This window comes from Emys orbicularis, chromosome 11, assembly GCF_028017835.1.
Source record: "Emys orbicularis isolate rEmyOrb1 chromosome 11, rEmyOrb1.hap1, whole genome shotgun sequence".
Lineage (NCBI taxonomy): Eukaryota > Metazoa > Chordata > Testudines > Emydidae > Emys > Emys orbicularis.
In genome coordinates this window covers 72,406,296-72,528,191 of record NC_088693.1, presented here as the reverse complement: position 1 = coordinate 72,528,191, position 121,896 = coordinate 72,406,296, and the positions used below count along the sequence as shown (strand labels likewise).

The 121,896-nt window shown below is 46.9% G+C and overlaps 1 protein-coding gene across 1 annotated transcript; it reads left to right on the top strand.

The window, feature by feature from the left end:
• Positions 1–3,180: 3,180 nt before the first annotated feature.
• Positions 3,181–118,345, top strand: LOC135885283 (aryl hydrocarbon receptor-like). Its single transcript, XM_065412927.1, has 11 exons — positions 3,181–3,221; positions 5,517–5,704; positions 64,949–65,064; positions 93,770–93,859; positions 98,155–98,278; positions 98,961–99,091; positions 103,530–103,732; positions 108,201–108,310; positions 110,528–110,669; positions 114,201–115,902; positions 118,190–118,345. Exons 1-11 carry the CDS (start codon positions 3,181–3,183, stop codon positions 118,343–118,345), a joined length of 3,003 nt encoding a protein of 1,000 aa, XP_065268999.1.
• Positions 118,346–121,896: the final 3,551 nt, after the last annotated feature.

The window sequence follows — 121,896 nt, the reverse complement described above, 5'->3', positions numbered from 1 at the left end:
TGCTTAGTGAAGAGGGAGAAACAGTAACAGGAAACTTGGAAATGGCAGAGATGCTTAATGACTTCTTTGTTTCGGTCTTCACCGAGAAGTCTGAAGGAATGCCTAACATAGTGAATGCTAATGGGAAGGGGGTAGGTTTAGCAGATAAAATAAAAAAAGAACAAGTTAAAAATCACTTAGAAAAGTTAGATGCCTGCAAGTCACCAGGGCCTGATGAAATGCATCCTAGAATACTCAAGGAGCTAATAGAGGAGGTATCTGAGCCTCTAGCTATTATCTTTGGAAAATCATGGGAGACGGGAGAGATTCCAGAAGACTGGAAAAGGGCAAATATAGTGCCCATCTATAAAAAGGGAAATAAAAACAACCCAGGAAACTACAGACCAGTTAGTTTAACTTCTGTGCCAGGGAAGATAATGGAGCAAGTAATTAAGGAAATCATCTGCAAACACTTGGAAGGTGGTAAGGTGATAGGGAACAGCCAGCATGGATTTGTAAAGAACAAATCATGTCAAACCAATCTGTTAGCTTTCTTTGATAGGATAACGAGTCTTGTGGATAAGGGAGAAGCTGTGGATGTGGTATACCTAGACTTTAGTAAGGCATTTGATACGGTCTTGCATGATATTCTTATCGACAAACTAGGCAAATACAATTTAGATGGGGCTACTATAAGGTGGGTGCATAACTGGCTGGATAACCGTACTCAGAGAGGAGTTATTAATGGTTCCCAATCCTGCTGGAAAGGCATAACGAGTGGGGTTCCGCAGGGGTCTGTTTTGGGACCGGCTCTGTTCAATATCTTCATTAACGACTTAGATATTGGCATAGAAAGTACGCTTATTAAGTTTGCGGATGATACCAAACTGGGAGGGATTGCAACTGCTTTGGAGGACAGGGTCATAATTCAAAATGATCTGGACAAATTGGAGAAATGGTCTGAGTTAAACAGGATGAAGTTTAACAAAGACAAATGCAAAGTGCTCCACTTAGGAAGAAAAAATCAGTTTCACACATACAGAATGGGAAGAGACTGTCTAGGAAGGAGTACGGCAGAAAGGGATCTAGGGGTTATAGTGGACCACAAGCTAAATATGAGTCAACAGTGTGATGCTGTTGCAAAAAAAGCAAACATGATTCTGGGATGTATTAACAGGTGTGTTGTGAGCAAGACACGAGAAGTCATTCTTCCGCTCTACTCTGCTCTGGTTAGGCCTCAGCTGGAGTATTATGTCCAGTTCTGGGCACCGCATTTCAAGAAAGATGTGGAGAAATTGGAAAGGGTCCAGAGAAGAGCAACAAGAATGATTAAAGTTCTTGAGAACATGACCTATGAAGGAAGGCTGAAAGAATTGGGTTTGTTTAGTTTGGAAAAGAGAAGACTGAGAGGGGACATGATAGCAGTTTTCAGGTATCTAAAAGGGTGTCATAAGGAGGAGGGAGAAAACTTGTTCACCTTAGCCTCTGAGGATAGAACAAGAAGCAATGGGCTTAAACTGCAGCAAGGGAGGTCTAGGTTGGACATTAGGAAAAAGTTCCTAACTGTCAGGGTGGTTAAACACTGGAATAAATTGCCTAGGGAGGTTGTGGAATCTCCATCTCTGGAGATACTTAAGAATAGGTTAGATAAATGTCTATCAGGGATGGTCTAGACAGTATTTGGTCCTGCCATGCGGGCAGGGGACTGGACTCGATGACCTCTCGAGGTCCCTTCCAGTCCTAGAATCTATGAATCTATGAATCTAGGGGGAAAGAATGTCGGCCGTACTTACAGGGTGGGGGTCTCTATCCTGGGAAGCAGGGACTCTGAGAAAACATATGGGTGGATAATTGAACATGACAGTCCAGTGCAATACTCTGGCCAAAAAGGCTAATGCAAGCCTGGGGTGAATAAATTAAGGAATCTTGAGTAGGAGTAGAGAGGTTATTTTACCTGGAAAATAATGGTGCTGGAATACTTGGTCCAGATCTGATGTGGAGAGGATTCAGAAAAGAGCCACAAGGCTTAGAAAACCTGCCTTCCGGTGACAAATTCAAGGAGTTCAATCTATTTAGTTTAACAAGAGGTGGTGGAGGGGTGACTTGATCACAGTCAATAACTAGCTCCATGGGGAACAAATACTGGCTAATGGGCTCTCCAACTTAGCAGAGAAGGGTCTAACATGATCCAAGGTCTGGAAGTTGAAGCTGGACAAATTTGGACTGGAAGTAAGGTGTACATTTTTAACAGTGAGAGTAATTAACTGCTGCACCAGCTGACCAGAGCTGTGGTGGCTTCTTCATCACTGACAATTGTTAAATCAAGACTGCTGGAGGAATGATGTTGGGGCAGGTCTGTGGGCTGTGCCATGCTGGAGGTCAGACGAGCTGGTCACAGTGGTCCCCGTGGCTATGAAAAAGCAGTCTTGCATTCAGTCCTAACACAGCGCTCAGCCAGGGGCATTAGTTGCAGGTGGCTGGTTTGCTTTTGTTCCAGCTCTCGCCTGGCACAAGTGTGTGTGGCCGGGGCTCAGTGGCAAGCCAGTCTCCTCTCCTAGCCTGGTTGCGCTGGGGCTTTGCTCTTACCCCCGCAGCCCCAGCGCAGCAAGGCACCTGCTCCAACCTCGACCCGTCTGCGCCCACAGCAGCCAAGCCTGGAGGCTTCACTCAGCCGGAGCCGCCTTCATCCCTCCTCCTCCTCTCCCGCCCAGCGGAGAGGGAGGCGCAGCCCGGCTCCCAGGAGATGCCCGGCGTCCGGCTCTCCCCTCGCTCCCATTGGCCTACCGGGGGTCGCCTAAGGTGCTGCTGCGGCGGCTGGGTGCGCTAGCCGCCGGGAAGGGGGCGCCAGGCTGGGCTGCCTGGAGCAGCGGCAGAAGCGGGGCTGGCTGGTTGGCGAGGGAGCTTTGCAGCCCGGCGGCAGCGGTCGTGACTGCGCCCTGCCCAGCGATGAGCAGCCCCGAAGTCCCGGCCCGGCCAGAAGCGGCTGCGGTGCCCCGGAGCTAGGGCTGCCTTGCCCGCGGGCCAGCGGCTCGGAGCTCAGCAGCAGCCGGGCGTGGAGAAGATGCGCCCCCGGCTGGCACGGCCCCGGTGCGCCCTGGGCGCAGCGCGCTGAGCCAGGCGCGGCCGGCTGCTGCCCCGAGTGGCCTGGTCCCCCGCTCCTCCTGCGCTGAGCCGGCAGGCGGCCCCCGAGGAGCCGGGACAATGTACGCGGGGCGCAAGAGGAGGAAGCCGGTGCAGAGGACGTAAGTGAGGAGCGGCGGGGGGCTCGAACCTGCCGCGCTGGCTTGGCCCCCTGGCGGGGAGCTCTGCCTCGGGGGCAGCAGCGCAGGGGGAGGGGGGCGGTGGGTGTCTGGAGCTGGGGTGCACGTGCGGGGATGGGGGGGGGGGAGAGAGGTGGTATTGCTCCCCAGGCGGCACTTTGCCCTTTTAGCTCCCAAAACTTAACAGAGCAAGTGTTGGGTTCGCGGGGAGAATGTGTCCAACCCGCCTGCCAAAGGTCTCTGCCCCCAGTGCCTGCCCCGGAGCTGCCAGCGCTCCCCCCGTGCAGCGTTCACAAGCCGACTTCTCTCTCTCTCTCTTTTTTTTTTTTTCTTTCTTGAAACCCTTCGTTCATTCCCTCGCTCCCTAGCTCCGCTGCTACGGATTTCCGCTGGGCAGCGGTTGAAACTAGATTTCTCTGTGTATTTCCCAGCTGCGGATGTTCCTCCTTGCCAAGGAGGAAAAGCCAAAGTTTGAGGCTAGTGAGGCGCTGTGATGCAATGCCAGCAAGGTGAAATTGCCTTGGTAAAATGGTGCCAATGAACTCCTTCCCTTCCTTAAAAAAAAACCCTTTTCATTAGAACCTATGCAGGATATTTGTTGAAAACATATGCACCATCTATGGTCTGCCTGCATTTGCATCAGGGGGATGGTCAGTGCATGGCTATTGCACCATATGCCGCTTCTTCAATACGAGATAGGCTAGAGCTGTCATCCGCTGTTGGTCTGGGAAGTTTTATATAAAGGTTTCAAAGACTTCACATGGGGCATGTTCTGATAAAGAACTCTGTTTAAATCATTAGTAGCCTCCATTTGAAAAAGATACTCGTGAACAATAGTTGTCCTTTCACCGGCTGACCTAGTTTTAGTTGATAACCTTCTCAAAGATTAATTACGGTGCCCCCTTGCTTGGCTAGACCAGTTCAGATCCTGTGAACATGCCCTAAAAGAAGTGACCATGGCAGATATTTGGAATTAAAAGAGGTGCCTTAGTTATTTTATAGACTTTTTTTAAAAAAGACAAATGTTCTTTTTATAATTGGAGTGTGTGGGTTTCAGATTATCCCTTGCCTTTTCTAGTGTTCACACTGAATTATTTTATTACTATTGATAAAATAATGTGGTACATCTTCAGGTCTGTGCTTTCTACCCAGATGTGCACCATCCAAAACTATTTTCATATTTTGCTTTTCTTCATGGTTAGGGAATAGGTACAAGAGACACAATTTACTAAAATGGCAGTGCAGTTAAAATAAAGGGCTGGTTATCATGTAGTATGAGCTAATTATTAATTTAACAGGCACAAATGGTTTGCCTGTTGATTTGCATCTGTTCATTGGGATGAATGGTCAATTTTAATACTCAGTTAAAAAGTTTGGTTAAAGTGCTGGGTAGAAATCTTTAAAATAGATTAAAAATATGAAGCCTTTTTGACCAGTATAAACTCTGAATGGCTGGAACTCTGTGAGCCAGGATTGCCTGGTTAAAGTCTGTGACATTTTCACACTTGCTTCCTTGCAACCACAAGAGCAGGCTAAAATATGGAAGGGAAGAGGTTCAAAGTCGTAAAACTTCTAGAGTAGATTTAGGAGGCGAGGCAAGCAAGCAGGGCGCCCGACCTCATGCATTGAGCAAGTGTCCTCTTGAACCTGGATTCGTTTGTTTAAAATTAAACAGATAAATGTCCTTGGAAAAAGTGGCATGGCCCTTTGCATAGGTAAATGAAAGGCAAGTGACCGACAAAGGCCATTGTTAGGGTTGGGAAGTCTGGTAGCATGATGGCAGGAACAACTGGAATCAGAGGCGATGTGTGTGTGTGGAGGGGTGCATGCAAGATCATGTGCCCCCCGCCCCCAGTTGCTGCTTGGCTTGTACTGAGTGTGCTCACACAGACTGAGCATGCTCAGTAACATCTGCTGAAGTCCCTGCCCTCCCTCTGCCCTTGGCAGGTCTTTGACTGGGATCATGAAGAACAGCTGCAGTTCATTCTTGTTTTGAGGCAAAGGGGTTAATTGTAAGCGCTCGGGGGCAGGGGCCATATGTTATTCATCTGGGGATCAGCGTGCATGGTGCTAGAAGCGTATTAATAGCAGGAATGAATAAGGGGTTGAAGTAAGAGCTCCCATTCTGTTAAGAAATCAAGAGTAGAGGTCGGCAGCCAGTCCTCATAGCCCCCTCTCTCACCCTTGCTATGTGCTGGAGAACTCTGCAGAGGACCACCCTCTCCCTGGGCACAGGTGTGTTTGTGATGTGTCTCCCTTTGCTCGTCCCCCTGGCAGAGTGAAGCTGCCGCCCCCAGAAGGTGTGAAGTCGAACCCCTCCAAGCGCCATAGGGATCGGCTGAACTCAGAGCTGGAGCGGCTGGCTAGCTTGTTGCCTTTCCCTGAGGAGGTCATCTCTACCCTGGATAAACTCTCCATCCTGCGCCTCAGCGTCAGCTATCTCAGGGCCAAGAACTTCTTCAACAGTAAGAGCAAACTGGGGGGAGGGTGGGAGACTGGAGTGGGCCCTTTCCCATTAAATACACCTGTGACGTTGCACCCTATATGATTTTATGAAAATATGCTAATGAGTGTGAATATAATGTAACTGGAATATGCTTCATGCAAAAGGTCTCTTGTAAGGTATCATTACAAAGTTTATAATCTACTGAGAGTGGTCATCCTATTTGTATACATGTATCATTCTTGTATCTGAAACTACAGATAAACTACAAAAAGGGCTACAGTCATTAGAAATCCCCTGGCTACCACCTAAGCTGGAACAAGGGCTGTACCAGGGGAAAGAATTGTGCCCAGACTAGGAAGGCATCCAGTCTGTGATAGAAGCTTATTGAAACATCTCTGAGGGTGAGATTTTATCTGTATTCAGTTTTCTTACTGTATTAGGCATAGACTTGCGTGTTTTATTTTATTTTGCTTGGTAATTCACTTTCTTCTGTCTGTTATTACTTGGAACCATTTAAATCCTACTTTTTGTATTTAATAAAATAACCTTTTACTTATTAATTAACCCAGAGTATGTATTAATACCTGGGGGGGGGGGCAGCTGTGCATATCTCTCTATCAGTGTTGTAGAGGGCGAACAATTTAAGAGTTTACCCTGTATAAGTTTTATACAGGGTAAAACGGATTTATTTTGGGTTTGGACCCCACTGGGAGCTGGGCATCTGAGTGTTGGAGACAGGAACACTTTTTAAGCTGTTTTCAGTTAAGCCTGCAGCTTTTGGGGTACGTGATTCAGACCTGGGTCTGGGTTTGTAGCAGGCAAACTTGTCTGGCTCAAACCAGGCAGGGCGCTGAAGTCCTAAGCTGGCAGGGAAGACTCAGAGGTAGTCAAAGCACATCAGGTGGCAGTCCCAAAGGGGGTTTCTGTGACCCAACCCATCACAACACCATGTTCCCTTCAGCTCTGCAACAGAACCAGCAAGGTGCCTGCTGCAGGGAAATCTCACCCTGTGTGTTAACATGCCGGCAGAGGAAGATCTTTTCATTGCATAAGGGAGTGGTTATTGTGAGAATCTGATTCCAGCATGTTGCCGGCATCTTTCACTCACCCCCACACCTGCAGACATTAAAATGGTTTTTAACCACCAAGACAGTGTAATGTTGATCTGCCACGTCACACTCATATTAAGGGAAGCCACCGGGACGGTAAAAAGTCCTCTGAAACTGAAGCGTTGCTTCATGCTTATCTGGTGCTACTTTTTCCTGCACTGGAAAGCAGAAGTCCCAGAAGACCGAGCAGGTCTCTTCCATCAGATCTCTTATATCTGTTCTGTATTCAGCCTTTTATTTGAAACATGGCACCTGGAATCTTGTCTAAAATCAGTTAGCTCCAGTAGCGGATGTGTTTTAGTTTGATTTAATTTTGGCGAGAGAAGCGCTCCCTGTTTCTTGCAGTATAATGACATCTCCTGCCGCAATAGTCTCCAAACTGGGCTTGTCCCCTTCTTACTTTTCAGTACTAATTTTTATCTCTTGAGCCGAAGAGCTCGGAGGAGCAGAATCTGTTCCCATTCAGAATACATATACTGGAACGAGAGGAATCAAATCTATTATGAAGCCTAGATAACAGAATAATAATACCAGACCTCAGTGCTCAGGATGCATCTAATTGAGCAGTGTTGTCCTAGCTGTGTTGGCCCCAGGATATAAGAGAGTCAAGGTGGGGGAGGTAATATCATTTGATATCGTTACAATTGAATTAAAGATATTTTAAAATATGTTAAAGAATTCATCTATCATGCCATTGTAATATAACATTAATATATTCCATTCTTGTCCCTCAAACTCTGACTGCCAGATGCTGGGACTGGATAACGGAGGATGGATCACTTGATAATTGCCCTGTTTGGGGTTTTTTCCCTCTGAAGCATGTAACATTGGCCACTGTGGGAAGACAGAATACTGGGCTAGATGGACCATTGGTGTGACCCAGTATGTCTGTTTTTATATTTAGACTTTGGTTAGACTTTTTCTATACAAACAGCATCAGTTTGAAAACGATACTCATTTGATTTACTATTGAAACATTTGCAAGAATTTTTATTTGAATTCCATTTAGTTTTGCTCTGTTATAAATCTGCTTTAAACATGATACCGTGCTTATAAGAATGGGCAGGCTGGTGAAATGAAAAGCTGATGTTATTAGAAAGCAGGTATTTTACTCTGCAGTGCCAAATCAGTTGACATTGAGTTGATAACTATTTCTATTTTATTTTTAACTTCACATTTTCATTATTAAATAGTTCCTATATGTGAGCCCTCATTGTACTGAACATATCAAATGCAACATTTTTTAGCAGCAGCATTGTAGAAGAAATTCAGATCTTCGGAGGTTTTCCACCTCTGTTATAATCCTCTGACTCTCTGAAATAATGGCAACAGATTTAGAGAAATATAACTTGGTTTGGGTTGTGTTATGTAAAGGTTTTCATATTGCAGAAAAATTGCTTGTTTTGACAGTGAGCTGATGATGTCTGCTGAAAATCAGTGGTGCAGTGCGGGCTTTGCATTCTCTTGAAGCATTAATAATTTAAAAATCGCAGCTTAAAGAATTTATAAAATGGAGGCATGGGAGCCACCCTTTAAACCTTTAGCCTTAAAATGGCTGGTCTTGTCACAAAGAATCAAAACTTAAGTTACAATGCTTAGACACTCTTTGTCTAAGAATTTCAAAAGAAATTCTGCCAAGATACTGCAGAAATTGAATTCGGAAGGAGAAGACAACAGTCTATGTCATGGGGATAGTGTGCACTTCATGGGTTATAGACACCCAGAAACTTGCATAATTACCTGTTCATTTTACATTTCTGAAATAATTCAAAATGATCTGGACAAATTGGAGAAATGGTCTGAGGTAAACAGGATGAAGTTTAATAAAGACAAATGCAAAGTGCTCCACTTAGGAAGGAACAATCAGTTTCAGACATACAGAATGGGAAGAGACTGTCTAGGAAGAAGTATGGCAGAAAGGGACCTAGGGGCAGGGCCGCCCGGGGGGGGCAAGTGGGGCAATTTGCCCCAGGCCCCGGGCCCTGCAGGGGCCCCACAAGCCCTGGCCCGGCGGCGGTCCAGGTCTTCGGCAGCAGGGGATCCTTCAATGCTGCTGAAGATGCGGAGCGACTGAAGGGCCCCCCCCGCTGCCGAAATGCCGCCGAAGACCCGGACCGCCGCCGGGTGAGTACAAGCGCCGCAGCTCCCCCGCTTTGCCCCAGGCCCCCTGAATCCTCTGGGGGGCCCTGTCTAGGGGTTATAGTGGACCACAAGCTAAATATGAGTCAACAGTGTGATGCTTTTGCAAAAAAAGCAAACATGATTCTGGGATGCATTTACAGGTGTGTTGTGAGCAAGACACGAGAAGTCATTCTTCCACTCTGCTCTGCGCTGGTTAGGCCTCACCTGGAGTATTGTGTCCAGTTCTGGGCACCGCACTTCAAGAAAGATGTGAAGAAATTGGAGAAGGTCCAGAGAAGAGCAACAAGAATGATTAAAGGTCTAGAGAACATGACCTATGAAGGAAGGCTGAAAGAATTGGGTTTGTTTAGTTTGGAAAAGAGAAGACTGAGAGGGGACATGATAGCATTTTTCAGGTATCTAAAAGGGTGTCATAAGGAGGGAGAAAACTTGTTCATCTTAGCCTCTACGGACAGAACAAGAAGCAATGGGCTTAAACTGCAGCAAGGGAGGTTTAGGCTGGACATTAGGAAAAAGTTCCTAACTGTCAGGGTGGTTAAACACTGGAATAAATTTCCTAGGGAGGTTGTGGAATCTCCATCTCTGGAGATATTTAAGAGTAGGTTAGATAAATGTCTATCAGGGATGGTCTAGACAGTATTTGGTCCTGCCATGAGGGCAGGGGACTGGACTCGATGACCTCTCGAGGTCCCTTCCAGCCCTAGAATCTATGAATCCCAGTTTTTACATTCCTGGTGCATTTGGGCCTCTCTATATTTGCATTAAAAAAAACCAAAAACATAAAATGCCTTGCTTAAGGGTCCTAATATATTTTTGTGTCCCCCCGTACTGGAATTTAATTTGTTTTTTAGCTGCTAGCATTCAAAATGCTAAGCATAAAATAGTGTACTTTGAAGAGCACCTGGGGTTTTAGGACTATACCTCCCTCCATAAAGACAACAGCTTAGTTTGAGGCAGCATCCTCGGTTATGTGACTGGCTCAGTCAGATTAAATCAGCATTAAGGAAACACAAATCCTTAGAGATGAAAGTGCTACCACAAACCTAGAGATGTGTTTCTTAATTAGTCCTGTAGCCTTTACAATGTTTTGTATTAAACAGTTAGCTTTGGATATTGCTGCAGCAAGTACTTTTGAGCAACTTAAAGAATCCATATTTAAAGAGTTTTCCAGCGTTATTCATTAGCTCTGATCAGATTCAGCTCAACTGCAGTGTGGTTTGTTTGTGAAGACTCTTGTACTCTGGTTTTATGCGCTCGTCCTAAAGATCATACTGAGACTGCCTTGTGCAGTGAAACATTTCTAGTTTCCATATTTTCATTTTCACAAGCATTAAGCTTCTCTTAGCTTACCTCAATGCACGTCTAAAGCGTACGCTGACCCATACAAGCCCAGTATTACCTACTTTTATTATTAGTCTAGATTATGTACACTTACGTACAGACTCTTACAAGTAATGTTATTTATATTAAATGAGATAATGTGACATTAAGCTCCCTACTCTTGTGTTTTTCTTGTGCTCTTGGATTTGGATCTGTTCAACGTCTGATCTTGGCTGAAGACTGTGGATGCTAGTTTTTGACTTTGGATCTAGCCCTATTCCCATTGAAATCAATAGTGTGTAGCAAAACTCGGTCTGTACATTTAAGGGGGTTCTATACAGCAAGGGTAGTGGTTAGTAGTAGCATAAGCTGCTCTGCTTCAGGATGTGGTCGTCACTCCCCATGTGAGCCTTGGATCTGACTGGCCCCTGTTGGTGGCACCCAATAAGGGTCCCTGCTCAGGGTAAGGAGTGATGGCCAACAATGGATCCAGTGAATGTGGGCCAAGTTCCCCAACGGTGGTGACTGTGGATGAACTGCGACTGTGGATGTGTGGACCGCACAGGGAGGAGAACAGCTAGATCTTTGAAAAGGCTATCCAGGCCCTAAGGAACCAACAGCATCTGTCAGAAGAGTTCCTGGGGAGGGGGATGGTCCAAAAACAAGACACCCACTGCGCCTCCCCAGTCCTAAGGAAGAAAAATGAAATGAAGGGGCAATCAGCCCTGCCCATGACAACAGCACCAGTAGCGCCCCTGTTACTGCCAACTCCTAGAGGATGGAAATGTTCTGCACGCGCAGGACGGGTGTGACCTAAACCCCTCCCAGGGAAAGCACAGCCCTGATAACGCCAACTTCCGGGAAGTCCAAACCAGACCTTAGTCACGTTCCGTCTCGCCACAGGGAATGTGTTCACACTGAACAGCACTGGCTGCAAGACAGCTCTTGTCAAAGAACTTGCTTGCTACAAGATCGTAATCGCTGGCGTTGCGGAGGCTTGCAAAGCAATCCTGTTGCTGTGGAAGGAGCAACCTTCCTCCACTTTGGTGGTCCCCACCAGACTTGAGGTGTGGCACTTCTCATGAAACAGCCTCTAGAACAGACTTTAACCATATGGAACACCCTTTCTCCATGCTTATTTCGTGCTTGGCTTAATTGCCATCTTGTCGTTGTGGCCTTCATGCCAACAGACTATGCATCAGCTGCAGAAAAGGACACCATAACTATCTCTTCATTATACATGTGCATTACTGGGCTGTTGGGTATATTGGCCACCAGCTAGCAGCAAAAATCCATTCTACTCTGCCACATGACACGCTGCTAGTGCTTGGAGATTTCAGTGCTGCATCAAACTGGGTATGAAACTGTGATGGGTTTCCAAATGCCAGCACCACTCAGCTTCTGACCTTGTGTGCCACTGAGGGCTTGTCTGTTATGAGCGCCTGGTTTTAGGTGCCACAATAACCATTGTTGGAGTTGGAGCGGACATGCCATGAAAGAAATTGATCACATCCTTGTCAGAAATTGCTCCATAGTGAAATCTCACCGGGTCTTTGGCAGCACAGAAGCACCAGCATACTCAGACCTTAGACTAGTTGTTCATCTTTCACTCTCTTTTCCAACTCTGCGCAAGCCTGAAGTTCACCAACGGTACAATATCCAACATTTGTCTGAGGATTGTGTTGAAGCCGTGAAATACACACAGGTCTTCGAGGATCACATACGTAATCTCAGTACCCTCTCTGACTACTTGGAGATCACCTGGATTGGTATACGCAAGACTGTATCACGCACTGCCACCGAAACAGTTGGTTTCAGATGGTCATGTAGTAGGGTTGCTATGTTTCTAATGGTTGGTAACAGGACCCCCGAGGCCCCGCCCCTTGCTCCAGCTCTTCCCCTGAGGCCCCACCCCTTTCTCCAGCTCTTCCCCCTTAGATAAAAAAAACCAGACATCAGGGCTTGTCGAATGGCACCCAGGCATACAAGCTGACACCTGGACTGTCTGGGTGAAAACTGGACGGGTGTCAACCCTTTTACGTAGGCCTCCTATCCCCCCACGCCCAAAGCAATAGGGACAGCATCCGTGTACATTTCCTCTCCTGGTGCAAAGCTCTGCCTGCAAAATGGGTGGATGAACCGGGATCAGATCTGGAGCAGTCTCTTTAGAAAAGTACTGAAGTGTGGGGGAGGAGAGGTCCACTGCCTCCTGGGTGCCCCCTCATGGCCAGGGTGCCTCTGCAGTGATTTTCTCCCTCAAAGGGCTTCTTAAACAAACGCCACCAAGGCCTTTTTTGGCCATTCCCCACCCCTTCTCAGGGGCCGAGTTTATTCACAGAAATAAAGCTCCAGAATAAAACTCCAAGTCCCCAAACACAGTCCATCAGTTTTCCCCTCTTGCTGGGTCACTCCCAGGCCTTTCCTGCCTACAGTCTCAGTAGGGAAACCCCACCTCCAAGGGCTTTCTACTGGAGCTTGCTTATTCCCAGCAGTCTCTAATTCACCCTGCTCCCTGGCCTTCCTGCCCAGGGCCTTTCCTTCTTCCCCCAGGCCCTGCCTGGCTGCAGACTCAGGTTTTGGCTTCTAACCCCCTAGCATCAGGGTCTTGCCTGTAGGACCTTTCTCTTTCCCTGCAGCTTCCTGGGCTTTCCCCTTCGCTACAGCCACCTGCTGCCCTTCACAGTGAATTAACTGATCCAACCCCGGCCTCTTTTGTACTCGGGGTTGGCTAGCCCCAGACACTCCAGCCCTTAAGGGATGAGCCAGCCTGTTACAAGTATGATGCTGCACATACAACTTGAGTCTAATAAAAATTCATACACTATGTAATTCACATTTTATACACATATAGACATGCAAACTCAGTGTGAGCACTGGGTTTTCCTCCTAGATCATACATCAGCTAATAACTATGCCCCGTGGCTTGTTCAAGATGCCAGCCGCTTCCATTGGGTAACAAATTGAACTTTATTTCCATGCAACAAAAACAGAGATTCCCTTTTTCTAAAAAAACTGTTCAGCGTTATACAGGGCTTTCATTTTCAACAGGCTCTCACTAGTTTCAAGAGCTCTGGGGCTTGCTGCTTGCAATTTGTGGGGAGCCACTGACCACAAATTACGGAACTGCCCTATCACCGCCGCCTATAAAAGAGTATTTAAAAACAAAAAGCTAAAATTTATTGTAGCTTTTGTTTGGCGAGGGCTCAGCCTTTCTGTAGGGCTGTTTCCAATAAGCTAGAAAAGAGTTAGGAAGAGTCGGATTCCCAGGTGAAGCGTGCATGTGGCAGGGCGATGACTCACCGGCGCAGTGATGACTCACCAGCGCAACGCCTCCTGATGGTTGTCCAGGGAATTAGCTCTTTTCCAGCTCCGGAGCGCCCTCTGCCAGTTGATGTCTAGCCTGCCGCTGGCCCCCGTGTCCCTCCCCGACCCCGGTGCCCTTTACCCAGGGGTTCTGCCCACCACAGCAACCCACAGTCTGGGTCTCCCCTCCCAGGGGAAACCCCCACTCCTCTATCCCCACCTTGCTTCAGTGGCTACTGCCAATCATCATCTAGCCCCACTTACTGGGGCAGACTGCAGTCTGTAATGGACACTCATCATTGGCAAGGGGGGTTGGACCAGCTGCCACTGTCCCTCTGCAGCCCCAGTACCCTTTGTGGGCCCTTAACTCGGCCTGCAGCCTGGGGCTTTGCTAGCCTGGGGCTTTGCTAGGCTGGAGCTCCCCAGCTCCCTCTGCCCTTCCCCAGCACTGCTCCACCCTAGGTACCCTCCTCAGCTTCCCAGGCAGCCAGGTCCTTGTCTCTCAGACAGCTAGAGAGAGAGAGTGTTTTTTAGCCTCTGGCCCTCAGCCCTCTTATAGGGCTAGCTGTGGCCTGATTGGGGCGTGGCCCCAGCTGTGGCTGCTTCCGCCAATCAGCCTGGCTTTTCTCCACCACAGCCCTCTCCAGGGCTGCTTTAACCCCCTCAGGGCAGGAGCAGGATGACCACCCCGCTACAATGCATCTCCCCCGTCCCCTTCCCATGAAAAATCCACTAGTAAAGGAAATAAAAGACAGTGCTTGTTTTAATTGTCTTTTAATTGCAAAACAGGGAGTAATAGCCTAATGCTGCAAATAGGAAGGGGGGAAAACAGGCTAGGAAATCAGAACAACTTTTAGCTGGTGGAGGGTGATAAAATATGACAAAGCTCCCGAAGAGACTTAAAGATGGAATGGAAAGGGTAAGCGTGGGGGACGTGGGCAGAAGAGTCTGTGCCCACTGGAGCACACGCCTCTCCAGAGCTTGGGCTGGAACACAAAATCTTTGAGTTTCACCATTCCTCTGCTGTTGGGAGATATATTTCTGAAACCACTGGCAAAGCGTCTCCTCCCCCTCTAGTGCTGATCCACAGAGGGGATGACAGCCTACCGCTGTGATCAGGTCTGGTACTCCATTAGCTCAAGTGGCAGAGGTCTGTGTGGCAGGACCCATGTGGGTGTCAATGTGATGGAATATCAATGCACTCAAAAGTCAGGAAATGTCAGGATTAAGTTTGCCTCTGCAACTTTAATTTGTCCCCCAGTATCCGTTATGGTGCAGTCTTGAATTCCATCCTGTTTTTTCCACAGGACCCCTGCCTCATTCAGTGCACAGGATGGTTCTGCTCAAGGGACGAATCAAGGTGTGCAATGAAGGAGACTGTTGTCTGTAGGTTCCTCAAAACTCTACTCTGCCCTCATGGCTACAAAAAAATAGACAGCAGTTAGGCTGCTGGTGTGCTGAGACCACTGCCTGTCATGCCGACCAATATTGTCTCATCGTTTCCTGTCTGTCTGTATCCAACTATTGTCTCTTGTCTAATACTTAGATTATAAGTTTTGGGGGGCAGTGCCTAGCACAGTGGGGTCCTTGTCCATGACTGGGACTCCTAGGTGCTATAATAATGCACATAATTAATTCATAATCTCTGCCTCATTTGTTGCTGAAGTTGGAAGGTGTATAATGAATGAGGCAGGGGCTTGCAGGAAGAGCAAGGATGGTCTTGGGGTTAAGACAGTTGAATGCTGCCCTGGAAAATTGGTGTCTCCAATTGGCACCCAAAATTAGCGGATACTTTTGTCTTTCATCGCTTTGTACCTCAGTTTCCATCTTCAAAAGGGGATAATAAGACCCTCCCCCATCTCACAGGGCTGTTAATTAAATGACTGTTTGTGAAGCACTCAGATGCTATAGTGATGCACATCATAGAAAGTCCATGAGAAATTAATAATTTTGTCTTGAGAGTAGGGTTTGAATAGCATGAAAGAAAAAAGGCCCGAGGCCAAACATTGGATAATGGGGATAAAACAAACCATTCAATCGCCTCTCATTGAGTGAGCACCATCCATCCTGTGCACTGAATGAAGCAGGGGTCCTGTGAAAAAACAGTATGTGATCATGAAATTAAAGACTGTATCATAACGCACGTGCACAAGGGAGCTGAATTAAGGTTGCACAGGCAAATTTAAGCCGGGCATATCCTAACTTCAAAGTGCGTGACTGGTAAATTGGAACTGTTTGTCCAAAATAGAAGGGTTGAAAGTGGGGGTTGTGCTGCTGGTATGGCAGAGCCTAAGGGCTTGTCTATATGGAGAGTTAGTGTGCAGCCAAGCAGGGTTGTTAATCTACAGCATGCTAGCCTGCCGCACACTAATTGGCTGTGTGGACCCTGCTACCGTGCACTAACAGTTGCCTAGTGCACTTTGACTTACTACAGAACTTTTAGTGCGTGGTAGCAGAATCCACATGGCCAGTTAGTGCATGTTAGGGTAGAACATAGTAGATTTTTCCTCCAACTTGCTGTGCACTAACCCACCATAGAGACAAGCCCAAAGTGACCTCCTACAGCTGAAAAGCAGATGTGTAACATGCCTTTCACTTCGCTAACATGTACCACGTGTGCTACCTTCACAGCTTTCTCTTGGAACCTAAAATCCTGTAATAAGCAGGACTTGATGGAGAGGTTAGCATAGAAGTTATGTGCTCTTTATGATGTTTGACATTTTTGGAAAACATTGTCTGGGAGAAGCCATCATTAGAGTGTCGTTTGCGTTATCTGCGGTGACATGGGCTTTCCATCACAGCCCAATCAGAGGGGGAGGGCTAGCTCAGTGGTTTGAGCATTGGCCTGTTAAACCCAGGGTTGTGAGCTCAATCCTTGAGGGGACCACTTAGGGATCTGAGGCAAAATCAGTACTTGGTCCTGCTAGTGAAGGGAGGGGGCTGGACTCAATGACCTTTGGGGGGAGGGATAGCTCACTGGTTTGAGCATTGGCCTGCTCAACCCAGGGTTGTGAGTTTGATCCTTGAGGGGGCCATTTAGGGATCTGGGGCAAAAATCTGACTGGGGATTGGCTCTCCTCTGAGCAGGGGGTTGGACTAGATGACCTCCTGAGGTCCCTTCCAACCCTGATATTCTATGATCAGTGTGTTCCAATAACATTAGTCCCAGTTAGGATGAGATTCTCTTGTACTGTGAGGTCAGAGAATTACCAAGGGGCTAGTTTTGTTTGATGTGTTCTAGTCTAGCCCCACTATAGGCTAACAATTAGTGGGACACGAGTCGCATGTCAGCGGAGTGAGCTCCTGGTGTTCACGCTGGTTTTTGCTCTTCTCCTGGCATCACTCAGTTGTAGCTTCTCCTTTCTCCTCCGTTCCCAATCTTGACGCTCGGTTCTTTGCTCTGGACACTCTCTGGCCCTCCCTTCCCAGCCTTGCCCTGGCTTGGTTCAAGGAATTCATGGCTTCCTTTTAGGCTAAAATTGTCCTAATTTGTGGTGGCACCTTGTCTGCCATATACACAAATCTTTGGGTCTCATTTTCCTTCCTTCATCTTCTCCCTGACCCTTGGCTCCCAGGATCCTTGCAATTATGTCTTCCTGTAAGAAAACTGCCTCTTCTCCTGACATTCATCCCTCCCAATGGTGTGGAACTGTCTCCCTTTCCTTGCTCTGGACATCAGCAGCTCAGTTACCTCTGCCACCTCTCTACTACTTTTCTCTCGCCGTCTTCTATCTCATTTCAGCCTTTGACGCTATGGGACGCTCCAGCCTCCTGGACTAGACCCATAGCTACAGAAGCATCTTAGCATCTCCTTCCACAGCTCCATTCCTACCTATCAGAACTCTCTGTCTTTGGCAGTGACTCTACCCTGCCCCAAGACTCCTCTACAGCTTCAGTTCTGGTCTCTGCTCTCATCTGTCTTCTTCTTCTTGGTCACCCTGGGCCAGATTCTAATCTCAGCCACATAGCTGTTAGCAGCACTGGAGTCACTTTGTCTATCTAGTCATCTTTCTGGTCCCCATTGCTGTAGTATTGAAGCAGCAGCCATGACTCCACTTCTGCTGAAATCCTCATCTGCACCTTCCTATCCTCTCACTTGGTGACTGTTTTGACTCCTTTTTCTTTGACATTTCCCTCTTCCCCCAAAACCAGGTCTCCAGACACCAACATGTCGAGATTGCCACCCACCAGGTTCTGACACGTACAAAGAAGTAGCACCTAAGACCCCACCATCTCCAGCTGCTCCAGTGGCCTTGTTCCTTTCAGCGTAGTTCCTAGAGCAGATATTTTAGAAGAACATCCAGTCTTGATTAACAAATGGTCAGTGATGGAGAATCCACCACGACCCTTTGGTAAGTTGTTCCAGTGGTTAATTTACTCTCACTGTTTAAAAATGTATGCCTTGTGTCCAGTCTGAATTTGTCTAGCTTTAACTTCCAGCTATTGGATTGTGTTCGATTTTTTTGTTGTTGTTGCTAAATTGAAGAGCTCATTATTAAATATTTGTTCCCCCTAGAGGTACTTATAGACTCTAATCAAGTCACCTGTTAGCCTTCTCTTTGTTAAGCTAAATAGATTGAGCTCCTTGAATCTATTACTATAAATCAGGTTTTCTATTTCTTTAATAATTCTTGCAGCTCTTCTCTGAACCCTCTCCAATTTATCAACATTCCTCTTGAACTGGGGTGAAGTTGAGAGAGATAGCCTGGAGCACTGGGCTTGGTGCAGGACCTCAGATCTGAACCAAAGGTTGTGAACCAAAGTCAGGCCATGTATTAAATCAGATACTCACAAGTTCACTGTCCAGTACATGACCTTGGCAAAGTTGCTGCTAGTGTACTAGGCACTAGATATTTCTGTAAATATATTTCAGAAGGCTAGCACAGATAACCCCAATCTAGTACAAGATAAGGTTGACAGAACAATGAATAGGGATATTGTGTCTGAGATATCAGGAACAAGGGGAGTTAACAAACAGATGTCATGAAACATGCAAGGTGGTATGTAAGTTGTTTGTCTCAGTATAAATGTCGGGGTACCTCGCCTTAACCCTTTGTATGGCCGAGGGGACAGCAGGGACTCCTGCTACTAACTGAACTGTCCTTGCCACGGGTCACTCATGTGTTAATGTAATTGTGCAAGTTGTGTAAGTCGTTAGGACTTGAGGGCAATAAACCTGGCTGAGTGCCTTTGTCACCGAACTGTGCCTGTCATCTTTCTCTATGAGTAACATTGAGATCTGCTGAATTAGCAGGCTGTGTTCTGTGCTAGTGCTGATAACACCAGAGCTCCAAGGACAGAAACACTGAGCGACTGTAAAAACATAGCTGTCTTAATAGCATCTCAGCAATAACATTCTCCAGCACTCTTCTACATGAAACATGCAAGGTGGTATGTAAGTTGTTTGTCTCAGTACAGAAACAGACCCAGTTTTCCAGCAGCGGTTACACCAGTGCGAAATACAGAGGTAAAATAACCTAACCAAGATTCCCCTGTTTATACATCCCATGATTGCGTTAGCTCTTTTGCCTGCAGCATCACACTGAGAGTTCATGATCAGCTGATTATCCGCCATGATCCCTAACTCTTTTTTAGAGTAACTGCTTCCCAGGATAGAACCCCCCGTTGTGTGAGTATGGCCGACATTCTTTGTTCTGCATCCCCAAAGAATACCAGATGGGTGTAAATCACACTGATCTACTGGACTCCTTTCCTGCTTACATCCAATGGCTACCTGCCCACTGCTCTGAATTTTTCTGTGGGAGTCAGTGCAGTGGAGAAAATAGCAGGGAGAAATGTTTTGTATGGGTAGAGGGATGAGATCTGAGTTAGGGGCGGGTCAGTGCTTCTCTGTAACGATTTGCTTGTATCTTTCCCAACCTCAACCCCTTTGTCTGTCTTTTAGATTGTGATTTCTCCAAGGCTGGGACTGTCTCTTATCTGTGTTTGTACAGCACCTAGCGTAATCGGACCCTGATCATAGCTGAGACCTTTGGGTGCTACTAGCATGTATCTTAGTAGTAACCATTTACATTTATGTCAGAACCGTAACACTAAACTATCCTCGGACCCAGCCAATGAGCATCTCTTCTACACTCTACCCAACCACCCAAGAAACTCTGTTCTTTCTCCCGGAAAGACTCACCCCATAACTCATCAGGCTGTACTCGCTTATAGCCAGTAGGATGGATGTTCAAGTGTAAATGGGAGCAGCATTTGGCGGTGGTGGTTGTCTGGGCCACGGGACATCTGTATGCAAAGTTCCTTCTCATAAATGAGAGGCAGTGAGGGTGGATTGTGTGGGAGAAGAGGATTGGCAGGCATGGGAAGGCAATTGGGCTCTTCTCTTGGGGAAGGGAAGGATCTAAAAGTAAAGAGAAAGTGTCAGTCCTTTAATGAAATGATTGAATAGTAATTTGCATTGTTTTCTGAGCTTGGTTCAAATGGGTGGCTTGTTCCTCAGCAGCTCTCGCTCCCCAAACTGAAATGGAGCTAGAAATGCTGGGACCCAAAAACTGGAAAGAACCAACAAAACTCCTTCAGGATCCCAAATCAGTAACAGAACACCACTTCTCCGTCCTCCTAGCAGTGCATGGAGCCCCTCAACTGTGTGTTCAATAAAGCAGCTTAACAGCTCTCTGGTGGGAGAGGTACATTTCTAATCTTTCCTAGAGATTTCTTGCAAAAAAGTGGAGAGGTAGCAGTGATGGTCCTGTGGGAGAACCCAAAAGCTGCCCTTTGGGGCAGAGCAGGTGCCAGCACTTTTCCAAAGAAAAAAAACAATAGATAGAGTGAGTTAAATCCCTTGAAAACACAACTGTACACTTGGAAATACAACAGGAGAGGAGCTACCAACTCTAGAATTGAATGGTGGAGTAAGTGGAGAATTACCCTAAAGGCGCAGGTACAGAAAACAAGACTGCTACACACATGGGAACAGAACATGCAAACTGCCAGTGTCAACTGAGGAACCAGCAACTGTATAGCAAATCCCCTAGATCGCTCACCCGAGACGGAATAAAATGAATAGCAAAGCCAAAGAGGTAGCTGCAGTCTGCACTAATCATTCTAGGAGCCGGTACAGTGAGTAGCAGGCACCAGATTGACTGATCTCACTGAACACTTACTTGCAGTGCTTGAAGTTTACCAGTCACTTACTAGACAGAGGGAGATAGACTCAGTGAGGGTGAGGTCCTCATAATTTATGTCTAGGGGCAGCGTCCTGGAGAGACCTGACCAACACCTAGAACTCAAACAGAATGAGACCTGATCTGTTCTGTACGTTTGAAAAACAGTTTCGAGAACCTTGTTTAACTTGCATGCCAGCCTGCAGCTCTTGGAAGAAAGAGAACCAAGGTCTGTGGGAAAGAGGCTACTTTTGGTATTTCTAGGCTGGCTAAGTCCCTGATTAGGGATAGAATAAATTTACATGATAATCTAGCACGCTGCTGAACATCTACTTTTTGCTACATAAAGCTGGTAAATCAATTCTCAAGAGAAATGCCTGGCCCATTCTTTCATATTTGGAGCACCTGCATATCTTGGAGGATTCTGGGGATGACTCTGAATGTGCTTAACACTTGTGTCTTAGACTTCATAGAAACTTCATAGAATCATAGAAGATTAGGGTTGGAAGAGACCTCAGGAGGTTATCTAGTCGAACCCCCTGCTCAAAGCAGGGCCAACCCCAACTAAATCATCCCAGCCAGGGCTTTGTCAAGCCGGGTCTTAAAAACTTCTAAGGATGGAGATTCCACCACCTCCCTAGGTAATTCCACCACCACCTCCCTAGGTGGTGGTGGAATTACCTTCAAATTTTTTCATAGTGAGGGATTCTCTGGTGATAGTCTTTTCCTTTCCCAGCGTAATCTTTCTAATTGGTTCAACCATCTTTTAGCAGCATTGTGCTCCAGCAAAGAGACAGTGGACTTGTTGTGGAGGTTTTATATGTTGTGACAAGCCTCTCTATTGTTATCCCATAAGGTGCTGCCTTTTTTTCTCCCCCTTCCTCCTCAAGCTTATCATTGTACTTGTGTACCTTGCAACCCTGTGGAGAGAAATGGAATTTGATCATCAGTACATTTCTTTTCAGGCAGGATCGCACAGTTTTGTCACTGATTGCACCTAACTCCTGATCTTACTTCCATGAGTTGAATTACAGTGGCGTTACCTGAGATTGTGCCTGTGTGACTCAGTATTTGTGAAGAGGGCAAAAACACATTGCCTGACTGAGCAATATATCTTTTTTTTAAATTGATGATTTCTAGTCCTTACAGTATGAAACAGGAAAGTGAAGCACTGCTGGTTTGCGTGTGGTCCCCTGAGCCCAAGATTTAAAATGCAGAGAGGTTACAGTTCAACTTGAATTGGGCATTCTATTTTTAAGCAATTACTTTGAGGCATTTATAACTCTTGCAAGTGTCCCTGGAGCTAACATTTTTTCATGCTCGATCTCAGATCAAAGGTGAATTATTCTGGAAAGTTTGAACAAAATCCATGCAGCTGTTTTTGAGTTCTGGGTAGAAGACTGCACATGAGAGGAAAGGGGTGAAGATGGGGAAGGAACGAAGAATCGGGAGGAAGTGGGCAGGACTGGTACCTAGGACTGTTGCCAGCTGTTCTGTTTGGCAAGGATTGTCTTGGGCTTTAGAAATGGGTCCAAGGATCTTCCCATCCCAGCCAGTGTGCAGGGCTCCCAAGCCAGGGCAGATCAGTGAAGATAGGAGGCCAGAAATTGCTGAGCAGCTGAGAGCTGCTTCTTGCCCATAACTGGTCATTGCCCTGTTGTGACTGGCCAACACACATCTGTTGGCTTGTGTGTCTCAGCTATGTGGCACTTGCCTGTGAGAGACACCTGCTTCCAGCTGAGTTCTCCTGTCCCCAGAGGAGGTTTCCAGCACTGCTTTGCTTTCAGCAGCCTGCCATTGTCACTGAACTCGGGGTCCTGATCTCACTCTCTCAGCTGGCGTTGAATCAGGAGATGATCAGAGGACACTGTCCATCCACCAGCGTTTCTGACATTCAGATCGGTCTTCCACTGAGGTCGTAGGGGACCCATTAGCTCTCTTTACACTCCTGACTCCCCAGCAAAATACTCCAGCCCCCAAGCTCATAGCCTGAATCAGAACGACTTTCTGGCTGGCCAGCTCTCAAGCTGCTACTCCCAGAGCCAACATAACTGCAATGCCCTCTCTTCCCAACTCTCCAGCCAGGGGAGTCTGGTAAGAAAGTAGCCAGCTCTAGAGAGCCAGCCATATCCCAGCTAGTGGAGAGGGGAAGCTGGCTTTTCTGATTTTGCAGCTTGCTTCTTCCAGGTGTTTTGCTGCAAAGGAACTGCCCTGCCTTTGTAATATGGCTTTATGCGACTCCCCCCACTCTCTTCTTTTCTTTGCTGATGGCGAAAGACTGGCCAGAACTCCACTTCTACTGAAATCTTCATCCGAACCTTCCTGTCCTCACTCTGTGACTGTTGACTCCTTTTTCTTTGACATTTCTCTCTCCCCCAAAACCATTCCAGGTGGACCTCTAGCTTGCACCCCACCTGACCCACAGAGGGCAGATGTCCTTTGTTAATAGTAGAACTGGGTGGGAAACGGTTTCCCTGTTCCTTGAATATTTTCAAAGTTCAATATTTTGCTCTGGCTTGAATCAGGATGAAAAGTTAAAATCTCAAACTTTTGTGAACTGAAAAACCCAAAACATGGTGTGAGTCCATCAAAATATTTTGTTTATTGAAAAGTTTTGATCTTGACCTTTTTTCTTTAACTTTTTTGGTCTAATCAATTTAAGTTCAGGAACGAAAAGTCATTCCAAAATGGAAAAGGAGAATTTTTCATTTAGCAAATGTCAATTAAAAAAAAAAATTAAAAAAAATCCCATGTTTTTTTCAGTTGGAAGAATGTTTGAAACTGACCTTGATTCACAAACAGTTTGGGTTCCGTTTTGTTGAAAAATTCCTGACCATCCGTAGTTGATGGTGACCTTATGGTTTGGCCATTTCCTCGTAACATTTTCATCTACCCACCAGCATCTAAATTTGATCCAAGTGCTTTTCTTGCTCTAATCTGGTGATGACGTGGTCTGTGTTTGATGCGAAGGGCATGCTGAGTTCTGGCTGATCAGGATGTGGGGGAGATTGTAGAGGAAGATGAGGAATTGAAGATCTGTAGGAGAGCAGGGGAAGGGAAGTGGCTGGAATCAGAGGCCCAGGGAAGGGAGGAGATCATGTGGAGCAAAGATGGAATGGAACAGGGGACCAGAAACAGATAAGAGGGAGAGGGGGAGTGGAATAGGACAGAAAATGGGAGAGAGAGGAAAATATACAGAAGGCAAAGAAAGAAAAATAGTTGGAGTAAAGGAAAATAGGAGCTGGAAGGAGAAAGTGAAAGAATGCAGACATTTACAGCTGAGTAACAACTTGTTTATTCTGCCACTGGTTCTCTCTGTATCCAGCCAAACACCATCTCTGGGCGTTTTCTCTGCATCTCAGTGCTACGTTCCCTCAGCTGGGCTAAGCGTCGTTTTCTAGCTCAGCAATTCCTTATGCCCATGCTTGTCTCTCATTAGTTTGCTCCTTGAAACACATCCAGCAGCCACTTTCTCTCTCAAGGAAAAGGAAGCAGCAGCAGTTGCTGTAGGTTGACAGGCAAGGAATCTCTACAGACCAGGCACCTACAGTGCTCTCCTAGGATAGGAGTTCATCTTGCCATCTCATCAGACAAACGAGGGGTATTTTCAGCTGCATTGAGCTAGAGGCGCTGAGTTCCTGTTTACAGTACTAGATTGGGTTTCAGGGATCTGTTGTCCCCTGTTCAGATCTGTTGTCCCCTGTGTTGGTCTGTTGTCCCTGGCGTGGATCTCTCCCTTATAGGATAGAGGAGGCTGAGTTTCCATTCGTGGAATTAATTGCCTTTTCTAGCAGGGGCGTTCGGAGGTGGAGCTTGGCTTTCCCATTCCACGAGAGATCCATATGGCTTGCAGGGGATCTGCAGAGGCTCTGTGCCTCCACACTGTTTTCTAGCTTCCCGAGTGTCATTCCTGAAGGATCTGCACTGCTAGGAAATCCCCTGCTGTGTATACCCCACATCCTGCTCCTGTTCTCTGTAAGATGGACAGCATCCAGCAGAGGAGAGAAAAAAGTCTCTTTACAGGCTCCACATTAACTTACCTGCCAAAGTCATGAAAGTTTGGCTGGCCTCTCCCTGCGCCTTCTCCAGCGATAGATCCAGACCTCTACAGGCCCCAGCAGAGGGTCATCAGAAGGGGGGAATGATGGCATGGAGGCAGCCTGCTCCCTTCTGCTCCTTCCTCACTTGCTTCTCGTTCCCTCCAGCCAGGGCTGCAGAGGAAAGTTGGGGCCCTACATGTAAAATCTATGGGTTAAATTTCCCAAAGTATTTAGTTCTTGGGGGCACAATGGTAGACCCCCTTCAAGGAGCCGATGTTTCAGGAAGTGCTGAGCACTGGTTCATTTAGCTGAGCCCCAAGCCGGACACCCAGAACTACAAGCCCCTTTGGACAATTTAGGCCCAGCTGTGTTAATATTTCAAGGGCAAAGAGACCAGGGAGTTGGCAGCGTTTAAAAACAGTGGCGTGCTGCGAGGAGCAGCTAGCAAATCCCCATACGCCCACCCGCAGAAGGACATGTGAATGGCTTGCCTTAAAACCACATCATTAAGTAGCTGCAACTGAGAGAGGCTGGCCTCATTCCAAAGTCCTGCTGGTCCGCAACATCATTACAGCAGCTGAGCCTTCCCCCGGCCCCATTGTCTGCGTTTCACAACAATAACCTCGTTTATTTTGGCTGGATGTTGGGCCCTTCTCCCCCGTCCTCACCCCTTTCTTTTTTGTGTAGCAAATTAGCTGCAGCATTAGAGGGACATTCAAAGAGTAGCCGGCCCCTTGCGTGAGTAGAATCCAGCCAGGGAAGCTTATACAACATAATTGGTTTGCCAATCTCTCTTAAGTAAACTTTAGACAAAGCAGCTGAGTGAGCCAGTGAAAGAGCTCAAGGGTGAAACAGAGCCCCAGCCGCCCCTTTGCCAATTGCTCTTCCTATCGCCTGGCCCTCCCCTGGAAGGAAGAACGTAAAGCAGCAGCGTGGACAACCCTGACATTTCTGCTAATGAGGGCTGCTTTTTAGATCACCAACCAAAGGCACCCATTTCAATGGCAGCGCTGTTAACCTAGAGCCTTCCCTGCTTTCCTGTTTCTTTGCATCTGTCGCCATCTGATCTGGACGCGGTGGGATAAAAGGCTCTTTGCTACAAAATGTGGTGATTTTTAATCAACCAATTTCTAATACAATCAACTTGGAGCTCTTTCTTTCTTTCTTTCTTTCTTCTGACGCTCCTGTGGTTTTTGTCACCTCTGGTCCCACCAAACTGCTCTTGCCAATACAGAGGTTTTTTTTCAGGTTGTCTCTCAACCTCTCAGGATATCAATGAGTGTGCCTGGTGGAGATGAGATGGAGCTGGCATCTCGGAGCTGGTATCTGAGTGGCAGGGGCATGGAATGGGTTGTGCTGCAAAGAAATGATGAAATCTTCCCCAGCCAGGGGGCCCTGTGTCTCGCTCTGGGCAGGCGTAGCCAGCAAAAGGATTTCTTCCTGCTGGGAAACCGGCTAACTGCTCGATCTGAGGTAATCTCCAGAGGGGGCACAGGCTGGAAGGCTGCCAAGGCTACTTTATACTTGGGGAGAGGAGGTAGGTGCTTTAGACTCAACTTTCCACTGCAGCCCCATCACAAGGCTTCTCGATTGAACTGTTTGAAAATGTTCTGTTGAGCTAAGTCCCAGTCTCACCATCTTGATGCAGAAGCCAAGGCAGTGAAGCAGGAGGAGCATGGCCTCTCCTTCAACCCAGATTGGCGTCTGAATTCAGTTTATCACCATCAAATATTTGCATGTCTGAGACTTCGCTACTGTGCCGGAAGAAAAGAGAATCCTTGAGCCTTTCCACTTCCTGTACAGTCGAGAGGCAAAGTTATTTGCTGGTAAGACCAGAAGAAAATGAGTGTGAGGGATGTAGTCTTATGGGCTGAGCCAACTCCTAAGGCAGGATTAGACCCTTGATAGTTTCAACCAGTATTCCTCTTCCTCCACTTTTGCTTTTCAATGGCAGAATCCCCACAGGACAATCCCTCTTGAAGAGACAAACGCTTTACACTCCTCTTCCACCATGTACGCGTGATCAGCTCTGCTGTAAGTTTGGGCTCCTGCTTAACTCTCTGTGCCTCCAGAATTTGCACAGCGATGGGCCCTTGGTTACGTCTGTACAGTTTGCCGCCTTCATAGTTTCACATAGTTTGACGCAACCAGAGGGTCACCTGCTCTGATCTCATGCATAACACAGGCCACCACATTTTACTGAAACACTTGTGTTAAGACCAATGACTTCAGTTAGGCCAAAGCCTTTCAGTCCTCACTGGGATTGCCAAGGGCAGATTTGACCCCGTGTCTATGAAAATCCAGTTAGACCATTAAGAGCCCTACAAATTATTTTTTACCTATCAACATAGTACTGGGGCTTGAATGAGAATAGAAACATTTCCCAGACATAGGGAGCTAATTCCCATGATCCCTTGCAGCACAACGACCCCAGTGCCCTACAGAAGGAAAGGAAAGAGACCTGTTTGGATCCCATCAGAGTTCTTGCTGTTATTGGTCTGGTATGGGGGTGTCTCCTCTCCTGGCTGCTTCCCTGTGGGAGGGGCTGGTCTCATCCATAACATTCCCAGTATAGAATTTAACCCCCAAGGAACAGACGTTCCTCCTTCCTCCTCCCCCTCCCACTGCAATTCATTGCTCAGCTAGAACGCTCTAACCAGCCTTTGTTACAGCCAGTTGTTTCCTATGCTGATCACACTGTATCTGTCCTACCAACAAAGTCGTTGTACGGCACCTCAGAGTTATGTGGCCCTCCAGGCTCCTTTGCACACCAGCAAATGACAAGAAGAATGCAGCACTTGTTTTCTGCTGCCCCAGATCCTCCCTTTTCATCACATCTGTCTTGTTCTCTGTCCGCCTAGCGCCAGTGTTGAGGTTTGTACAATGTCTAATTCCAAATGAATACTGACAGATTAATCTGATTGTGCATGGCATACTGTTCACCGCGTAATCCTTTCCCATTCTTTCACTTGACACCACACGCCCTCTGCACAGTGGGCTCAGTAAATGTTGCTTGTTTACAGAGGGTTTTCAAACTCTTCTCCCTCCTTGCAAGATTTACCTACGGAGAATCTAACCCAGTCATTCCTTTATTTATTTTTTTAAGTAGCTGTTTTCTTTGTTTTCCCCAAACTGTCTGGTAAATTACATGATTATTCCTGGCCAAAGGAGCAATGAAAATAAATGACTGGGAGCTGTCCATTGATCGTAGAACTCATATATAATAAGGTCCACTTTAATTCCCAAATGGGCATCTTAATCGGTGGGCATTGTCATAACTTCAGTACAACATCCAGTCTTTGATGAAATACCTGCTACAATTTGCTTGTATGAATACACTTTGACAGTATTCTGGAAAACTTGTCTGGTCCATGATTTGTTATGTGGAATACATTCCTTTTTATTGTGAACCCTGTTATTTGTATAGTGTGTGGAACAGATCTCCATTACATATGATGTATTTAGAATATACAGAAAGGAAATTAGATCTCATGATAACACTAAAAATAGTTGGGCCAGATGCATTATTCTTTACTAAGGACCTACTACAGTAAAGCACATGCTTCAGACCCATTGGACGTTGAAAGCTTTGCAGAATCAGGGTCTCCATTCTCTCACTGCGGTCAATGGGATTGTGCCTGCGAGAAGCCAGATTCATCCCTCTTTCAGTAAAACCTCCAGGCTGGGATCAGGAAGAGGAAAAGTCCTCGAGGTTCCTTTTGCGGCGTGTCCCTCTTGGTCCATTGGAGCAGCAGGGTATGCTTTCCACAGGCAAGACAGTGAGTCCACAGAAGTCTTGCGTCTCTGCAGTAGATCTGGGCTCTCGGAGGCTTTGGTCCCAGTCCCTGGCAGACCAGGGTTTCCCCGGGACTCTGCCCCTTAAAGAGGAAATTATCAAATATCCCCTTCACACGCATCTCACCAAGCAAGGAAGCCAGGTTTTTGTTGATAGACTTGGATTGTCCTGTTTACCTACAGGTGCGGAAGGGCCATGTTCCAAGTCCATCATGGCCACTTATTGCTGAAAAAAACAGGGTGTGTTTTTAAAGTAGATTTCTTTGGCGAGAGAGAATCCTCCAAATAAGTACTAAAGTATGAACCCACCCGTAAGAACTCATGCCGCATATCTATCCCTTCTAGCTGTAATACCAGTGGCTTTGTTTCACCTTTCAGATGGACAAAGGTTCCTCTTTATTTCAAGCGACTTTTACTAAATACCAGGAAAAGTTCCCTGGTTCGTCAGGCACTGATATGTTAACATGCAGTAGTTCTGATGTTCCCAAACTGAATATTTAAGAGTAAATTATTATAATTCTGTAGAAGATGTGTTTCAAAACCAGACTATGCTGATAGGTACAATAGAAAGGCCTAGAGAGGGCTGACTATGTTGTTATCGGTTCTAGAAAATACTCAGTTTCCATTTAAGTAGCTAGGGTTTTCAAAAAAGCTTTGCACACTGTGTATTGAGTTCTTTTGAAACTCTGGCTGTTAGGTATTGCAATGGGAGTTACTGATTGTTCAGCATCTAGCTGGTGTGGATTGACTGAAATCAAAGCAATGTAAATCACCGATTTTAATCAGTAGGGGGGAAACCTTGATTTAAATAATTGATTTTAATCTTGTGTTGTATTTGTACTTTTTAGTTATTTTCCTAAAGAAAGGTTGATTCTCATTGGTTGGTAACCATTAAAACATGTTGATTTGCAACTATATATAGCCTTGACAGTTGATTTAGTGCTGCTTTTTGCGAACCAGGAGGATATACTATATCTATAATGTGAGAGGGCTACCAGGCCTTCACAGCCCCTGTTGGAGGCCCCACTGGTCTGCTGCACCCTGCCCCAGGAAACAGTTCTCAGAGAGGAAAAGAGCAGTGAATAATTAGACCTCCCGGTTGCCTAGAAAGACATCTTAGGAGCAGCCGTTTTGGAAACCAGTGAGATCTGGTCCTCCAGTAGCTAGAAGGGTTGGGGACCATCAACAGCCAATCAAGGCCCAGCAGGCTAAAATGAAAGGAGGTGCCTGCTATTGCCAAGTCAGTTCCTGGCTGGAGCTAGTGGAGTGAGGAAGGATACTCTTTGGGCCACAACTAAAGGAACCAGGCTGGGCCAAGTCTCATTGCTGGCCAGAATCCGTGGCAGGAGTTCACAGGGAACCCTGCTGACCCAGTCCTGGAGAGGGAATTAGGCCAAAAGGGCAAGAAACTCTTTTATTTATATTTGGCCCTGAAGGGCAAGGAAGTTCTTCTGTCTCAGTTTGTTGAACCCTGGAAGGGGTTTTGTAGTGTGAAATGGCTGGAGAGCTAAGCCCCAGAAAACCTGCAGAAGCAGGCTGACAGTCTGCACGGGAGTCGGGGAGTTGAAGAAATTAGTACATAAGAACGGCCATACTGGGTCAGACCAAAGGGCCATCAAGCCCAGTATCCTGTCCTCTGACAGTGGCCAATGGCAGGTGCCCCAAAGGGAATGAACAGACAGGTTATCATCCAGTGATCCATGCCCTGTCACCCAATCCCAGCTTCTGGCAAACAGAGACTGGGGACACCATTCCTGCCCATCCTGGCTAATACCCATTGATGGACCTATCTTCCATGAATCTATCTAGCTCCCTTTTGAACCCTGTGGCCTTCACCACACCCTCTGGCAAGGAGTTCCAGAGATTGACAGTGCATTGCATGAAAAAATACTTTCTTGTGTTTGTTTTAAACCTGCTACCCATTAATTTCATTTGGTGGCCCCTTGTTCTTGTATTATGAGAAGGAGTAAATAACACTTCCTTATTTACTTTCCAAGCTGAAAAGTCCCAGTCTTATTAATCTCTCCTCACATACGGAAGCCATTCTATACCCCTAATTATTTTTGTTGCTCTTTTCTGAACCTTTTCCAATTCCAATATGTCTTTTCTGAGATGGGGCGACCACATCTGCCTGAAGTATTTAAGGTGTGGGCGTACCATGGATTTATATAGAGGCAATATGATATTTTCTGTCTTATTATCTATCCCTTGATGATTCCCAGCATTCTGTTCGCTTTTTTGACTGCTGCTGCACATTGAGTGGATGATTTCAGAGAACTATCCACAATGACTCTAAGATCTCTTTCTTGAGTGGTAACAGCTAATTTAGATCCCATCATTGTATATATATATATAGTTAGGATTATGTTTTCCAATGTGCATTACTTTGCATTTATCAACATTAAATTTCATTTGCCATTTTGTTGCCCAGTCACCCAGTTTTGTGAGATCCTTTTGTAGCTCTTCACAGTCTGCCTGGGACTTAACTATCTTGAGTAGTTTTGTATCATCTGCAAATTTTGCCACCTTATTGTTTACCCCTTTTTCCAGATCATTTATGAATATGTTAAATAGGACTGGGCCCAATACAGATCCCTGGGGGACACCACTATTTACCTCTCTCCATTCTGAAAACTGACCATTTATTCCTATCCTTTGTTTCCTATCTTTTAACCAGTTATCAATCCATGAGAGAACCTTCCCTCTTATCCCATGACTGCTTATTTTGCTTAAGAGCCTTTGGTGAGGGACCTTGTCAAAGGCTTTCTGAAAATCTAAATACACTATATTCACTGGTTCACCCTTGTCCACATGCTTGTTGACCCCCTCAAAGAATTCTAGTAGATTGGTGAGGCATGATTTCCCTTTACAAAAACCAGGTTGACTCTTCCCCAACAAATTATGTTCATCTATGTGTCTTACAGTTTTGTTCTTTACGATAGTTTCAACCAATTTGCCCGATACTTGAAGTGAGGCTTAATGGCCTGTAGTTGCCAGGGTCACCTCTGGAACACTTTTAAAAAATTGGCGTCACATTAGCTATCCTCCAGTCATTTGATACAGAAGCTGATTTAAATGATAGGTTACAGATGATAGTTAGTAGTCCTGCAATTTCACATTTGAGTTCCTTCAGAACTCTTGGGTGAATACCATCAGGTCCTGGAGACTTATTATTGTTTAATTTATCAATTTGTTCAAAAACCTTCTCTAATGTCACCTCAATTTGGGGCAGTTCCTCAGATCTGTCACCCAAAAAGAATGGCTTACGTTTGGGAATCTCCCTCACATCCTCAACAGTGAAGACCGATGCAAAGAATTCATTTTGCATTGGAAACTAACTGATTTATTAAACAAAGAAGTATCATCTGTAGTTAGTGAATTGAACTGATTGTTTCTGGTCACAATGTCCTTTTGAGATTTTTAGAACTAAGCTTTTATTCCTTGATTGGAAGAGGAAAACAAGCTTTCCTGCTTTTCAACTCCCAGTTGGCTTCTTAGCTTTGAAGGAACTAGTTATTGAACTGACCTACTTGAAAATAAACTGAAATAAAGAAAATATTCTCTCTGCACTTGCAGAAGAGGCTACTGCTGTGGAAAGCTGGATTAGCATTCAACAAACTCTGGTTCCAGGTGCTTAGCCAGTGACTTCCACCAGTTCTGTGCTTTGACTTTCTTTAAAACTTGGTAGTAAGCATGTATTGCTTAATATTGGGGCTTTTTTTTATTTAATTGAGTGTAATAATTATAAACTTAATTTTAAATAGGCTTACTTAAAAAAAAAAGTATTTAATTTAAATAAACATCTGATTTAAATTTAAAAACATTTTTTTTATATCCACCCTGCACCTAACCCTTATGTAGGTGACTAAAGTAGAAAAGAGTTCATCTAAAATTCTGACCCCTGGTGTGGGTGCGAACAGTTGAAAATCTGTCCATGAGCACATGTGCGATCTTTACTCGCTTCCTAAAGTGGTTGCAGGTTTGGGGCTGAAAGTTGGTTCATTAGAACTGGGAGCTATCTCCATAGCCTTACATGTGTCTGAGCAGTACAAATGAATCCTGTATTATGCAGTCTTTATTTAACAGAAAAGTATTTTGGGAGAAGACTAGAAAATATTATGTTTCCCATTATAAACATCTGGCCTTAAATGGGTACCAGCTAGACGGTATCTCATCGGATAGCAGCAAGATAACCTCTCAGTTTATGCTGCATGTAAGTTTGAACTGAATGAAGCATGTTTAGAATATGGCAGTCTTGATCCCAGCTTCTGCTTTTCCCATGAAAGCATTTATTTCGTAGGAAAGATAATGAAGCTAAACAATTTGTACTTCATGCATGCGGTCTTAAAATGAAGACATGAGGCTATTGGGTTTTTTTTAAGTGTTTAATCTCGAAACCTGGATGGCCTCTCTGGGATTAATATTAAATTTAATTTAGTTATATTTAACTCCTTAACTCTGGTACAAATGTGAACAGCTATTACTATATATGTAATGATCTGGGAAGATTTTTGTTCTTTTCTCCTTGCCTAACAAAACAAAATCAAACTCCTGTTCAGCAAAGTGAGGCTTTCGAATATCCACAGTTAAAATGGAGCAGACATGGAACGATTCTTAAGCAGATTTAAGAAACACACAATCTACAAAACTCCCTTCTCTCACCAACTGACTCTTCCTCAATACATCTTGAGTATAGGCTTCCAATGCAGTTGCTGCTGCTGCTGACAATAAGCAGCCTTATTGACTTCTGCAATAAGAGCTACTTTTATGAGTAAGGGTTTCAAGACTGGGATTTAAATTAATAATCCGTTTGCATCTTTTGTTTATAAAATGCTAACTTTTAAAGGCTAATAATGGGTACTCATGAGTTAGCTGTATATGCTCTTCCAATTTCTAAGCTGTTATGAGCTGGGTTAAACCTTACGTATTGAGTTTAAAACCTCCTCCAAACTGATGTGTGAACACACCCTTCACTTAAGGACCTGTCCAGAAACTAGCACCATCTGGGTGGGTGGCGTCCACTGGATATTGTGACCAGGTGTTGGGGTGGTGCAGGAGAAGAAGGGGAGAGAGGACACACAAAACTCAACACAGAACCAGGAGAGAGGCAGGAAAGCCAAACAGTCGCCATTTAGCAAGGTGTGACCCTGGGAAAAAGCTAGAGAGGGAGCTTTAGGGTCTGTTGGCTAAAGAGGATTGGGGTGGTAAGCTAAGAAACTGCTCCTTTTGTTCTTGGGTGGTCCTGCAGTTGGAGAAACAAGGAATGTACATAACCCTGCAAACAAACAAGATTATTTCAGAGAAATACCTGCCTGTCACCAGTGTCTCCTCCTCACAGGAATAGCCTCAGGGCCCCAGACTTTGACTAGCGTCTCTGCTCAAAAGAGAACAAAACTATTTATTTCATTCTGCTTACCAAGCATTACTAAAATGACCTTTTGGGTTTGAATTAAGAAATTAAAAATTAACCCAACTCCAGCATTGCATTCATCTTAAACTTAAATCCAGATGGTGAACCAAAATATTCCATCTTCATCACATACTGTAAAACAGAGGCACAATTTATTGACTGAAGTTGAAAACTCCCTCTGTATGCATTTTACCCTGTGAGAGAGAATTTCAGGTGTAAATGGAACAAACAAAGAAACCAGCACACAGCATATGATGGAAAACGTCTCAGACTCAGGAGAGGGAGTGGCATTCATGCATTTCCAGGAGTGATAATTCCATTATCTATGTGTAAATCGGAAAGGAAGGTATATGTTCTAAAGAGTAATCCATGACTCCCTCTACTTCCTGTTTCTTGTGCTTGCCATGTCCTGGATTGTGTTGTGTGGCAGCCTTCTTCATTAGGGAGAAATCTGCGTTCATCCTTGGCTGGTTCTCAAGGGCAATCAGGCCCCTGAGAATGACACCAAGAATGCTCATAGGGTCCCGTTTCACACAGAGTTTGTTCTCATCAGCTATCTGAACCCCACTCATCAGGGAAATAGATTTTTAGAATACCAAGGCGTGAAAGCATCAGGCATTCCCTGATTGGAGATCTACAAGGGGTCGTGCAGTCAGAATACCAACCGGCTAGGAAAAAGAGATCCACTCACACTACGAGGAAGGGAGGTTAGGAGCTCAATCCTGAAAGGTGCCGAACAATCTGACACTGATACAACAAAGCACTTAAACACATGCCTCACTTCAAGCAGGTAAATGGTTTGCCATTACTTGGGCAACTTCTGTTAACTTCAGTGGGAATTTGAGTGTAGCGGGATGGTTACCCTGCTCCTGCCCTGAAGGGCTTAAAACAGCCCTGGGAGAGGGCTGTGGCAGGGAAAGCAGCTACTAGGCTGATTGGGGAAGCAGCCACAGCTGGGCCACGCCCCAATCAGGCCTCAGCTGGCCCTATATAAGAGGCTGGGAGCCAGGAGCTCAACAGTCTCTCTCTGTGTTCAGAGAGAGAAGGGCCTGGCTGCAGGGAGCTTAACCAGGTATCTGGAGTGGAGTGGAGTGGAGCAGGGCTGGGGAAAGGCCAAGGGAGCCGGGGAGCTCTGGCCTAGGAAAGCCCCAGGCTGCAGGCCTGGTAAGGCCTATTAGGTACTGGGTTGCAGGGGCAGCCCACGGGTAGCCAAAGGCAGCAGGTCGAAACCCCTTTGCCTATGATGAGTGGTTTATACTGCAGTGAATGGGGGCTAGATGGAGACTGGGCAGTAGCCAAGACTGAGGCAAAGTGGGGATAGTGGGTGGGGGTCCCCTGGGAGGGGGAGACCCAGAATTGTGGGGGTACTGCCAGGGGGCAGCACACAGTTAAAGGGGCACTGGGGTCCTGGGAGGGACATGGGGGCCAGCAGTGGTAGCGGATCACCAGCTGACAGAGGGTGCTCCTGGGTCGAAGATGACCAGCAGGAGGCGCCGCAGGGGTGAGTCCAGCACACTTACATTGAGTAAGGACCGAGTGAAAACATCAGGATTTGGTTCAATGGGAATCTTGCTTAGGTAAAAATGGAGTAAGGCCTTCAGGATTTGTCTGTGTATGTAATAGGTATTAATACATATAGGGTAAAATCCTGGTTCTGCTGCAGTCAATGGCAAACCTTTAAACCCTAGAAAGTAAATGGACTATGTTCCAAGTAGTCTTGTGATCATTTGTCTTGCGTACAGAAGTACAAATAGGATATTGCCCAAACAGTTGGTATCTTGGTACAGTGATTTTTATTGCCTGGTATTTAAAATTTGATTTCCCTTGATTAAAATACCTTGGATTGAATATCTTGTTTTGTGATGCATTCTCTCCATGCAGTGCTATCCCGGTTACAATTACATAGATTCAGTTCTTGTAGTCATTATTATACTACAAGTGACAGTGGCTTTGTTTGTTTGTTTTCAAGCTATGAAAACTTGGTATATGGGACACCTTTGCATGTGCTGAATATGTAGTTCTGTTTCTGCAGATGCAGCTGCATACTTGCAAAAGCTGCCCATAGTTGATCATACAGAAAATACTTCATTTTGCTACATAACTGAGAACCGTGGTGAATACAAATGTTGGAACTCCACAGATATTTTAACATGAATTGATTATTTTCACTGGCCCAGAGAAAACTTTTAGATTATGAAGGACCACTGTTGTCTCTATCCTCTTCTGATAACCCCTAAGTAATGGAAAGTGAGTTTTGTAATAGGATGCCCATGCTGAATATATACAGGTTTTACTAGAGCTACCTGCTCAGTGACTTAGGCAGCCAGGCCTAGTGGTTAACATTAGGGTAAGGGGCTGGATCCGCATACCAGCCGGGGTTCAGCACCAGGAGGTCAGGAGCTGAGGTCAGAAACCTTGAGTCAGGGAATCAGGATGTCATTGTCATGAGACAAGAGCAGGTCGCACTTGGTGAACAGGCCAAAACAGGATGGCGCCCAGTTGTACGGACTTCCTGTTCCTCCTTCTGGCTTAGGGGGAGTGGGCCAGTCAGGAGCTCTGATGTTTCACCAATTGGGGCCCAGAGATTGCATGGTCTATCTGAGCTGGACTTCAAGGAGTCCTGGCTCGAGGTGCTACCAGGAAGCCATCAAGTGGAGGACTGGAGCAGGCTGACCCTCAGGGATCCTCTGGCCCTGGATTTGAGACCCCGGGGTCATGATACTCGGAGCCTAAGTACTTTGGGTTAAATTTTAGAGCGCAGTTGAATTAGACTAGACTAATCTTTAGAAAGGATTACATTTTTTGCAAACAGTATACTTGTTTGCTTGTGTATTACCTGAATTCAGAACATTAATATATTGAAATTATAGATTGAATCTGAACCTCACTGCAGATCTATAGATAATTACCTTTATGATCTGCTATATGGCATGGATTTCAGCGCCTCGTAGTCCAGTTCTGACTGTCCATATATACAGAATAATGGGTAAAATTCACCCTTCAATTCATTTCCAAACTGACTTCAGTGTGACTATGCATGTGGTTAAAAATAGACATTCCAGAGCAGGGGGGCATGGAGGAAATAAACTTCTTCATAAGGCAGACGAATAAGGGCTTGTCTACATGGGGAAACTTACTGGTATAATGATACCACTCTAGTTATACCAGTGTGACTCCCCATGTGTATGCTCTTACTCCAGAATAAGTGTGTTCACCTGGGGAATTATACCAGTATAATTATGATGGTAAACTTCCCCATGTAGACAAGCCTTTAATTTAGAGAAATGATAAACCAAATATGATCCCTTGGGTTTCTGGAGGTAGATTTGATTGGTCAAATATGCAGAAGTCATGACTGACTTTATGTATAACAGCTAAAGAGCTTTTCTCTTTAAAATTACAAACTCTTTGAGGGTGTGTGTGCGGGGGGTGGGGGTGGGGGACCTACTTACTGATACTGTTTATGGAGAGTCCGGTATAATTTTCAAAAGCACATACGTCATTTAGGAGCTTACATCCTATTTTCAAAGTGACTGAGAAGCCTAAATCCCACTGACTTTAGGTTCCTAAAGGCCAGACTCTTTAAGATAGGTATCTAATGGGATTTTCAAAAGTGACTAGGCACCTTAAATGCCCAAGACCCTTTTAAAAATTAGACTTTGGCTCTTAGTTGGGCACATTTGAAAATGTTACTCTTTGTAGCTACAAGCCAGACACTGAGGAGCAAAACACCCTCTCAGCACCCACTGCAGTCCAGTCCCTGGGATATCAGTTCTCATGTTGGAGCTAGTTGGAAAAAGTGGGAGGGGGGGATCACAGTGATTTGTTGAAATCTTCTTGAAATTGATACTTGGATGAATTTTTGTCAAACTTTTGCCCAGTTATATAGCTAGGTGAAGATCTTAAAGGCAATACATTAACTTTTTTGGAATATTTTGATCAGCTCTACTTGTCTTTTTTGATAGACTGCTGGAAAAGCAAGCCTTATACCTGGCATGTGATCTTCCTATAAGCTCTAGGAGCCTATAAGAGTGATCCTGGCTCATCCAGAGGTTAGCAGTGCTTGACAAGCATTCTGTTCTTCTTAGGATTTCAGATGTCATTCTTGTAGTGCTTGAGAAATATCTCCGTTGTCAATCATCCACAAACCTGCTGTGAGTTGCGTTGTGATGGCCCTAGGTGCTCCCTATGAAGTCAGTAGGAGCTGCACGCATGCTAATAGTAAAGAATGTGCTCTGAGCACGTGTACCAGATATACAAACCACCACTCCATCTTCTGCAGCGTTAGATGTTCATGTTACTTGTTTCACATTCAGGGGATTGTGGCTAGGTACCTGAAATATGGTTTGCTTTCCCACATTAACCCTATTGCAGTCCCCCAGTCTAATTAGTTGAGTTCACACTAGCATTCTTGCTGCAATGGACATGTTAAGTGAAATTTTTGAGTATATCCTCCCCAACCTGTTTAGTTTTAATGTTTTGTTTATAAAATTAGCTCCTGCTGCTCGAGGCTTGGGAAGCTTTTACATTATTGTCTTCGGTGATAACTGAAGGAACAAAAGAACCTGTTTCCTGTAGCAGATTGTTCCAGGCATGTAGGGGTTAATACCAATGCAGCGCTGTGACAAGAAAAGGTGTTTGGGACACCATCTGCTGCCCATCCTTTCACTGGAGCAAAAAATAAGGGCCGTGCACCATGCCCTGAAGGCAAAAATTCTCAGGGTCTGGAAGGCCCACAAGGGGACAGAGGTTTTCCAGCTGTGAGCCTTCCATAGAAATTGCCCCACCTCCCAGCCCCTGCAGTGCTAATTAGTCAAGTCTCATTTAAATTCATCCTGCCAGTGTATAGACGTACACTGCATTATTAATCATGTGTATATCCCAGTTTGTCAGACAATCAGATGGACTCTGCTCTAGTGTGTGTACCAGAGGATGCTAATTGACCTGCTGCTATGAAAAGTACTCCGCAAAATATCACCAGCCTTAACTATCAACATGAGGCGCTGTGGGGTTCTAATTGACATGCCGAGAACTCTCGCTTCTAAACGTACTTCAGAGTTTCTTCTAGCCACAACATCTTCTGCCAGGCCGTAGCTGGTGCAGGTTCTGTGCAATGGATGCACAGTTATCATCTTCCATTTATAATCACAATCAGTCTGTTGGATACTAATGTCTTTCCATATGCATTGTAGTGCCTTTGGATCCAGAGCTTCTTCATTTCTGATTCACGGAGGAGCAGTGGTATTTTTCTTCTAATTTTAGGCTGCATTGTAGAACATAGAGTGGTTTCTTATGACCTATCCAGACAGGACTTTCCAAGATCTAGGTAGACACACACAGGTAATTCTTCTTGCAAAGCCCACACTTCTGTGTGCAGTTATCTGATTTGCTTGCTCACATGTAGGCTGTGCAAATGGAGTTGCTCTGTCTGTGGTATTGCTAACAGATGTAAGAGAGGGCAATAGCTCAGACATTCAAAGGAGGAAAAGCCCTTAGCTAAAGGCCTAAAGCACGGAAAGATGCATGTTTTTGACATGCAACTCCGATTGGGGTGGTATACAGTGTGTACCCTCACCAGACTGGTCATTGAGGGGGTGAAAATCCTTTATTGGGAGGAGGTAAGAAAACTTGCCTCCCCCTCCCTACAGATTCTTGTAACTTTCAGACATTGATGAATGGGTCTCCAGATGTGGCTCATTTGTGCCAGCTGATCAGGAACCTGATGGGAATGGCTAAGAAGCAGAGTTTGGGGATGGTTTTGCATCCTGTAGTGCCTGTGTGCCCTGAACCTAAGCAACTTAGATGTGCCTTACTGGACAAGGGAGCTGCTTATTTTCTCTGAGTCTCTGCATGGAGACACCTGGGAACTGCACAGCTCCCATCTCAGCAGAGTGCTGCTGTTCAGTTTCTTGGAAACCTTTGGTGCTGGATAGGCAAGGAGTCAGCTAAATAAATGATCACCAAGGTCTTGTAACCTGCTATGTAAGTAAAGGTTCATGTCGCAGCATCACAGTAGGGTCATTCAGCCACTCCCAGTACTGCTAGCATTCCTGCTGAAGATTAGATCTTACAGTCTATAAACCATGGGTGAAATGTTTCTATCTGTGGGGTTACTCCACGGATGGATTTGGCTTTGGGTGTACAGGCTGAGGTTGTCAAAGGAACCTAAGGGGGGAGCTAAGGCATCTTTTAAAGCCCAGCTAAAAGGCATAACATGTCACATCCCAAAAGCAATCCTACTGTTTGTATGGTGTCTACTACAACGGAGTCCTGGCCCATGAGTGGGCCTTCTAGGCACTACCAGTAAATGTACAGTGCCTAGCGCAATGTGGTCCTGCTCTGTGAGTGGGGCTCCCAGGTGCTATTGGAGTAGAAATAATAATCATAAATAACCATACCCTGCTATACCTTTCAGAAATAAATGGCAGATATTTCTAGATGTTTGTGAAGTTTCCTCATTCTACTTCTGAATGGGTTAGATTCACCATCTGTACTTTTTAATATTCCTTCTGAATGGGTTGGATTCACCATCTGTACTTTTTAATACTCATTGCTAAATTTTGCATAAATAGACTCATTTAAACTGTGTCATTAAAGAGACTTACAATAGAGAGTAATATACAGTCTAAACATCATTATTTAAAAGTGCAATTATACATTTAAATATGATCATTCATTATTAACAAAATACACATTAGCGGAACTTGGGATATATACAGACATCATTCAGACAAGCGATTAATAATTCATTTATTGAATGAAATTTGCGTCAGTGCGAGCTTTAGATTAACACACCAATAGATGTGGAGGCTATTGGGGGAAACACTGAGTAAAAAAAACCTAAATTATTAATTATGGCTGAACAAGGAGAATGTAATTTGTATTGTTTTCAGGAGATAGTTGCGGGCTGCTGGAAAATGGACGCGGCACGTGATAGAGGTGCAAAATAAAATTATATGCATTTTAGAAAGCTGGATAAGAGTTAATTTTGCTGTTTTGTTTCAGCAAATCTTTACATATTTCACTTGTGCACGTCCTTAGCATTTTGCATTCCTGCTTGCATACATACAAAACAATAAGCTAGTTGCGCTTCAAGTGTTCTATTATTGAGACTATCAGGTCTACCTAATTTTTTTCTTATAAAAATAATGATCGTCAGAGTTCAGTGCATCAGTTGTCCGAGAAGTGGAGTAACTATCTGTGAATAATACAATATTCAATGTTATGTAGCTAATACAACGTGTGCCCAAGAATCATAGAATCATAGAATCTCAGGGTTGGAAGGGACCTCAGGAGGTCATCTAGTCCAACCCCCTGCTCAAAGCAGGACCAATCCCCAACTAAATCATCCCAGCCAGGGCTTTGTCAAGCCGGGCCTTAAAAACCTCTAAGGAAGGAGATTCTACCACCTCCCTAGGTAACCCATTCCAGTGCTTCACCACCCTCCTAGTGAAATAGGGTTTCCTAATATCCAACCTAGACCTCCCCCACTGCAACTAAAGGTGCAAAGAAATACATAATTATGTACTGAATTGATGTTCAGTGCCTTTTAATATGCTCTTGCAACTTGCCTTACTCTTCTAAAATATGTATATTAAATCATGCAGGCATTTTCATTAGAAATTAACACAGGCAAAATACTAAACTCAGTGGGTTCCACCAGATGATGCATGCAGAATCAGATAATTTAACTGGACCTAGGATTCTCTGGCTTTATAGAGAAGGCTTTGTTTTTCTCATTGATTCTACCATCTTCAACTGGAAGTAAAGCAGCAGGTGTATGCCAAGTTATATAAATTGAATAGCCCTGTCATAGATTCTGTGTGTATCTGCTAAGAAGTGATTAAATCTTATGGACCGTATTCTCAGCTAGTGTAAATCAGCATGTCTGATGTAAGTAGAACTCTGCTGACTTGCCCCAGTTGAGGATCTGGCCCAGCATGTTCTAGCTAGCAAGCAGACTTTTTGGGAAAAAGATGGGACAACTGCAAAAGTCTCATTGAAAGATTTTTGTTCTAACTATTACAAAAAAGAAAGTTGGTCTTTACTTCTTCCACTAGCCTCATTCTCTGAGATCTAAACTAGATGGCCACATGTAATATCTGGGAAGTTCTGGCTGTACTAAGCATGGCCCTTTATTGAAATTACTTTTCCATGCTGCAGATGTATCTTCAGTACATATGATATAGCACAACTCAAGAAGGGAACACTGTGTTATTGGAACTGGCTGAAGCCAGCTTCTTGGTTCCCAGTTCAGTATCTTGTCTTTTGGCCATGTTTAGACCTTTCCACATGGACATGGTTTTACTTCAATATAAAATATATTGGCTTTGCCTGGATATGCCATCTCCACTGTAGGGTGTGGAAACAATACCAGGATGAAGCTCATAAGAACAACCATAGTGGGTCAGACCAATGGTCCATGTAGCCCAGTATCTGTCTTCCAACATTGGCCAACGACAGGTGCTTCAGAGGGAATGAACAGAACAGGGTACTCATTGAGTGATCCATTCCCTGTCATCCAGTCTCAGCATCTGGCAGTCAGAGGCTTAGGGACAGCCAGAGCATGGGGTTGCATCCCTGCCCATCCTGGCTAATAGCCATTGATGGACCTATCCTCCATGAACTTATCCAGTTCCTTTTTGAACCCTGATATACTTATTGCTAGGGGATGTTGTTAAGACCAAGAGCTCCACAGGTTGACTGTGCGTTGTGTGAAGAAGTACTTTCTTATGGTGGTTTTAAACCTGCTGCCTATTATTTACCCCTTCACATAACACTTCCTTATTCACTTTCTCTGCACCAGTCATGATTTTGTAGACCTCTATCATGTCGTCTCTTAGTTGTCTCTCTTCTAAGATGAAGAATCCCAATCTTTTTGATCTCTCCTCATATGGAATCTGTTGTTTTCAATAATTCCAATTTGAATGTCTTTTTTGAGATGGGGCAACCAGAACTTCCTGCAGTATTCAAGGTGCGGGCATACCATGGATTTATATGGGTGGCATTATGATATTTACTGTCTTATTATCTATCCCTTTTCTAATGGTTCCCAACATTCTCTCGGATCTTTTTTGACCACCGCTGCATATTGAGCATATGTTTTCAGAGAATTATCCACAGTGACTCTGAGATCTTTCTTGCCTGGTAACAGCTAATATAAATCCCATCATTTTGTATGTATAGTTGGGATTATGTTTTACAATGTGCATTACTTCACATTTATCACCCTTGAATTTCTCTCCACAGTGAGCTTTGGACTTACCTATCTTGAGTAATTTAGTATTCTCTGCAAACTTTGCCACGTCACTGTTTATCCTTCCTTCCCCTGATCATTTATGAATGTTAGACTGCAGTTGTCACAGTACAGATCCCTGGGGGATCTGGCTATTTATCGCTCTCAATTCTGAAAACTGACCACTTATTCCTACCCTTTGTTTCTTGTCTCTAAACCAGTTACTGATCCATGAGAGGACCTTCCCTCTATCCCATGACCTGCTTACTTTGCTTAAGAGCCTTTGGTGAGGGACCTTATCATAGAATCATAGAATATCAGGGTTGGAAGGGACCTCAGGAGGTCATCTAGTCCAACCCCCTGCTCAAAGCAGGACCAATTCCCAACTAAATCATCCCAGCCAGGGCTTTGTCAAGCCTGACCTTAAAAACCTCTAAGGAAGGAGATTCCACCACCTCCCTAGGTAACCCATTCCAGTGCTTCACCACCCTCCTAGTGAAAAAGTTTTTCCTAATATCCAACCTAAACCTCCCCAACTGCAACTTGAGACCATTACTCCTTGTTCTGTCATCTGGTACCACTGAGAACAGTCTAGATCCATCCTCTTTGGAACCCCCTTTCAGGTAGTTGAAAGCAGCTATCAAATCCTCCCTCATTCTTCTCTTCTGCAGACTAAACAATCCCAGTTCCCTCAGCCTCTCCTCATAAGTCATGTGCTCCAGCCCCCTAATCATTTTTGTTGCCCTCCACTGGACTCTTTCCAATTTTTCCACATCCTTCTTGTAGTGTGGGGCCCAAAACTGGACACAGTACTCCAGATGAGGCCTCACCAATGTCAAAGGCTTTCTGAAAGTCTGAGCGCACTAGATCCACTGGATCATCCTTGTCCACATGTTTGACCTCCTCAAAGAATTCTAATAGATTGGTGAAGCATGACTTCCCTTTACAAAAGCTGTGCCTCTTCACCAATAAATCATATTATCTATGTATCTGATACTTCTGTTTTTCACTATAGTTTCAACCAGTTTGCCTGGTATAAGTAGTAGGCATCCTTCAGTCTCAAGAGACGATGAGTATGTGCCCCTGAAAGGTAAAGAATTTACTCAGTTGGTTTTATGGCAGCGGTGAATGTGGCTGAAGAGACCCACTTGAGAGAGACAATCTCTGCTGCATCTGCCACATTTAAAGTTGATGTTTTGACTCTTTGGCCTCTGCCTTCTGCATGCTCGTTTCTCCTCTGCTAAGCTGGACTGCTTCCTCTGGGAACTCCAGAGACCTTTGTTAAGCTCTTGTTTCCAAAGGCTGCGGTCTTGAGTGTGATCTTCCCGTTTGTACACATACATGTCCATTTCTTTGAGGTCTTGCTTGCACACATCCTTGAAACAAAATTTTGGGCATCCTTTGGGTCTTTTTCCAGATGCTAATTCACCATAGAGGATATCCTTTGGGATATGCCCATCATTCATTCGGCACACATGCCCAAGCCAGCGGAGGCATCTCTGTTTGAGGAGTGTTTGCATGCTGGGTATGTTGGCCCATTTGAGCACCTTAGTGTTGGTGACTCTGTCCCACCAGGAGATTCCAAAGATTCGACAAAGGCAACGCATATGAAAGCTGTTGTTGAGCCTCTTTTCCTGATGAGAGTATAAGGTCCATGTCTCGCTACCATACAAAAGTGTGCTGATAACACACACATGATACGCACAGATCTCTGTGTGGTCTGTCAGTTTGTTGTTTTGCCATACCCTCTTGTTCAGTCTAGACATTGTTGTGGCGGCTTTTCCAATGCGGATGTTGAGTTGCCGGGTATAAAAGATAAGATTACTGTTCTGTAATTGCAATCCAAGCACTGCTGACCCTTCTTGGGGTGTGGACAGCCCACGTCATTGCAAGGAGAGGAAACATACCCATCCCAGCACCAGTGGATTTGTCCAGCGGAGCTGGTCAACATTTATGAACCAGAAAACCTTCCTGAGGAAAAATGGTATTCCATTGCAATGATGTTTCCCACAAAAGATTTCCCTTTCTGTTCAAAACCTAAAGGAAATTTTAAAATTTAATGTTTTGTTTCATTTCAAATGGAAGCTTCCATTTAGGTTTTTGAAAACTGAAAATTTTTCACGTTTTATCCCTCAGCCCCCCCCAATAATGTTCCCCAGGGTTGGGGGTCATTTTTGTCAACGCTTTCTTTTTCTTTTGTAAACTTCTCCAGCTTAGGACAGGTCACCAAGTGGTAGTTAGTGTTCCATTTTCCCCCCTTGTACGGGTGGATAACTTGTATCTAACGTCTCAGATGGGACTGAACGAGGGCAGCTAACGCCTCATGCTGGCATGACCAGCAGGACTTCATTGCTATTTTTAACACACTAGCTCAATCAGAGCCAGCACACATAGTTGGACCCTTTGTGTCAGTGCCGTGGCCAGCATAATGGGACCCTGATCTCATTTGAGGCCTGTAGATGCTATCATAATACAAATAGTAGAGCCCCTTCTCCTCTTTGCTAAACTGGCCACACTCTGAGGAGGCTGAAGAAACTGGTGGAAAGTCCAGCTGGTGGGCATACATTTGGCTGGAGTTAGGCAGCCCAAATCTTGAGGTGGGTGGGTTGCTTTGTCCTTGCCGACAATGCTCTGAAATAAATACACTCCAGGATTTAAAAGCTTTCAAAATAGAAGTTAACGTTTTGCCATCTTGCGCTCATTCCTGGCCTCTTGGAGAGAGACTGATCCCCTGTATCTGTTAGCACTGCAGTACTCGGCTTCTGAGGTGAAGGGCATGATTAACGGTGATCCCCTTTGAACCATCCCTGCAGGGCTGTTTAAGGCAGATAATCTGAATGACAGGATTCCTTGCTGGCAGTTTGTGCTCAGAACTTTAGTATCCTCTCCCCTTTAATCAGAATTATTCAGACCGCTCTGGACTGGTGTGACCCATCTGTTATCTTGAAGGGAAAAAAGCAGACATCTGGACCAATTCTGATTGTTCTCCTGCTGGTCTAAATCTGGAGTGCATGGAGATACTCTGGTAAAACCAGAGTTCAGAATAGGCCCTTTGTTTTCATTCTGACTGTCTTAGAAATGTTGCTGAATGGTAGGCCCATGAGATGACCTGGTGGCAGTGGGGGAGGAGCTGCATGTGTGTGTCTGGGAAGTAAAGGGGCTGGGGGGGCGGGGGGGAGATATCCTCTCAAAAATGTTAATACCAGATTTTTGGTACCGAGAATTCTCAGGTCTAAAGCTCTGAAGGTTCAGGAGTTCAACAGCAAATTTGATAGCGAGTGAGGTGTCAGTTTGCTGTCATGTGAAATAGCTTTTCAAGCTTGGAGCTTGCATAGCACAGTTCTAAAATCAAACATGTATAAACTAAAACCCCTCAACTTGAACACTCACACTTAAGTTAGACCATCTCATACACTCCCACATTGAGCTCCCTCCACCAAAGCTAGAGAGTAGAGACTTTAAAATCTGGGCCAGAACCTTACCTCCTGTGGGTTGTTTGATGCATGAAGAAGACCTCTCGTTTATAACAATTTTCTGACTTCTAGAAGTAGAAGTTAGCAGACTGGGCTTTCAGAATAGCTGGTCAGATTTAAATCCCTGACAAGGTTGATAAAGAATGACCTGTATGCAGATATTACAGCAGTGCCTCGTCAACATGTCTGTACACCTAACATACGTAAAACACCTCTGGGAAGTTCCACCTATTTGAAATGGAGTCAGAATCACTAGCTATCTGACTAGAGAATTTCCACCAAGAAATCCTGGAGTTGAAACTCTATTAAGAGACTGTAACTGCTTTATGAAGGAGAAACCATTCTTAGAATGTCAGTTTCAGATTATGCAGAGAAGCGGCCCAGCTTCCACCTCTAGTTCAGGTCACTATTACAAAAAACCTTGCACCCTCCCAATATGCACCGTGCGTCCCTCATTGCCCATCCCAGAGCTGACACCATCCTGGCTGAGCACCAAGAGAAGTGGTCTCTTAGGCAGAAAGCTCTTTTCCCCCCACTATCTCGTCCCCACACCTAGTGTATGGACCCTTACCATATCTGGCAACTGGGGGCAAGAACCTTCCCCCCATCTCAAACTACCTCTGCACAATGAGAGGGGTGAAACTGCTGCTGACTGCAGGGGTGTTTGAAATAACCCAAAGATGACTGGGAAGCTGTCTACTGGGCCCCTGACGTTGCTCACTGGAGCAACTCCTCTAGGCTGTGCAGGGAGGAGGGGCCTCTTTTTCAGCCCTGCAATTCTTAACAACATAGGCATTGCCAGAGTGGATCAGACCAAAGGTCTATCTTGCCCAGTGTTCTGTCTCTGACCTTACCAGCACCAGCTGCTTCAGAGGAAAGTGTAATCACACTAGAGGTAAGTGGCAGAACTGGGAATAGAACCCAGGTCTCTTGGCTCTCCAGCTAATCTCCTGCCATTCAGCTATGTTAGATCACTACAATCTCCTTCCTTGTGCTTCTTTTTGGCCCTGTGCAAAGGACTGGCCTTTTCCTGGGTAAGGAAAGACCTTGGGACCGTAGGAGCCCTGGATATCTTCAGCTCTGTTGGGCAGGAGGTATTGAGCATGCCTGTAAGGAGCTCCCCTTCTTCCCAACAGAAATCTCATTCATGGCTCTCACTTGTACCGGTGAATGAGTATGTTTCCAGTAACCTCCATTGCTCACCACATGGTGACCTGCTGTCATGGCAGAGCTGGAACAGACAGCACAGCTGCAATCATTCCTCTCCCACAGGGTCTCGATTCCTGCTGCCTCCTCTCCCTGACATGATGCTGCCCGGAGAGGTGGTGTGGCGACTCTGGCTCCATGGCCAGTCAGCTGTCCAGCTCCGCTTCTCCAGGTGCAGCGAGCACTGCGCTAGTAGCATGGCACCCATGCTTGCTGCAGATCTGAAGAGCAGCTGCCTCCAACTCAGTCCAGGCAAGACTGAGTGAAGCTGTCTCAAAGGAGGAACTGGCACCCGTCCTCCTCATCCATTGAAGGCATCTGCCCCAAATGCAAAGACTCGTCACTTATCTCTGCTGCTGCTTGGCCATTCAGGCTAAGCCTCCTTCCCCCTGCAGCTCGCTAAAGCACAGTGCCCTCTGCTCCCAGCTAGTGATCTGGCCTCAGATCTGTGCCTTTCACTCCAGCTTGGACTAGCTGTACCTGAGACTTAATGTGGATGCAATGTTGAGACTCCAGCTGGTGCAGAATGCTGCAGCCCTCTCCTCAGCAAGACAAGCCACTGCAGTCACATCACCCTGGGGCTCCAGTCCATCGACTGGCTTCCAGCCTGCAGGACCTTGCTCTGGATCTTCAAGGCCAATGGGTGGGGGGAGGCGCTGGACCCAGCAGCATCAGCGCCCACACCTCTCCCCATGACCCACCAAGACAGCTGCCAGCCTCTGGGACAGAACAGCTTCTAGGCCCAGGATGAAGAGATCAAGCATGCTTGATGACAGGAATCCAGCTGTGGCAGATGTTTGCTGAGCAGGTCAGACTTAACCAGGGTCTGACTTCCACAAAGCACACTGTACAAAACCCTCCTTAACTAAACTGTCCTCTTTTCCCTTGGGGTCTAGCTGCAATCCCCAGCGAGCCTCAGTAGCAGGAGGGCACTACCTTGTTCTCAGCTCCATAGCCTTGGAGTATGATCAGTCAACTTCACACTGGCATTATTGAAGTCCCTATGCCCTGCAGGCCTTCTGGAGGTTTAGCAGCGTTGTCAGAGCCAGCCCTAGCGCTCATTTACATGGCACAGATGTAGTTTTTACCTCTCGGTCGAGCTAAGACCCACCATACCCAGGGTGCAATTGTAACCCACACACCTCCTGGGTGTGGTGTTCTGTCCCATCTAGTGGCACCGAGACAGAGCCAGCTCTACCATTTTTGCTGCCCCAAGCAACAAAAAAAGCCGCCCAAACTGCTGAAGCAAAAAAAAAAAAAAAAAGCCGCCCGGACTGTGCCGCCCCAAGAATGGACGGAATGCCGCCCCAGGCACGTGCTTCCTCTGCTGGTCCCTGGAGCCGGCCCTGCACCGAGACCACTTAGAGGGAGAGAGTAATGAGTCTCCTCTACAGTCTTAGCCAAGAGCCAGTTGGCTTTTAGCTCATGCAATAGAAGTATTTTGTTGCAGAGGCCCCAGGTTCGATCCTGCCTACCGACGCCCGGGGTCTGTCGGTGTTATACAATCCCATGTTTTTCGTATTTGTAGCAGGTCTCAGTCTTGCTTCCAAAGTCCTCTCCCCATTTGCAGCAGGATAATGAAAACAGTGAGGGCAGCATCAAACTGCTAGTTGAGAGCGGAGGTGTAAAAAGAGAAATGCATGCTATGTCCTGCGAATCCTTCCTACATGCCAATCAGAGACATTCTCCCTTGTCCGCTGGCGGGTGGTGCTTTTTGCTGGAAGGAAATGCCACGTGTGCAGTACAAGATGTGTGGTGGTGTTGGTGACTTTGCAAAATGGCAGCAAGTCACCCGTAGAAGCTGCTTTTTGATTGGGGGGGGGGAAATAAGTGGCACCCATGCAAAATGTCTTACATTTAAGTGTTCTCCCTTCTGCTTTTGCTGGTGATGACAAATATCAGCCAATCCCAAATGCAGCCACAGAGGCTAATGGACCCCCCCCCCAAAAAAAAAACTATAGGAGGGAACCAATTTCTCCATTTAAATCCAGGCTACCCACTTTTTCCCCCACCAAAAAAATCTTCCACTGGTGGTATGGTTATTGCTAGTAACAGGTCAACAGAAGCTCCTGACATCATGCTGAATTTAGTTTGTGTGTAGCCAAGTGCCTTGTCTGAAAGGTCGCTGTGTTTCAAGTAATAAAGTGTTTCCCTTCTTAAAGTAACAGCGCTTAGACAGGATAGGCCAAAGTAAAGCTGCGGTGTGGAGGATGCCATTATCAGTTCTCCAGCTTGTCTTCACTCTGTAGGCTTGATATGGTGTGACAGTTCTGCTGATTTAGTGACCCAGGGGGCTGCAGAAGGCTATTTATAGAGAGACAAAGACTGAACAGACAGGAGGGCTGGTCTAAGATCTCAGTAGTAAAGAACAGGACCTCCTTAGCTGTGTTTTTGAGGTTTTCAATCTTTTCTGTAAGAACATATTGTTCAGTCAAGGTCAGAGTAGTGCTGTGGCAAACAGACCCTCCCTTTAATTCTCTTAGTTGATGAAATCAAAGGCCTGCATTTTCAAACGTAAGCACCTAATGTTGCAGTTTGTAAATCCTGAATCGAAGTGTTCTGATCTTTCAAAGTGCTGTGCGCTTGTGTAATGCCGACAGACCCCGGTTGTCGGGATCGAACCTGGGACCTCGGGAGCTTAGTGCTTGAGCCTCTACTGCATGAGCTAAAAGCAACCTGGCAGTTAGCTAAGGCTGTAGAGCAGGGCTGCCCAGAGGATTCAGGGGGCCTGGGGCAAAGCAATTTCAGGGGCCCCTTCCATAAACAAAAGTTGCAGTACTATAGAATATTATATTCTCGTGGGGGCCCCTGCGGGGCCTGGGGCAAATTGTCGTCCTCCCCGTCCCCCCCGCCCCCCGTTCCCTCCCTGGGCGGCCCTGGGAAAAATAAACATTTAAAAACCTTCCGCATTTCGGCACAAACCCAGTTTTGAGAACTTCTTTTCAAGTCACCTTTACAAGGTATCACTGGTTCTCAGCATCAGCTAGTGCTAAAAGGCACTAAAGCTCATTAAAAGGATTGGACAAATATTTTCCATCAAAACTTTTTTTGGATTGAAAACTAGGGGTTTTTAAAAAGCAGAAAAAATCACGGACAATGTCTGCTTTCCTTCAAAATTTGTTGTGTTTTTTTAATTGAAAAGCTGAAATTAGTCTGCCAAAACCTGAACATGGTTTGGGGTTTCAGAAGTGTGTGGCCAAATATTTGCTGCTTGCTGTGTTTGATTGTTTAAAGAAACAATAAAAAAAATTCTGCTTAAAAAAATCCAAAACTTTTGAACCACCTCAGCTTGTGACCAAACTCCTGAGCCCGTCCAGTCAGAGATTTTTCCACGTTTCTGACACTCTGCTGGCTTCCTTGACTCATATCTGTCTCCATAACTTTGGGTTCATTTAGGTTAGAACATAAGAACGGCCGTACTGGGTCAGACCAAAGGTCCATCCAGCCCAGTATCCTGTCTACCGACAGTGGTCAATGCCAAGTGCCCCGGAGGGAGTGAACCTAACAGGTAATGATCAAGTGATCTCTCTCCTGCCGTCCATCTCCACCCTCTGACAAACAGAGGCTAGGGACACCATTCCTTACCTATCCTGGCTAATAGCCATTAATGGACTTAACCTCCATGAATTTATCTGTTTCCTAGAGACTGGCTCCATGGGGTCCCTCACAAACTGGAGACGGTTACTGTGGGTTTGTCTTTAGTATAGCTTATGTACATACTCCGCGAACTGAGCATTTGAGCTTGTTCCACAATCTGGGATGAGCCTATGTTGTGAAAACCTCTGCTCAAAATAGCACATGCATGTGAATGGACACAGGGTGCTAAAATTAAATTAACCCAGGGGGTTTCAAACTGGGGGTCGGGACCTCTCAGGGGGTCACGAGATTATTACTGGGGGTCGCGAGCTGTCAGCCTCCACCTCAAACCCTGCTTTGCCTCCAGCATTTATAATAGTGTTAAATATATAAAAAAGTGGTTTTAATTTATAAGGGGGGGGGTCGCACTCAGAGGTTTGCTATGTGAAAGGGGTCACCAGTACAAAAGTTTGAGAACCACTGAATTGACCCCTCTGGAGCCTTGGGGAATGCAGGGGAGGGGTGTCTCCATTGGTAGGGTTTGGAAGGAGGTAGGTGGTGTAGGATATTGCTCTTCTCATGTGATCCCTCCCCTATGGCTCTCTTGGCTCTATCACTGTTAATCTAAAGTGGCTAATCTTAAATGAAGCTACCCTCCCCTGACATGAATCTCCCTATGGCACTGAAATTCAATGTAGACTATAATTTGGCATTTGAGAAGAGAAAGGGATGGTAGCCCTAAGGGAAAAGATAACAGCTTGGCTCTTTGTGTTAGATAGCTGTCTGCAAGCCTCAAACTGCTGATGAGCTTTAGGGTAGGCAAGGCTCTGCCTCCCCAAACAGCCTGGCCCTGCCCCCTATCCAACCCCCACCCACTTCCTGCCCCCCTCAGAATCCCCGACCCATCCTGCTCCTTGTCCCCTGACCACTCCCCTGAGGCCCCCCCAACCACCCCCTGGGACCCCACCCCCCACAACCCCACCCCTGCTCCCTGTCCCCTGACTGCCCCAACCCCTATCCACACACACCCCCGCCGAGTCCTGACAGACCCCCAGAACGCCCACGATCCAACCCCCCGTTCCCCGTCCCCTGACCGCCCCCCCGAACCTCTGCCCCCTCCCTGTCCCCTGACTGTCCCTGGGACTCCCTGCCCCTTATCCAACCCCCCTGGCCCCAGCCCCCTTACCATGCTGCTTACCCCCACCTCCCCCCTCTCCCGGAGCCTCAGCGCGCCGCGTCCAGGAGCGGCCCTGGACAGTGCTGCAGCGGCGCGGCTCCAGTGGGCCCTGAGCTCCCGCCGCTCAGCCGCAGCTCGCAGCCCCGCCCCCTTACCACATTGTTACCGCCCGAGTGCTCGAGGCGGACTTCAAATGGTCCGTCGCCCGGTGTGCTTGGCACCAATAAAGACACCGAGGGGAGAAAGCAAGCCAAGTTTATTTCAGAGCTCTGAAATGGCACTAGGAGACCAGCATGTCTCAAATCCAGTGCAACAAATACAAATAACTTTTACCTTTTATACTTCAAGCAGTTTCTGTGTAAGCCTTTGTCTGTTACTCCCTCTTACACCTCCCACCCCTCCCTTCTCTAGCAGTTACAATTAGAAAAGTTCCCATACGCCTGCTTATCTTTTGGCCTTGCAAGACCTGTTTACAGCAGTCTGCCTGCTAGAAAAGCTGACCCTTACATTTCTGCTTCAGCTTGCTACAAAGCCTGTAAGCAGTGAACACAGAAGTAGGTGAGAGTTCACAAGATGGTGTTTGGGGGTTCAGATAGACCCAGAGCAAGAGAGTTTCATCGACACTTTGGTCTTCCGCTCTCCCGAGTTACCTGGTAGCTATGCCTAGTGGACCCCAACAATCCCTCCTTTGAGAACACTCAACAAACCTTTGTCAGAGTTTTCTCATACTCTAAAGACAAAATGCGATTAAGCTCCATACAATCAGTATTATCAATGAGAGGGTATAAGGGAACTTCTGGGGTATGGGAGGTACAAATCTTACATATAAGCACTTTACAGCAAATGAGCAAAAGAGCAAGAACAAAACATATCACCACACCTGTGAGCAAGATGCGAACAATGCTTCCCCCTACATCCCCTAGTTCCCCTAAACCAGGTATCCAACCCCAAAGGGAATCCAAAATAGTGGGTTCCCCTTCCTGGGCCTTCCACTGGTTAAAGGCCCGTTCTGCTGACAAGATGTGCTTGTTAATGTCCTGTGAAAACTCTGGGACATAGGTACAACACTCTTCTCCAATAAGGGCACAGACCCCGCCTCGTGAGGCTAACACATAATCTAGGGCCTGTCGGTTCTGCAAAGCCAGCAGTCGAAGCTGGTACAGCTCAGAACTTATGCTTTTCTCTATGGCTAGGGTATCATTGGCAAACTGGGTGAGAAATTTAGATAATCTTCTGTAAAGTTGGGCTAGTCGTCCCACCCCATAGGAAGGGAGGGCTATCATCCCAAACCTGTCTCCTTCACTGATGGGTTCTAAGGTAGCTCTCAAGGACCGATAGTACCTGGGACGACCTGAGGGAGCCTTGGGCAGAATGCGGAGGGGAGGAGCAAGATAGCCTTTGTAACAGCTACCATGCCAACCATTAGGAAGCCATTTGTAGGCACTAGTACCACAAACCCAAATACCCAAAGGACAATAAGAATTATTGACACTAAACAAGTCAAAAAATAACAAGACCAAATACAGAGGCCAGGTCCGCCTTCTGTGAGAAAATAAAACCAATGCTCAGGGTTTTCGCGGGGAGTATGCTGTGACTGTTCAGAAAGATCACAACGCATTCCCAGTGATCCTTACTGTCTTTTGAATAGCAGCTTAAGTCCCAAATCGTCGTTAGCAGTCTTCTCCGCAGGCTGGACAGTCCACTGTTTAGGAATGGGCACTGCTTTCAGTCGAGAGTGATGAATCCAGTTCTTGTGTCCTTCGACCTTTGCCGCTGTATGGGTGACAAGCAGGACGGTGTGGGGTCCCTTCCACTTCTCTTGGAGAGGCTCGTCCTTCCAGGTCCGCACGAGAACGGAGTCACCAGGCTGCAGGGAGTGGACCGGAGTATCCAGCAGAAGAGGCTGTGAATCTTTGGTGTACCTGTGAAGAAAAGAAAGAACAGCAGACAGAGGGCACATGTACTGAGACAAGAAACCATACCCCACTTCCCATTCCCCTGCCAGAACTGGGGTACCATTCATAGGCCATGCTCTTCCAAACATAATCTCGAAGGGACTAAGCCCTATCCTACCCTTAGGGAGAGCACGAATGCAGAGCACTTGATATCTTTTGAACCACTTGAGATGTGAAGTGTGTTCCATTATCAGATTCCATCCATTGGGGGAGGCCGAAGCGAGGAATAATTTCCTTGACAAACTTAAGAGCCACTGTTTTGGCAGTGTTGTTGCGACATGGGAAGGCTTCAGGCCATCCGCTGAATCGATCCACTAAAACAAGAAGGTACCTGTACCCTTGAGTCCTGGGAAACTCAATAAAGTCTATTTGCCACACCAATCCTGGGCCTGGGGTAGGTTCCAGGGTGGCTGGAGGCACTGCTACTCCTGGTCGAGGGTTATTCTTTTGGCAGATTAAACATTCAGCTTGTACCTGTGATGCTAGGGGTTTAAGTCCAGAGGTTAGAAAATATTTAGTCATGAGCTGGGTAAGAGCCTCTCTGCCTGCATGTGTGGTTTGATGCAGTTTCTGCAACACCGGTCGAATCAGGCCCTTGGGCAGGAGGATTTTTCCCTCTGTGGAATAAAACCATCCCTCTTTTTCCTGGAGACCGAGACTGTCAGCCAGGTTTCTGTCCTCTTGGGAGTACTGAGGGGCTGCAAGTTCACCCACTGATGGGATGAGGGCATGCATTTGGGCATTCTCCTCTGTTGGTGATTTCAGGGTAGCAGCTTGCTTAGCTTCCCTGTCTGCTCTGGCATTGCCCCTGGTTACATCTTGATCTTCCCTTTGATGGGCTTTGCAATGCACCACTGCTACTGCTGAGGGGAGTTGTACTGCTTCTAAAAGCTGGAGAATTTGAGACCCATGCTTAACCGGAGAGCCTTGGGCTGTTAGCATTCCCTTTGCTTCCACAAACCAGCGTGGGCATGCAATACCCCAAAAGCATACTTTGAATCAGTAAAGATATTAACCCGTTTGTCTTTTGCCAGCTCGAGGGCACGGGTCACGGCCACTAGTTCAGCAAGCTGGGCAGACGTTCCTGCCGGTAAACTCTCAGCTTCCACGGTATCATGAAGAGACACAATAGCATAACCAGCCCTCCTTTGCCCATCCACAACAGTACTACTTCCATCTGTATACCATTCAAAGTCAGCATTTGGGAGTGGCTGATCTTTTAGATCTGGGCGGCTAGAATACTGAACATCTATGATTTCTAAACAGTCATGTTCCTGCTTTTCTGTGTCTGGTAGCAGTGTAGCTGGATTAAGGGAGGGACAGATCTGCAGGGTGACTTCAGGATTCTCTAACAGCTTCGCCTGGTACCGAGCAACCCGAGCCTGTGTGAGCCAGAGACCACCCTTAGTGTCCAGCAAGGTTCGGACCACATGGGGAATATACACTTGCACACTTCCTCCCAGTGTCAGCTTCTCCGCTTCCCCAAGCACTAGAGCAGTTGCTGCGACCGCCCTCAAACAGGCTGGCCATCCTTTTGAAACTTGATCCAGTTGTTTAGAAAAGTATGCTACAGGACGCTTCCAGGCACCTAATAGCTGGGTAAGCATTCCCAAAGCTACCCCTTTTCGTTCATGCACATACAGTTGGAACGGCTTAGATATGTTGGGCAAGCCGAGGGCTGGAGCTTCCATTAGCTTCCTTTTCAAGATCTTAAATGCCCTGTCCGCTTCTGGGGACCAGTGAAAGGGGTCTTGATCCGCTCCCTTAACACATTCATACAGAGGTTTAGCCCACAGTCCAAACTCTGGAATCCATATTCTGCAAAAGCCTGCCATGCCCAGGAATGCTCTAAGCCGTTTACGATTGCTGGGGATGGGAACTTGGCAGATAGCCTCCTTCCTTTCGTTTGAGAGCTGTCTCTCTCCCTGCCTGATGTGAAATCCCAGATATTGAACCTCTGTAAGAGCAATTTGGGCTTCGTTTTGAGATACCCTGTATCCTCGCAATCCAATAAAGTTTAGGAGACTCACAGTAGCTCTGAGACAAGGGATTAGACCCACAGCAGCAATTAATAAGTCATCTACATATTGCAGCAGGAGGGCTTTGTCTGAATTATCCCACTCCTCCAAGTCTCTGGCCAAAGCCTGTCCAAACAGAGTGGGGGAATTTTTAAACCCTTGAGCCAATACAGTCCAACAAAGCTGCTTTTTAACCCTTCTGTTGTCTTCATTATGCCTTGCAGTATTTTGCTGATCTCAGTTGCTTGGGCACATTCAGCCCCCCCCCCCCCCTTTCTCTTGGTGGTCAGCCAAGTTTTCGCTGTCCTTGGATGAGCTTGCTAGCTGTATTTTCCTCTCAGTTAACTCATTCTGTGCTTTTTCCTCTTCTCCCTTTCTCGGCTTCTTCTAACTTCCAAAGGAACCTTCCACTCTTCACTCATACACCTTTTCTCCAACCATTAACACATACTCATTGCCATCATACACCTTTCCAGTAACATAACTTCTGTACAGAGCTTTGAAGCAACAAACCAGGATGAGCACACTCACTTCTGAGGATTCCACTCTGTACAACCTCTGGAGTCCAATAGCTTTTCCCTTTTAAACCTTAAATGCCTTCTCCGTGCCTTCTCCTTAGCCTTGGCTGTAACCTGATTCCGCTCCACTTCAGACAACAGGGTTCTCATAAGTATATTACAATCTTCCCAGTCAGGCTTATGGAAGAATACACTGACCCTATCTGTGCTGGCCGTTCCTGTGTTCCTGGACGGGCTACCACACTCTCAGTAATCAACGGATACAATCCCACGGGGGGGGGGTACTCTCTAAAGCCTGTGGGGGTGGAGGAGCCGAAGGGGACACCGATTCTGGCATTACAACAGTGGGAGGGTTCTGGGGTTTAGCAGCACATACTACCGAGCCTGTCGGAGTCAAATGGCACTTGAGCAAAATATCAGTCCTATTTCTTAACACCATAAACGTATACGCATAGAGATGTTCATTCCATTTACCTGTTCTCTGACAAAACAAAAGCAACTGAAGGATCGTGTTGTAATTAAGTGATCCTTCCGGTGGCCACCTTTCTTGGCACTCCAGCTGGTACTGAGGCCAATCAACTGTACAGAACCTTTTCAATTTACTTTTAATCAACTGATCAGATCCAAACACCTTCCAGTTCACCAGAATGCATTCTAAAGGTGTACACTGTACCCTGCCGGCTGTACTCTGTCCCTGCCCCATACTGAGGGAGACTCTGGGCGTCCCCAAGTCACAACAGGTAGACCTCTGGGCATCCCCAGGTCAAGACAGATAAAGTCCCCACTGGACTGTTCCTACCTTATCCAAGGGTCCGGTTCTGCACCGTCGCCCGCAGCTGCTTCTCCACTGTCTATGTGCGTTGCACCGTTGTGCCCTCCGGGGTCGAGCAAACCACGTCTCTGCCGAGGCCCCTGATGAAGTCACCGGTGCGCGCTGGGCGTCGGTCGTCGCCGTAATCCGTCGGCCACCAGGAGGGATCCGGGCAAGGCTAAATTTCAGCCTCGAGCCCACCCAGGGACGCCAAAATTGTTACCGCCCAAGTGCTCGAGGCGGACTTCAAATGGTCCGTCGCCCGGTGTGCTTGGCACCAATAAAGACACCGAGGGGAGAAAGCAAGCCAAGTTTATTTCAGAGCTCTGAAATGGCACTAGGAGACCAGCATGTCTCAAATCCAGTGCAACAAATACAAATAACTTTTACCTTTTATACTTCAAGCAGTTTCTGTGTAAGCCTTTGTCTGTTACTCCCTCTTACACCTCCCACCCCTCCCTTCTCTAGCAGTTACAATTAGAAAAGTTCCCATACGCCTGCTTATCTTTTGGCCTTGCAAGACCTGTTTACAGCAGTCTGCCTGCTAGAAAAGCTGACCCTTACATTTCTGCTTCAGCTTGCTACAAAGCCTGTAAGCAGTGAACACAGAAGTAGGTGAGAGTTCACAAGATGGTGTTTGGGGGTTCAGATAGACCCAGAGCAAGAGAGTTTCATCGACACTTTGGTCTTCCGCTCTCCCGAGTTACCTGGTAGCTATGCCTAGTGGACCCCAACAACATGACTCTGAGTGGGGGGAGCTCAGGCCCCGCTGGAGCCACGCCGCTGCAGCGCTGTCCAGGGCTGCTCCTGGATGCGGCGCGCTGAGGCGCCGGGGGATGGGGGAAGGCGGAGGCGGGGGGGAGCCTCCGACATTCTCGTGGGGGCCCCTGCAGGGCCCGCGGCCTAGGGCAAATTGCCCCACTTGCCCCCCTGGGCGGCCCTGTATAAGAGATGGAATACCCTGGCCTCATATCAATTTTGCTGCATTCTCTGGTTCTCTTTGTTTACAACTATAGTCTCTCCCATGGGCTCATCTACAGGTTTTTGCTCTGTGAGCCAGTCTGCTCCTGATTCATTGATTCCAAGGCCAGAAAGGGACCACTGTGATCATCTAGTCTGACCTCCTGTATAACACAGAGAACTTCCTAGAGCAGATATCTTAGAAAAACACCTATCCTTGATTTAGAATCCACCACAACCCTTGGCAAATTGTTGCAGTGGTTAATTACACTGTTAAAAATTCACACCTTATTTCCAGTCTGAATTTTGTTTAGCTTCATCTTCCAGCCATTGGATTATTTTTATCTTTCTCCGCTAGACTGAAGAGCCCATTAAGTATTTGTTCCCCATGTAGGTACTTACAGGCTGTGATCAAGTCACCCTTTAACCTTCTCTTTGTTAAGCTAAATAGACTGAGCTCCTTGAGCCTATGGTATGTTTTCTAATCCTTCCATCATTCTTGTGGCTTTCTGTGAACCGTTTCTACTTTATCAACATTCTTCTTGAATTGAGGACACTAGACCTGGACCCAGTATTGCAACAGCGGTCACACCAGTGCCAAATACAGAGGTCAAATAACTTCTCTTCTCCCACTTGAGATTCCCCTGTTTATGCATCCAGTGATTCACTAGGGCCTGATGAAATGCATCCTAGAATACTCAAAGAGCTGATAGAGGAGGTATCTGAGCCTTTAGCTATCATCTTGAAAAGTCCTGGAAATCGGGAGAGATACCAGAAGATTGGAAAAGGGCAAATACAGTGCCCATCTATAAAAAGAGAAATAAGAACAACCCAGGAAACTATAGACCAGTCAGTTTAACTTCTGTGCCAGGGAAGATAATGGAGCAAGTAATTAAGGAATTCATCTGCAAACATCTGGAAGATAATAAGGTGATAGGTAACAGCCAGCATGGATTTGTAAAGAACAAATCATGTCAAACCAATCTGATAGCTTTCTTTGATAGGATATCAAGCCTTGGGGATAAGGGAGAAGCGGTGGACGTGACTAGACCTAGACTTTAGTAAAGCATTTGATACGGTTTCACATGACCTTCTTATCAATAAACAAGTGCTTTGGAGGATAGGGTCATAATTCAAAATGATCTGGAGACACTAGAGAAACGGTCTGAGGTAAATAGGATGAAGTTTAATACGGACAAATGCAAAGTACTCCACTTAGGAAGGAACAATCAATTTCACACATACAGAATGGGTAGTGATTGTCTAGGAAGGAGTACTGCAGAAAGGGATATAGGGGTCATAGTGGACCACAAGCTAAATATGAGTCAACAGTGTGACACCATTGCAAAAAAAGCAAACATGCTTCTGGGGTGCATTAACAGGAGTGTTGTGAGCAAGACACGAGAGGTCATTCTACCACTCTACTCTGCATTGATTAGGCCTCAATTGGAGTATTGTGTCCAGTTCTGGGCACCACATTTCAAGAAAGATGTAGAAAAATTGGAGAAGGTCCAGAGAAGAGCAACAAAAATTATAAAAGGCCTAGAAAACTTGGGCTATGAGGGAAGACTGAAAGAATTGGGCTTGTTTAGTTTAGAAAAGAGAAAACTGAGGGGGGACACGATAGCAGTTTTCAAGTATCTAAAAGGGTGTTACAAGGAGGAGGGAGAAAAATTGTTCTCCTTGGCCTCTGGTGATAGGACAAGAAGCAATGGACTTAAATTGCAGCAAGGGAGGTTTAGGTTGGACATTAGGAAAAAATTCCTAACGGTCAGGGTGGTGAAACACTGGAATAAATTGCCTAGGGAGATTGTGCAATCCCCATCACTGGAGATATTTAAGAGCAGGTTGGATAGACATCTATCAGGGATGATCTAGATGGTGCTTGGTCCTGCCGTGAGGGCAGGGGACTGGACTTGATGATCTCTCAAGGTCCCTTCCAGTTCTAGTTTTTCTATGATTTCTATGATTAGCCCTTTTGGCCACAATGTCTCACTGGGCACTCTTGTTCATCTGATTATCTACCACAACCCCCAAATCTTTGTTGGAGTCACAGTTTCCCAGGATAGAGTTCCCCCATTGTGTACGTATGGCCCACATGCTTTGTTCCTAGCCTTTGATCTCTCTAGCCTTTTCCCCCTTCAGTAGGAATGGTGTTGTGACAGGTTCGGTCACAGAGACCCCCTTGGGACTGTCACCTGATGTGCTGAAATTACCTCTGAGCCCGTTTTCCCTGCCAGCTTGGGACTCCAGAACCCTGCCTTGTTGAGACAGACACACTAGCCTGCAGCAACACAGACTCAGGGTCTGCTCCACACCCCAAAGCTGCAGACTTTAACCAAAAACAGCTCAGCAGGTTACTTTTCTCCAGCACTCAGACACCCAGTTCCCAATGGGATCCAAACCCCAAATAAATCTGTTTTACTCTGTATAAAGCTTATACAGGGTAAATTCATAAATTGTCCACCCTCTATAACACTGATAGAGAGATATGCACAGCTGTTTGTTCCTCCAGGTATTAAACACTCTGGGTTTATTTATAAACGAAAGTGATTTTATTAAGTACAAAAAGTAGGATTTAAGTGGTTTCAAGTAATAACAAACAGAACAAAGTAAGTCACCAAGCAAAATAAAGCAAAACACGCAAGTCTAAGCCTAATACACTAAGAAACTGATTACAGGTAATATCTCACTCTCAGAGATGTTCCAATAAACTTCTTTCACAGACTAGACTCCTTCCTAGTCTAGGCCCAGTCCTTATCCCTGGTACAGTCCTTGTTAGTTCCAGCAGACATCTCAGGTGGTAAGCAGGGGTTTTCTCATGACTGGCAGCCCCCTTTGTCCTGCTCCACCCCCTTTTATAGCTTTGTCACAAGGTGGGAATCTTTTGTCTCTCTGGGTCCCCACCCCTCCTTCTAAATGGAAAAGTATCAGGATTAAGATGGATTCCAGTATCATGTGACATGGTCACATGTCCTGTGAGACCCCATTCTCCATTCTTCCTGGGTTAGCCCACATGTACACAGGAAGGCTTGCAGGTAAATAAACCATTTACAACCAATTGTCCTAGTCAATGGGAGCCATCAAGATTCTAAACCACCATTAATGGCCCACACTTTGCATAATTACAATAGGACCTCAGAGTTATACTTCATATTTCTAGCTTCAGATACAAGAATGATACATACATACAAATAGGAGGAATATATTCAGTAGGTTATAACCTTTGTTATGATACCTTACAGGAGACCTTTTGCATAAAGCATAAACCAGTTACATCATATTTACACTCATAAGCATATTTCCATAAAACATATGGAGTGCAACGTCACAGGGAGAGTTAAAGTGCTAATCTTCACTATATGTGAAGCTCTAAGCACAGGCTGAAATTATGACTAAAAGTATGTTCTCCTGAGCAGTCTGGAGAGTGGCCTTAGTTTCTCAGAGACAAAGGGCAAGCTGATGCCTCAGCAAATGTAAAGAAAGCTGATGGACCATTACCTGCTAAATGGCCATTCATTGGCAGGAAAGGGGGCAGAGGCAAAATCTATGGCTAGGTCTACAGACCTATATTGGTATATCTACATCGCTCGGGGTGTGAAAAATCCACATCCCTGAGTGACGTAGTTACACCCACCTAACCCCCGGTGTAGACAGTGCTATGTCAATGGGAGCGCTTCTCCCACCAACATAGATACTGCCTCTGGAGGAGGTGGATTAACTGCACTGATGGAAGAAGCTCTCCCGTTGGTGTAGTGGTTTAGTGAAGCCACTACTACAGCTGCACCACTGTACATGAAGACAATCTTAGGAAAGAAACCACATGGAGTTTCCTTCCACACAGGCTGCCTGTTGCCCTGCTCCCAGCTGGATATGCTTCTGAAAGGGGGGCCAGAACTATCAAAAAGAAGGGACAGAGACTTCTCTCTTCCTGCCCAGCGCATTCACTATAAAGACAAAGGAAGCAGCCGTTAGAGTCTGGGGGTGGGGTCCTGAGCTAAAGAGACTGCTCAGTGAGACTCCTGAAAGCATGTGGTGCGAACTCCTAGCAAACTATTAGATTCAGAGCAGTCAGCTAAAAACGCTTCCCGTTGCCTTTATTTTCCTATAACCATTTCTGACTTTTATGCCTCATTACTTGCACACTTAAAATCTCTCTCTGTAGTTAATACACTTGTTTTTATTGTTTTATCTAATCCAGTGTGTCCAAGTTGAAGTGTCTGGGTGGCTCCACTGAGGTAACAAGTTGTGTGCATATTATTCCTCCAAAGGAATAATGGACTCAGTATATTTGTACTATCCAAGAGAGGGCTGGGCAGTACAGGACGTATGTTTCTGAAGAAAATCTGGGAGTGGGTTGGGGTCATCCTGAGGTAATCTTTAAAGCTGGTAAGAGCTGAGGTGCGGCTGGCTGGCTGCAGAGAACACACAGATGCAGCCGGGAGTGACTTACATGCTGGAGGCTCTTTGTGAGCAGTCCAGGCTGGAGGCTACAGCAGCAAAGCAGTATAAAGGGCAGCCCAGGTTACAGGGCTGGGGTGACACAGCTACTCATTGGTTTGGACTGCACGCTGGTATGTCTGTTGTATCAAGCACCTTGAATCTTTTACTTAGACCAAGAAGACTGGATGCTGATTAGGAATGGCTGAAACCAATTTATAGACTTCAATCTAATTTGTGGAGCATTTACCCATCAGCTAAGACGGGTAGGCAACCTATGGCATGCGTGCCAAAGGCAGCACGTGAGCTGATTTTCAGTGGCACTCACACTGCTCGAGTCCTGGCCACCGGTCTGGGGGGCTCTGCATTTTAATTTAATTTTAAATGAAGCTTCTTAAACATTTTAAAAACCTTATTTACTTTACATACAACAATAGTTTAGTTATATATTATAGACTTATAGAAAGAGACCTTCTAAAAACGTTAAAATGTATTACTGGCACGCGAAACCTTAAATGAGAGTGAATAAATGAAAACTCAGCACACCACTTCTGAAAGGTTGCCGACCCCTGAGCTAAGATAAAATCCTATCACTTTATATGCAGTATCTTCTCATGGTTGCAGAGCCATATTATTGTAACTCATTAGGAGACCCTCCAAAGCAAGTACCATTATAGACTTGTCTTTTCTGTGACTGTACACTTCTATGTTTTGTGGGTGTGCATATATGCATGCCCCTCCGTCCTTTTGGTTCATTAGTTTCTTAACTACATTTTCCCTTCTCTAAGTCACATCCTCACTATTGTAGCCAAATTAGTTTGGACAATACAGGGCAAACCCTGAAATACGAAATTACTAGATGGATTTGTGAACATTACACCCTCCACATGCTCAAAAGGGCCAACTCTCCAGATGGTGTAAATCAGCATAGCTCTGACCTCAGTAGAGTTACATTGATTTACACAGGTGAGGACATGGCCCATTAAAGTATTGCAGAGCACAAAAATAATAGGCTGTTTGCTAAGGAGTCAGACTGCTAGTGCCATGACCACATAGACACATGGAACTGCCATTATGTGTCCAGAAGTTGCTCTCACGCTGCTTTGTACATGAGCCTCTTTTATTGAGAGAAGCATTGCTGGACTCTGGGGTCATCCTCGGCTTTTTTTTTTTGCTTCCCCCACCCCCTTCCCCAAGAGGAGCAATGGATCCCTCTAAACAGAGACCAGAGCTGGGCTGGGGGAAACCTCAGCTAAGCCCTTTTTAGCCAAAGGACAAATTTCTACAATTGCAAACCAACAGAAAGCAAACATGCCTTTAAAAATAGTGACTGTTTGAAGTCCGTGGTAAATGTCACATGTGTGATATGTACTGTTCGGACACTTCTCTCTAGTGGCCTATGGCAAGGCTTTAGCTGCTGTTTGCACAGGGCATGTTACGTGCCTCTTGCTTTCATGGTAGGCCTCTACCATAAACACTCTGAACAGCAAAGCAAGCAGCTGGCAAGCAGCGCAGGCTTTCTTCGAAGAAGCAGCACCTAAGCCAAACTGAGAACAAATTGTTCGAGGTAAAAGAATCTGACATTCCCAGCAGTGATTTTGTAAACATTATTTCAGCACTAACATCTCTTTACTTTGCTTCATTGCAGTTGCCCTGAAGAGTCACTGCTCCAAAGCGGGAGCAGAAAGGAATGGCGACCATGACAATGGGAGGACCTTGGGACTGGCTGACAGAATCATGCCAGAGGGTGAACTGCTATTACAGGTTGGTGCTTCAGGCGTTCTCTCTACAATCAAGTCTGTTTGCAAGGCTTATTTGGGCACTTTCTCGCTCTCCTCTTCCACCTTGACTCCTGTGCATTTACCCTCACGGGGGCCTCTGTGTTAGAAACGGACAAATATTTGGTTCAAAATGTGACTGACAAAAAAAAAAAGACCATGCAGTCCCTGGTTGCCTTATTATTCCAGCCTGCAGAGATCAGTCCAACCTCTTATTTAACACTTCACAGTAGAGCATGGTGTAAAGATACAGAGCTTGATTCTCCACTGCTTTGCACCTTTTGTAGTCACTAGCACTGGTGTAAAATGGAAGCATTGGTGGAGTATTACATCCTGTCTGAACACGTATACAAGGCAGTAAAGAGTCATTTACAATTTGCCATTTAGGACTCAATCCTTCCCACTCACTTCCATGGGAGTTAAAATATATATATCTCAGAGAGCTGGAAGGGACCCTGAAAGGTAATGGAGTCCAGCCCCCTGCCTTCACTAGCAGGACCAAATGCTGATTTTGCCCCAGATCCCTAAGTGGTCCCTTCAAGGATTGAACTCACAACCCTGGGTTTAAGCAGGCCAATGCTTAAACCACTGAGCAATTCCTCCCTCCCCACCCAGTTGACTTGGATCATTTCAAGCTGCCATAAATATCTGTTTGACCCACACACCTTCTGGGTGTGGTGTTCTGTCCCATGTAGTGGCACCAAGACCACTTAGAGAGAGAAAACGCAATTAATGAGTCTGCTCTACACCCTTAGCTAACAGCCAGTTGGCTTTTAGCTCATGTGATAGAGGCTCATGCACTAAGTTCCAGAGTCCTTGGTTCAATCCCACCCGCCCGCAGGGGGTACAGGCGCACAGTTTTTTTTTTTAAGACAAAACCCAGTGTTCTTCTTTGAATGATGGTCCCTATTGTATTCCACTGTGGGTTATGCATGCTCCTGAAGTTGGAGAATTTGGAAGTAGTGTTCGTTGGTCTGTGCATGTGTCCTGACTCGCCACATCTCCAGTTCTCCTTGCCGCCACATGGTCCGGATTCAAAGCTTCTGGGTCCTCCTCTCTGATACAGTTCTAATTATGATTGTAAATAGTTTTATTAGTTAACATAGCTTTACTTCTTTTCTAGTTTTTAACAGTTTAATAGATTTCTGGGACTTTCCCCATTACTCCCCACCCCGTATCCCTGTTCAAGTACCAGACTATGCCCAGGACTTCAGGCTTCAAACTCAGCACCTCTTGCCTGTGATCCTTCTCAGTGATCTGTGACCATCAATGCTGCCTCTATTGCTTGGGTGGGAGAAGCTCACATTGCAGCTAGGTGCAGTATTTGCCAGTCCTTCCCCAGCGATACCTGAGAAGGCTCAGCACTTTGTCTTTGCAAGTATCTCATGGAGATGGCCATGAGACTGCATTGAACCCAGGCTGGGAACTACCCCAGACATCGGCCTGATTCAGCAAGGAGTGCGCCTCCCACTGCTACGTCTGACTCTGGTGCTGGCGGAACCACCCCCAGTGACCCCATAGTGGGGCCTAGTCAGGAGATTAGGAAGCATACCCATAAGCATGAGACTGTCTTCTTCCTCCAATTCCAAGAAACTAGACATTCCCTGCACCAGATAGGCCCAAGGGGACACGGCATGTTCTAAGTCCCACAGGCTTGAGAAGAAGACCCATAAACAATGGGATCCAATGGTTCTGGGAGCAAAGCAGTATTGCCATCTCCGGCACCCCGCAAGACACGAGAACTTCCCACACCAGGAAAGACATCAACACCAGTACCGGCAAACGGAAAAGAGAAAATGCCCCTTACACTAGGCAGATGCAGATCCATGACTGCACCCCAGGAAGCCTGTCTGGATCCAGTCTCCTCCTTCAGGTCCATCCACTTCCAGAGAACTCACATCCCCGCCATGGGCTATGCCGGCAGTACAGATTCTCATGCTTTCCTTGAATGTTATACGCCAGTCCATCGGCTCCAACGGTACCACCATTCGAACCAGAGTCCACCTCTTCCCATGAATTGGAACCGGGGGAAGAACTGCCCATACTATACTGCTACTGTGCACCATCACAGAGACCAGCACGCCCCAGGCAAAACCATAGAGCTTTAATGATCAAATCCAACACCTGGAATTGCACTAAGAAATGAACTGGAAGCTAATGCAGTTTACTTCTCATGTCTTGCTTACAACACTCTTGCTGAGACATCATAGAATGATGTTCACTTTTTTGAAACAGTGTTACACTGTTGACTCATATCTAGCTTGTGATCCACTATGACCCACATCCCTTTCCGCAGTACTCCTTCCTAGGCAGTCATTTCCCATTATGTATGTGTGCAACTGGGCCGCGATCGGCCGAACCTGCTGCGTCAGCAGGTAAATAAAACTGGCCCGGCCCACCAGGGTGCTTACCCTGGCGAGCCGCGTGCCGAACGTTGCCGATCCCTGATCTAGTCTGACCTCCTGCACAACGCAGGCCACAGAATCTCACCCACTCAATCCTGTATCAGACCTGTGTCTGAGGGTACGTCTATACTTACCTGCTGGTTCGGCGGCAAGCAATCGATCTTCTGGGATCGATTTATTGCATCTTGTCTAGACGCGATAAATCGATCCCGGAAGTGCTCGTCTTAGACGCCGGTAATCTTGCTCTGCGAGAGGAGTAGGCGGAGTCGACGGGGGAGCCTGCCTGCCACATGTGGACCCGCGGTAAGTACCTTTAAGTTCGAACTAAGATACTTCGACTTCAGCTATGTTATTCACGTAGCTGAAGTTGCATATCTTAGTTCGAACTGGGGGCTTAGTGTGGACCAGCCCTAAGCCATTGAAGTCCTCAAATCATGGTTTAAAGACTTCAAGATACAGAGAATCTTCCAGCAAGTGACTGTGAACCACTGATAACTAATCTCTGGGAATGATTTTCCAACCAGTTATGCACCCACCTTATAGTCCCTCCATCTAGGTTGTATTTCCCTAGTTTGTTTATGAGAGGGTCACGTGAGACAGTATCAAAAGCCTTACTAAAGTCAAGATATACCACATCTACTGCTTACCCCCATCCACAAGGCTTGTTACACTGTCAAAGAAAGCTATCAGGTCAGTTTGACACGATTTGTTCTTGACAAATCCATGCTGTTACTTATCACCTTATTATCTTCTAGGTGTTTGCAAATTGATTGCTTAATTATTTGCTCCATTATCTTTCCGGATACAGAAGTTAAGCTAACTGGTCTGTAATTCCCCAGGTTGTCCTTATTTCCCTTTTTTATAGATGGGCACTATATTTGCCCTTTTCCAGTCTCCTTCTCCTTCTCAAGACTTCACCTTTGCTGTCTAAAGACATGGCTTCAGTCCATGTACTCACCGAATTGTCACTATGAACTTCATGCTGATAGTCCCAACCACAGTACTGTCATCCCTCCTATAGTGGACAGACCCACATCGCGTGTGCATGGGAGTCCCCTTTCCTCCCTATTCCCCCAGACAAAACTAGCATCACAGCTGCATCCCTGTTAGGCTGGGGAGCATATACAGACAACCCGTGTGACACAAGGGATGTGGCCACTCAAGAATCCAGGCTGCACGTCAATATCCTAGAACTTTGAGCAGTAAGATTTGTGTGTGAATCCTTTCTTCCACTCATCCACTTGCATCATGATGAACACCACCAAAACGATCTTTAATATGAAAAAACGAGGAGTGAGATCCGTCGCTCTATGTGCAGAAATGATCAATCTCTCGAACTGGTGTGTCAGCGATCAGCGCACCCTATCTGTAACCTCTCTTCCAGGAATGCAGAATGTGGTTACTCAGCAGATACTTTGCAATTGATCATAAATGGGAACTTCAGGATGCAGTGCTACATGATATCTTCACACAATGAGGGATCCCAACTAGGGACCTATTTTGCTTCTCAAACAAACAGCAAGTGCGCCACATACTTCTCCAGGAAAGCCCCTGGTTACCACTCCCAGGGCGATGCCCTCCTCTCCTGGTCAGACCAGCTCAACTACGCCTTCCCCCCTCTACTGCTCCTATCTTGAGTGCTCCACAAAATCTATTGAAACAAGGCGACGGTCATTTTGATTTGCCCCATTTTGGCCCAGACAATTCAATTCTGGTTCCCCAATCTCCTGCACATGTGATCCCACCCACCGAGAACCCCAACCCAAACTTTCCTGACCTTTTGACCAAGTACAATGGTGAGATCAAGCACCACAATCCACATCCAGTCCACTTCAGGGCATGGTATTTGGGTGGGTATCACCTACAGAACGGGCATGTTCCCCTGCAGTACAAGGCATTCTCCCTAACAGTAGAAAAATTCTCCTAGATAATGTTACTGTGCTAAGTGGAGACGTTTTTCATCTTGGGCACAACATAAAGAGGTTTTACCAGAAGCAACAGAGTCCCCTAGTCGTAGTCACTTTCTATCCTTACAGACATTGGGGCTCACCCTCAGCACTTTGACATAGCACCTAGCAGCGATCACCACGTTCCATCCTCCTGTGCAAGGTTACTCTGTTTTTACACACCCGCTAATTGCTAGATTTTTTTTTTTGAAAGGCTTTCTCAACCTTCCCACCTCTCAAAATAATTGCACCTCAATGGGACCTGAGTCTGGTACTCTTGGTATTAATGAAGATTCCCTTTGAGCCAATGGTCACCTTTCTCATGGCTATTACTTCAGCAAGAAGGGTTAGGGAACTTAGAGCTATGAGGGCAGAGCCACCATTTGCAGCTTTCCACAAGGATAAGGTTTCCTTACCACTACACCCAAAATTCATACCTAAGGTGATCTCCCAGTTTGACATTAATTCATTCACTTACCTGTTTTCTCCCTGAATCCGCACGCATCTGTAGAAGAACATTGCCTTCATTCCCTCAACATCCGAGCTCTGGTTTTTGTTCTCTGCAGGTAGAAGGCCAATCAAAGTCCCCTAGACTGTTTATTGCGGTAGCAGAGAGACTCCGAGGACAGGCCACCTCCACCCAGAGAATCTCCAAATGGATTTCTAGCTGCATTAAACTCTGCTACCAGATGTCGAACCTACCCCCCACGGGGGTACAGGCTTATTCTACTAGAGTTCAAGCTACGATCAGAGCCTCCCTTCAGGACGTGCCTCTCATATGCATACGTGGAGCAGCCATGTGGAGTTCTGCCCACACCTTCGCCACAACTATGCCTTGGCGCAGGACTTGGTGGCACACGGCGGTTCTTCGCACCACCCTCTCGCCCTCCATCCTTGCATCCTCCTGCAACTTAGGTACTGCTTGTCAGTCACCCCCAGTGGAATACAATAGAGACCATCACTTGAAGAGGTTACTTACCTGTAACTGGAGGGTCTTCAAGAAGTGTGGTCCCTATCTGTATTCCACTTCCCACTCTCCTACCCCTCTGGTTTGGATCTGTCAGATTCGAGATGCGGTTGGTCCGTCCCACGCTTTATTGCCTCAGATGGAAGCAAGAGGTGAGTTGGGCACATTCATGGACCAAAGGACAGTACTTTCAAATTCTCCAACTCCGGTCACATGGCGCGCATGCATAATGCACAGTGGAATCCAGATAGGGGCCACACATCTTGAAGAACCTCCAGTTACAGGTAAATAACCTCCCCTCTCCCAGTAACAGGAGAACATAATTAAATATGGTGTCATAAAACAAAAAAGGAAGCTCTGCTGAATGGATGTGGATGAAGAAAATGAAGACTGTTCTTATTTCACACACACCCTAGAAACTTACAGAAATTAAAGCAAACTGAATTGATGTAATGATCTCAGCTATAAAGAAATTGACAAACTATGTAGAAACTTCCCTCTCCGAATCCACTCCCTGGCAGAAACCTCCGTAACCAGATGGTGTTATGTCCTGCTGGACCAATGGAGAAACCAAGAGCCCACCACTGAGAATACTCTGCCATGGGCCCCCACGCAGGGCTGTCCCTGGGGGGTGCAGAGCCTGGGACAAATCAGCCTGTATGGGCCCCCCATAGGGCAGGGGGCACACTGGGTCTCCCCTGGGGGCGATGGGGCTCCAGCTGCTCCGCGGGGCGTGGGTCGAGGAGGCTTACCTGGAGCAAGGTGAACCCACTGGTAGTCGGGGGTGCCTGTCCGGGCTGGGACCCCCACACTCCCTGGCCTCCGCATTCGAATAAGGGCGGGTCCAGGGTGGGCACACGGGGCGGGGGAGCTGCGTGCGCAGCATCCTCCTGCCAGTGTTGCCCCGGGCCCAGCAGGGGCCCAAGAGCCCAGGGACAAGGCGGGGGCTGCACCATCTGTGCGCAGGTGCCACGGGGGAGCCCACCTATCTGTGCAGCAGCCAGAAACCCCTGACCCGGGCCTGCTGAGCCCCTCCCCCCCCCAGCTATGCCAAATGGTATAAACCGCTGGGGGGGAGGCGGGTCCATACACACCACGCTGCCTCCTGCTTGCTGGCTGCCTCTGCCTGCTCTGCTCAAGGCAGACAGCTGCTGTCCTCACCCCATCTGACACCGTGATGTCGAAGCACGGAGGCCCCCCAGAGCCCAGAGTGGTCACCCCGATTTGCCCTATCAAGGGCCGGCTCTGCCCCCCCATGTACATACCTGGGGATGCTCAGTTAGAGCATCCCAGCTGTTGAGATGGAGCAAAAAGACAGAGCTGCCTCTAAGGTAGCCAAGAGCCGGGCCAAAACCAACACCCTGCATGGCACCTGGAAATCAGTTTGAAAGCATGGGGCTTGGAAATGTGTTGGAAAGCTTGCAAGAAGCACTGCCAAGAGATTAAGGCTGTTCGATCCTACCAATTGCCAGTTCGCACACAGCTCACCTCAGGTTCAGGGGAGAGGTATAAAACTTGGCTATACATGAGGATTGGGCCCTTTGTCTGTTCCACAGAGACTGGTCTGCTCTCCCGGAGGCAGCCAATCCCACCTGATGAGCTGCCAGGAGCTAGAAAAGTGATTTCCCTCCCCCGCCCCCCAGGCAAGAAATGTTCAACTATTACTGGGTGGAGCATGCAGGGGCTTCCCCTGCCCATCCATCCCTGGGAACAGCCCTGCTCGTTGGGGCTTTGTGAAGATTCTGGCAGGGGGAGGAACGTCAGAGCTGCTGCAAAAAACCTTCAGACGTTCGTTAACTGGGGATCAATTCAGAGCAGGATTTCTACACGTGGGATTCCAGCCTCTTCACTGCCTCAGGTGGTCTGAGGGTGGTGCAAGGGGAGGGGGCGCTTAGCAGCCACTCTGTGGACAGTCAAGGCCAGGAGACAGTTGCAACGTCCTCCCAGGCTGGGAGGGGAGGGGTCCCAGGGCTGTCGAGCAGTCTCCCTCAGACAGATTAGAAACCCAGCCAGGTCCACGAATCGCAGAGAGCGGGACCAGTACGAAGTGTCATGCTGCCAGAATGGGAATGAGGGTAGGTGCGTGCCTCGGCCAGGATGCAGCAGTGGGTATAATCTTCATCCTCCTGGTCACCAAGTCTAATTCCAAAATAGGAGCCAGGGCTTGTCTAAACGTAACATGCTGAAATTAAATCAGTTTAGTTAAACCAGTGTCAATTTTGTGTGTGGACTCTTATATTGGTCTAAAACTGGATCTGTCTGCTTAGCATGTGCCTCTAAATTGTGCACCCATGAGCCAGCTTTCAATCAATTTAAAAGTGTCTGAACATAGTGCTGAACCACTTCAACCAGTTTTGCTACCAAATCAGGCCTCCATTGTATTGGTCTCTGTGTATAGGCCGAGCCCTAGAACGGGTAGCTGTGTGGTCAGCAAGACATCCCTGCAATGTAGCCTTCCAGGGCTGTCCTTCATTTTTGCCAGTAGCACAAGAAGGCCCCAGTGTGCAAGGCGCTGTACGGACTGAGCAAAAAGCCCCTGCAATCTCAGAAGCCAAGACAGACACAGGGCAGGGGAAGGGGGATAGCAGATGAGTGTGGGTTTGTGAATGGCCACTGGCCAAAGGCCCCTGCTGTAATATCTGTTGGGGCTGTTCTTTGTTTTGCTCTCTGGCTCTGACGCATCCAAGGCATTTCCTCTTCCTGCCCTCTCAGAAAGACGAGGGGTGCAGTTCGGGTCCTACAGCCCTGGGGTAGGGGTGGTCAGTGCAGCACAGCTGAGTCCAAAGGGTGTTGAGGGGAGGGGCCCCATCCCAGTGCTGCAGTACCTGCTGACCCTGCTTTTGTGTCTGCCAGCTAGTTTCTCTGGCCATTATGTAGCGTAAAGCAGTCATCAGACAGCTCCCCAAGTCTAGAACCCAGGCCTGCAGAGCTTCCAGGCTGCCAGCCAGCAGCAGCTGTAACCAGCTTGAGCTCCACTTCTCAGGACCCGCCGTGGACACAGACCATGGGAAGTTCTGCCTCAAAGGGTTTTGACAGACGGCAGCCCCATGGCTCCTGATTGGCTCCCTGCCCTTATAAACCTAAGGGGCATTCCAGGAAGTGTCCAGGCAACATAGAATCATAGAATATCAGGGTTGGAAGGGACCTCAGGAGGTCATCTAGTCCAACCCCCTGCTCAAAGCAGGACCAACCCCCAACTAAATCAGCCCAGCCAGGGCTTTGTCAAGCCGGGCCTTAAAAACCTCTAAGGAAGGAGACTCCACCACCTCCCTAGGGAACCCATTCCAGTGCTTCACCACCCTCCTAGTGAAATAGTGTTTCCTAATATCCAACCTAGACCTCCCCCACTGCAACTTGAGGCCATTGCTCCTTGTTCTGTCATCTGCCACCACTGAGAACAGCCTAGCTCCATCCTCTTCGGAACCCCCCCTTCAGGCTGCTATCAAATCCCCCCTCACAGTGTGAATCTTCTGTAACTGCCATGACTGTTCCTGCTCCTTGCGCCTGAATTTCTGGCTTTGATCTCAGCTTAATTTAGACTTTGCCTCTTGACTCGGACTCTGACCCTTGACCTCAACCCTGATCTGGAACCCAACTTAGAATCAGAGGTTGAGAGTTATCTATGCTGACTGTTCGTACAGGCTTCTGTGCTGGATACAATATCTGTGACAATTCTAAATGGGGGTGGGGGAATCCTACATTTGATTGAATGCCATCCATATAGCAGTCCGATATTGCCATTTGTGACCCTGAACTTTACACAGGCATCAAGGGGAAATGTAACGAATGCTTCTAGTCTATTATGTTGTTAAGATAAATCAGTAGCTGTTTTTGGTCTGATCAAATATCCTGGATGCTGAGTTCTCCTTGGATGTCTTTGAGCCATTCATTCCAAGCTCTAGCGAATAGAAAAAATCACTTCTATGGTGAAAGGTTGTTGCTGCAGTGAGGTCACAAGAGCCTTATTTATTCCTCAAATAGTGCTGCGATTGCATAAAAATGATCTTCAGTACATCAAAGTATTTTTAAGAGGGCCTTGCCTCTGAGATCATACAGGCGTTTGCTGCTCCTTGGTATGCAGACTAGTTTGCAAACCAGTTGCAGATTATCCCCAAACCAGAAGTTTCTTTCTTCAGAAAGGATGTTCCTTCCTTTTGGTCCCCATTCAGCCACAAGTAATCAGCTCTGGTTTAAGAACTAAGGAAGCATCTCTGAATTACATGGCAACACCAGCCTTTTAAACAATATTAACTAAAAACACTTCTTTATTTTCAAAGCTTTCTGGTTTTTGCTTTTGTCATAACTATAAAGGGAAGGGTAACAGCCCTCCTGTGTACAATACTATAAAATCCCTCCTGGCCAGAGACTCAAAATCCTTTTACCTGTAAAGGGTTAAGAAGCTCAGGTAACCTGGCTGACACCTGACCCAAAGGACCAATAAGGGGACAAGATACTTTCAAATCTTGGTGGGGGGAAGGCTTTTGTTTGTGCTCTCTGTTTTGGGGGAAGTTCGCTCTTGGGACTAAGAAGGACCAGACATCAATTCATGCTCTCCAAATCTTTCTGAACAAGTCTCTCATATTTCAAACTTGTAAGTACAGCCAGGCAAGGCGTGTTAGTTTATCTTTGTTTTCTCAACTTGTAAATGTACTTTTTGCTAGGGTGTTTACCTCTGTTTGCTGTAACTTTGAACCTAAGGCTAGAGGGGGGTCCTCTGGGCTCTTTAAGTTTGATTACCCTGTAAAGTTATTTTCCATCCTAATTTTACAGAGATGATGTTGACCTTTTTCTTTAATTAAAAGCCTTCTTTTTAAGAACCTGATTGATTTTTTCCTTGTTTTTAGATCCAAGGGGGTTGGATCTTGATCCACGAGGAGTTGGTGGGAGAAAGGAGGGGGGATGGTTAATTTCTCCTTGTTTTAAGATCCAAGGGGTTTGGATCTGTATTCACCAGGGAATTGGTGAAGAGTCTCTCAAGGCTACCCAGGGAAGGGAATTAGCACATTGGGAGTGGTGGCAGCGGACCAGATCTAAGCTGGTAGTTAAGCTTAGAAGTTTTCATGCAGGCCCCCACATCTGTACCCTAAAGTTCAGAGTGGGGAAGGAGCCTTGACAGCTTTATATTAAATTTTTGTGTGCCTTTGCTCAAAAGTGTGAGAACAGAAATGCCTATAGGCAATTGCTTTTTGCAGAACAGGTTTGATTAATCAGAGAATCACAGTGGTCTTGAAGTTAAGGCACTGGCCAGGCACTCCTGAGCTCTAGATTCAATGCCTACCTTTATCACAGACTCTGTATGAAGGTGTGTGCAGTTAGGTCACCTTAACTCTGCTCTGTAGTGACCCTGTGAGAGAAAAGAAACATTTTGTGTGTCTTTTAAAATTTCACCTAAACTGTGACCACAAACACTAATGTGCCTGATTCATAAACATTGTTTGCAGTGTTGTAGTCATGTTGGTCCCAAGATATTTGAGAGACAAGGTGGGTGAGGCAAAATCTTTTTGGGGACCAACTTCTGTTGGTCTGAGAGATAGGCTTTTGAGCTTCCAGAGAGCACAATGATCTGAAGAAGAGCTCTGTGTAAGCTCAGAAGCTTGTCTTGCTCACCAACGGAAGTTGGTCCCATAAAAGACATTGCCTCGCCTACCTTCTTCCCAATCATAAAAATACAGTTGTTGGATGTTGTCACTACAGGGCCGAGTTAAGGTTGTTTGGGTGAACATTTCCATGCCTAAGCATGTTGTGAATTTCTTATAATTTAACCTCTACATTTCTTGGATTTACAATACATGTTTTTGGAATAATTATACCACATTTATACTATATTTAACCCCAAACTGCTGATATGTGCTGTCAGCTGTCACTGTAGTTTTTGCCTTGGCTTAATAATAAATATTGTGTACATCCTCCTGGTTTCATAGTAACTAGCACCTCAGTCTCTTAAACAAAAGCCATGTAATTTCAAGCTTTATTTTTAAATTCCTTTGTAAGATACTATGGGTTTAAAAATTCAAACACCCCCCTCCTTCATTAAGGGTAAAATTTTCAAAAGTGCATTATGTCCCTCTGCTGAAAGTCAATGGGATTTAGGCACTGGGGTCACATAGGTGCTTTTGAAAACACTATCCTCGAAGGGCTGGATTGCTAATGGTGTTTGGGTACTCAAAGCTGTAGAGAGGTATCTGTTAAGAGTTTCAGAATGCCTAAGTGCCTAACTTAGTTAGGTGCCACTTGAAAATCCACCGAGGTGCCTTTCTGCATCTTGAGGTGCCGAAATCACTTCTGAAATCTGTCCCCCAAACTCCTGTGTATATCCTTTCTGGTTTTTATTCGCTCATCTCCTGACATCAAATTCAAAAGGTTCAGAAAAGGGCAACTAAAATGATTAGGGGTTTGGAACGGGTCCCATATGAGGAGAGATTAAAGAGGCTAGGACTCTTCAGCTTGGAAAAGAGGAGACTAAGGGGGGATATGATAGAGGTATATAAAATCATGAGTGATGTGGAGAAAGTGGATAAGGAAAAGTTATTTACTTATTCCCATAATACAAGAACTAGGGGTCACCAAATGAAATTAATAGGCAGCAGGTTTAAAACAAATACAAGGAAGTTCTTCTTTACGCAGCGCACAGTCAACTTGTGGAACTCCTTACCTGAGGAGGTTGTGAAGGCTAGGACTATAACAGCGTTTAAAAGAGAACTGGATAATTTCATGGTGGTTAAGTCCATAAATGGCTATTAGCCAGGATGGGTAAGGAATGGTGTCCCTAGACTCTGTTTGTCAGAGGGTGGAGATGGACGGCAGGAGAGAGATCACTTGATCATTGCCTGTTAGGTTCACTCCCTCTGGGGCACCTGGCATTGGCCACTGTCAGTAGACAGGATACTGGGCTAGATGGACCTTTGGTCTGACCCAGTACGGCCATTCTTATGTTCTAATTACGGAGCTCTAACCTTTCAAACCTCACGTTCTAAGAACAAACCAGGTGTGACTCTCATTTTCACTGAGCCTATGTCTACAGGATATGAGCTAGCGCTGTGAGTCCTAGTATAATGCTGACATGGGCGGGATCAAACCTGGGGCCTCTGGAGCTGAGTGCATAAGCCTCTACTGCATGAGCTAAAAGCTAACTGACTAGAGCAGACTCATTAGTGGTCCAGGTACCACTAGATGGGACAGAACACCACACCCAGAGGGTGTGTTGGCTACATGCTTTCCCTACCTGAGGAAGCGCATCCTGAGCTTCAGAGACTTCCTAGTTGAAATCCTGCATGAGCCCCTACTTGTAACACTGACACGGGCAGCATCAAACCTGGGGCTTAGTTCGTGAGCCTCTGCTGCATGAGTTAAAGCCAACTGGTTGTTAGCTAAGGCTGTAAAGCAGACTCATTAATTGCAGAGCCAGGGTAGCACCAGGACTAGCCACACCAAGTTCATACCCATGGACTCTGGGCAGGCATGTACTAGCCCGTGACGCCGCTGCCTGTGCTACCCTGGCTCCGCTGCTATTTTTAGCATGCTAGCTCAATGAGAGGTAGCGTGCGTATGTCTGTGTGAGCTAGGACTGTCACCCCTAGCTCGTAGACGTACCCTCATGCCCCCCGCAAACAGCACTTGAGTAACGTAAAAGAGCTTAAACTTAGTGTGACTTAAACCCTCTTTGAGACCCCTTTCTACTGACAGAGTAGTGAAAAGAGGTTTTAGCATCAATGAGAATAAGGCCCCTAGTCTCTGTGTATTAAAACAGGGGGTGCAATTATTTGTTAAAATGCATCACTGTTCCATTGTATCACTGTGAAATGTAGAACACGAGTGGGGCTAATATCTTGCTCACCAGAAATGAAACCAATCTGCAATCAGTGTGGTTAACAACAGACAATTGAAACATTGGAAAAAATGATCATTGTTGTCATTGTATAGAAATGTTTCTGCCGGGAGCCTGCTCTAAGGGTTAAAAGTAGTGCATTCGGTGGCATTAATTAACCTCTGCAGTAGATTCCCACACAGTGAGATCTGCTCTGAAAATAGAGAGACCATTTGTGTCTAGAATAAAGGGGGGGGGGGGAAATGAGATCTGGACAATGAAAAGGGAATTGGCAGCAACAATAGCTGAACTTGGCTAAGAATGCACACCAGACTCTAATTACTTCAGACATCTATACATTAGTGAATTGGGAAGGCAGTCCAGGGTTGGCTGTCAAGGCTTCGAATTGCCAGCAGTGGTTAAAGTGACAGAACCAATATTATTGGTTTATTAAAACTTCTGGGGCAAGCCTGAGAACCTTTTAATACAGTAGGATTTCTGCACAGGACTGAATCAGACTTGACACGATGATGCCTCTTAATAATTGCTGTGGATTTCTGCTCGTTCTTTTGCAGTCTCGGAATACCGAATGCATGACATCTCGGGTATCGGAGAATAGCTAACTCTGGTTCTAGCTGCCTCCGTCCCGGGTTACGGGATTTGGTGTTCACACACACTTCTGGATATTAATGTGACTGAGATCATGGGGTTTTGGAGCTGCATGCTTGGTCCAGTCGCAGTTTAGCTTTGCAGGTGCAGATTTGGAAGTGGGTGCCCCCGAGCCTAATGCTGTCTGAGGGACAGGGAAACGCTGGCAAGTGCTGGCTGCTGTACTACTTTCTGACCGAGATTTTTGTGCTCTGCCGCCCTCCCTCACTCCTTTGAGCCAGACTGCAGTCCCTGGCCATCATCACACAAAGCCTTGTGTGATGATGTAAGTGGAGTCTACCTAGCATGCCCCAGCGGGACCTGTCGTCATTTCTGGAAGTACGGCCTGACTCGACAGGGATTGTGGTCACTAAAGCCACAGCCACATTCAAAAAGGGAAACAAATGAGATGGCCAAAAGGCATGGTGTCTCAGTTACACGAGACAGGGCTTTTCCCGCTAATCCTTCAGAATGCCACAGCCAGGCTAACACTGAGTGTGTACCCCTAGCTCTTAGACAGGACTCTTCACACAGTGCACAGAAGCGATTGCGTCTCCGATGGAGAAACTGAGACAGAGGGAGGAGCTCTGCCCAGAGTTGCAGAGCTCGGACTAGAAACCACTGTTCCTGATGCCCAGGGCAGGGTTCTTGCCCCAGACTATGCTGTACTTTTATTTTCTTTCCCCAAATTACTCCTGATGGTTCCATGCTCCCTATCACAGTGAGACAAGGTGAGGAGCTGGTACTAGTGGCAAAGTCTCCGAAGCAGCAGGAAGAAGGAGTGTGACAGAGTGCAGGGAGTGAGCAGGTGAGCCTGCACTCTGATCACTTAGATCAATTCGTGCCCCCGGGAAAGCTGACTGGGGGTAATGATCTAATCAGGCTGGTGGTCTGGGCGAGGTAATAACTCATGTGGCCCCAGCAGCTGAGGGCTGATAAAAGAGGCGCAGGGAGAGCGAGGGGGAACCGGGCTAGCTGGGGCAAGTCACACAGAGGGCTCAGAGTAAGGAGACCTCTGTTCCCCCTCAGGTACTAGTGCCAGGGCCAAAAGCTCAGTTAACATTGTAAACAGACTGTTGCAGGGGGACTCTGGTGATATTGGTGGAGGGAACTACAAATAAAAGTGCACACCTGGAGGAGCCTGTGTAGTTTCTGCAGGGAGGGAGACTGTGTGGAGCGGGACCCTGTTACAGGGATCCAGGCCAACAAGGCCTGCTCATGTGTTGCTCAGCAGTCTCTGGACGTACCCAAGGCTGACTGGGGTGGTTGGCGTCAGTGTGGTGCGGGCAGAGACAAGGAACAGCTGCCTCTTGACTCAGGGTGCTCCTCTCGGATGCTGGCGGAAATCCCCATGGCTTTGCCACTGGGCGTATGGACTCCTGTTCCTGGCTGTCCCTCTGCTCTGCAGTGGGAATATAAAGCAAGGGCAGCTGGAATAGTCAATGACAGAAACCATGCTTCCAGGTTGGAGGGGAGCCTCAGAGAACAGCATAATGCGGAAAGCACCTCTGCAGCATAGAGCGTCTCTTCCCTGCAGATATCCAGGGCTTGGAAGAGAGCACCCCAACCTTGCAGATTTCTTTGAGACAGCCCTGTGGGTATTAACAGAGAAGGGTGTAATATTGCCCCGTATTAGGGCCTAAATCAGGAGCCAATATAGGTCACATAATTTGCGAGCTCAATAGGTCATCGTGTCCCAGAACTGAGATCACAGACAGTCATGACAGCTACATGGAACATCACAGGGATATTCAGATGCTGGTGTTAGCAAATATCCTCTCAGAACTGACAACTGTTATCTGCTTAAGCAAATGCAGGAGTTCCAGAAGTGGGCTGTAGCCCACGAAAGCTTATGCTCTAATAAATTTGTTAGTCTCTAAGGTGCCACAAGTACTCCTGTTCTTTTTGCGGATACAGACTAACACGGCTGCTACTCTGAAACCAGTAAAATCCTAAGGCTACTGTGAATTCAGACAAATAGCTATATTCATAGATCTGAAGGGACCATTGTGATCATCTAGTCTAAAACAGAGTATAAGGCAGTATAAAACAGAGAACTTCCCTAAATAATTCCTGTTTGAAGTAGTGCATATCTTAACACACACATCTAGTGTGCCATGGAGATACAAGATCAGTGGTGTTGATCTTCCACCTCAACTTCTGCTTGGACTCTGAGAAGATGTTAACTTAGAGCTAGCCGCCCTTTGAACCAGCCAATGACCGTTCAAAATCCCTAGCAATACATGGAGCCCGACTCAGGAAACTGCACTGCAGAAGGGTTGGTGATGAAAGAAGCGTTGCTTCTGGCAGATGCTCATTAAAGACATTGCCTCATTTCTGAACTGCCTCCCATCTTTTATTTAACACCCAGCTGTGCTGCCCTGAAGGCAACATGGGGACCTCCTCAGACCAACACAAGCAAAGACTACTGAGAAGGTTTGAATTTAGTCTCCCCTGAAGAAAAGGGGTGGGGGACTGGCTAAAAATAGACAAGCCAATGCAAATTCCTGCTTGGGAATACAGACATTCCCCGTTTACTATTGATTTTCCTGTCACTGAATTCTAGAAGAGGGTGGAAAGCCTTTGAACCATAAAGTCTGAAAGTTGTGTACCATTAAAAATGCATCTAAAATTTTATATTGGTGGCTGCATTAGCTGTGCTGTTCTGGGAATTCTTAGTGCTCTGAATTCCGCACAGGCGAAAGAACTTAAGTGTTTATTTGATAAAAACAGAACATACCACTCATCTAGTTAGTATCACCATGTTTGGGTTTAGAATGTGCCTGAATGAGGATACATATTTTACTATATGGCTTTTGAGATTGTAGATAGCTCTATACAAAATAGACAGTTGTATTCATAGGGACATGTGGGTGGGTGGCTATAGCTCTTATGTGTGTGTATTGTTGTTTGCTTATACATGCTCCCCAATGGAATCCTGTAAAATTAGCTCTTCTGGCTTATATATAAAAATCCTGTTCCAAAATGCTTTATGTAGCATGTAGTACCAGATGATGCAAAAGAAAGCTCCATAGTAGAAAATTATTAATTTTTCCTATTACCTGTCTTTTAGAGGCTGCTTACACCCTGGATCAGGAGGTTTTATAGCCCTTATAATTTCTTATTTTCTCTCTGTCACTGTGTATATGTTCTTGAATCCTAATAAGCCCTTAACATCAACGAAACCTTGCGGCCATGAGTTCCACAGGTTAAGTATGTATTGTGCATCTTCTTTCAATGACATTTCTGACGTACTGCTTTTCAGTTGATGAAAGTCCCCTTCTTCTTGTATGAAGAGAGAAGGTAAATAGGAGTACACAATTTGCCCTCTTTCTTATTCCATTCATTATTTTATATGCCTGACCACTTGTATTTATCTGCTGTCTAAACTAAACAGTCCCAATCATTTCGGTCTCTCCTCATATAAAGTTTGTGTGACTCTGGGGCCAAAAAGAGCGAATGTGATCCTGGGATGTATAATCAGGGGAATCTCAAGTAGGAGTGGAGAGGTTATTTTATCTCTGTATTTGGCACTAGTTCTGGTGCAAACAATTCAAGAAGGATGATGATAAATTGGAGAGGTTTCAGAGAATGATTCAGGAGAATGATTAAGGTTAGGATTCTGTCACAGGTATCTTTAGTAAAAGTCAGGGACAGGTTGCAGGGAATAAACAAAAATTAACAGAAGCCCGCAGCCTGCCCCTGATTTTTACTAAAAATATGCTGGGGCAGTGGGGACAAACAGAGCTCTCCTGGGGCTTGCAGCTGCTCCAGCCCTGCCACTGCTCCTGCGGCAGGGGCTGACCGCTCCTGCTCTAGTCCCAGGGGAGCTGACCCAACCCCAAGCGCCACTCTGTTCTGGCAGCTGCTGCGCCGCATCCCTGGGGCTGACTGCCAGTCCGCTGCTCCAGCCCTTACCCAGAAGAAGTCCCAGAAAGTTCCGGAATCCATGACAGAATTGTATCCTTAAGAATGATTAAAAGATTAGAAGACATGCCTTTGTAGTGATAGACTCAAAAGCTTAATCTCTTTATCTTACCAAAGAGAAGGGGTGACTTGATTCCAGTCTATAAGTACCTACATGGAGAACAAATATTTAATAATGGATCTCTTCAGTCTAGCAGAGAAAGGTCTAACACAATCCAGCATAGGAAATCAGGTGTAAACTTTTAACGGTGAGCGTAATTAACCATTGGAACAATCCACCCCTGACAATTTTAAAATCAAGACTGGATGTTTTTCTAAATGATCTACCCTAGGAATTATTTTGGGGCAGTTCTCTGGCCTGGGTTGTACAAAAGGTCAGACTAGATGGTCACAATTGTCCCTTCTGGCCTTAGAATCTGTGAACTTTTGTCTTATATTTTATCTAGCTTCTGCTCCTTTGGGCTGGATTTCCATTTTCTGAGGGTGATCCACTTTGCCTGAATAATCTCTTGGATCTTGCCATTTAAATACACAGGCTTGTTGGTTTTATTTTCCTGACCACACTGGATGTAAGAGCAAACCTTCCCAGTCCTCCACATAGAGGAACTGGGGGCGTGGAGTGTGTGTGAGTACCTCTTGAGTGCCTGTGGCGGGGTCAAGATCACCACCACTGGCGCCTCCTGCTGGTTGCTCCGGGAATTAGCTGTGTCCACTGCAGAGCGCCCTCAGTGCATGGTGTCTTGTCTGCTGTCCGTTCTGCTCTGCTCTGGGACCCGCGTTGCTCTCAGCTCGGCAGCGTCCTCTTCAGGACACTGCCCTCCAGCAGTGCCCACTACCCCAGACTCACCCCCTTCCGGGGGCGGGGGGAATTAACAGCAGTCTTTGGGACTCGCACCTGCCTCCATGGCCAACCACAACCCAAAGTCTAGCCCCTTAGCTCAGGGGCAAGTTGCAGTCTGTATTGGCCACCGTCTTCTGTGGCCAGGTGCAGTATAAGGGGGGAAGAGGGGGACCCAGGCCCACCTGGTACTCTGGGTCCCGACCCAGTGACCCTCTAGCAGCAGCCTCCTTCTGCCCTCCTTCGTTCCCCTCCTGTCTGCTTTACTTCTCTGGGCCACTTCCCCTTTGGCCCTGTGCACCTCTTCGGCCCTTCGTAGCAGGGGCCACAGCCTGGCAGGTAACGGGGCTGGAGCTTTCTCTAGTTTCCCCGAGCCTGTTCAGCACTGCTCTGTCTGAGGTGCTAGCTCCTTCCTCAGGAGCTGGTCCTTCTCCCTTGCCAGCCAAGGAGAGACTATCTCTCCTCCTGCTAGGCAGCCTTTATATAGGGCCTCACCCGGCCCTGATTGGCTGCCTCTGCCCTGCATGATTGGCTCCCCACAGGCCTTTGTTGATTGGCTGCCAGCCTGCACAGCTTCAAAGGCCTGTTCCAGCCCTTTTCTCAGGGGGTGGGGCAGTTGCCTCACCACAGTGTCCCTCATAAATAAGCAGGTGTCTGTTGTTCTAGACAAATATTTCTGGCCATTCTACACAGGCCTGCTGTGATCTCATTACTGTCGATTTAGTCCCATCAGAAAGGCTGAATTACAGAACAGGGATCACAAATGAGAATGTTCAGGCTAAAGAACTGATCCTGGATTACTTTCATCTGCTCCCACTAGGGCTGTCAAGCAATTAAAAAAATTAATTGCGATTCATTGTGCGATTAAAAAAATATATTGCAATTAATCGCACTAACACTAATAGAATACCATTTATTTAAATATTTTGGATGTTTTCTACATTTTCAAATATATTAATTTGAATTACAACACCGAATACAAAGTGTACGGTGCTCACTTTATTTTTTATTACAAATATTTGCACTGTAAAAAACAAAAGAAATAGTATATTTCAATTCACCTAATACAAGTACTGTAGTGCAATCTTTTTATAATGAAAGTTGAACTTACAAATGTAGAATTATGTACATAAAATAACTGCATTCAAAAATAAAACAATGTAAAACTTTAAACCTACAAATCCACTCAGTCCTACTTCAGCCAATCGCTCAGACAAACAAGTTCGGTTACAATTTGCAGGAGATAATGCTGCTCACATCTTGTTTACAATGTCACCTGAAAGTGAGAACAGGCGTTCACATGGCACTGTTGTAGCTGGCATCGCAAGATATTTACGTGCCAGATGTGCTAAAGATTCATATGTCCCTTCATGCTTCAGCCACCATTCCAGGGGACATGCGTCCATGCTGATGACGGGTTCTGCTCAATAACGATCCAAAGAAGAGCAGATGGATGCATGTTCATTTTCATCATCTGAGCCAGATGCCACCAGTAGAGGGTTGATTTTCTTTTTTAGAGGTTCGGGTTCTGTAGTTTCCGTATCGGAGTGTTGCTCTTTTAAGACATCTGAAAGCATGCTCCACACCTCGTCCCTCTAAGATTTTGGACGGCACTTCATATTCTTAAACCTTGGGTCGAGTGCTGTATCTATCCTTAGAAATCTAACATTGGTACCTTCTTTGCGTTTTGTCAAATCTGCTATGAAAGTGTTCTTAAAATGAACATATACTGGGTCATCATCTAACACTTTTATAACATGAAATATATGGCAGAATGTGGGTAAAACAGAACAGGAGACATACAATTCTTCCCCAAGGAGTTCAGTCACAAATTTAATTAATGCATTTTTTTTAAACGAGCATCATCAGCATGAAAGCATGTCCTCTGGAATGGTGGCCGAAGCATGAAGGGGCATACGAATGTTTAGCATATCTGGCATGTAAATACCTTGCAACGCCAGCTACAAAAGTGCCATGTGAATGCCCGATCTCACTTTCAGGTGATATTGTAAATAAGAAGCAGTCAGCATTATCTCCTGTAAATGTAAACAAACTTGTTTGTCTTAGCTGAACAAGAAGTAGGACTAAGTGGACTTGTAGGCTCTAAAGTTTTACATTGTTTTGTTTTTGAGTGCAGTTATGTAACAAAAAAAATCTACATTTTTAAGTTACACTTTCACGATAAAGACATTGCACTACAGTACTTGTATGAGGTGAATTGAAAAATACTATTTCTTTTGTTCATCATTTTTACAGTGCAAATATTTGTAATCAAAAATAACAATATAAAGTGAGCACTGTACACTTTGTATACTGTGTTGTAATAGAAATCAATATATTTGAAAATGTAGAAAAACATCCAAAAATATTTAATGAATTTCAATTGGAATTCTATTGTTTAACAGTGCTATTAATCGCGATTAATTTTTTTAATCGCAGTTAATTTTTTGAGTTAACTGTGATTAATCGACAGCCCTAGCTCATACTAATAATTCTTTTTTATGCTTCTATTTTGGGCCTTTGTCCCCCATTATATGCCATGTTTGGGCTTTGGGAGCTTGTGAGATATCTCTGGGGAGGGAGGGAGAGAAGGAAATAATTCTGGTATCAGTGCACTTAAGTCTATCTCTACTGCTCTCTGCCTACAAGAGAGAGGAGTATGAGCATCTTAATCGGAATATGTAAAATACAAGCTGAAAATATTCAGCTGTCTGATATTGTGTATTTGGCAAATTATTAATGGATTAATTATTGAAGTTGCTGAAAACTTGGTTGCCACAAAATTGACATTTGCCCCCAGAAAACTTTGATTTTTGTTAATTAAAAAAAACACCTGGCCCAAAATAAATATTTCTTTATCTCAAATTGAGACATTCTAGCTTTTTGAGAACCAAATTGAAACACTTCATTTCAGGTCAGTTGAATATTAATCTGTGTCTGCTTGAGGGGTCTTGGTTGACTTACCCTTCACCCTGATGCACCTCTGGCTTAAAGTGCTCTGTGCCTCATGTGCATATCAGGGCCACAGTTTATCATGGGAGATGCAGTCCATACGGGAAAATGGGGAGCGTGAGGAACCTAAACTACAGCTCCCTTGAGGCACTGTGACAATTCAGACATAGTTCAGTGTTGAACCAAGCTGAAATGAAATATTACTTCGACTCAGGAATGTCAAAATATTTCACTTCAATCAGAAATGTCAAAACAAAACAAGTTATTGTCTCGATTCAGGATGAAAACAGTCATTGAAACATCTGAATTTCCTGATGTTTGATCAGCTCTAATTAGGATAGAGTTAAGAGACTAGACAGAATAGGTTCATAACTGTGACAAAACACAACAGAAGGCACCTTCTGTGTTTGCTAGGTCAGCGCAGCTCTGCCAGCATTGGAAAGGCTTCAGCACTTGTATCTGTTAAAAGGCGATGTGATGGGGCAGCTGCCCCTCACAGGCAGAAAAAGGGGTTAAAAGCAGCCCTAGGGAGGCTGCACTGGAGGCAGCCAATTAGAAAGGGGCTGAGAGGAGTAGCCAATCATGGCCCGGTAGGCTCATAAAAGAAGGGCTGCAGGGCTGAGCAGAGTTAAGTAGCTGACTGGAGCTTCAGGGGAGAAGACCAGGCTCCTAGCAGGAGGAAGGAGCGCCAGCATCTGGGACAAAGCAGTGCTGCAAGCAGAGACCAGGAGAGGTAGAGAGAGCTCCTGTCTGGCTGCAGGCTGAGGCCCGGAGGTATAAATATATGGAGATATACCTATCTCATAGAGCTGGAAGGGACCCCAAAAAGTCATCGAGTCCAGCCCCTGCCTTCACTAGCAGGACCACGTACTGATTTTGCCCCAGATCCCTAAGTGGCCCCCCCAAGGATTGCACTCACAACCCTGGGTTTAGCAGACCAATGCTCAAACCACTGAGCTATCCCTTATGCTTCTTCTCTCTATAGTGTAAGAATGGCTCCGTGGGGTTGTACGTTATTGCCTCTTAGCGCACTCCGGCTGAAATGTATTCAGGTTAAAAGTAAAAAAGATACGTTTGTCTGTCCCCCAGCCCTGCAACCTCAACCTGGGCTCTGAGTCAGGGTGGGTTCTTTCTTTCTGGCTGATACTAATGGCTCTGCCAGTCTCACTACATCTTCAGTGATACCCAGGCAACTGCCCAGGACCGGATTAACGCAGGAGCTTTAGGGGCTGCAGCCCAGGGCCTCAGGCTAAGGGGGGTCCCGCAGGACCGCAGGCCGGAAGCGGCCCGCTGCTTCTTTTCATCCGGCCTGTGGCAAGCCTCCACACCGCGGGCCGGACACCGGTCCCCGAGCCTCGGTGTCATCCCCCACCCGGGGCTGGAGTCGTGAGCGCTGGCTCACCGATGTGCCCCAACGAGGGGCGTTCAGGGAATCTCTGTGCGCTGCCTCCGCCCCCAGCGCCAGCTCCGCAGCTCCCATTGGCTGGGTACCGCAGCCAATGGGAGCTGTGGAGGCAGCACCTGTGAGCACAGGCAGCGTGCACCGTGCAGAGCGGCCTGGTCCCTCTGCCGAGAGGCCAGACATGCCAGCCACCTCGGGGAGCAGAGCAGCGTGGAGCCAGCAGGGATCCTGCCTTAGCCCTGCTGCGCTGCTGACCAGAAGCCGCGTGAGGTAAGCACCTCCTGGCTGGAGCCTGCACCTCACACCCCTCCTGAACCCCTACCCCAGCCCGGAGACCCCTCCTGCACCCAAACTCCCTCCCAGACCCCGCACCCCCACCTGCACCCCAACCCAATCTCAGCCCTGAGCCCCCTCCTGCACCCAAACTCCCACCCAGAGCCTGTACCCCAAACCTCCTGCTGCACCCCAACCCCCTGTCCCATCCCTGACCCTACCCCAGAGCCCACTCCCCCAGCTGGAGGTGCACCCCCTCCTGCACCCCAATCCCCTGCCCCAGCCCTGAGCCCACTCCCCCACTCCAAACTCCCAGGGGCCCCAAAAAATCTAGTAGCCCCAGCCCCACAGGAGAGTTAATCCGGCCCTGCAACTGCCATGTCTCCAGTAGCCTTTCATAAGTGTGACTGATGGGAACTTAGCAAGGCATTTATTGATGATGCATAAGCAGTTATAGAACTTGGCTTAGTCACAGCTATGTTGGCTCTGCAGGGCTAACAAGATTTTAAATCAGTAAAAATGTGATTGACTAAAGTAAGTGGATATGAATGTGAATAATACAAACCAGAACCAGGCCAACTGAGATAGGGGGTCATATTTACCAAGTCACTTTTTAGAGCAGAACCAAATTTCAATCTGCGTTGCTTGTAGACATCTGGCCACAGTCCTGTCTGTAGGGGTTTGGAACGGGTCCTAGGGGTTTGGAATGGGTCCCATATGAGGAGAGATTAAAGAGGCTAGGACTCTTCAGCTTGGAAAAGAGGAGACTAAGGGGGGATATGATAGAGGTACATAAAATCATGAGTGATGTGGAGAAAGTGGATAAGGAAAAGTTATTTATTTACTTCCCATAATACAAGAACTAGGGGTCACCAAATGAAATTAATAGGCAGCAGGTTTAAAACAAATAAAAGGAAGTTCTTCTTCACGCAGCACACAGTCAACTTGTGGAACTCCTTACCTGAGGAGATTGTGAAGGCTAGGACTATAACAGCGTTTAAAAGAGAACTGGATAAATTCATGGTGGTTAAGTCCATTAATGGCTATTAGCCAGGATGGGTAAGGAATGGTGTCCCTAGCCTCTGTCTGTCAGAGGGTGGAGATGGATGGCAGGAGAGAGATCACTTGATCATTACCTATTAGGTCCACTCCCTCTGGGGCACCTGGCATTGGCCACTGTCAGTAGACAGGATACTGGGCTAGATGGACCTTTGGTCTGACCAGATACGGCTGTTCTTATGTCTGGGTCTACAACGAGGACCTCTGATATCTTGCCTTACACCAATGGAATACTGGGACTGGATGGAATTGCTTTAAGTTGGCTCTGCTCAGATCTTTCCGGGAGGTTTTAGAGAGTGGTGAGATGTGTCATGGTAGCAACAGGGCATTATCTAAGTGTAGAGCCCAAGAGGAAAATAGTGCAGGTGATGCTTCCTGGCAGATGCTATGACTTCCCTCTGAGCTGAGTTCATCTATGCTCCTATCGTTAAAGTGATGCACAATCCCAGTCTTATTAGACTCAGCTCTGCTTCAGGACCCTCAGGGGAGATTTTCCCCACATTCTTAAGGCATTTAGGAGCACAAGGCCAATTGACTGATGTCCTGGCTACTCTTCTGTGTCTGGCCTTTAAGAAAGTGGAAGGGGAAAGTACTGTACTTTCAAAATTAAATTGTGTAAATGGCACCAGGACAGTTTGGTGATGAGCCTACTTGAAATATGTAGGAAATAAAAATAAATAACGGTGGGTTGAATCCTGCAGCCATTCTTCAGTGTATGCTTCCACTGACTTCATATCAATCTTTGTGCTCGGTGGGAATTTGTCTGAGGAAAGGCTAAATAAAAATAGAGCAAAACCTGAGAAAACAACCCTCAGGATTCAACCCGCTGTAAATAAAACACGCTGTTCAGGTTCACAGCCTGCTAAAATGTATCGGCCCCAACCAAAACTATAGGGAAACTGACCAAGAGGTTCAAATATTAAAAGAAATAAAATTTCTTAGCGCCATGTTGCTCTAATAGGATCAGCAGATTAGGCCTATATTTAGATGCTTTATATTGAGGGAATAGTTGGGTCCATTTTGGGTGATGTTCCAGTCCACTGTTTTCATTTTTCTGAGGCGGGGAGTAAATTTAGGGAGCTGGAATGTGTGTGCCATCTTCTAAGCATTAGGAATATATCCCCTGATCCAAAGCTCAGTGAAGTCAATAGAAGTCTCTTGACTGATGTCATTTGGCTTTGGGTCAGGTCCATCAAGCACTGAGCATGGGTGGAACCACCCCTACAAATATTGGTTGTGTATTTGCTGTCTAATAAAGAGGTGGCAATCCGCTGTTAGGGGAATGATATTTGGTGTTAAATATCTGGTGTGTGCAGCTGACTGCACGTGTACTGTAAAGTGACAGCGCAGCATCGCAGGGGCTTGACTTTGTGATGTAGCAGAAGACAGAGCCGCAAGCATCAGGCTGCTTTAGCATCACACGTATTTACTGAAAACGTGTTTCTCCCCACAGCATAGCAAACTGATTAAATTGTGTGTTGTGCTGTTGGTAGAAATGATGAGAACAAATGTCCTGCAAAGTAGCTCTTACCCCTTTTGGTAGCAGGGTGGAGATCACCCTGCAGGCCCCTGCCACCCCCTCCCCCCCTCCGGACAGGGACTCGGTGGTGAGGCTGCACCTGACCCTGACACAGCTCAAGGGCCAGGCCTGCCCCTGAAACACCTTGAGGCTCTGCTCCCCTGTGCCAGGAGCACCAGGTGTGGGACATGCAGGCTCAGTCCAGCAGGATCCAAGTGTGGAGGGGCTTAGTGTGGGGGGATCCAGGGGTGGGGTGAGAGGGTTCTGTGGGGGATCTGGATGCACAGGGTGGGGGGTTACGGGTGAAGGTGGTTGGGGCTCAGCAGGAGGTCTGGGTGCTGGGGGAGTGGGGCCTGTGGGGTAGGATCCAGGTGCAGCTGATTGGGGCTCAGTGGGGTGGGGGTCTGGGTGCAGAGGGCTCGTGAGGGTGGCTGAGAGGACACTGCATGTTGGGCTGCTACTTCTACCCTATCCCCTTCCCCACTGCCTCTCCCCCATTCCCTCTTCCTCCACTCCCCATCCACCTCCCCCTGCCCTATCCTATCCCCCCTTCCTTCCCCACTGCCTCTTTCCCATGTCCTCCCTCCTTGCCCTGACCCACCGTAGGCACTCCCCATTGTACAGAAAACAGAATTGCTCCCAGTGCACAAAGGGGAGAAAACCAGCACTAGGACCAGGAGACAGCATCCAGTGGCAGAGTCAGCTAGCTGTAGCAGACCCCTCCTTCACCCGGGCAGCTCTGCACTCACAGAAATGGGGATGGGGACAGTGGCACATAACCCCACATTTCCCCCTGCATGCCTCGCCTCTGTCTGAGGGGGCTATGCCCCCCTGTTACCCCAAAATGCACCCATGGGCATCCCCAGCCTTGCCCCACCCCCACGGAAATTTACCTCTCCGCCGGCTACTCCGGGCGCCAGAAACCACGCTGACATGTGACTGCTCTTGTGGCTTCCCTTTTGTTTCCCCATAATTTTCTGCGGGGAAGAAAAGAAATGTGCAGGGGGACATGAATTCTGCATGCGCAGCGGCACAGAATTCCCCCAGGACTGAAATAGCTTCAACGTGCTGTGTGTAAACCAAATGTGTACTTATTTTAGAGATTTTTGTTTGTTTGTTAAACTAGTGTTAAAGGGGAATACAAACTGGTTTACAATCTCTCCTCCCTCCTGACAGTATCACAAATACTGTCTCTTTTAGGCAAAGTAATTATCCCAGCATTAGGCGCTAAACATATGGGCCCATAAGAACAGTGCTGGGATCAGGACCTGAGAGGAGTGGAACTAAGCCACCTTTCTGCTCCTCCTGCTGGTTCAACCCTGGTGTAACTTACAGCAGCCTAAGAGCTGCTCTAAGTTACGTCCACAGTAACGTTCTCTAGAGACCATTCCACCAATCAGGGATCAGGAGACATTCAGCTGTGCCCTGCATGTTGGAGGTCTGAATGTCCCAGTTTATCACCACCTGGGGATTCCTCTGCCTCTGGAGATCCCCAACAGCCCCTTTAGGTCAGTGCAAAGCAACTGATTGGAGGTGGTTGGAGGGTCTGGCCCACGGTATTTACTTTCAAGCATGATTTACAGTTTCTATGTGGTAAGAACTGACTTTCAAAGTTATGAACTGTGCAAAATGAGTGATGCTTTCCCCTCACCTATAGCACGGAGAGGTAGGTCTAGGAGGAACAGTTCAGGGTAATTGTAGCAGTGAAGATGACATTGGAAAGACTTCCCCTAACTGCCTGTTTCTATGTGTTGCTGTTGCACACTTGCATCTGAAGAAGTGAGGTTCTTACCCACGAAAGCTTATGCTCCCAATACTTCTGTTAGTCTTAAAGGTGCCACAGGACCCTCTGTTGCTTGTTGCACATCGTGTCTGTGCACTAAGTGAAAGCAGAGGTAGCCAGCAGGCTGTCCAGGGAGATATTTTGGAGAAAGAGAGGTAATAGGATGTCACATGTGGCTACATCTGTCTGTATACACTGAGCAGTTCTTTGCAGTCTCTCTGATCTCTCAGCACTGGTGAAGGGAAGCCACAGTCCATCGAGCCAGTGCTGAGCTAGCTCAGTGGTTTTGTAACTGAATGTGTCTGTCCACTCGCGTGTTGTTTGAATAGATCAATCAAACCCTATTTAATGGAACAGCAGTCACTTTGGGTGGGTCCCTCAGGGCTCTGTGCGTAGCCCCTTGCTGCTCCCCTGGTGCACCCTGTCTCTAGGTGATCTGGCCCCCCTACGTGGCTTCAGCTGCCATCTTTAAGACGATGCTTTACAAACGGACCCTTCACTCGCTGTCCACTCCCACGTGCCAGCCTGTCTGTTATCCCCTCATGCATGCCCTGCGTCAACTGAAAATGTAATGCTTCACTGCTCCAGCCCTGCCTGCCATGCCAGCCTGTATTGCTCACTTGTCTGCTTCCCCAGCAGCACCTCCCCGCTTTCTGCCAAGCCTCCCCTCATGCATGGAACGCCTTCCCCAAACTAGCCTGTCCTCCTCCAGGCCCACTCCTACCATGGTGCCTCCAGGACATGGCCAGCTGATAGCAGCCAATGTCACTAATATCTAGTTCATGTATAGTGTTAACAAGAGATCAAATCCTGCACCTTTCTGCATGTAGCTAATCTCCAGAACCATGTTTCCCTGTGGCTAGCATTCCTTGTCCACCCGCCCTCTCGGATTTTCAGAAAACAACTCCTTCCCCCTTCCGATCGTTTGGGCCTGACTATAAATCCTTATTTCTCTACGTCCCCAGCAGCAACAGTTCCTAGGGTGTCTCTCACAACTGTCTACGCTGTTGTCCTACCCTCACTACTTTCTTATCCCCACTAGCAGCTGACCATCAGAAAGCTGTCATAGGGTAACCTGACCTCTCAACTCTCTTGGTTTCCATCCACATGCAGTGGTATTGGGTTGGGAGCTAAGTTCTGGTGCTCACTCTGTCCCCCTCTCTCCTAGGCTCTTAATGGCTTTGTGCTGGTGGTGACGTCTGAAGGGTTGATATTTTATTCCTCGCACACGATTCAAGACTATCTTGGATTTCACCAGGTTAGTAGGATGTTCCATCACTTTTTAACATGGTTTCTCTTTGGCCTTTGACTTTCTTTTTTGATTTAGCTGGTAAAACATATCCTCTCACCTGGGAAATAGCTGACAGCCAATGGGTTTCAGGTTTTTCAGTGAAACCTGGAAACATTTTGCAAAAACTGTTCTGACAAAAAATGGAAAAACTTACGTTCCCACAAAACATTTTGAAGAAAACAGAAGAATGGCCATACTGGGTCAGACCAAAGGTCCATCTAGCTCAGTATCCTGTCTTCCAACAAAGGCCAATGCCAAGTGCCCCAGAGGGAATGAACAGAACAGGGAATCATCAAGTGATCCATCCCCTGTTGCCCATTCCCAGCTTCTGGCAAACAGAGGTTAGGGATACCATCTGCCCATCCTGGCTAATAGCCATTGATGGACCTATCCTCCATGAATTTATCTTGTTCTTTTTTGAACCCTGTTATGATCTTGGCCTTCAGAAACATCTTCTGGCAAAGAGTTCCACAGACTGAGTGTGCGTTGTGTGAAGAAATATTTATTTTTGTTTGTTTTAAACCTGCTGCCTATTGATTTCATTAGGTGGCCCCTAGTTCTTGTGTTATGAGAAGGAGGAAATAACCCTTCCTTATTTACTTTCCAATTCCAATATATCTTTTTTGTGATGGGGCAACCACATCTGCACGCAGTATTCAAGATGTGGGCGTATGATGGATTTATATAGAAGCAATGTGATATTTTCTGTCTTATGATCTATCCCTTTCTTAATGATTCCCAACATTCGTTCGCTTTTTTGATGGCCGCTGCACATTGAGTGGATGTTTTCAGAGAACTATCCAGAATGACTCCAAGATCTTTCTTGAGTGGTAACGGCTAATTTAGACCCCATCATTTTATATCAGTAGTTGGGATTATATTTTCCAATTTGCATTATTTGCATTTATCAAAATTGATTTTCATCTGCCATTTTGTTGCACAGTCACCCAGTTTTGTGAGATTTTTGAGAGTTTTGTGTAGCTCTTCAATCTGCTTTGGATTTAACTATCTTGAGTAGTTTTGTATCATCTGCAAATTTAGCCACCTCACTATTTACCCCTTTTCCAGATCATTTATGAATATGTTGAATAGCACTGGGCCCAGTACAGACCCCTGGGGGACACTACTGTTTACCTCTCTCCATTCTGAAAACTGACCATTTATTCCTACCCTTTGTTTCCTATCTTTTAACCAATTACCAATCCATGACAGAACCTTCCCTCATATCCAATGACTACTTACTTTGCTTAAGAGCCTTTGGTGAGGGACCTTGTCAAAAGCTTTCTTAAAATCTAAGTACACTATATCCACTGGATCCCCCTTGTCCACATGCTTGTTGACCCCCTCAAAGAATTCTAGTAGATTGGTGAGGCATGATTTCCCTTTACAAAAACTATGGTGACTCTTCCCCCTCAAATCATGTTAATCTAGGTGTCTGATAATTCTGTTCTTTACTATAGTTTCAATTAGTTTAACTGGGATAGCCTTTAAGAGGAAATGTTCCCTTTGCCAGGAAAATAGGGAATCCTGCAGCAAACCCATAATCTTCTAATCACACAGTAGGACTTTTCTCCTCTGCTTTGCCAGATCCATTTGATGGGATCTTGTGTAGATCCTCATGCTATCAGGTTGGCAGGCTAGCCTCACAGCTGATTTCTTCACCTGCAAGGAATGCCAGCATGGAGACTTCTTCCTTTCCTCAGCTGTGGCATCCAGCACTGTGCTCCCTGCTGGCTCCATCTGCCTTGTACGTTTCGTCAAACCGATAGAAGGCCGAAGCTCTTTTGGATGGTCTTTTGTGGTTTAAAGCACTGACCTGAGGCACAGAAAACCTGAGTTCACTTCCCCATCTACCTCACAGGGGTGTTGTGAGGATAAATATGTCAGTAACTGAGAGGTATTCAAATGCCATGGGGATGGAAGCCTTATAATTATCTAGATAGGTAAATATTGGCAGGTGTGTCATGGAAGACCTTACTGAGGCCATGCAGGACAAGTTGACCTCCAGCCACCACTGGACTGTGCCTTCCGGCTATGGTAGGAGAATCTCTTGAGTCAGGGCCGCAGGCCCCAGCATTACCACGGATACCTCAGAAGGTCCCTTTCCTAGCATGGTAGGAAGATTTTAATTGACTAAGCCAAGTTGCCTGTTCTTAAAACCAAAATTGACATGTTTTAATGAGTGTATCATTTAAAAGATAGCAGTGTCACGAATTCAGCGTCTGAACTTCTGTGCAGGATCAGGCAAGAGAGGGATTTTTCTAAACACAAATTGCTTTTCAGGATTACCAAAAGCAGCACTGAAAAACCATCTCAAATCTCAGTGATAAATAAAAGTTAATGACTGATTTGAAATAGTTCCCAAGTGGTGACAGCCCCTCTTAAATGGGCACTTAAATGTGGAGGGCCAGATTTTCAAACAGGGCCAGATCACAACTGCATGTGTAAAATAAATGCAACTGCTCAACTAATTTGCATATTTAATAGCCTTAAACACAGGATTGGATCCTGTAATTGCACATCCAAATCTCCAGCACTGGTCTTTGCTGTGCACAGATACCTGAGGCGTGCATGCAATTGCAGTAACTGTGTGTGGGAAGTAGATATTGACTTGCCTGCCTTAACCTGTAGGGAAGTCAAATAAAGCACTTCACTCTTATATATAGTGCTTCTCATTCTCTATATATCCCAAAGTAAGCATTAGTAGCCCAATTTTGCAGATGGAGAAACTGAGCCAAAGAAGTAAAGTGATTTGCCCAAGGACTCACAGTAGCAAAGCTAGGATTAGAACGCCGATTTCTTGACTCCCAGTCCTCAGCTGTATCCATCATGGCAAAGTGTCTTGAACGCTAGTCTCTGACGGTATCTGCAATGTTTTCTTTATGAATTTCAAAAATAAGTGACGTTGACATCTATTAATAGCTCTGCATTATTGCAGGCAATGGAACAGATTTAGTGCTGTTTTTCTCAGTTTGAATTTTTTTTTCTAAGTAATCAATTCAGTACTACTGGCATCAACATAATCTAAGTACTGTACAGCATATGCATAAATCAGCTGCAGAGGTGTCAAATTGCTTTAAGAATGTTTCTTTCAATATGCAGAACGTCCTTTCATTTAAAAAAAAATCATTATAATAAACTGAAATATAACCAGTACAAAGCTCCTATAATGTTCAGGGGACTTAGCTAAATGACTCCAGTATGAGGCTCTAGCATTCTAAACCTTATTTATATTTCATCATTCAGAAGTTGTCTTATTATTTTAAATGTGAAGATCTTGAGGATTAATTTAGTTGGCAAGTTGCAGCAAATTCTAGTGAATGACAGCGTGTCAAAACGCTAGTGAGGGCAGTGTTTCTGATTTTATTATTCTGATCTGCTCTTTGTAAATCATGTTTGTTTGTTCTTCTGCCTCATGCAGGGAAATGAGGTCAGATCTTTGTTATGATGTGTGACTTCATTACAAACCTTTTTTGGCCTTTGTTCTTATCAGAGCTACCTTATTGGTCCAGCATTGCTTGCTTTTTCTGCTTAAACTTGCTTCATCTGGCCAGCAAACACACTGCATATTAATGACACTGGGGTAGCTTGTGACTGCACACCTGTGTAGTGGAGTCCAGAGCCACAATCTCACCCTTTAGGTGATGACAGGGTAAAGGCAGAATTAATCATGGTGATCTGTTTTCTTGGGATTCTTTGAGCAGATTAGACTCGATTCTGCACCGCTGATACTTGAATCAGTTTCTTCCACACTGACTCACTCTTATGCCCCAAATGGTCCCACTGAAGAACCAGGTCCTTCCCCACGGTGAGTAAAGGTGGCAGAATTGGGTCCATTGTGGAGTTCTGGCTCCAACAGGTAGCTCCATTGCCTTTGCAGGGGCTGCTGGCTATGCCATGGAGGTGAGGGATGCAGAATTTAGCTCAATAAAGAACGAGCCCATAAAACAGATCAAAATCATTCCTTGCACCCTGCAGGCCACCTTTACCCACCCTGGCCTGACCCAGCTCCCACTGACATCAGCAGAGCGGGCTCAGGCCCGGGATATGGTACCTTACTCCATAGGGAGCCCCATTGATCTCAATAGGGTGAGACTCTTTGCAGGCCCTGGAACTGCCCCTGGGAGTGAGGGTGGTGAAATCTGGTCCACTGTGTGTGTGGCAGTTCCGATGGCGAGAGGCCAGGCTGTCCCCAGCTGTGTGGTAGCTGCATGTGCCCGGGACGGACAGTTGGACTCACCTGTCACTCTGCTTCCTTCCAGACAGATGTCATGCACCAGAGCGTGTTTGAGCTGATCCACACCGAGGACCAGCAGGAATTCAGGCGCAACCTTCACTGGGCCCTTAACCCGCCTCCCACTCCTGAGAGCGAACCATCGCCTGATGGTAGGTGCAGGAGACTAAAGAAAGGGAGTTGGCACCGTCCATAAAGCCTGCTGGCTGGCCGGCCGGTTCTGTTACCAGCCCAAAGACCACCTGGAGTGTCCTTTGACTCTTCACTGCTTCCAGAAGATAGTTGCTTTAAAAATGCTGTTGTATTCCTGTTAGTCCTGGGCAGATGCTGTCAAGAGGAGTTTGGCCCTGGCCAATGGGGGAGACAGATCGTCCACTAGAGCTGCTACCTACAGACCCCACTCGGTTCAAGCCTCAGCTGCAGTAATGTTCAGGTCTCACAGACGGCAAATCCTTCATTGTTTCAGTTCACAGCTGCCTCATTCTCTGTGCAGTGTCCAGCTTGTGCACTGAATAAGGCAGAGGTCCTGTGTTAACGATAGAGAGAGATCTTGTAACTCAGGGCTGCACCCAGAGCAGGCCATTGGAACTTTCCTGACTTTTCAGTGCTTCACTTTGAAATGTCCGGTTCTTCATGTACATGCAGGTTTTTGTATGGGGAGTTTAATTAGACAGAAGGAACCAAGTGTGTCCATCAAGAGGAGATTTTTTTTTTTTTGCAATACCTTTGATAGATACAGCTGCTGATGCATGTTGTCACCGTTCCAGCCTCGTCGGGAGTCTCCACACTTCCGTGTGTGTTAATTTGGGCTCTCCTTTATCCCGCATCCTTTAGGTGAAAAAAGTATCAGCTCCTCCATTATCACTTACAAGCCCGGCCAGCTGCCTCCTGAGAACTCCTCTTTCCTCGAAAGGAGCTTTGTGTGCCGATTCCGCTGCCTCCTGGATAATTCATCTGGGTTCCTGGTGAGTAAGAACTTGCATCAGCATCTCCTCATTAGTGTGACAGTGCAGGACTGCTCCTTGAGTATCCTCACCCCCCATTGGTTGCAGAAGGGGTCCCGCACAGACCCTTAGCACAGCTCTGCCAGGGCTGCATCTCCCTACCAGAACCAGGAGGCTGTTTCTGTTGCAGGCCTGTTTTCCTTTGAGCCTTCAGTCAGTCCTTGACTGTCTGGAACAAAGGCCTTCTCCAGCCTTGTTCTTCAGTCCCCCTTCCACTTCTAGCACATCTCTGCCAGCGGGAGCACTGGTCTAGACAGACCACTGGCATTTTGAGCACCTCATCCTCTAGAAGTGTTCAGAACAGGGTCAGGCAGTGTCCTCTGTACACACTAGCTCTTCCGCTATGCTACCACCAATGGAGCTGCACCTGTGGTGGGACAATTTAAGAACAAGGCTAGTGTAGCAGCTAAAGTGCCATACTTCCACTTCTAATTTCATTGGGGACAGATTGTGGCCCCTGATCTATCAGGGCAAACCTGCCAAACACCAGTGGATCTCCCCTCTATTCACCCTGGGGATCTGCAGCTATTGGAATGACCCTTACGGGGCACAGGCAGCAGCTCAAAACGGGGCATCCAGTGAACGGCCCCATCCTTGGCTGACCCCTGGATCTGGAGTGGAGGGTGTAAAATGGCTTAACTTCCCCTTTGGCCCTGCTTCCCCCCCCCCCAAATAGTACATAGTGCGATTCACCACACATTGGGGCAGGACCATTGTCTCCTAAATTGAGGGGTTTGTCTGGATTCTAACAGGAGAATTTGCTCGTGTTAAATTTCAGTAAACAACAAAATGGCATTCAGTTTTCAGTGGCATTCTGGAATGGTGATTTTGAAAATGACTTGCAAAATGGAAAACAAGGTCTGATGTTCCCACAGTGCCTGAGTTCTCCTGGGGAGGACCCAGAAATGCAGACTGGGAGCTCATTCAACCCTTAACGGAAGGAGCAGAGGGATAGACTCTTTAACAACCGTGCTTTTCTCCAAGCTGTTTGTCAGGCATCTGAGTTAAATGTCTGTCACAAAAACAAAGATGCTTTAGAGTCACTTCCAGGAAAATAAAGCTTTTTTACATCATAAAGCTTCTATCAAGTGCACAAACTCCATTACTGTTATGTTTTCAGATCACCTCTAAGCTTTTTAAGTGATCGGTCGGAGATTTGCCAAAGCAAGGACTTTGCACACACAAAGCACCACTCGGGGTCAGTTCTGCATGAGGGTCTGGCTCTAGGTGAAACTGCCTGGGGGCGAAAGTGTGAAGGATGGTGAATGCCTCATGCAAAATGCTAAGAGGGCTGGTTGGCTCAGGGGACTGGTAATAGGTTGAGAAGCTTTTCACTGCTTGGTCACCAATTCAAATGCAGCTGCTGTTGCTAGTGACCAAAAGTCATCCATGCCTCATTGCTGTGTGATGTCTAAATGCACTTCACACTGTGGCTTCAGCCCGCAGGCAGGTGTGAAAAGTCAACCTCACAGCTTGTGCCTAAGTGGAAGCCAGAGATGGTGACTGTGCTGTCCTCTTAACCCCTAGTGGCCTGAGACATATTAGTGAAAGGCTGGGTTAGCTTGCGCCATCTGCTCTGTGGAGAGTGGATGTCAAACACCAATGTTAGTCCGGCACAGTTCACCAGCACTGGATTCAATTGCAATAATAATACGCTGAGCTCCACTGGGGTGATAGTTGCATCTCGTGGGTGGTGCTTTTTCCTGGGGTTCCCTTATCCCTATTCTCCCAGTAAACCAGACTGCTGTGGCCAGGGGCATGTGTGTATGCGCTATTCCTGAGCCTGGAATGGCTTTTTTCCCAGTCAGCACGCAGTCCCTAACCCCCTGTCCTCAACAAGGTGCCTGGTAGAAAGGTTTGGGTGCCTAGTGTGTGACAAGCAATCTGTTTGGTGAAGCCACCTTTGGAGCCAGCCCTGTGATGTTTACATTAGATGGCCTGGATTTTCAGCTACAGAGAGACATGGCTGAGGCCTTTATTTTAGTGCAGTATTTTCTGACAATGCAAGATCACCACAGAGCGGGTCCCATTTATTTCCACCAGGACGGGCTTTAAGGATGTCGACGCTTTGGTTGGGTGTGTGTGTGCCAGAGGGAGCATGTGTGAAAGGGAGGAAGCGCAGATAGGAAGCTGTGTGAACTTTCCTCCTCAAAGAACAGACCACGTGACTGCCAAGGGGTTACAACAAAGCAGGAGATTAGCAACAGTACTGCAGGGACACACCAGATCAGTGGACTCACACTTGCAACACCAGGGCTCCGTGAGCACAGAACAGCCTGATAAAGGAAAGATGGGAGCAGTGAGGAGCATGGTTCTACTCAGGAAAGTCGAGGTGGGCCTGACTCAAAGTCCATTGAAGGCAATGGAGGGTTTCTGATTTCTTCCAGTGGTCTTCGAATCAGGCCCTGTAAGAAAGTGACAGCAAATTTTCCCCTGTGTCTCGACAGAGGCCTGTCTGCTCATTCATTAGAAACAAAGAGATACAGAGGGACTAAAGAGAGAGAAAAAAACTCACCCCTTTTGGTGACTTTTCACTGCATAGTCTCACTTCCCTTTGCCTTCCTATTACAAGAAATCTAGCACACGCTCAGATTAGTGCTTGAGAATAATATACCAACTAACTGCCTTAGCAATGTGAGTACAGACCAGACCCTTTATCTTTAGGACACTAAAATCAATCAGGTTCTTAAAAGAAGAACTTTATTATAAAGAAAAAAGTAAAATAATCACACCTGCAAAACCAGGATGGAAGGTAACTTTACAGGGTAATAAAAAGATTTAAAACACAGAGGATTCCCCTCTGGACTAGCTTCACAGTTACAAAAACAGGAATAAAACTACCTCTGTAGCACAGGAAAATTCACAAGCCAAAACGAATGATAACCTAATGCATTTCCTTGCCCTACTTACAATTTCTGTAATTTTAGATGGATCATTCCAGGTATGTTTTCAGGAGATGCTGTACCTGCTTGGTCTCTCCCTCTGTCAGGAGAGGGAACAAACGAAGAGAGCCACAAACAAATCCTTCCCCCCCCCCCCGATTTGAAAGTGTCTTCTTTCCTCATTGGTCCTTCTGGTCAGGTGCCAACTAGGTTATTTGAGCTTCTTAACCCCTTACAGGTTAAGTGATTTAGTACAGCTGCCAAGGAGGGATTTTATGCTACCCTTTCCTTTACATTCATGACATTTTAAAAAAAAAACCCTAATAGGTATTGGGGCACTACAGTAAAATCAAATGACTCAACAGAGTAAAAAAACGTCATTTAAAAAACAAGCAAACAATTATTGAAATCCTACATGTGTGGTTGAAGACGTTAAGTCGCGGAAATGGGAAGTGAGTGGTGACCCTTCCTGCTAGGCACTTCCTTCCAGCTGCCTGGTAATGTCACTTCCTGTATTTATTTCCAGTAATTTTTCCAGGGCAATAAAATATGCAGTCAGAGAACTAACTGAGGCCCATCCCTGCCTCTCACACCTGTCAGAAACAGCTCAGCAGCATGGCTGCTCCCTCTGGGTTTGCATTGGATGAACATTTGATGAAGGTGGGGAACGGATTGCTTTTGGGTGTGTGTTTGGAGATGGGAGAACTGGAGTGTGTTAGCAACAATGCTGCAGGCAGTAGGAAGGGGGAAGGGAATTCATAAGTCTTTCCTCTTTACTTCTCGGTTCCCGACTTGTAAGGTTTTGGGTGGGATGGGTTGCGTCCTGCCACCACCGAAGCTGTCTCGACTGTAATTTTGTTTGTGAGCTCACATGAATAGAGATCACAAGAACAGGTCCTACCTGTGTCCTGACCTTACAGCATGGGTCTAACCTGGTTTATGGCATTGGGGGGTAGGGATAGCTCAGTGGTTTGAGCATTGGCCTGCTAAACCCAGGGTAGTGAATTCAATCCTTGAGGGGGCCATTTAGGGATCTGGGGCAAAAATCTGTTTGGGGTTGGTCCTGCCCTGAGCAGGGGGTTGGACTTGATGACCTCCTGAGGTCCCTTCCAACCCTGATATTCTATGATTGTTGCCACAGGGTACAGCTACACTGCGATAAGACCAGCACCACAGCCACAGCTGGCCTGGGTCAGCTGACTCAGGCTGTGGGGCTATTAAATTGCAGTGTAGACTTTCAGGGTCTGAGGCCCTGTGAGGGAGGAGGGGTCCAGACTCAGTGCCAGGGGATTTTTATCACTGTGTGCTCCAGCAGCACCTCTGAAAATCTCCTCTGAATAGCATACAGCCCCGATGATGCAGTGTTCACTGGCTTTTCTCTTCTTCCCCTCGGCCTGGCTTGTTCAGCTGCATTTACTTATTAACAAATGCTGCATTTGCTTTAAACAGGCCTTTCATTGCTGAAGTTAACAGCCCGATTCAGGGTCCAGAAGTGACTCCTAATTTTTCTTTTCAAGGCTTTAAACCTTCAGGGCAGGTTGAAATTTCTCCCCGGCCAGAATAAAAGGTCTGAGGATGGGTCCCCGCTGCCTCCCCAGCTGGCTCTCTTTGTCATCTCCACTCCCTTGCAGCCCCCCTCCATCCTGGAGATCAGAACCAAAAACATGATCTTCAGAACCAAGCACAAACTGGACTTCACCCCCGTGGCGTGTGATGCCAAGTAAGTACAGAAGTTGGGACGAACCATGTTGGCATGTGCTGTTAAACAAGATTTTCCCCAAATACTCTTGCAAGCAAGACTCACGTTAGTCAGATAGATGCATGTTGCAGAGGCAGGTGCTGTCTGTGTGTTCCGTGTTTGTGCAGCTTCTAGCACAGGGGGGTCCTGGTCCATGATGGGACCTCTGAGGAGCTACTGAACTGCAAATAAATTAATAATAATGACTTAGGAACGGTTTATGTTTATTTTTTAAGATGTGGTTAATACAGCTAGTTGAAATTCTTTTTAACAAAAAGGGTTTTGGGGAGGAAGATGATGGTTTTTCTGGGGCAGGGTACTGTTTATCGATCACGCTGAAATTGTTATCCAAATGGCTATTCAGGATTTTCAGTTACTGGGAACACGATTTTTGATAAATGAAAAGTATTGTTAACCAGGTCAGGAATGTTTTTGATTAAACTCAGTTGGGTGGGTGGAAAAATTAAAAAATAGTTTAAAAATAAAAGGGGAGGGGGTCCATTTAGAATCCTTCAGCATGGAAACAACATTTTCAAAACCAGTAGTTTTGGCTAACTGTAGTAGTCAATATCCTTGCTAATGGAAGTGAAAGGATGGTCCCATAGGTTAGAGTGAGGCACAGATAGCAAGTGGCTGGCTAGGCTTCTCTGCAAATGAACCCTAACCTGGACCTGCAGCACTACAGTTCTTAAAGCAGGAACCAGCAGTTGTATGATGACTATGGCCCACATAGAATATCAGGGTTGGAAGGGACCTCAGGAGGTCATCTAGTCCAACCCCCTGCTCAAAGCAGGGCCAATCCCCAGACAGATTTTTACCCCAGTTCCCTAAATGGCCCCCTCAAAGATTGAACTCACAACCCTGGGTTTAGCAGGACAATGCTTAAACCACTGAGCTATCCCTCCTCCCTCCACAGCCTCAAAGATATTTTTGTGTCTAGTGCTCATTGAAATCAGTGAGTGGTAGGTGCCTAAATACACTTGAGGACATAGGCCTATGTGATTTGGCCCTTCATCCACCCTCATTTGAGATGAGAACTATCCCCCAATTTATGTCACTTGTGACTAAAGTACTAGCTGGACTAGGGATAGCTCAGTGGTTTGTGTATTGGCCTGTTAAACCAGGATTATGAGTTCAATCCTTGAGGGGGCTGCTTAGGGATCTAGAACAAAATCAGTACTTGCTCCTGCTAGTGAAGGTAGGAGGTTGGCCTCAATGACCCTTCGGGGTCCCTTACAGTTATATGAGATAGGTATCTCTCCATCTATCATACTAACTGTCCTATGTCAGTGGTTCTCAACCAGAGGTACATATACCCTGGGGGTACGCAGAGGTCTTCCAGGGAGTCTCATCTAGAGATTTGCCTAGTTTTACAACAGGCTACAGAAAACGCACCAGCGAAGTCAGTACAAACTAAAATTTCATACAGACAATGACTTTTTTATACTGCTCTATATACTATACACTGAAATGAAGTACAATATTTATATTCCCGTTGATTTATTTTATAATTATATGGTAAAAATGAGAGAGTCCTGGGAGAATAACATGAGGGGGAAAGGAGTCCAGGAGAGCTGGCTGGATTTTAAAGAATCCTTATTGAGGTTGCAGGAACAAACCATCCTGATGTGTAGAAAGAATAGTAAATATGGCAGGCAACCAGCTTGGCTTAACAGTGAAATCCTTGCTGATCTTAAACAGAAAAAAGAAGCTTACAAGAAGTGGAAGATTGGACAAATGACCAGGGAGGAGTATAAAAATATTGCTCAGGCATGCAGGAGTGAAATCAGGAAGGCCAAATCACATTTGGAGTTGCAGCTAGCAAGGGATGTTAAGAGTAACAAGAAGGGTTTCTTCAGGTATGTTAGCAACAAGAAGAAGGTCAGGGAAAGTGTGGGCCCCTTACTGAATGAGGGAGGCAACCTAGTGACAGAGGATGTGAAAAAAGCTAATGTACTCAATGCTTTTTTTTGCCTCTGTCTTCACGAACAAGGTCAGTTCCCAGACTACTGCACTGAGCAGCACACTATGGGGAGGAGGTGACCAGCCCTCTGTGGAAAAGAAGTGGTTCAGGACTATTTAGAAAAGCTGGACAAGCACAAGTCCATGGGGCCGGATACACTGCAATCCGAGGGTGCTAAAGGAGTTAGCGGATGTGATTGCAAAGCCATTGGCCATCGTCTTTGAAAACTCATGGCGATCGGGGGAGGTCCCGGATGACTGGAAAAAGGCTAATGTAGTGCCCATCTTTAAAAAAGGGAAGGAGGAGGATCTGGGGAACTACAGGCCAGTCAGCCTCACCTCAGTCCCTGGAAAAATCATGGAGCAGGTCCTCAAGGAATCAATTCTGAAGCACTTAGAGGAGAGGAAAGTGATCGGGAACAGTCAGCATGGATTCACCAAGGGCAAGTCATGCCTGACTAACCTAATTACCTTCTATGATGAGATAACTAGCTCTGTGGATGAGGGGAAAGCAGTGGACGTGTTATTCCTTTACTTTAGCAAAGCTTTTGATACGGTCTCCCACAGTATTCTTGCCGGCAAGTTAAAGAAGTATGGGCTGGATGAATGGACTATAAGGTGGATAGAAAGCTGGCTAGATCGTCGGGCTCAACGGGTAGTGATCAATGGCTCCATGTCTAGATGGCAGCCGGTATCAAGCGGAGTGCCCCAAGGGTCGGTACTGGGGCCGGTTTTGTTCAATATTTTCATTAATGATCTGGAGGATGGCGTGGACTGCACTCTCAGCAAGTTTGCAGATGACACTAAACTGGGAGGATGGTAGATACGCTGGAAGGTAGGGATAGGATACAGAAGGACCTAGACAAATTAGAGGATTGGGCCAAAAGAAATCTGATGAGGTTCAACAAGGACAAGTGCAGAGTCCTGCACTTAGGACGGAAAAATCCCATGCACTGCTACAGACTAGGGACCGAGTGGCTAGGCAGCAGTTCTGCAGAAAAGGACCTAGAGGTTACAGTGGACGAGAAGCTGGATATGAGTCAACAATGTGCCCTTGTTGCCAAGAAGGCTAATGGCATTTTGGACTGTATAAGTAGGAGCATTGCCAGCAGATCGAGGGATGTGATCATTCCCCTCTATTTGGCATTGGTGAGGCCTCATCTGGAGTACTGTGTCCAGTTTTGGGCCCCACACTACAAGAAGGATGTGGAAAAATTGGAGAGTCCAGCGGAGGGCAACAAAAATGATTAGGGGGCCAAAGCACATGATTTATGAGGAGAAGTTGAGGGAACTGGGATTGTTTAGTCTACAGAAGAGAAGAATGAGGGGGGATTTGATAGCTGCTTTCAACTACCTGAAAGGGGGTTCCAAAGAGGATGGATCTAGACTGTTCTCAGCGGTAGCAGATGACAGAACAAGGAGTAATGGTCTCAAGTTGCAGTGGGGGAGGTTTAGATTGGATATTAGGAAAAACTTTTTCACTAGGAGGGTGGTGAAGCACTGGAATGGGTTACCTAGGGAAGTGTTGGAATCTCCTTCCTTAGAGGTTTTTAAGGTCAGGCTTGACAAAGCCCTGGCTGGGATGATTTAGTTGGGGATTGGTCCTGCTTTGAGCAGGGGGTTGGGCTAGATGACCTCCTGAGGTCCCTTCCAACCCTGATAGTCTGTGATTCTATGACTCTATGAACACAGTCAGCTGAGGAGGCCTAGCTAGGCCTCTCTTCGGGTGGGTTCAGTGGGCGGGTGAGGGCTCAGGGTTGGGGCACGGGAGGGGGTTAGGAGTGCAGGCTCCGGGTGGCACTTACCTCAGGCGGCTCTTGGAAGTGGTGGCATGTCCCCCCTTCGGATCCTAGGCATAGGTGCAGCCAGGCAGTTCTGCACACTGCCCCGTCCACAGGCATTGCCCCGCAGCTCCCATTGGTCCAGTTCCTGGCCAATGGGAGCTGTGGGGCCAGCGCTTGGAGCTGGGGCAGCGCACAGAGCCCCCTGGCCGCCCCTGCACTCCTAGCCAGAGAGGAGACATGCCACCGCTTCCAGGAGCCATGCGGAGTCAGGCTGGGAGCCTGCCTTAGCCCCGCTGCGCCACCGACTGGACTTTTAACAGTCGGGCCAGCAGCGCTGACCAGAGCCGTTGGGGTCCCTTTTCAACTGGGTATTCCGCCTGCTAACCCTACTCTCTGCTCTGGCCCATGGGTGGGGTGGTAGAAGACAGAGCGCAGAGGAAAACCATTCTTCACCCACCTGCTCCAGGGAGGGAGGGAGCAATGCTGTTATCTCCTGTGCGCCCAGATCCAGGCTCTGGGGGGCCCCTATCAGGGGGGCTCTTACTGACCGTCTGCCCCGCGGATGAGGCGATGTCCCCATTGCAGCCCTGTAAATAAGCTGGGAGTGGAGTGTTGCTAGAAACCTTTTCCCCAGTGGCTGGATTTTTGAAGGCCGGGCCGCTGGCCTCTCCCTGCAATCGCGGTGCTCTGCTCTTCTCCCGCAGAGGGAAGATTGTGCTGGGCTATACGGACGCGGAGCTGCAGGTGCGCGGCACCGGGTACCAGTTCATCCACGCCGCTGACATGCTGCACTGTGCCGAGAATCACGTCCGAAGTAAGAGTGTTAAAAATCCCCCTTCCCCCCATCCCAACCTTCCCCGCCTCGGCGTGCTCCTCAGATTCCTGGGGATCATGGCAGGAGCCACCAGCTCAGTTTGCTATGGAGTATGTGACCCTGGGGACCGGGCCCTATTCTGGCTTGCTCACTCTGCCACCCCTGTCAGCATGGGGGTGGATGTCCAGCCGACGAGCCCCTCTCTGTGCCGTGTTGTGCATTATACAAGAGTCTGGCTCTTGCAGCTACTGGTGTGCTGGAGGGACTCTGTCTGACTTAGCCAGAACTCCTGCCAGGGTCTCCACAGCAGCACACGCTCTGCCACCTGCAGGCGCTGCCCCCTGACCTGGCCAGCTCTGCCCTCACCCTGCTCCCTTTCAGGGATCGCCCTGGCAGCATCACAGCAGGTAACCCTCTTAGCCCTGTCCATCCCTTCTGCGTCCCTGTGCAAGGCTGTGGGCACCCTGGCTGGCGAACCAGTCCTAAGGTCTTCAGGGGAACAGAAATCTGGTAGCTTCCCTTTTAAATTCCATTCCTGGAGCCCGCTGCTGTAGTCCATGTACACAGTCACATGGGAGCGGTCACCACGGGAATGCCACCTGCGAAGCCCTGTTACTTGGGCTTGGTACAGGGGGCTCAGAACATCCCCCAGAAAGAACTGGTGGGGAGATAACCACATCCAGGAGTGCAGGCCATGTCTCCGCCTTCCCTTCTTGCAGAGGTTTCCTACAAACACAGACTGCAAGGGGGGATGCACTGGAGCTACTGCGGGGCTGCACAGTGCCGCCAAGGCTCTGGCGAACACGACTGCTGGGTTACTCTTTGGATCATCCCTGCATGAGGCAGGAGCCAATGGGGGTGGTGGCTGGATCCTTCCTTGTCCCGTTGTGAACCCACACAGGGCTGGGCCCAGTCTGGCCCAGGAACTTCTCCATTGCACATGATGGGTTTGAGGTTCCTACAGACAATTCTCGGCCCATTAGCAGGGCCTGACCCAGTGAAGCGCTCAGAAGGGCATTGAAGGTGCTGGGCACCTGCTCAGCTCTTTGGAGGGTAAGAGCTGGCATGAGGAGCTCCAGCGTCCGCTGGTGCTCAGGGTTCACCCTCCCCCATGGAGCGGAGAGGAGCATCTCTTTTCCCAGCCCAGTGGTGCTGGATCCCTAGCTCACGGCCAAGTGTCCCACGTCAGGAGGGCAGGCAATACGACCTGGCCTTCGTAAAGGCATGAGCAATGCCTGATTAATTACTGAATGAAGGATTTCTGAAGGGACGGTGTTGATGTTAAGGACTGTGAATCTGTTGGACAAATCATGGCTTTGCCACCTGCTTGTCTGATCAGGAGCCCATGAGGCGATCCACAGACTGAACCGCAGCGATGTTGGACACAATTTCCACTTCAGGTTCCTGACCCCAAAGCCAGCTTGGTTCAGTTATTTCACCCAGCATCACCAAGTGACTTGAGCCCCTTCAGGGGTCCTTTCTCAGTGCAATATGTCATGCTCACGCTACAGGTCTGTCTCTGATGGATCCTACCCAAAACACATTGCATGTAACAGAAAGGGAGTCAAGGAAGAAACCCCACGCACAGTTTAGCCATAGCAAGAAGGGGTATTCTGTAAAAGCAGCCATATAGAAAGGGTTAATTGTTTAAATGGCCTCATTAAACAAGACACAGTTAGTGTGACCCTTATCTGCCCCTTCTCTCAGGTCCCAGCCCCACACATGTGGGCATTCTAATTTGGCTTGGGGGCGTAAAATTACCTCTGGGTCTTGTCTGACGTAACCTCTTAAATGGCTATCATTTTTCTAACATGGCTTTTATAAAGAACATGGGCCAGATATTCAGGTGGTGTAAATCAGAAATGCCTATTTACTCCAGCTGAGGATCTGGCCCTACTCCTTTAAAGAGCTAATTGTTCTGCCCCCTCCCTTCCCAGATAACTTAACACCACAGTGTCAGCAAATAAACAAACACACATGCAAATATTACTAGCATAGGTGTCATGAATGAGAAAAATGAGGAATTGTCCTTGAGTGGCATTGGACCAGATTGGATGGGCACAGCTGGGCCAGTCTGTATCGAAGGACTCATGTGCTCCAGGGCACTTCGGTCTTGCAGAAATCGCAGTACCTCGTGACACCAGGGCTCTGCATCCCCGGATCCACCTCTGCAGACCAGGTGTCGCTCCCTGCATTGTCTTGGCATCTCTTTTCCAGTGATAAAAACGGGCGAGAGCGGCCTGACCGTGTTCCGTCTCCTGACAAAAGAAAATAATTGGAAGTGGGTCCAATCCAACGCTAGACTCGTCTACAAGAATGGCAAACCTGATTACATCATCGCCACGCAAAGGCCGCTTGTGTAAGTGCCGGGGTACATGCCTGGAGTGGGTCTAACCTCTCCTGGGTTCTAGAGCCTATCAGGCTCTGAGTTTCAGTTAGTAAGGAAGCTCTAATAATCAGAGTAGGGCAGGTCACTTGCTTCATCTTCCTAGTACGCTGTCTTGCTTGTTGCTTCTCTCAGAAGGAGAACAATGTAATAATAATGCCTAGCTCTTATCATCAGTCGATCTCAAAGTACTTTACAAAAGTCACTATCTCCACTTTACAGATGGTGAAACCGAGGCATAGAGCAGTGAGGTGACTTGCCCAATGTCACCCAGCAGAACCGGGACTAGAAACCAGGGTTCCTGAGTTCCAGTCTAGCGCTCAAGCCACTAGGCCACAAAATATACAAATACTTTGAAACTCACCCATTGCTTGGGATGGGACCCAGGGACAAAAAACACTGTATTATTCTAAAGAACGAGAAAATATTCTGGGTTTGATTCTGATCTCACACCAGCTTCACACTGGTATACTGGCTAGAGGGGGGAGCTCGTGATTTACTGCACTGTTGGAGCAGAATCGGGCCCTTGTAAGCCGGGGCTCTGAAATTCCACAGTCCCCTCTGGCCTTCGCTAGGGCTACCTCATCTCCTCTGGCCGCTTACTTATGGCAAGAGAGGATCGCATACCCCTGCTGCTCCCCTGCATCTTTCTCAACCCTCGGACGCTGGAGTGAGGGACATCACATTTTTTTATTGAACACACTGTTTTTATTTTAAAAAAATACATACACTCATGCAAATAGCCAGAAACTTCTTATACTGACCTACAACATGATCCTGTGTACTATGAGCATGCTGCAGATGCTAAGGTGGGAATTATGAAAGCTTGTGTCTTTTAGAGGCTGGTCTTCAGCAGTAGCTGTTTTACCTTCAACCAGGAATGTCACAGGTTTTGCTAGAGCAAAATGTTAAAGACACTTTTAAAATAATGCAATAAAACAATAAGTAATGTTGGGGTTAACCCGTCATTTACTATTACACTCTGAACTGTGCAGTTAGCTGACCAGACCCGGGGGGAGCAGCATTGCAACTCCATTTTTCAAGATCCAAGTTTGCAGCTGTGATGGTGTTCACTCACGGCGCCTCCTGCTGGCTGTCCCGGGGACTAGCTCTGCTAGCTAATTATTAGTCTCACTGCCGTCACTTCTGCTCCAGGATCCACGTCACTCCCAGAACCATGGCATCTTCTTCATGCCACATCCCTATGGCCATGTCACTCTCTGTTCTCCCCCGTTCCGGGGGAACTGCAGTCTGCTGTCCGGCCACTTCCCTCAGTGGCAACTGCAACCAATTGTCTGGCCACTTCCTCTGTGGCAGGTGTCGGGGGGCCCAGGCCTGCTCACTACTCTGGGTCCCAGCTCAGGGACCCTGAAGATGGCCACCACTTGCTGTGTCCCCTCTGACTCCTCCGTTCCTTTCCCTGGGCCACTTCCCCACGGCCTTCAGCACCCTCTTCGCCCTTGCCTCAGGGCCCCAGCCTGTGAATCCTGCAGCCAATCAGGCACCGTCATTAGCTCCCCCATCCCCGGTCACTGCTAGCAGCACTGCTCTGTCCAGGGTGCTATTTCCCTTCTGCCTGGCCAGGAGCCTGGTGTTCCCTCATCAAGCTCCAGTCAGCTACTGAACTTGCTCTGCCCTGCAGCTCTTCTCATATGGGCCTGCCCAACCCTGATTGGCTGCTCCTCACAGCCCCTTTCCTATTGGCTGCTTTTCATGCAGCTGCCTGATTAACCCCAAACAGTCCAGTGTGGGACAGTCACCCCATCACAGCAGCCCACAGAAAAGGGGCGTGGGTGGCTCCATGCAGGGAACTGGATGGGGCTTTACCCCTTGCTGCAGGGAAGAGCTCAGACAGGGGACTCACCTCCCCAGTGGAGCAGATGTGCCTGCGTGCTATCTCCTTGCAGCTGTGGATGGTTTCCCCAAAGCTGCGCTGGAAATGTGCCGCCCCCTGCTTGAGTCTGCAGTGTGAGCCCCTGGAAAGGGCTGGCCAGCCCAGCTCCAGCACAGGCAGCTCCAGGCCCAACTGCTTGGGGAAGCAGGTGACTAGGGAGCAGCTCAGAGAGGTGTGGTGCACTCGCTTGGCTGCCCCTTCCTCGGCCCATGGGCAGCACAGCCACCTGGAGGAGCATAAGGTGTGGTGATATCAAGCACCAAGCCGTGCAGCTCGCAACCAGGAAAACTTGCCAAGCGGCTGAATTGATACTGTGTGATGGCAGTGTGGGGTCGCAGGACAGCCTTAAAAATTGGGGCCAGATGCAGGATGTCCCACACAATGTGGCACACTTGAGCTGCATTGTGCGACAACAGGCCAGTTATTAAGCCAAGCCAATGATACTCTCTGTGGCTGATCCTGGAAACCTTTTCTCCTACAAATAGTCCTGACTCTTGTGTGTGGTCTCCAACTTCACTGGGATTTCTCCCATGTATGGGAACCACATGCAGGAGTGAGGGGGTGCAGGGAGATTCCCTATCTCCCCTTCAGCAGTCATGAAAACACCACCAACACAACTGCAGAGGGTTTGCCCTCAGACTTTGCTTTGATCACAGGCTGCATTTTAGGGAGGTAAATGCTTGAACCTCCATCAATGAACTCCCTGGCAAAACTCCCATTGACTTCAATGGCACAAGATTGTGACTGATACCCTGATATCACTTATATCATCAGTTAGGCATATGTGAGCTTGCTGTTGATGCACAGTCCCTAGCCTAGAACATCCCTCTACCATCTGGGAATATCCCTCAGCGAGACCTTACCTTCACACAAAACAGCCGATAAATGCTATTGGTTTTTTTTTTCAAGTCTTAGTTAGTGTCATTCTTCATTCCGTCTGGAGTTTCCGTTTCTATTTTGTCCAGGATGAAATATAAACCTGGTGAAGCTACCTGACTTTGTCCATGCACCAGAGAACCAAACACAACTCCCCTGTTTTAAGAACCCTATGTTAGTTCTGCATCAGATTAAAGTCAAGGTTTTCCAGGAGCATAGGAATGGCCTGATTGGGTCAGACCAATGGTCCATCTAGTCCAATATCCTGTCTCTGACAGTGGCCAGCACCAGCTGCTTCAGAAGAGAAACTTTGGAGTAGGTAGTGATGGAGAACTTTGGCAGGCTGGATTTTGTTACTCTTTGCAATGTAACTATCAGCAATGGGGCGCTGGTGTGTGTTTAGTGGAAAGTTGATTTTGAACTACATTCCTTTCTCTTAGCAATGTTAAAATCCAGTTTTGTATGAGTGCAGCCTTCTGAAAGGGTTATATGTGAGGAAGACTTCAGACTATTTAATATCTCCTTTACCTTTTGTGCATGGAGGTCACTCGCCTAGGTTCCCCTCCCTCATCCCACATATAAGGTGCAAGCTTCCAAAAAAGATCTTTGATACCAGTGTTGACTATGTGAGCGCTAGGGGGAATCAGCGAGGTGATATTAACCTGTGAGATGAGTCATTCTAGGTCTCCTTGTGGGTATGTGCCCATAACCAATCTTGTCTTTGTTCTGTGCAGAGATGAAGAAGGAGGGGAGCACCTTCGGAAGCGTTCTATGCATCTTCCTTTTACCTTTGCTACAGGAGAGGCACTGTTATATCAAATGCCCTACCCGCTTCCTGGCTTCCCTGACCCTTTCCACAGCAAAGGGAAAAACAACAGATCCAAAAAGAATTCTCACAGTAAAGGGGGGAGGTCCCAGAAGGGCAATGTAGACCCAAACTCTCTCCTGGGAGCCATGATGAGGCAAGATGAGGCTGTTTATGTCTCCCACCCAGCTTCTACTCCCAAACATTCCTTCAGCAGCAATCTCTTCAGCCACCTGGGAGAATCTGGCTTATTTGGGACTGGAGAAGAGAACTGGAATGCGGTTGCTAATCCATTGTCCTCTGGGGAAAATGGTCCCAAGCAGGAGCTAGATGATTTGAGGCAAGGGGACCCAGTGTTGACCACACTGGATTCTCTCTCGATTAGCAGTGATGAAAACTGTTCAAATACTGAGCTGTTTAGTGCTTTAGAGGGTCTGGGGCTGAATGCTGAGGATCTGGAGCTCTTGCTGTTGGATGAGAGGATGGTGAGGGTAGAAATGGACTTGGATTATAGTCCGTCTCTGAATGATCTATTAACAAACAATGAAATCCTTTCCTATATTCATGGTTCACTTGTAAACAAAGGTGAGGATGAGCCCACTGGGGAGCAGCAGGCCTGTTCCTCGTCTGACCCAGGCCAGAATCCAAGCAAAGACCCAGTGGTGTATCCATCTCAGATGCCAGAGAAAGGATCCCAGTGCTCACCCCAGCCCCCGCCACAAAACCAGCAGTCGCTGATCTTGCATCTCCCTCAGCAAATGCAGCAGCACATTGTGACCCCAAACCAGCAGAGCAGCCAGCCGTGGGAGCAGCTGTTGCCCTCAGTTCTCAGTCAGCCGACACCCTCGCTGGTGAAGCCTAGCAGCCTGCAGTGGAGGCCACCAGCAGGAACAGCCGAGCTTGGGCTGTCTCCGTTTGTACAGTCACCTCTTGGTCATCAGCAGCAGAGTCCACAATGGGTCAGACCTCATGGATCAAACCATCTCCATCAACCCATAGAAATCCCTTACCAACATAAGCAACATGGGCAGCAGCTGAAGAGCAACCTCCACACAGTGCAGGGAGCACATCAACCACTCCTGCAGCAAAGCCAGCCCTGCATCCAACAAAACCGGATCCAGGCGCACACAGAGCCGCAGCTGAAACAAAAACACAACCAGCACTTGTTAGTGAATGGGCTGTGCAGCCATGACTCATCCAACCAGCCAACCCTAGGGGGTAACACATGGCAGGGCTATAGCTACAGGCCTGCAAATCAGCCACCCAGGGGGCTCCCAGCACAGACCGATAGCTATGGTGTCGAACAGGAGCTGAGCTCCCAGCTATGCCCAGCTCAGGTGCCAAACACAGGAGTGTCCACCATTCATTTTTACCTGAACGGGCTGTCCAGCATGGAGATGGGAGATAGCGGAGCATCCCAAGAAGAGATGACTCCGTATTCGGGTTTTGTCCCCCCTTCCTCATATCAGGTCATTTCTGCAAAGCAGCTGACCCCTGTTCCTTCAGTGTCCCAGTACCTGTGTCCAAATTCAGCCTTGGATCACTTTGTGAATATCCATGGACAACGGGAAGCCTCCATGCACTCTTACGGGACACACATGCCGTTATTACGCCAGGATAATATCCATAAGGTAAGCAGCTCTTTTACATTGGAGCTAAAGATTTCCTGAATCTGTCACCTGTTTCAGCGCCTCATCTAGTGGTGATTTTATTAATTTGGGGACTAACTCTCCTCCCATTTACACCATTGTAAATCAGGAGCAACTCCACTGTAGTCCAATGTCAAGTGGCCATCAGAGGAGGACCTGCCCCATTGGCCAAGCATTTTCAAAAGTGAGTAGTGGGGTGAGGTTTCTCACTTTTCAGGTGTCCAACCGGAGGTACCTGACAGGGGCCCACTGTTCAGAGGGTGGGAGTCCAGCAGTGTCTAACAGTTGGCCCCTTTAAGGAGTCTCAAGATGGGCAACTGAAATCACTAGCCCTTTTTGAAACTCTAGGCTTCTCCTTTAGTCTGCAAATACACACGCATTGAGTTAGCCTGCCAGAGTGTCCTATTGAATTGTGGTGCACTGCGGTGAAAAATGGGCCTTTGCTAACCCTTTCTCCTATGAAGAATTGAAGAACAAAAGAATGGAGAACATGCTGCATGGATTCCTGTCCTTAACAGGTGAACATTCCTGGCTCAAGTTTCCTGGATCAAGTTAGGGATCACGGCACACAGTGTGCGGCAAAATCCTCACCTCTGTATTTATGGACAGAAATGCCGAAAGAGTGATTGTTGCAATATGCCCATTGGTATTGCTCTGGCAAAACAAAGGTGAAGGACTGATTTTGCAGCAAAGATGTCAGAGTGCCTTTAGAACAATGCCTCCTATACAGGGGCGAAAGTAACTTAAAGGACTTACCGGTATGCCGGAGTCCTGAGCGGGGGCGTGGCCTCAACTGGAAGAGGCAGGGCCTTTCCAGATTTAAAGGCCCTGGGGCTCTGGCTGGGAGCCCCAGAGCCTTTAAATCACCCCGGAGCTACCAGCTGCAGAGGTGGCTGGGAGCCCCGGGGAGAATTAAAGGGCCCGGGGCTCCAGCCGCCATGGAGCTCTGGGCCCTTTAAATCACCGCAGGAGCCCAGCTGCTGGAGCTCTGGCGGGGACTTAAAGGGCCTGGGGCTCCCCGCAGCGGCTGGAGCCCTGGAACCTTTAAATCACCACCATGGAAGCTGGTCCAGTCTGGCACAGCATACTGGCTCTTGCCGGTACGCCGTACTGGACCGGACCAGCTTACTTTCACCTCTGCTCCTATAGGCCAGTTATCTGTCAGTGGTACTCACCTGTAGTATCTGAGTGCTTCATGCTCTTACATACAAGTTGCCTCATGTGCCCCTGTTTCATAGAATATCAGGGTTGGAAGGGACCTCAGGAGGTCATCTAGTCCAATCCCCTGCTCAAAGGGGGGCCAATCCCCAGACAGATTTTCGCGCCAGATCCCCAAATGGCCCCCTCAAGGATTGAACTCACAATGGTGGGTTTAGCAGGCCAATGCTCAAACCACTGAGCTATCCCCCCGCCTGTCTTCCCTCAGCCCAAAAATGATTGTGTTTTACAAACTGAAGCACAGAGAGACTAAAATGACTTCTGCAGGGTCACACCATAAGCCTTGGGAGAGCAGTGATTAAAGCCACTGCCTCATGCTGTGCTGCTTCCCCATCAACACAGGCTCCACTCTGCCCCATGCCACCAGCTCCACTCACTGCCTCCCCATTGGTTAGCCATTTGGGAGCTGAGAGCCAATCAGGTTCTGAACAGCCCCCCCTCATCCCTCCCCCCCCCAGCAGTGGGCAAGGGTAGGGCACACCTCTGCCAATGGAGAAGCAGTAACTAGAGCCGGGTGGTATGGGGCAAAACCCCTCCCCTACATGAGTGGTGGAGAGGTGGTTAGGCCAGCGAGTGGCATTTTGACCCGTCTTCAGCTGTAGCTCCATCCCATGCGTCTTCCCTATCTTCAAGGACTGGCCCTGGGTGACAGAGACCAGTTGAGACCTTCCCCTTCCACTGGATCGTCCAAGATGGGCCAGGACTATGGCCAAGAATGGATTCTCCTTGTTGCACCCCAGTGAGGCACAGGGACAGCAAGTGACTTACCCCAGGTCATACAAGTAGTCTGTGGCAGACCAGGGAATTCCTAGATTCATCGATTCAGATTCCAAGGCCAGAAGGGACCATTGTGACCATCTCATCTGAGCATCTAGATTGCCCAGGGCAGAGAACTGCCCCAAAATAATCCCTAGAACAGATCTTTTAGAAATTGAACCTGTCTCTCCCAGGTCCCAGACGACACTTTCCCCACTGGCCCATCTTTACCTTCAGTGTTTAAAACATTAAATCCTCCAGAGCCCCTAAACGTTTTCTCTCTGTCTTCCCTCAGCCCGAAAATGATTGTGTTTTGACCAACGCTAATGTGGGATACCCCCGAGACTGCCTGCTGCCCAACAGAAACCCTGCTTCCTCAGACGAGCTGCATTCCTGCACAGAACTGCTTCAAAATCATTCTAAACCCTCCAGCAGTGGCTTTTATCTCTAAGAGTGGACGATTAGATTGCCCAAAGCTGGATTGTTCAGACCATATGGAGAAAAAGCTGTGTTAAAGTTATGGAAAACAAGCAGCTATTTTTTTCTGGCTATTTTTATCAACCTCACATGGTAGTGATTGTGACAGAGAGGGCTTGGCCAGGAGTGAGAAGGAATTTTACATGGTGGAGTTTAATTTTCACAAAGATATTACCGATCTGAGCATTGATGTTCCACCTACAACAGTCTACTAGAGAGGCCGTGGCAGGGGGAAACAACTTTTAATTCTTCACAACCCCTCTGTAATGCATTTGTAAAAATAGTCAGGGCTTGAGCTTTGTACACAAAGTCTCATTTGTGAGATTATCTTGGAATGGCTGAGAGTTTTTTGTGTTCTTTGCTTCATCAGTTGGGAGTTTCCAAATGTCAGGGCCACTATCTGTTTTCTTTCATGTTTCCCTGGTAGGGTTATCCATTGCAGAAAGGCAAAGACATCCAGCTACAAAGGAAAATCGGCTTGGAAATATCTTGACCCAGCCTCATATCTTTCTTTTGTAGCAGTCTTTTAAATTGAATACAGAATTAATGTTTTGCTGTAGAAAACTACATTTTAACATGAACAAAGACAACCATGTTGAAGATGTGACATTGACATAACAAGACTTGCACTTTGATGAAAAGAGTTCTCTATTGCACTACACTAATTTTTAGTTCTACTGTTACGTAAGATTGTTGGGTTGGGTTTTTTTTTTTGTTTAAACACATTTTATCAGTCTCTACAATTTAGGACATTTTTGTTTCTGTCATTGAGCTCAGAGGTTCAACAGTGTCGATATCGTTTTGGTGAAGCTGCACCACTGTAAAAAAGGCAAGATGTGGAATTTCACTAACTGTGCACAGATTGTAATGAATCTCTTCCTGCTGGGTTTGCCAAAGCTTTTCGGTTTGTGACAGTTTGCTTTTAAAAAAAAACCCCACATTTCCATATGACATGGTTGACCATGAAACCAATCACGCTGGTCAGAAAGTAACTGCCATGAACGAATACCCGAGCTGCTGCTTTTCCAAACATAGCTCTAAAGTCACATTCCACTAAGTCTGCAAACAACTGACCTATATTCTCATATTACATGGGTCCTTTCACAGCCAGACTTCAACATTCATAAGAGACATTATCATTAACTGATTCCACAGATTAGAGCTTTAGGTATTGTAGTAAATATCACTGAGTGTCGTTTTGTTGTCTTCTGTATGATATGCCCAAGTTGGTTGGTTTTGATTCTCAGAGTACCTACCATATATTCTGTCTGAAAGTGGATCTAAACCACTAAGACTATTCAAAGCCACAGGAGCTCACATGTAGGTACTTAACTATAAAAAATTAGGAGCAGACTGGCATATAAGCCATATGTTGTATCTGTGCCTAAAAAGATTGCAAATAAGTAGAGGACTTGTCTAGTTCAGAGGAAGAGTCAGATTACTGTACAGAGAAGTTTGCAATACGATAAAGAAAATAAGTATAATGATGCTTAATTTTAAATACTTGACATAGTGATATTTTCCCACAAAAGAAATACAACCCATACATATGTATATAATATGAGCCGACAGATATATTTTTATGCTACTCCAGCAGAGAAAAACATATCTTATCTTCCCAAGGTATTCAAGTAACGTCCTTTGGAACAAGAAAAATAGACTACTCAAAGGATCAGAAATTATGGCCACCTGTTGTCAGAAACCTACCATAAAAGAACATTCTTTCTTTGTGATCAGCCTTGGTTTTGCATTAACCTTACATATCTTTTTTATTTCAATAAAAGGTTTTGGCTCTTAGCACTTCTGTGATTCGCTTCCTTGACGTCTGCTCTTGTTATTTATTATAAACAACCACAGTGAAGTTCGACTTTCACTTCTTGTCCTTTTGTGTTATTAGGGCCCTGATCCTGTAGCCACACCATTCCATACGTGTGATGAGGGGGTTGATTTTTTTCCTTTAAACATTACCAGTGTAATTTTATCATTGGCTTCAATAGGAGCAGGGGAAATACCGGTGCATGGGTGAAGACTTGTAAAGAAATTTGTCCATTGGATTTGACTTGAAACATCAGGTCCCTGTAGTGCTAGACACTGTACAAACACATAGTGAGAGAGTGCTTGCCTCAGAGGACTTCCCCGGACTAAATAGACAAGAGGTGGGAAAGGAATAGAGAAGTGACTCACCCTAGGTCATGGAGTAGGTCAGTGGGAAATAGAACCCCTATCTCCTAGGCCCCAGGCTGACACCCTACCTGCTAGGCCACGCCACTTCTGGATTTGCTACCCACAAAATTGGTCTGGCGTGTCAGGCTGCTAAGTCATTACAAACACTTCTTCCCCAAACCAGTGCTTAAATTATCTTTAGCTTATTACTGATTAAAAACTGAGTGTCAGCAGCTCAGACCTCATGGGCAACCCTCCAATAGCAAACTAGTGTATGTGCACAAAGGAGGAAAAACAACCATGCACACTAAGTTTAGGAATAAGATGTCAGGGGCCTGATTTTTTTTTAAACCAAGCCTACAGTTGTGCACAGGGGCAATTAATTGCTGGAGCAAATGGGAGTCTGCAGACATCTAATTACTAGAGCTGATCAGGAATTTTCTCCCAAAACAATTACTCTTGTTTTGCTCTCAATAGCTTGTGTTTGGCCTAAGCAATATCTTCCAAAAGTGTCCAGTCTTGAAGCCATCAAAAGAGTGTTTCCCTTGGTAGTTTGTTCCAATGGTTAATCATCTGTACTGTTTGAAAATGCATGCCTTGTTTCTAACTTAAATTTGTGAGGCTTTGACTTCCACCCATTGGTTCTAGTTCTGCTTTTCTCCATTGGATTAAAGAGCCCTTTCATTTCCAGTGTTCTCTCCCTGTGAAGATGCTTATACACCAGGGGTGGGCAAACTATGGCCCATGGGCCACATCTGCCCCATGGGACCGTCCTGCCCGGCCCCTGAGCTCCTGGCCCGGGAGGCTAGCCCCCGGCCCCTCCTCTGCTGTCCCCCCTCCCCCGCAGCCTCAGCTCGCTTGCTTCATTGCTGGCGCAATGCTCTGGGCGGCGGGGCTGTGAGCTCCTGGGGCAGCACAGCTGCAGAGCTCGGCCTGACCCGGTGCTCTGTGTTGCATGGTGGCAGCAGTGGCGGCGTGGCCCGGCTCCAGCCAGGTGGCGCGGCTGTAGCGCCGCCAGCCACTGGTGCTCCAGGCAGCGCTGTAAGGGAGCAGGGGGGGTTGGATAGAGGGCAGGGGAGTTTCGGGTGGTGGTCAGGGGACGGGGGTGTGGATGGTGGTTGGGGGGGAAACGGTGTTGAATGGGGGCAGGAGTCCCGGGGGGGCAATCAGGAAGGAGGGGGGGTTGGATGGGGCAGCAGGGGGCAGTTAGTGGCAGGGGTTCCGGGGCAGTCAGGGGACAGGGAGCGGGGTGTGTGTGGATGGGGCAGGGGTCCCAGAGGGGCCGTCAGGGAACAGGGGGGGTTGGATGGGGCAGAAGTCCCGGGGGGGCAGATAGGAGGTGGGGGCCGGGCCATGACCCCC

Bases quoted from the DNA above. Each gene is read 5' to 3' on its own strand.
- LOC135885283 (XM_065412927.1), top strand. From the start codon at position 3,181: ATGTACGCGGGGCGCAAGAGGAGGAAGCCGGTGCAGAGGAC. The intron at 98,279-98,960 runs GTAGGTGCAGGA...CGCATCCTTTAG, and splicing joins GAGCGAACCATCGCCTGATG to GTGAAAAAAGTATCAGCTCC. The intron at 108,311-110,527 runs GTAAGAGTGTTA...TCTCTTTTCCAG, and splicing joins TGCCGAGAATCACGTCCGAA to TGATAAAAACGGGCGAGAGC.